Raw genomic sequence first — 141,656 nt, 5'->3', positions numbered from 1 at the left:
AATGAATCTATAGATCGTCCACTGCTTCAGTTCTTACGAAAACTCCTAAATACCCCTCGATGTGTTGCTGGCGTTACTCTTCGTTCCGAGTTTGGCCAAATGTCACTTGAAGCTAGGGCGTGGTTGGCCGCCTTTAAACTACACCTTAAACTGTGCTTTAGCACTGAGGGGTTCCTAGCTTCTCTGAAGCATGACCCTTTTAAATCCTCATGGCAAAAAATCTTAGATGAGAAACTGGCGTTGTTGGGCTTCTCACAGGATATGTTATCAGATCTTGGGAAAACTGAAGCTTTTGCCAAAATTAAAAAGCGCATTAAAGAGCTTGATTATAACAGCACTACTTTTCGTGCTCGTCGCGTCTGTTCATCCCAGTTCTTCGGAATACCCCCTCCACGTGGTCTGCCTGCCTATACATATTATCTAACAACTCCTCGTCTCTGTAGAGCTTTTTGCTTGGCTAGATTGAATACTAACCCTTCTATGGTAATGCAGGGCAGAATTCTGAATATACCATACTCTGACAGGATCTGCCCTTGCTCTTCTGGCTCTATTGACTCATTAGCCCATGCCCTTTTGGAATGCCGCTTTACGAGGAACTTCGATCGCACTATATTTCCCCCCTTTTAATATACAAATCCAATGCCTCTGTGACTGACATAATGCCTTTTTTACTAAGTGATAGGGACCCCAAGGCTACATTGTCAGTGGCAAGATTTGTTTCAGTCCTTATATCCCTCCAACACTAGATATATGCTGCTCAAGATCAATTGATCAAGGAGCTTCTAAGGGATAAAAGGAAAGGAAAAGGCAATAGGATTTGGACTGCAGAATTCTGAAACCAGGTGGAAAACAGAACAGAGTCAGCAATGCATTCTTTTATTGATATTTGTGGTTCCAATGCTAAGCACAGTTCAGGGATTGGAGCCTCAGGTGGGACCTAGGGATCCCCTGGAAGGACAGATCATCTCCAGACTACAGAAAACAATTCCCCTGGAGAAAATGGATGCTTTGGGGGGGGGGGTGGACTCTATGGCATCGTGCCCCACTGAGGTCCCTGTCCTCCCCAGGCTCCACCCCAAACCTGGATCTGGCAATCCTATCCCCCACCAATCCCCTGCCAGTAGCAGGGGGGGAGACCTGCCATCCCTAGCACAGCGTCTACTGGCCTTGCCGGGTGGTCGTATATTTTCTTTCTCTCTGTCTCTCTCTCTCTGTAGCAGAAAGGTGGGGGGGATTACATGACAAGCCATCAGATGAGAGCAGAGGAACAAAAAAGCTCACAGTTTACTTAGGGTTGCCAACACTAGGTTGGGAAATTCCTGGAAATTTGGGGGGTGGGGCCTGTAGAGGGCGGGGTTCGGGGGGAGGGCAGGGATCTCAGCAGGGTATAACGCCATAGAGTCTACTCTCCAAAGCAGCCATTTTTCTCCAGGGGGGACAGATCTCTGTCATCTGGAGAGCAGACGTGATTTTGGGAGATCTCCATGCCCCACCTGGAGGTTGGCAAGCCTAGCTTTAGCACCTCTTCAGCAGCCCTTCAATTTATAGCCCCATCTACGGTACATGAGAAATTGCAAATTTTGTTGCTTTTTACCTCCTCCTTTGGGGGCTGGGGGTCGTCCATGGATGGCCACGCACGGCAGGGGGGAAAAGGATGCATTGAACGAATGGCAAGAAGGCTCCTTGGAGACCACAGGAGCCTTCTGAAGGCTCCTTCTTCTGAATCCTCTTTTGCTGTCTTTCCGTGTGTTTCAACTAAGGCAGCCGAGAGTTCCCACCACGGAGAGTCCCATGATATCCAAGAGGTTTTCAGGGACTTCCAGTTCGTTTCCAGTCGGCACTCTTATCGTTCGTTTTCGTACAATCTGTCAAAAAAGAACAACAAAATCCAATCCCTGTTGAATTCTTGCCTTGTCTAGCAGTTGAATGAAGGCACCAGGGCCAGGGGTGCCAACTCCCTGGAGATTTGAGGGTGGGGTTTAGGGAGGGACCTTGGTAGGGTGCAATGCCATGCAGTCCACCTTCCAAAGCAGCCATTTTCTCCAGGAAAAATGGAATTAATGTTTTAAATAAATAAATGAAAAGTGATTTATGTAGTCTGGGAGATCACCAGCCTCCACCTGAAGGTTGGAAATCCTCACTGGGCCTGAGGTGGCAAAGACCCCCCCCCCCCAGCTGGCTGCAAAGGGTCATTGAACGGGGGAGGCTGGAGGCCAAGGGCGCTGGGCTGCGCGCGAACTCTTAAGACACGGGCTGGCTGCCTTCACAAGGGCAAGGGGGGCTGGGGCTGGAGACCAGGGGTTCAGAGGGGGCGCCAAGGTTGGGACTCTTCCCTGGCGGAGGAATACTGTCGCCTGGTGCGACCCTTCACTCCCCCCTCGAAGTCCCCCCTCCCACTGCGCCCCAGCGGCGGGTCGCTTGGCGGAGCGATCCCTGCCCTTGCCCGCCCGGGGGAAGAAGTCCCGGGTCCACCGAGGAGGCTGATTCCAAGATCGCGGTCGCGGCGCTGCCGTCAGGACCCTTAATGGAACCGGCGGGGGGGGGCGGGTGTATGGAGCGACCCCCTCAAGCGCTGTTAAGAAGAAGGCAACGGCGCCCCCCGAGAAACGGGGCCGGCCGAGCAGACATTGCGGGTGAGTGGTTCAAAAGCCGCCGCTCACGTTACTTAGGCTCTGGCGTGAACGGAGAGGCGTACGCATTGGGGGGGCGGAGCGTATAGGCTGTTGTGAATAGCCCTCGTGGGGGTGAGGGAGCTGCGTAAGTAGCGTAGTGTGGAGGGAACCGATCGGCCTCTAGGGGTCGCCGCGGGAGCGGCCTGGACGTTCGAAACGATGCTGCGCAAGCGGCGTTGTAGGAGAGGAGGAAGTCTCGGGCGTAAAGTGCGAGAAGTGCGAGAGGCGGCGGTGCGAGGAGCTGGAAGCGAAGTGCGCTAAAGGCGTAGAATGTTTCTGGGAGTCGTCAGGAAGCACGTGGGAATGGAAATCAGTTGTTCCGCGTCTTCGCAGAGGTTTCCCTTGTTTTGAAGAGCTTTACGCCAACTGTCCATAAACAGCAGATACAAGATAACCGAAGCATTTGGCATTCGGTCTTATCCACACTGTATCTCTCATTGATCAAATTAACAAAGTTCAATGCATTTAAGATGTATCGACCGTTTTTTTGCCTGTTCCATAGGGTGAAGCCTCACGTTGCTAGAGAAACCACATTCCTCTCTATTTGTATGTCTGTATTTAGGGTTGCGGCCCTGACCTGGATGGCCCAGGCTAGCCTGATCTCATCAGATCTCAGAAGCTAAGCAGGGTCAGCCCTGGTTAGTATTTGGATGGGAGACCACCAAGGAAGACCAGGGTTGCTGTGCAGAGGAAGGCAAACCGCCTCTCTTAGTCTCTTGCCATGAAAACCCCAAAAAGGGGTCGCCATAAGTCGGCTGCGACTTGACAGCACTGTACACACACACATTTAGGGTTGCAACGTTGGATCCATTTGCAGTGCAATCTTATGCAGAGGTAGTCCAGTCTAAGAGAGCTAGCATGGTGTAGTGGTTAAGAGCGGTGGACTCTCATCTGGTGAACAGGGTTGTTTCCCCACTCCTCCCCATGAAGCCTGCTGGGTGGCTTTGGGCTAGTAGTCACAGTTCTCTCAGAACTCTCTTAGCCCCACCTATGTCACAAGTTGTCTGTTGTGGAGATAGGAAGGGAAGGCAATTGTAAACTGGATTGAGACTCCTTAAAGGTAGAGAAAATTGGGGTATAAACAACTCTTAGTCTAAGCCCGTTACTCCCAATTTAAGCTCCTTGGGCTTCGATTGGGGTAACTGCATAGGATTGCACCGCCAATCATCTAAGAAGGGGTGTGTGTGTGTGTTATTGCTGTCAAGTTGCTTCCAACTCATGGCGACCCTATGAATCAAAGTCCTCCAAAATGTCCTATCATTGATATCCTTGCTCAGATCTTGCAAATTGAGGGCTGTGGCTTCTTTTATTGAGTCAATCCATCTCACATTCGGTCTTCCTCTTTTCCTGCTGCCCTCAACTTTTCCTAGCATGACTGTCTTTTCCAGTTACTTGTCATCTCATAATGTGACCAAAATATGATAGCCCTCCAATGTTGAGGAAGTTCCCAATCCAGAGCTGGCAACTCTACTCCTAAGTGAAAAAGAGAAGAAAGAGAATAGCCACATCGATCCATAGCAGTGTCTCAAAACAAAAGCCATATAATACTTTTTATTAAGACCGAACAAACTAACACAAACACAGCATACAAGCTTTAGAGTCCATCAGAACTCTTCATCATCTGGATGTTTAAAAAAAACCAAAAGGAAGTTTTGTTCAGTGCTATCCCGGACCAAGATTTGTTTAAACCCAACTTCATGGTTAGCCCTATCCTAGCATTCAAGGTACTAGCAGTCTACTAGCAGTCTGGCAGCAGCTATTAAGTCTGACAGAATAACATAATATTTGAGTAATACCTAGAAGGCTTCCAAGGAGAGTTGTTATTAACAGTTGGGGAAATATGTGCAGGTTTGCAAGAAGAGATCAGCTGAATCAGAGCGGCTCAAAATATTTGTTTTAATGAAAAAGACAGAAATGTCAACACTTCATAAAAATGAGTTAAAATTCTAACATAACTTTGCAAATTGATTATTAGTGCCCAAAGCAAGTAATTTATAACAAGCAACAATGTTGCAAGCTTGTTGACTTCAAAAAGAAAGGCTTTGATCTGTTGAGTGTTGATGTTGCAATGTAAAATTCCTTTGGAAACATTTGGCCGCCTCTCTTTAGTCTTGGGGCTTCTCATTTTTTACAGTGTCAGATGTCAATGTGTCTAGATTCCCTTTTGGTGTGTGGTGTGTAATTTGGAGTTCCCCACCTTCCTTGTTTTCTCACCCCTAACCCCCAGATAGAGCAAAGATGGCCCCGGCCTGTGAACAGCTGCAGTTCCGCTTCCCCAGTTACGGGGACGGGGTGTTGCGCCGCATGGACCAGTTGAGAGAGCAGCGGCGCTTCTGCGACGTGATGGTGCAGGTGAATGAGTTGCGGGTTCCTGGGCACCGTGTGGTCTTTGCAGCCTGCTCCCCTTTCCTGCGGGACCAGTTCCTGCTCAACAACTCAGAAGAGGTGTCCGTTTCACTCTTCCAGAGCCCCGAGATCGGGCGCCAGCTTCTGCTGTCCTGCTACACAGGGTACCTCGAGGTGCCCGTCAAGGAACTCGTCAACTACCTGACAGCCGCTTCATTCTTGCAGATGAGTCACGTGGTGGAATGCTGTGCCCAGGCACTGTCCCACTACTTAGTCCCCAAGGCCGACGTTCTGCTGCGGGAGGGGGAAGAGGAGGGGAACTGCCTACAGCAGGATGGGGGGGAGGAGGAGGAGGAGGAGGAAGAGAAGTATTACCCTTCTGCACTCAAAGGGGGAGCGGACTCTGAGGAATGCATAATGGAGGGGTCTGAGTTCAGCTCCCGCAGACCCTCCTCTCCAGCCATCTCGCTCTCCCTTATCAACTCAGCCGTGGAGATCACCCGCAGCTACCTGCAGGGCTGCTTCGCCGAGGAGACGAGCAACAAAGGCCTTCCTTTCCCGCCCCCGCTGCCCGCTCCCTGCTCCCAGTGGAGGCGCCACCCCTTGCACTGTCACCCGCGCAGCACAGCCGCAGCTTACAGGGACTGGAGGCCAGGCGGCGGGGCAACGGGGTGGAAGGTGCCTGAGCTGGAGCGCCCATACCGTTGCCCTCGCTGCAACAGCATCTTCCAGCAGCTGGGCCATTTTGTAAGCCACGTGCAGGAACACAAGCTCTTCTTGTGCCTGCGCTGTGGCAAGGTCTTCTCGCAGAAGAGCAACCTGACGCGGCACATCCGGGTGCACACTGGCTTCAAGCCATTCCAGTGCCCCGTCTGCCGCAAGTGTTTCACCCAGAATGCCACGCTGCAGGATCACCTCAACCTGCACAGCGGCCTCAAGCCCCACCGGTGCAACTACTGTGACATGCACTTCACCCACAAGCCGGGCCTGCGGCGCCACCTCAAGGAGATGCATGGCAAGAGCACCTTCGAGAACAGCCACGAAGAGATCGAAGAGGTCACCATTGACTTTGATTGACTGGAGGGAGGGGCACCTGGCACAGTGGGCTCTTTGGCTGAGGCCAGGGTGTCTAATCTGGGTGAGAGGGGCTGCTGAAAGGCAGGAAACATGCCACAGACTGAACCCAATGGCATGGGGGTAGGTGATGCCACAACCATACTCGCTGGAAGGGAAGCAGTGCAATCCCAGTATTCCCTGTAAAGAGAGAGAGGCCATGGACCCTAGATAGGATGGGATACCACCAAGCACATAGGGTACCAAGGCCGTTGGCTCAGGTCTTGTGTTGGCAGAGGATGCCGTAGCTTCTATCAGAAATTATTCCTCTGCTCATTGTAGTCCCTGTTGTCAGGCTCGGGGAGATGGCAGCTGCCGGGAACAATCCAACCCCTGGTGCGTAAGCCACTGGAAAGTTCTGCTGTGTGGGACCCGTTGGAACACAAGGGAGCTTGCCTTTTCAGTTCTGTACGGATTGTGTCAGAGAACAAGAAATGTGCACTTGGGAAAAAAATCAGAACTTTTTGGATTCGGGCTTCAGGAAGGGTTTCCATACTGGTATTCTGGGTTATTGGGGTCCCCAGTTCTGTTTTGGAATTCTGACATGTTTTAGGTCCATCATTCCTTATAGCAAACCAAAATTGCAGGGAAACTAGTATTGCCTGTCCACTAAAGACCCCTGAAGTTTCAGGTGAATTGGATCAAGGAGTCTAGTTCCTTGGACTCCTAGACAAGGTGGTGCTGACTTGTCTTTGTTGTTCCCTATGGGAAAAATAAAATTTCCAGGCTTTCTCCAGGGTAAAGAAACCAATAGCCAAACACACAAGAGCAGCCACTGGCCAAAAACCAGTGCAGATGCAGACAAAATAACAACCCCATCAGAACTAATGTCAAACCACAGAAGCCAAGCAGAACCCAGGGCCAGCGTGGCAAGCCCAAAAGAGCCGATGTCATACCAGAGAATCCAAAGGGGAACCTTTGCAAGCCCAACCAAACTTGTAAAATTTAAGAAATACAGGCCTGGGAGCCTTAAAATACTGGCTCTGAATAGTTCCAGAATTTTTCAGGACCTGGTTTTTGGTATTCTGAAAAATCTGGATGTTGCTCCTAATATCCACATATATCCCAAAAATATAAGTAATGTATTTTTCATAGAATCATAAAGTTGGAAGGGACCACCAGGGTCATCTAGTCCAACCCCCTGATCATTGCAGAAAATTCACAACTACCTCCCTGCCCACAGCCCCAGTGACCCCACCCATACCTCCATGCCCAGATGATGGCAACTAAGGCCTGAAATACCTCAATGCGTATCACTACAGACAAATTCACAATGGATTAGTGCCTGGAAAGGGTGCCGTTTTCATGTCTGACCTCAGGCAGAGATATCTTGAGACCTTACTAGAGTCAGCTTTTTTGTTTGTGGGGGGGGGGGGTTGCAACAGAGGCTTCCCTTAGGCCCTGGCTTTGAAAATTCCTCGCTCTAGGTTAATTGGTTTGTAAATTTCAAGACACAAATCAGTTTGTTCTGCCAAAATTGCTTACTCAAAGCAATTGGCTTAGGATGCTGTGGCAACCCGAGTTCCGCCCTCTGTTTGCATTTGTGGAGTAATGGGAGCACACGGGGGAGGAACTGCTGCCTGCCTTAATTAGCCTCCCCGTGTTGTGTAGGAAGAGGTTGGAGCTCAGCGGTTCCTGATGCTGAAAGTGGGTGCTGCTGCCGTTGATGTGGTAAAGGCCTCCAGCTAGGGAGCATCCATTTGGCTGTGCAGAAAGAGCCCCCAGGCCAGTGAGAGCATTGGCTCATCACACATGTGACTAAAATGCCAAGAGTGGCAGGGGGTGGGCTGCGCCAGCCTGCCATTTGAAAGAGATGGCAAAACCGTTAGGTGGCTCGGTGTCCTAAACTGGGCCAGAGTCACCACCCCCAACGCAAGGAAACCACTAACCAACTGTCCAAAATATAGGACAGAATTGAATGGGTTAAGTGGGTAGGCAGGAGGGAGGCACGGCCCACATTCTACTTTCAGGTGCCAAAGTGGAATGCAATGAATCGCCCACTGCTAAACGATAACGGCGGGTAGGTAAGCATTCTGGTTCGCATCCTATCAGAGTGGCAGCCTGGGAAAAGAAGAAGAGTTGGTTTTTATATGCCGGTTTTCTCTGCCTTTGTATGTGTGAAGTGCAGTCAAGTTGCAGCTGACTTATGGCGACCCCTTTTTTGGGGTTTTCATGGCAAGAGACTAACAGGTGGTTTGCCAGTGCCTTCCTCTGCACAGCAACCCTGGTGTTCCTTGGCAGTCTCCCATCCAAATACTAATCAGGGCTGACCCTGCTTGGCTTCTGAGATCTGATGAGATCAGGCTAGCCTGGGCCATCCAGGTCAGGGCAAATGTGCACCTAGAGAGAGGCAAATCCAAGGCAAAACCTCCCATGCATAAATGGTCCATGACTCTCTGTCTTTAAGAAGTCTCAAACCGGCTTATAATCACCTTCCCTTTCTCTCCCCAAAACAGACACCTTGGGAGGTAGGTGGGGCTGAGAGAGTTCGGAGAGAACTGCAACTGGCCCAAGGTCACCCAGCTGGCTTCATGTATGTGTGTGTAAAGTGCCGTCAAGTCGCAGCCGACTTATGGCGACCCCTTTTTGGGGTTTTCATGGCAAGAGACTAACAGAGGTGGTTTGCCAGTGCCTTCCTCTGCACAGAAACCCTGGTATTCCTTGGTGGTCTCCCATCCAAATACTAACCAGGGCTGACCCTGCTTAGCTTCTGAGATCTGACGAGATCAGGCTAGCCTGGGCCATCCAGGTCAGGGCGGCTTCATGTATAGGAGTGGGGAAAACAACCCAGTTCACCAGATTAGAGTCCCCCGCTCATGTGGAGGAGTAGGGAATCAAACCTGGTTCTCCAGATCAGAGTCTGTGGCTCCTAACCATTACACCACAGTGGATCAAAAGAAGACTCGGCCACTCTCTGTGCGTGAGGTGGGCATCCTGTTGAAACGGAGCCCCCTGTGTGCTTTCTCATTTGGAAACGACAGCTTCACGTAGTGGGAAGCATCACAGGTGGTGAGTCACCTCTAAAAGGTTTAGCATCAGCGTGTGCTCCCGTGTCTTGGATCCGGGGCCCATGGCTGGGAGGCCCAATTCCTAGATCCAGAGCCTTAGTGCAGCCTCGCTCCTTCCAGGGGGCGATTCTGGGGAGGGAGGCTTCTGGGAACTGTGTTGGCCCCTTGCTTTAGAACTGAATACACTAAGAAGCCTTATACTGAGTCGGTTCGTGTAGCCCAGTATTGTCCACTGTGATGGGGGGCAGCTCTCCGGGTCCCGGGCTGATGCGGGGCTCTCGCAACTCTTGCCACCTGAGCTGGAAATGCCAGAGACCTAACCAGGGCCCTTCCACATCCAAAGTCTATTCTACACTACTGAGCTATGGCTTCAGGATGGCCGGATCCTGTAGATGCCCAGTCGACCTCAGGATTCTGGACCAACAGCTTTCTTGTTTTCAGGATCACGTGCCACACCAGGTAGAATTTGTAGTGGGGAGAGGCATCTCCATTTTTTTCCATATAAAGATACCTCCGTTTTCAAATTTTGTTGCCTCTGTTGTTTGTGCTTAGGCCGCCACCTACCTCGAAAGAGGGTGAGAAAAGCACGGCAAGGGAAAACTGAGGTGCCCTTTGATCTGTTGGCTCATTCGTTTTCCCAGCCTGCCTCTCCCCGAGGCGGCTCTGGTGTCTTCCACACAGAAACCCGGTTCCCACAGCCATGTTGACCAGGACACTGGCTCTCTCCCCACCATGGGTTTTTGCTGGTTTGGTTCTCTCCTCCCCGCCTCTTGACTTTCTCCCAACCTTTTCCTCTCAGCCTGCCTCCTTCCATTGTCCTTCCCGTCTGAAGCACTGAGGAACCAGCTCTCTTTCGGCTTGGAGAACCACGGGAGGGTTAAAAAAGGTGGTGGTCCTCGTGGAGGTTTTTGGTCCCTGCCCATATTCAACAGCCTCCCTTCTCCTTGGTATCTGACAAAGGGAGCTTCGACTCTCGAAAACTCATACCCCCAAAACGTTGTTGGTCTCTAAGGTGCTCTTAGACTCAAATCTAGCTGTTCTACTACGGACCGACACGGCTACCCTCCTGGAATTACCTTGTATGTGTGTGGGTGTTGGCACTTCAAAAGTGCCAAGTGAAATTACACCCAGTGTAATGGATGACCAAAGAGCAAGCTCTGGGGAAGCGTAGCGCATTCTCTTCATGTGCTCTGGTCTAATGAGCCACAGCATTGGGTGAGCTTAGAAAGATGTTCATCTGCCATAGTTTTTTGTTTGTTTTGTGCTGGGGGATGCCGCTGTTCTGCTGATCCTATTAAGCCAGTGATCCCTATCATGGTACCTGTGGTCATCACGGTGCCTGCAGTGGGGTTTCCGGCACCCATTTTCTTATTTTATGTATTTATATTTGGACTTACAGCCTGCCCGCCACCCCTGGCCAAAGCCAGGCTCAGAACGAGTTACATCAGATAAAAACGATACATAAAATAAAATCCAGAAAAAATCCAGTCCTTATTAACTATTTAAAAACATTTAAAACAGTGGGTGCTCAACTGTCCGCACGCAGGGCCAAGAGCCAGCCTGAGGGAGGCAATCGGGGTCCCCTATAAAGATCAAATGGAAGGAGGGAGGCCAGCCATGATGCTGCCCTCAGCCATAGGCCTGGCAGGGCATTTGGGTCTTGCAGGCCCTGTGGAATTATGTGAGATCCCGCAGGGCCCTGGTCTCATTCAAGAGGGAGTTCCACCAGGCCGGGGCTGAAAAAGTCCTGCTGGACACTTCTTGGGGGGGGGGGGACAATAGGTTGGTGTTTGATGAGCGCAATGCTCTTCTTCCTCAAAGTGTCTCTTCTGCCAGAACAAATCACCATTTCTGGCCTTCCTCCATCTCACTGGAGCAGGAGGTGCTCCAAACCACCCCCCCAGAGGCATCATCACCTTTGTGTCTGCAGGGAACCTCCATCCAGAGGCAGCTGCCTCCATCAGAGGAGGCTTGGCTTGTGGTCCCCCAGCGTGCTGTAAATGGTCTCAGCCCTCCATGGTAGCCATATTTGTGGTGGTGCCCACTTCCCGTTCTCCAAATGTAAAAACTGCCCAGAGGCTGAACAGGACTGAGGACCTCTCCTAAAAGCAGAGCAGTCTGGGCTCCTGCTAACGCTCTACAGAACCCAGAAAAGCCGTTCGTGCAGCCGGGCCCCAGACAGGGCTCAAACACTTCTGGCAACAAGCTGCCTATAGTAAGTGGCAGTTGTGCGCATGTGGAATTTCGCAGGTCACCTGGGAGCTGTACACTGTCACTGCCAGGTGACAGCAGCTAAGGCCCACTAATCTCAGTGGGAGGCTCTCCCAAACAAATGTGTATAAGATTGCATCTTTATGGTGAAAGATGACTATCTTTTCACAAGCTTCCCATACTGCATTGGGGACATCCACATCAAATGCTCTCTCTGCATCATTTTGTATTATCTGAGTGATCTGCAATGGATGCAGAAATTGTCATATGCAATTGTTTTCTAAAACAAAAAAAATTGCAAACAGGTCCAAACTTTCTGCATGGTCTGTGGATCCATTCGGAATGAGCTGGTTGCCTGCCAGACCCTCAGCTCCTGTCTTGTCAAGCTTGCTTAACAATCCTATCTATGCAGCTGGATTTGGGGACCTGAATATTAGCCTGGCATGTCTGAAATGATGATGTCTCAGACACAGGCCAAGTCTTTGTGAAGACAAGTTTAACCAAAGATCAGGTTGACCATCCATCTGGCCCATGCAGCAAATATTCTTCTGGGAGGGGAGTTACACGGCTGGCCTAGATTTGGGCCTTTCGTTACAAAGACACAGACCCATGCAAATGAACTTATGGCCAGCCATAAGTTATGAACGTAAGAGCGTCTGCCAGGTACATTTGCAAACTTCCACTGGTGTACAACTGCCATTGGCACTGGGCAGCTAGTAGCCAGAAGTGAAAGCCCCAGCCGAGAAGGAAGCTGTTACAGTATATGGAGAACCTTTACGATGTCAAGAGCTATGAGGAAGTATGTAGGGAAAGATTGCTCCTGGGACTGTCTCAGATCTCTCAGTTGCAGGGATCATAGTGCTCCTTTCTATGCTGTTCTTAGCCCTACAGGACAGACAACGCCCAGCTCTGCATTCATTATCCAGACGCTCCTTTGGGCTTTGAAACGAGGAAGGGAGGGTGGTGGGTGATCCTCTAATGAGTATGTGTTAGAGAGAAAACTAACTAATTACTATGCAACAGTGGAAGACATTTTTGCACTGGTGATTTGGAGGCCCAACTGGGCATGATGTGGGGTGGAATGTGCTGCCTCGGAGGGTGGTGGAGTCCCCGTCTTTGGAGGTCTTTAAGCAGAGGCTAGATGGCCATCTGTCGGGAGTGCTTTGATTGTGGGATCCTGCATGGCAGGGGGAGGGTTGGGGTCACTGGGGATGTGGGGAGAGGTAGTTGTTAATTTCCTGCATTGTGCAGGGGGTTGGACTAGATGACCCTGGTGGTCCCTTCCAACTCTATGATTCTATGACTCTTTACCCAGGTTTCATTTGGGGAGCTGCTTACGTAAACCAGCCCTAAACTGGGCAAGAAAGTGAAAGCAAGTCAGAGCAGAAGGTCGTGTTGAAGGGTTCTTTCTGACATGGTATATTATCTGGGTGACTCTCCCCCCCTAGTGGGGTTTGTCTTTTACCTGTAACTCTCCCTGTGAACAGTGAAACGTTTGCATGAGATTGACTTTGCTGTGCCAGGCACAAAATGTCTGAGGCTGGTATAGAAGAGCTGTGCCACAAGGTGGTAAATCTGTTTCTGGACTCTACCACAGCAAACAACAGAGGGAAGGAATCGTGGCTGTGTTCTTCCCCTGCATAAAACTATCACGTCAAAGAGAAAGCTGGGCTAGAATCCCTCTCCCTGATATCTAGTTTTCCTCACCAAGTCTGTTTTTAATCATGTGACCTCCTCCCCTTCCGCAATCTTGAAGCGGTACGTTATAGGAAAAGTTTTACCAGCTCATTGTGCTGTTAGCGTAGACCAAGCTTGAATTTCCCTGTACTGCATGCAGAAGAAGAGACTAGTGGTCAGAGCAGAGAGTGCTGAAGGTTTAGATCAGGGGTGGGGAACGTCAGGCCCGGGGGCCGTATAAGGCCCGCGAAATCATTTGGTCTGGCCCTTCGTGGGTCCTGGCAGATCTCTAGCTCAGAAGGATCTAAGACTGGCGATCTGCCCCCTCCCGCAGACAGGAATAGCCTCTATTCAAGGCGGATGTGAGTTTGTTTTGCCGAGAAAAGGAACCTTCTTTCCCCCTTGCAGAAGAGTCGCTAGCTATGAAGCTGCTAGGACCGCCCAAAAACTATGTTAACCCTTTCCCACCTGGGCTGTAGAGAAACCTATTTCCTCTGCACTACAAGAGGGATGAGGGCGAAAGTGGCGATTATGGAGGGGTTAAAGGGGGCAGGGCCAGAATGTGCGGCCCGCGAATGATGTTATAAATATCCAAATGGCCCTTGGCAGAAAAAAGGTTCCCCACCCCTGGTTTAGATGCTGGTTTCCATGTTTCAATCTCCCTTCGGCACTTCTCTTGGGTTCACTCCCCTGCAATTGCACTGGATACAGGGAATAAGATTGAGGATTTACCTTTTGATGGACAAGCTCTATTTGCAGCAAACACTGATGGGACTCGAGCAATTGCATAAGCAAAAGCAAACGGGTAGATGTATAGGAGTTATGGCCCCGGCTCCTGCCCCATTCCAGGAACAGAGGTATCCTTCTAAGGACCAATTCCAGCCTCAGAGGTACCCAAGGCAGGGGCATTCATCTTCCTTTTATGGGCAACAACATTCTTACCCATCCACTCAGGGTCAAGCCAAGTGCAGATCCTTGAAACCAAGGTCCTCTTCTACTTGTCCTCACTCTCCTAGAAACCAGGGACAGAGACCATCATTCTGAGGAGGCGAGAGTGGCTTGTCACCTGGGGTTTGGGAGTTCCATGACAGGTTATCTCCCTATATTCATGCTTGGGAGATCATTGTTAGGGAAGGGTATTGCTTGGAGTTCGATACTCAGCTACCAGTTGGCCCACCTCCTGCCACCTCTGGACCTTCTGACCCTAGGTTGTTACAAGCAGTATCTGAATTAGTGGCTAAGCGCGCTGTGGAGTTGGTCCACCCAGATTCGTTAGTTCTAGGATTTTACTTGAGACTGTTTGCAGTTCCCAAAAGGATGGTGACTTGCACCCTGTTCTAGATTTGGGTCGGGAGGGGGGGACACATCTGTTTCAATATACTGTCCTTCCCTGTGGACCATCCACTGCTCCTCAAGTATTTACAAAATGCATGGCAGTAGTAATGGCCCATCTGTGTTCCAAGGGATGCACTATATTCCCCTATTTAGATGATTGGCTGATTACAGCCTCTTCCAGACAGGAATTACTCACCCACAGAGACCTAGTACTGCCTGTGGTTCAGGGATTGAGCATGCTGGTTAACTTCAAGAAGTCATATCTATCCCCTTGCCACTCCATGCAGTTTATTGATGCTATCATAGACTCTTCTGGGGGACAAGGCCTTCCTGCCCCATGAGCACTTAAAGACAATTAAAGGTCTGCCTCGGGGCTTTCAATCTGTTAGATATCGGTTGGCCACTTCAGATTCAAACACTATTAGGGCAAATGGTGTCTACGATGGCTGTAGTCCCACAGGCCAGATTGTACATGAGGCCTTTACAGAACTGGTTTGTAAGTGTTTTTAACCCAATGGGTCAACCTCAGACAGTCTGCTTTTCTATTCCTTGACCTATTCTGTAATCCCTATCATGACGGACTGTGGACTCTATCTTTGACACAGGTGTCCCATTTGGCACATTTACTCCTACCAGGACGGTTATGTCCGATTGGGCTGTGGTGCTCACTGAGAGGGTTTATTAGCCCAAGGGGTCTGGAGTAGTCTTGAGACTTCATACCATATTAACCTACTGGAACTAAGGGCTACTCGTTATGCTCTGATTTCTTTTGCAGATGTACTTTGCAACAAGAATGTACTCATAATACGGAACCATGTATTACATAAGCAGACAAGGCGGAATGGTCTCATTTCTCTGCTGGGAAGCAGTACAAATTTGGAAGTGGGCCCAGCAAAATAATATTTCTCTACAGGCTGTCCACATTACTGGCATCACGAACTTCAGAGTGGACACCCTGAGCAGGTTTCTCCTTTCCTATCACAAGTGGTCCCTCAGTTGGGTCTACCTACAATCCATCTTTAGCGAGTGGGGGTTCCCAGATGTAGACCTGTTACCACAGCAGCAAATGCCAAGGCTCCCCAGTTCTGCTCCAGAGCATGCCAGGATACCAGATCCCTGGGAGATGCCTTCCAAATTCCATGGGACAAGGGCCTCTTTTTTGCCTGTCCTCCCCTCCCTTTAATGGCAAAGGTACTCAATTGTGTGAGATCACACAGAACACATATCCTCACAGCACCCTTTTGGACTCAGCAAATTTGGTTTTCAGACCTAGTGTACCCAGCCAACAACAGGTTCAAACACCTGCCTAGTGCCCCAGATCTTCTCCAAATAGGCTTCTTGGAGCATCCAGATCTTCGCAAGCTGTACCTTACAGTGTGGCTATTACATCTTCCTCTGTGGAATTCTCAGACTAGGTGCTGGAGGTTCTACTGAATTCCAGGAAATCTTCTAGTTGTACAGCATACGCATTTAAATGGGCTCACTTTGGATGGGTTTGTTTTAGACACCATAATCCTTTGTCCTGTCTCCTTTCTGTAGTCCTAGAATACCTCTTGAGTCTTAAACATGCTGGCCTTAGTGCTTCCTCAGTTAAAGTCCATTTGGCAGCAATTTCTGCATTTCACCAATGGGTAGATGGTGTGTCACTATTTTCTCATCATATGTCTAAGCAGTTCCTAAAGGGAACGTACCCATACTACGTATCCCGGCATCTCGTCCGATGTTGCAGTGATCCCTGTCGTTGGTCCTATCCCAGTTAATGCTATTGTCCTTTGAAACCTTAGGTAAGGCTTCTTTAGCTCACCTTTCGCAAAAGGTGTGCTTTTTGGTGGCTGTTACCTCCTTAGGAGGGTAAGAGAACTTGCCTCTCTTAGAAAAAATTCTTCCTTTCTCTAATTTTTCCCTACTAGAGGACTGCTTTGCACAAGCTCCCAATTTGTGCCTAAAATTGTCTCAAGATTTCATATGACGTTGGTGGTTTCAGTACCAGTATTCTTTCTCAACCCCCAGTCTGAAGCAGAAAGGACATTGCATACGTTGGACATTAAATGGGCTTTGTTATATTATTTAGGTCGTACAAGGGCTTTCAATAAGTCTCATTTCCCGTTTGTTGTTCTGGAGCAAAAAAAAGGGGTCAGTTTCCTCCCAGTAGGTAGATTCTGCTATCAACAGTCGGGGACCAGATGTCCTCATTCCCTGAGGGTCATTCCACCAGATCGCAGTCTTCCTTGGCTGCCTACTGGAGTGGAGGGTCACTCCACGACATCTGCAGGGCGGCAACGTGGTCCTCTCCAGACACCTTTGTGCATCATTATAGCGAGGTAGAGACCAGAAGAGATGCAGCTGTTGGGAGAGCAGTCTTGCATTCATTGTTCGACTGAAGAGCTCATCACCCTCCTCCTGGTGAGTAGCTACACAGTCTCCCAGTGTGGGACTGAACAGAAGACCGAAGATGAAAACAGTGTTGCACTTACTTGTAACAGTTGTTGGTTGAGTTGTCTTCTGTGCAGGCACACATTCCCTCCCTCCTACCCTGCTGTGAGCACTTATGTTCTACCTTGCAAGTGCTTAAAGGCAGGCAGATTAAAGAACGGAGGGAAAGGGAGGGCGCTGCGTCACATAGGCACAAAGGTTTTAGCAGGAAAACGCATGCATGCACGATGCAGCTGGCACCCCCTTTCTATCTGCTTCAATCTAAAACAATCCAAGGTGCTCTGTTTATGCTTTGTAATCTCCCGCCGTTTTCAGGCTTTATATTGCCAACTAACTAGCAAAAAACTCATAGCTGTCATCTTATCCTCAATGCACTGTATTGCCTATTTGACCAGTAAAAGCCATCTGCTTGGATTCTAAATGTCTCTGTGGTGATTTCTGGTTCTTTGGGTCAAGAGCTCACAGTAGGCCCTGCATGTGCACAAGGTCCACCTAATATGTGCCTCTGCACAGACGACAACTCAATGAACAGCAGTTACAGGTAAAAGTGCAACACTGTTTTTCTCCCATGCTGGCTTTCTAGATTAATCACTGATATGGAGAGGAAGCAAGCGGCACCTGGTATGAAAGGGGACTTTGCTCTCAAAGGATGAAAAGCATTTACAAATATCGAAACAAGTGAGGCAGGTCATGGAAAAAAGTGAAACGCATCCAGGGGTGGCTGAGCACAAGGAAGGACGCTTTTGTGGCTCAGGAAACCAAGAATGCAAGCGGTGCCGGTGTTCACACCTCTGCACAGCAGCTGACGTGGATAAACAAAACAAGCATTACTCATCGGAAAAGGCAGCTAGAACACAGTTAAGTGTTGTGGTGGTGGTTGCCCAAAGAAGCGAATGATGCATGAATGGCGCAAGGGCTGCTTAACCTGGTAGTAGCCACGCCTAGGAGGAAGATGCACGTGCTGCATTAATGAGGTCCCAAGTTTGAGCCTGGTAAGTTGTTCTGAGAAGCGGCTCACATCTCTGGGCTGACTCTCTGTAATGGAACTTTTTCTGCCACAACATTCCCCCCCTCCCCCCAGAATCTCCATATAAAAGGGAACATCCCTCTGAAGGATAGCCCAGGCTAGCCGGATCTCATCAGATCTCAGAAGCTAAGCAGGGTTGGATCTGGTTAGTACTTGGATGGGAGACCACCAAGGAAGTCTAGGGTTGCTACGCAGAGGAAGGCCGATGGCAAACCAACTCTGAACATCTCTTGCCTTGCAATCCCTATGGGGGTGCTGTCAGTGGGCTACTACTGGGACGGCACTTTTCCACCACCATGGCCATCTCTCTGAATACGGTATTCTGAAGGCAGACAACAGGATTTGGAGTAGAACGTCAGGAAGCTGCTAGCAATTGCTAGCCTGGTCTGCAACCCGGTCTGACTCGGCAAAGCAGCTCTTCTTACATCAAAAAATGTTCCATCCTTAGCAGTTGGGCAGAACACTGTGAATTTGGACAAGGGCCATTCGCTGTTCTTCTCCTGCAGTCTTAAAAAAAAATAGATAGTGTTTTTTCCCCTTTAATGTGACTACCCCACCCTCTAGTCTAAATTACCTTCAAAGCACTTGAAAATTAAAGGTGTTGGTGGCTTTAGACACACACGCGCTCAAAAACCCACCAACACCTGGGATCTGCCCCATTTTTACTTACCTAAGTTCACTTGCATAGGACTCTCTTTTTAGCCCTTCTGTTGGCCCTTGGGCGTTCTGATTGCTTCCCTGCTGGTGGGTTGGGGGAGCCCCGGGGGAACAGCAGTTCTGTTGTTAGCTATAGGAACTCATTTGACTTCAGGCCAGGGAACATGCTGACATCAAGAGATTGGGGGGGGGGGAGGATGAAAAGCCTGGCAGGCTGCAATTTCTAGGTGATGCTCTGCTGCAAAGCAGAAAGGTTTTGTGTGGCTTTATTGCTTGGGGAGCACTTAATTAATTCTCTTGTCTCTCTGCAATCTTCATTTTCTGATTTGAAGGCAACTGGCTGTTGCTGATGCAGCACCAACTGTGCCGATTTGCATGAAATTAATAATAATAACAATAACAATAATAATTTTTATTTATACCCCACCCTCCCCCATCAGGCCAGGTTCAGGGCAGCTAACATCATATAAATACAATATAAAACACCAATACGGATATATGGTAATACAAATTAACAATCTAAATTTCGCTGCCCTCAGACATAAGCCTGGCAGAACATCTCTGTCTTTCAGGCCCTGCAGAACTCAGTTAAATCCCGCAGGGCCCTGGGTCTTATTGGACAGAGAGTTCCATCAGGCTGGGGCCAGGGCTGAAAAAGCCCTGCTTCTGGTTTAGGACAGCCAGATGGTTTTAGGGCCAGGGATCTCCAGTAAATTCATTCCAGCAGAGCGTAATGTTCTCGGGGATATATATTTGAGGAGGCGATCCCACAGATACCCTGTTCCCCGACCGTTTAGAGCGTTAAAGGTTAATACCAAAACCGTGAACCTGATTCAGTGCTTCACTGGGAGCCCATGTAACTGGCAGAGTACTGGCTGTGTGTGGGCTCTAAATGGGGTCCCTGTCAGCATCCTTGCCGCCTCACTCTGGACTAGTTGGAGCTTCCAGATCAGTCTCAAGGGCAGCCCTGTGTAGAGTTACAGTAGTCCAGCATGGAGGTGACCGTTGCATGGATCACTGTGGCTAGATCAGTATGGGACAAGTAAGGGGTCAGCTGCTGAACCGGATGGAGATGAAAAAATGGCATCTTGGCTGAGTGCATGACCTGGGCCCCCAACAAAAGGGGGGGGATTCAAGGTCACTCCCGGTGCCAGCTGAGCCCCATCAAGAGTGGAAAGGTGAACACCCTGACCCGGCCCAGCCACCGGACCTCCCATCTTGGATGGGTTCAATTTCAGTCGGCTCTGCTTCGACCATTTCGCCACCGCTTCCAAGCACATGGCCAGATTTTCCAGGACACTGGCTGGCTGGTTGTCCAACTGCATTCTGATTACAACCCAGCCTGAACCTCCTCACTAGCTGGGCAGGGGGGCGCATATAGATGTTAAAGAGCATAAGGGGCATTTGCAGGAAAAGCAGAGACCACCCTGATCTACTTGGAGAGAGAGCAGTTAATTTCATTTGTTCGGGGCTCACTGCCTCCTTCCCCCTCCCGAAAAAGCACAAAGCTCCAGCAAATGGGTATTGGTAGCTTTCTGGAGGAGGGACTGTGGGGGTCATAACAACATTTCCCCCCCCCCAACCCATCTCTGGCTGCAAGCAACAAGTCAGACCAAGATCAAAGAGGTATTTTTGCATCTCCACAGTTCAGAGAGGTGACCAATTGGGGGTTGGGAGGCATCACCAAAGTAAAGCAGAGAAATAGAATACCTCGTTGAACTAAGTTCTGAAATTTTGGCCTGGTTTTGCTTTGGCCCCTCGCTCTGATTGGGGCAGCCAATTGACCTTTAAAAAATGGGGGGTAGGTGCTGATACATCTCCAGGAGCGCACGGGTATCCTTTCCCAGCAGAGTGTGCGGGCTCCTGGCTTCCTGCTGCCCGGGGGCACGTCTGTTTCTGAAAGAGTTCTTCACAGAAAGTGGCAAGAAAGGTTTGTCAAGGATCATTCTGACAGACACTAAGCTAGGGGTATGTGTGTGTTTTTTTGCATGATTTAGGGGCACCCCCATGGTGGTCTCTAGCACTGCTTAGGCCAGGGGTGTCAAACTCATTTGTTACGAGGGCCGGATAAGAGGTCTCAAGGGGCCAGATCTGGCCTGCCAGCCTTATGTTTGACACCCCTGGCTTAGGCCCTGTTGTGGATAAATGCCAAATAGATGGACTGCGGTGGGGCCTGTCTGTGGAGAAGAGCTACTCCTTCTGTCTTTGGTTTAAGGACTGCTGGTTCCCAAGTTGCCTGTAGCAAAGCTGGAAAGGCCCCCAGGGCAGCAGGTGGGGGGGGGGGAGGCACAGACATTATCAGCACCGATTGGACCATGCCTCTAATGTCTCCCCTCCCCCCAGCTCTAGGGGTGGTGGTGCAAGCAGACACTGTTGTCTAGACAGACAGTACAAGGCAAGCAAGAGGCAGCTTAAAAATTCAAATCGGGCCTCCCCAGTACTTGGGCGCTCTTGCGAGAAATAGCCCTGAGGGATTGCCCCCCACCCCGCCTTTCTTATAACGGCCTGCCGGTTTTCAGGCTTCATCCAAGCCAAGGCCCTGGGTGTTCTGGTAATGACCCCTGATTTGCTGCCTGCTAAGGGCCTTGGTCCTTCATGAAGCCCTTGTTCCCTGCGTCAATTCCACTCCCCAAATCTCCTTAAATGTGAACACTTGTCCCCGTGGTAATCCCACAAACAACATCCACAGACCAGTAGTCCAAAAGAGTGTTGATTTATTAGAAAACCTACAGGTGTACAGAGCTAACAGGTAATTTGGCACGAATGGGAACTGGTAGCACAGTACAGGGCCGATATGGGAAAGCATTAGTCACAACGAGTCATGGCAACCCCCCTCCTAATGAGGAGCCGTTCCCACGGGAGATAGCGCTGGAACAGGAATTCAACAGTTAGCAGGCTTGGCCTTGAGATGAATGTGGTGGAACCAAAACCAAAACATTCTCAGTTTGACAGGCTGCTGAGAGCAGTGGAAAGCAGGCCTGACATCCTGCCCTCCTTTAGCGCCCCCCCACTGTTCCCCCACTGTTCCATTCGGGGGCGCTGGTTTGTGAGGGTAGGCAGTATGGAATTGGCAGACCAAACGGGGTGCAGACACATCATGTGCGCGTACCCACTCATCGTGAGCGGAACCGAAATGTTACCTGCGCAAGGGACGAGATGCACCTATTTAGAGAACAGGTCAGTGATTACCCAAAGTACAGTTTTTCCCTCGCTGATGGGGAGGTCAGTCATAAAATCCATAGCAATTACTTCCCAAGGTCTAGTGGGGGTCTCTAACGGTTGCAATAATCCGGGAGGTTTCCCTTGGGCCCTTTTAACAGTAGCGCAGACTGGGCAACTGCGGATGAACGAATCCACGTCAGTTCGCATGCCCGCCCACCAAAACTGCCTCCGTAACAAATGTAACGTTTTTAGAAACCCAAAGTGTCCCGCGGTCTTGGCTCCATGGACTAGCTGCAGTACTTCCTTCCGTAGCCCTTTAGGCACATACAGCTTAGAGTCTTTGTACCAAAAACCCCCACGTTCAGTCAGAGCAGAGGGGAGGGTTTGCGCAGAGAGTTCGGCTTGGCAATCGGAACGAAGCGAGGCCAAAAAAGAGTCTGTTAGATCCACCCCATCTGGCGGTGTGGGTTCTGTGGTGGAGGGAGGGGACGTCCCTGAGGAGGGTTGGACGGTTGGATTGTCCGAGTGACTGGGCGCCGACGGAGCTGGCGGAGAAGGCGAGGGGGGTGGCGCAGTCAGGCCGACCGGCGTGGTTGGGCTTGAAGTGCCCCTCCTGCGAAGGCTGTGGCGGGAGCCGGGTTTGTGATCGAGTTTGGACTGCTAGAGTGGGCAGCAAACCTCTTTGAGCAGGAGTGAACAGGGACTCCGTGGGGCGTTCAACCTTGGTTGGGTATTGGGGAAGCCTGGATAGAGCATCAGCCAGGACATTCTGTTTCCCCGGTACATGTTTTAATACATAATGGAACTGCGCAAAGAAGTCCGCCCAGCGTACCTGTTTCACAAACAGTTTACGGGCCCCCGTGAGCGCCTCCAGGTTCTTGTGATCGCTCCATACTTCAAAAGGGACTTTAGAACCTTCCAAAAACTGCCTCCACACCATGAGGGAATGGTGGACAGCGGCCACTTCCTTTTCCCAGATCGGCCAGTTGAGCTGAGATTGCGCGAACTTCTTAGAGAAGTGAGCGCACGGATGCAGAAGACCGTCCCTCCCTTGCTGTAAAAGCGCACCCCCCATTGCCATGTCTGAGGCGTCAACCTGGACTATAAACATCTGCTCAGGATCAGGGTGCTTTAACACTGTTTCAGAGGTAAACAGTCGCTTGAGGGTATTGAAAGCGGTTTGGCACTGGGGGGTCCAATTGATTTTAGCTGAGGGCAACGCAGCGGCGCTGCCTTTTCCCTTAGTCTTAAGGAGATCCGTGATGGGGAGTGAGATTTGAGCGAAGTTGGGAATGAATCCCCTGTAGAAGTTAGCGAACCCAAGAAATTGCTGAACCTGCTTACTGGTGGAGGGTGGTTCCCAACTGGTTACCGACTGCACTTTGTCAGGGTCCATAGTGAGACCGTGGTGTGAAATTATATAGCTCAGGAAGGTTAATTGTTTTTGGTGAAATTCGCACTTGGACACCTTAGCATAGAGCTGATTGTCTCTGAGGCGTTGCAATACTTCCCTCACCAGGGCAACGTGTTTGTCCATAGTTTTAGAGTAAATGACAATATCATTCAAATAAACCACCACGCCCCTATACAACAAGTCATCTTTTTGGATCTCATTAATGAATTGCATGAAGACCCCCGGGGCCCCTTTCAATCCGAAAGGCATCACTAGGAATTTGTACACGCCAAAGCAACTGGAAAAGGCTGTCAGAGGTACATCGCCCTCCCGAATTCTGGTTCTGTAATAGGCTTCCACCAAGTCTAGTTTTGTAAAGATACGCCCCTCCTTTAATTGTCCCAAGAGATCCGAGATCAAAGGAATGGGGTAGGCATTGGACTGGATGACTGCATTGAGTTTTCGAAAGTCGATGCATAAGCGCAAGTCACCCTTTTTTTGCGCACAAAGAAAGCAGGGGCTGAAGAAGGGGCGGTAGAAGGCCAGATGAAACCCCGAGCCAAATTCTTGTCCAAGAATTCACGTAGCACGGTACGTTCGGTAGCGCTCATGGGATAAATCTTACTTTTAGGCAGTTTTTCATTTTCCACCACTTCAATAGCACAGTCTGTTTGGCGGTGGGGGGGCAGTACGTCACATTCCCGTACATCAAAAACGTCCGCAAAGTCTCGATATTCAACAGGTAGTGGAAAGGACGAGGGGGTGTCTGAGACTAAAGCCGAGGTTGACGGAGGTACAACAGCCATCTCGAGACGGTGTTGGTCGCAATTAGGATCAGAGAACTTTATAGTCCCAGCCCCCCAGTCAATACAAGGGCTGTGCCCCTTGAGCTAGTTAATTCCCAACACCACTTCGTATCTGATAGGGGCTATGGTAAAGTCAATTTGTTCCCAGTGGTGGCCAGTGCCCATCGCCACCCCGCAAGTGCAATGATCCACTGACCTACCCTTGAAATCACTGCCATCCATTTGGGCGAACTGGATGGGAGCTGGCAGGGTTTCTGACTTGGCTTTGAGCACTTTGAAAGTGGTTTCGTTGATCAGGGAGTGGGCACACCCGGAGTCTACGAGTGCTTTGACTTGTAACTGGGGGCCCCCTTTATGGCGCTGTAACACTACGTCCACATACACAGTATCTTCGATCTCACTCACCTTCACTGGAGCTTTGGGTTTTGCAGGACAGCTGCGAGGGTCCGCGGTGTCGCTCCACTCACCGCAGACCCCACCCATTTTTTGACAGATCCAAAGGAGATTCAAGATTCAAAGCAGGGGGATCCCAGTTTCTGTCCTCATCCGAAGACGGTGAGCTGTCCCCTATTGGGGCACTTGTAATCCGGAACCCTGATGGGTCTGCCGGTGCAGACTCGCAAGGCGCATCTCCAACGTGGAGAGCAGATGGCGCGGTCCGTCCTGGAGCAGAGCTACGGTTGGCCGCGGTGCCTCTGCGCTGAGGTCGCCCCCGATTCCAGGGTGGTCCATTCAGTCGAGAAAGAACCAACCGGTCCGGTCGAAGCGGGCAGGCTGCTGCAAAGTGGCCTATGGTTCCGCAAACGAGACAGGCTCCCCTTTGAAACCAAGACACGTGGTCTTACGAGGGTAGAGCAGGTCTCTGTGGTGTAGGAGCTGCAGCCTTAGTCGGGGGCTTTTGGTTGCCCCCCTCCCTGGCTCGACGCTGGGCCAGCGAAATGAATTGGCGATGACTCTCCACCTCCTCAGCTAGTAAAATCCATTCTTCAAGAGTGTCTGGGTCTCGTTGCATATAAGCCCAGTTCAATATCTCAGGATGTAAGGCTTCCCGGAAATAATGTACTCGGGTAGCTTCGGTCCAGTCCACTATTTTACTGGCGAGCCTTTGGAATTCATCCGCGAATTCCCGCACTGGTGTAGAGCCTTGTTGAAGTTGCAGGAGGGCTGCCTTGGCCTTCTCCCCCAGGAAAGGGTCCTCAAAACGTCGCCGTAACGCTTGCATGAACTCGTTGAGTGAGCGTATGGATTGGGCCCGAGTGTCGAACTGGAGGACCATCCAGTCGGCGGCTTTTCCAGTCAATAGGGAGGCAGCGAACCGCACATGGCTGTCCTCGGTTGGGAAGTGTTGCCCCTGTTCCCTCATATAACTGTCCACATAGGAAACAGGGCAGAGCCTCAACTGAGCCGTCGTAGGTCACTCGTAACCGTGGTTGTTTCCACTGTATGAGAGGGGGTGCTGGAGGTAGCACTGGCGGTTGCCCTGGGGGCGGCAAAACTGGCTGCCCTGGGGGTGGCAGAACCGGTGCTCCTGGGATCGGCTGAGCCGGAAGTCTTGGAGGTGGCTGGGCTGGTTTTCCCAGAGGGGGGAGAAGAGGTGCCCTCAGCGGCAGAAATTGTGGTCGTGGAGCCGGCTGAGTTGGCTGAGTTGGCACCAGTTGGACTGGGGAAGCTTGAGCTTGTTGTAAACATTCATTTTCTCGGAGTAGCAGTTCCATTTGGTCCTGCAGCCGGGCCACACGATCAGTTAAGTCCCGGTTCTGGCCCCGCAAGAGTGGGGTTCCTCACCATACAAGTCCTCCTCATCCGAGTAGTCCGGCTCGATCAAGCGACCTGCGAGCCTACATATGCGTTGCGCGTCGCGAGACGGGCCAAAAGTCGGGGGAAATGAGGGGATAAACCCGAATCCTGTGCTGTCTCTGGGACGCACGTCCGTGACCGTGCGGGCTCAAGTGGCAGCCACACGTTGCTCCTCTTCTTTCTCGGCCCGAGCTGCTGCCGCATCCGCTGCCCGCAACTGTTCCTCGGCTCGCTTTCGGTCAGCGAGCACTTGGTCGGCCTCGAGCTTGGCGGTAATCACCATGGTGACGATCGAGAGAGCTTCTTGCTCCAGAAGCAGAAGGAGTTCAGAGGAATGTTTTAGGTCCAATAACGGTTGAACCCGAACTGCCAGAGCAGCAGCGTCTGCTCCAAACTCAGGGGTTAAACGCTTCGTGAGTTCAGCCACCGTGGCCGTGGCCGAGGTCAGTCCTACAAACAGTAAGGCTGTCCGGGCCGCTACATCCCGTGCTTCTTTCAAGCACAAGTTGGAATCAGGAGCGGTTGGGATCGGGACCTCTTCCGCCCGTGTTCCCGCCATGGATCGGGGTGGAGCGGAGTGGATCGGGGCCGCTACCGGCTCTTGTTGCTTCTCACGTACAGTTAATCCTGCTAACAAACGGGTCAAGGCTGCTAAATCCTCCTGCGCCAGTCGAACTTCCTCCACCAAACTGTCCAGTATTCGGAGTTCGTGCTGGGCACTTTGATCTGCGTTGGTGTTCGTCCAGGGGATCGTGTCAGCCAGGCAACGCCACTGAACTCAAATGAGTACAATCAGGCGATTGATCTCCGCATCCGTTCGCAGCGCCTCAGCAAGAATGTCATTCAGCAAAGAAGGGTCGTTGGGGTACTCGTCCGACGGTTCCAATGGAGGGTACCAAGGTTCAGGACCCTCCAGGGTTTCAGCCAGAAACCCTCTACCCGGGGAGCGCTGTCTCTACTCCCACCCAGGACCTAGGCGAACCCTCCAGGGCTCCAGCCACAGGTAATTCACTCGGAGAGCACGTTCCCTGCTCCAATCCGAGACCCCGGCGAATCCTCCAGGGCTCCAGCCAGGCAGGTAAAAAATAGAGAAGGGATTCGTGCCAAAATGTGAGCACTTGTCTCCGTGGTAATCCCACAAACAACATCCACAGACCAGTAGTCCAAAAGAGAGTTGATTTATTAGAAAACCTACAGGTGTACAGAGCTAACAGGTAATTTGGCACGAATGGGAACTGGTAGCACAGTACAGGGCCTATATGGGAAAGCATTAGTCACAATGAGTCATGGCAACCCCCCTCCTAACGAGGAGCCGTTCCCATGGGAGATAGTGCTGGAACAAGAATGCAACAGTTAGCAGGCTTGGCCTTGAGATGAATCTGGTGGAACCAAAACCAAAACATTCTCAGTTTGACAGGCTGCTGAGAGCAGTGAAAAGCAGGCCTGACATCAACCTGTTTCCAGCAGAGGCAGGTGTAGGAGGCCCTTGCTGCTGAGATTGGATGAGCTAATGCTCTTCCGTTCCGATTTGTGGCTAGACCTTCCCTTGTGCTTTGTTTTCTCCTTCCGCTTCTTAGGCGGCGGTTCGGGGAAGCTTCTTGGAACCGAGGGGGATCGAGCTCTTTTCGGATCCGTTGGTTTTGCTGGGGCCGATCTGGTAGATGCGAGTGAGGGTGATCTGACTGGGTTGGAGCTGCTCTGACTCGGCTGCTCGGCTCCAGATAAAGCTCTCTCCCACAGGGCTGATTTTAATTTTAAAGCTCTGTCGGATCTTGCCCTTTGGGTGAATTTTTGACAGGCTTGGCATGACTGTACATTATGCCCCTCTCCCAGGCACAGGAGACAAAGGGTGTGTTCATCCGAATGGGGCATTTTTGCTTCGCACCCTTCACACTTTTTGAAAAGGCTCTTCTGCGCCATTATGCCGCACTCTCTCAACCTTTTTGTGGTGAAGAGCGGGCCTCCGTTTTTCCAAATGTCTTCTTAGAGGTAAGTCTGAAACGACCTGATCCGTTGGCGGCGAAAAAGGAACTGAGGGGAGGGCGCTAGACCGTTGGGATAGGGACCGTTAAAGGGGAACGGTCAGAATAAGCGCGAGACGGCTCTAGCGCCCTCAAAGGGTTAAAGCTGAAAAAAACCATCCGAGGCAGGCCTGCACGAGCGCAGTCCCAATGTGGGACTGCACAGAAGAACGAAGATGAACCAAAACATTCTCAGTTTGACAGGCTGCTGAGAGCAGTGGAAAGCAGGCCTGACATCAACCTGTTTCCAGCAGAGGCAGGTGTAGGAGGCCCTTGCTGCTGAGTAACCCACCGCTTGCTTTGTTCCGGCCTGTTTCGCCTATGGAGAGTGTGGCGGGGAGCTTAATCAGCTACGCCTCCCTGGCTGCGACTCACTTGGTTCCCTGGCAGAGAAGCTGCACTGCAGGCAGGCCGGCAGTCTCCCCTGGGGCATCGGAGCCGGAAGTGCGGGGGGGAGAGGAAGAGGAGGTCAGGGTTTAAACAGGGGCAAGAGATCACTTTCACAGCGGCTGTGAGGGGAAGCTCCCTCTGCCCCAATTCCTGCTCACCTGCGCAAGCCTTGGGATGACCTGCCCTCCTCCCTTGCACCTGCTCGCTCTCCTAGCACAGTCTACTCTATCCTGTCTTCAATCTTCCAGCTCCACCTTTGGGCTCTGTTTCCATGTTGCAAATCCGCCAGAGTTTAAATCTTTGGATTAGGGGCTGCCTGGTTGAACGCTGTTATCAAAGGACAAGAGAAAATGGATCGGCTGGCCTTCCTGATGCAAAATCTTCAGGGAATTGTCTGAGCAAGCCCCTGTTTACAGAGAGACATAGCGCAACCACGGAAAATGGTGCTTCTGCCAACTGTGGCCACAGTGACATGGGCGGCTGGGACTGCTGCTGGCTTTAGAGAGCCAGCGTGGTGTAGTGGTTAAGAGCGGTGGACTCTAATCTGGAGAACCGGGTTTGATTCCCCACTCCTGCATGAGTAGTGGACTCTAATCTGGAGAATCAGGTTGGTTTCCCCACTCCTCCACATGAAGCCAGCTGGGTGACCTTGGGCTAGTCACAGTTCTCTCTGAACTCTCTCATCCCCACCTACCTCACAAGGTGTCTGTTGTGGGGAGGGGAAAGGGAGGAGATTGTAAACTGGGTTGATTCTCCTTAAAAGGTAGAGAAAATTAGCATATAAAAACCAACTCTTCTTCATTTGCTCTGTTCCAGAGCTGAGAACAGCAGTGAGTCCAGGTCCCTGCCTTATAGTTTCCACTACTTGCTGGGGTAGGTGTCCCAGGGGGTCTTTCATAACAGACAAAACAGAGCTTTCAAGGGACAGATTTTGTATTGGTCTCCAACCCCAAAAGCTGCTGAACTGCTTATTTTCAAGCTACTCGGTATGGTGGAAAATGCCATCAAATTACAGATGACACAGCAACCCCATAGGGTTTTCAAGGCAAGAGATGTTCAGAGGTGGGTTGCCATTGCCTGCCTCTGTGTAGCTGGACTTCCCTGGTGGTCTCCAATCCAAGTGCTAACCATGGCTGACCCTGCTCAGCTTCCAAGGGCTGATGAGATTGGGCTGGCCTGGGCTATCCAGGTTAGGGCTTAAGCTATGTAGCTTGCGGTTTTTACATTTTCGGAGTCCAAATTCTTTGTTGAAACCTGCTGCAACGTGCCCTGGGTTTCTGGGAGAAGGCAGGGTTTTTTAAAATGCACACAACTGGCAAGTAGAACAAACCTCAGCTCATGCACCTACATCAAGGGAAAGAGGTTGTAAATCTTTCTGGGCTGGTGTGTGTGTGTGCCATTTCACGTGCTGCTTTGCCTTCTCCACTGGGCAAACCGCTCTATCCAGTCGGCTACCAGAAGCCAGAAAGCGGTGAGAGCAGATAGAAGAAAATGAGGATCTCTTCGCCTTCCTGCAGAGGCTTAATTCCATTCTCTGCCAGCTAAAAGGGGCAACTGGGGCTGGCTGGCCTTGGTTTAGGGTTGCCAATCCGTGGGTTGGGAAATCCCTGGAAATATGAGGGTGGAAGCTGGGAAGGACTGCGTTTGGGGAGGGCGCTGAACTGGGATTTGGTCCAGCCTCCAAAGCTGCCGTTTCCTTCAGGGGAACTCATCTTCAGTTTAGAGGTCAGTTGTAATTCCAGGAGATCTCCAGGTCCCAGCTGGAGGTTGGCAACCCGACCACGGTTGGAAGCCATACCAGCCTAGAACAACATCCTCCTAAGCCATGCTGGCAAAACAGGCGTGGAATATTTCAAATGAGGCCAATGCATGTGTGTATCACAGAAAATGTTCTGCCCATTGTGATCTCAGTCCCCAAGAGAGGGGAGCCTGTCAAAACACCCCTGGAACTATTTGCTGCAGCTGAAAGAAACATCCAAAGTCAAAACCAGCACCATTAAGTACTATGGAGAGAATAAACATAGTCTACCTTCTAGGGTTGCTGCAAAGAATTACAATGTTAATATGCACGAAGGGCTTCAGAAACGTGTTTGGCAAGTAGCAAGCAGTGAAAGTGCATTTTGAAAAAGCATTTTGATGCGACTGAGCGTACACAGTGGTGGAAGGTGGGGGCAAGCTGATCTGGGCTGGCTAAACTAAAGGGGCCGGGCAGAACATAAGCTTTGGATAGAGAAGTTCCCAGATCCCATGTTTTGCATTTGCCAGTCTAAACTGAGGGACAGCTCACTCTCAGTAAGGGGGGAGGGGACACCGTTGAGCTGCTGCCCATCAGAGGAAACCTCTGCGACCCGTGGACACCAGTCAGCAAATTCCGCATGGCAACCTGAGGCAGTTTCCCAAACTGCTTTCTTGGCTGCGTTTCTGTATCCTCCTTCCTCCCAGGGTGGCATACAGGGCAACTTAAGCCTGAGAGATGGGTTAGGCTGAGGCCTACAATAGGACCACACCGAGAGATGCATGACGGTGGAAGGATCGTCCACCACACTGTGCCCGCTCTTTGCTTAGTGCTCAAAGCCTGTTCTTTGTTTGCTGCCGAGTGGAGAGCTGCATTCACTTGTACCGTATACTACATACAATGGTGGCGTTCACACTTTACATTTTGGTGCATATTTGAAACCTTATAAGCGTACTCCCAAAAATGGGCAAAGAGGCCCTTGCAAGTTGGAAATGAGGTATCTCCATCTCCAGGGTTCCTCCGTGCTTTGCAGGAAAGAGAATGTGGTTAGTGTCAGACTAGTAGGGTCTGGGAGACCCCGGTCCGAATCTCCACTCTGCCATGGAAACTTGCTCGGTGGCCTTGGGCTAGTCGCACACATTGGGCCTGACCTACCTCACAGAGTTGTGAGTATAAAATGGATATGAGAACGACTCAAGCCACTCTGGAGCCGATATTGTTAACAAGCCGGCATTAAACTCCCAAGGGGTGTGCAACCTCATGCATAGCAGCTGTGGTTGACCCAGCCCAGCTTGGCGGGTTTGACTGCTGGGAGGTTCCTTGGTGTGGCTGAGAGGTGTGGTTTCCTTGCGGAATGAATTGAGCGCTTCAGTCAACACCAGAGAACAGATACCAGGTAGGAGCAGAGCTTCTGCAGCTGAGCCAGAAGCTGAATACCAGGAGCCGGGCACAGCTGTGCTTCTGATCAGTTCCCACCCACCCATGTTGTGCTTTAGGTAGGCAGCCATTTACCCTGGAAGAGGAGGAAAAGGAGTCCTCAGCTATGGCCAGCAAACTTCGTTTGGCTGGGTGGGCATGGGGGGGGGGTAGCCATGACTGGTACCTGGGCACAGCACAGCTGTCTTGCATGCAAGCCACCCTCCCCCCAGTCAAAGGGGTGAGTTAGATTAAGAAGAACTTATTTTAGCACTGGGAAGCCCAGAGCCAGCATGGTTAGTGGTTAAGAGAGGCCGTCTCTAATCTACAGAACCAGGTTCGATTCCCCACTCCTCCACATGAAGCCTGCTGGGTGACCTTGGGAAAGTCACAGCTCTCGCCGAACTCTCTCAGCCCCACCTACCTCACAAGGGATCTGAACTCTCTCAGCCCCACCTACCTCACAAGGGATCTGTTGTGGGAAGAGGAAGGGAACGAGACTGTAAGCCGCTTTGAGATTCCTTAAGGCAGAGAAAAGAAGGTATTAAAAACCAATGTCTTCTTCCCAAAGCCCTGCTTCCAGGGACTGGGGGTGCTGCTGCTGCGGCCCTTCTGTATAGAGCTGCAGGGCTGGGAGGGACTGCAGCAGGATCAGAACAGGAGGGGGGGCAGCTGCCGCTGCTCCTCCCCATACAGCCCTGGCTAAAGACTCAAGTACCCGGCGGGGAGCGTTGCAAACCCAGAAGTTAAAGGCAGCTGCCCTGGCTTGAAACCCCAGCAGGCTGGAGCAGCAGGTAATTCCACATCTGTGTCCTCACTCTGGTCCTTTTAAGAGAAACCGAAGTTCCTCTCCTGAAACGATACGAAATCAGCATCAAAGGCCATTCTGTCCCTTTGTTTTGGCTTCTGTCAGGGCATCTCCTCAGCAGGAAGAACGTGGGAAATTTGAAGTCTGGTCTCGTGGCTTTTTAAATATTGAACGGCAGTTAGGGAGCCCAGTTTGGGTTTGGAAATTGGGGGGGGGGGTTAACCTTTTCCCACCAATTCACTTCCCCAAGAACATGGTGAGGGGCATTTTGGGTAACCTTGGTAGGAAAACGACAGGTGGAATTATAGGGCCATGTGTCTTTTCTGTTGGGAAAAACATGGGGAAATGGGTTGAAAAGCCATGGGGAGAGATTTAACATTTTTAAAAAGATATACATCAGGAGATCTAATGATAGATCACCCACATAATATGCAACTCAGCCCTAAATGCCAATTACGCGTTATGCAAAATCAGCGCTCTACTTAACAAGCCCTTGTAAATAAACCTAAAACTGGATGTAAAAGAATATTTAACTGTACCTTCCAAAAGTTTGTACCGTTTACACAAGCATTGCTAAGAAAATGTCTGTCTTGCTTTAACCTGCTTCATACAGGAACCAATTGCACATTGGAAAGGACATATTACTGCCCTTTGGAACCTCACCAAGAGGGGCAAAAAAATGAAACCACTCTCCCTTCACAAAACAGGTGCTGCTCACTTCACTCTTTATTGTGTTCGCCCTCACAACACCCCTGTGAGGTAGGTCACTATCTTTAGAAATGGAGAACTAAAGTTGAAAATGACCTGGACAGGGCATCTGGGGCCGCCTGCACGTGCCTCCCAGAGAGAGTCCCCTGTCTAATTCATGATAGGGGTGGTTACTCCTGCCCATGACCCTGCAAGCCAAAACGAATGGCCAAACGTCCTGTGGACAGCAAGACAACACTGTGATGTGGCCCTGTTCCAGCAGCATGAAGTCCCAGGGCTGGTGAACAGTCACACAGCCTGCCCACTTGGCACATACCCCGCACACCACTCAGGGCCCCCTTGCTTTATTTCAGGATCCACCTGGCCCATGCACATGTCCTAATTCACAATTCAGCACACATGCGCACAGTGTTCATGACATGCAGATAGGATGCTTATCCCGATTCCTATCTTCATAGGTCTGCTTTTGCCATTGCCTTTTGAAACTGCAGGCTCTGGTCCCCCACGGGATAACCCCCATTGTGGGTTACCTTACAGCCAGTTTAGACTCCAACCCACAGTTCCATGAAATTAGGATCCCCTCCGTCCCAGCACACATCACTGCCTGCCCCCAATACCAGCTGCTTCCTTCCCATTAGATTCTGAGAGAGTCTTCACAATCAGTATGGGATTTTCTGAACAATTTGTTATAATACTACAAGCTTGGCATTTGGGAAGCATGTGCCTCTAAGAGTAGAGAGTGCCTCCCCCTTTTCACTAATTGCTGACACAATTCAGGCCAGGGGAAGGGGCCATCTAAGCAGATTCAGCTTTGGAATTTCGTTTTTCCTTTTTTTTTTAATTGCCCATTTCCAGAACAATTACTGAGAGCACCATGGCCTGGATTTAGCAGAGGGTGTTTCTGACTCAGTGGTTTTTCCACCCACACACCCACCTTCTCCAGCGGTGTCTCATTCCATCCTCTCACCTCCTAGCTTCTTTCAAGCCGATCCCTTCCTCCGGAACCCAGATATTAAACGAAGGGAGATCAGAGCAAACCTGGCGATGAGTCCCTGGCTGACTTCCAACAACCCGGGTCTCCCTGTGCCAAGACTCAGGCCCGCCGCTTCCCATCAGCACCAAGGAGGTTGTGGTGCCCAAAGGCAGCTTTAAGCCATTCCACAACGGCAGCCAGCAGGGACCCGTCGGTACACCAAAGGAAAGCAGCTCTCCGGAGACAGGTGGCTGGGGAAGATCATCTTTGGGATTCAGAGAGCATTAAGCTGTTTGGGTGCCGGAAACTTGGACCTCATCCTCCAGGGGCCTAAGGACCCCTCCTCCCCGGCACACTCATCCCAATGGCTTCCCCGCCTTGTCCTGTGGTCACCCAGCCCTCAGCCATCGGCCGGTGCTGCCCGTCACCGTACAGAGCCTGGAAAACGGATCTGTTGGACTGCTGTGCTGACAAACGCATCTGTGAGTCTTGGAGGTGGTCCAGGGAGGGGGAAGCCGTCGAGGGGACCCGCTGCAACGCATTTATAACTAAGTGCCGTCAGGATGCAATTGACTCATGGCGACCCCACATAGGATTTTCAAGGCAAGGGGTGAACAAAGGTGGTTTGCCATTGCCTGCCTCTGCAGAGTCATCCTTGGTGGTCTCCCGAGAACTAACCTGAGCCTGATTCACTTCGATTCTGAGGTGCTCAGGCCAGTCTAGGCTATTCAGGCTGCTGCCCACTACAAGGCATCCCCAAATCCTCCGGCCCTCCTTGGATTTCCTGCAGAAGGGAAAGGTGGGTGGGTGGGGGTCACTTGGGGATTGACCCAGCTGATCCCACTCTGTAGAGACATGGATTTGCTAAGCGAGATGAAGTAGGCTAACACGAACTTTGTGCTTTTCCCTGAAGGAAGCTTTAGGATTTCGCCCCTTTGTTCACCCTGCTGAAAGGGATGAGTCGGGGCAGGAAGGGCACTCAGCCTATGCTCCGAGTCACCCTCTCTTTTACTAATACTCTACGGACCCAGGGTCTTGAATATCAGTTGCTGGGCTCATCAAGACACCAGTCCCTGTAGTTAAATTGTGGATGTGAGATGACCACCAACTTGCAAGGCTTTAACAAAGGAGTGGAGCAGTCCTGTGGCGGATGGGGCTATCGTTGGCTACTGGCCACAATGGCTACCTACCCCCTCCACTCCCAGGGGCAGGATGCCTCTTTATATCCGTTGCTGGGGAGCACAGGCAGGAGGATGCCATCGCTGTCATCCTGCCTGTGGGCTTCCTAGAGGCAGCCAGTCGGCCGCTGTGTGAACCTAACGCCGGACTTGGTGGGCCATTGGTCTGATCGGGCGTGGCTCTTCTTACATTCTCCTCCCTCCGGCAGGTATCTGCGGGATCCTCCTCCCTTGCCTCCTTGCTTGCAAGGTGGGTGTGGAATACGGCGAGTGCTGCTGCGTCCCCTTCCTCCCGGGGGCCCTGGTGGCCATGCGGACGGGCCTGCGTGAACAGCTGCGCATCAAGGTACCGACTTCCTTCCCCCCAGCCCTCCACGAGGAGGCCGGTCTGCCAGGAGATGCGCAGCCATTGAAGCTGCCTTCCCGTCTTGCAAAAAAGTCTCTTTCTCCGAAGTTGTGTCTCCATAGCAGCAGAATCACGGCTGCGAGAGAAATAGGCTCTAGGCTTAGGCAGGATAGCTAGGTTGTAGCAGGAAGCTGTCAGGCAGGGAGGAAAATACATATTTGGCGGGGGGCAGCATTTAACTTGGCATAGATTAGAACTCTTTCCCTCCCCATCAGCCGAGGTTGTACCCCCCCCTTTCCAAAAGCAGGCGTCTGCCTTCTGTCTTGCCAGTTCAGTGGTTTGCCGGCAACCAGTGAGCGTGGGCAAAGTTGCAGCGACCTTGATGGGAAAGGCAACAATGAACTCTTGCTGTAGGACCCCCCCCCCCAACCCATCGCAAAGCCCCATCCTCGCCTTGTCTGGACAGCCTGGAACAGGGAAAGTTTTAGAGAAGAAACAGACCAGCTCACTGACAGGGTTGAGCCTGCAAGCCCGTAGCGAAACTGTCAAGCACATATCCACAAGACAAATAATAGAATCAGAGTTGGAAGGGACCACCAGGGTCATCTAGTCCAACCCCCTGCACAATGCAGGAAATTCACAACTACCTGCCCCCCACACACACCCCGTGACCCCCACTCCGTGCCCAGATGGCCAAGATGCCCTCCCTTTCATCATCTGCTTAAGGTCATAGAATCAGCATTGCTGACAGATGGCCATCTGGTCTCTTAGAAACCTCCAGGGAAGGAGCACTTACTACCTCTCGAGGAAGCCTGTTCCACTGAGGAACCGCTGTAACATCAGAAAATTTTTCCTAATGTCCAGATGGAAACTCTTTTGATTTAATTTCAACCTGTTGGTTCTGGTCTGACCTTCTGGGGCAACAGAAAACAACTCGGCACCATCCTCTATACGACAGCCCTTCAAGTAGAAGATGGATGTTGGTTTTATACCACTTTGCCATCATGGCTCCCCACCCCAAAAAAAAAAAAGTCCTGGGAACTGTAGCTTGAGAAGGGTCCTGAGAATCCTGAAGGGACTATGCTCAGGGGTCCTCAACCTTTTTGAGACTGCGGGCACCTTTGAAAATCTGACACAGGGTGGTGGGCTGCCGCAGTTTACTTTCAAGTCACACAGCCAATCAAATCTCCAATGGCTAATTAGAAGCCCTGCAGGACAAAAGCCCCACATGGAGGAGTTTCTAAAAAACCCATTGAGGGTGTTGGTGGGACCCCACAGATACCACGTTGAGGACCCCTCTGGATTCTAGGTTTAAGTGGCTCGTAGTCCTGGGCTGTTTGCATTTAATCTTGCCCTTCGGGGGGGGGGTGTGTTGGAACCAGACATGAGAAGAAATGGCAAGCATATCCCAGGCTTTGTGTGTGAAGGCCCCCCCACCCCCACTGACAGCTGTCTCCTCTTTCCAGGGCTGTGTCTGCTGCGACTGGGTCGCATTCTGCTGCTGCTGCCCCTGCGCCCTTTGCCAGATGGCCCGAGAACTGAAGAGCCCCTGCTAGCCTCAGTTCACACACACACCCCATTGCCTGGCTGTTGCCAACGCCCAGGAGAGGCACACTGTGGAATGAACACGTAGTTAAAGTGTGGAACTCCCTGCCCCAAGGTGTGGTGATGGCTGCCAACTTGGAAGGCTTTAAAAGGGGAGTGAACATTCATGGAGGAGAGGGCTATCCATGGCCACTGGTAAAAATGGATACTAGTCATGTTGCACACCTATCCTCTCCAGTATCAGAGGAACGGGCCTATTCTATTAGGTGCTTCTATTCTATTAGGAACGCAGGCATCGTCTTGTTTGGGGCTTCCTAGAGGCATCTGGTTTGCCACTGTGAGAACAGACAGACTTGATGGGCCTTGATCTGATCCAGCAGGGCTTTTCTTATGTTCTTATGAACTGGGGCCACTCCATACCTCTGCCGGATGAAGCTCTGCACCCAGTGCTGGGCCCAGATGGGCCTGCGCAGAGACCTAGGAACTGCAGCCCAAGAGGACACTGAAGGGACAGTTTTTGTTTGGACTGGGGCAGATTCCCCTTTTCTCTCTCTCCCTTCCTTTTGAATTGACATTTCACTGATGAGTAGTGTTGCCAGCTCTGGGTTAGGAAATACCTGGAGATTTTGGGGGTGGAGCCTGGGGGTGGGACCATTTTCTCCAAGTGAACTGATTTCTGTTGCCTGGAGATCAACTGAAACAGGAGATCTCCAGCCACCACCTCGAGGTTGGCAACCAGACTAATGAGTCAAGCACAACTCAAACCTCCTCCTGAAACCAGCAAGAAAAGGGCTGCAACAGCAGCTCTCCCATGTTAATAACTATACTAGGAGGCAGAAAAAAGGAGAGAGGGGGGAAAACCCAAGCTGTCTGCCTCTGATTCAACTGCGGGGCTCCTGCCGCCACCTCCCGAGGGAGGGATCACAGAGCTGATTCCAAATGGGCAGCTCACTCAGTGCCGGGACATAAACAGCCTTGGGGAGCGTGAGAAACAATCTGCAAGATGCCAGGGGGAAAAGGACGGACTTGTTAATCTCAGCAGAATCTGGCGCTGAAGCTTTCCTTGGACTGAACCACCACTCGAGGCTACAGGTGTGAATGCTTACAAAAACAAAAAAAAACGTATGTAGCAAAGGACCACGTTAACAAGGTGTGCTCCTGTGGACGTGGTCTTTGTTTTTTGGCCATAAGGAAGCACTTCTGATCTGACACAAACTCACCCAGTGGCCTGACGTGGGGCAGTCCAGGAAGAGCTGTAGACATTCCTCTTTATTACCTGGGGGGGGGGGGTAGTGTTGTCTAAAAGACCAGAGCAAATGGAAATGGGAGGGAAGGTCTTATTTAAAAAAAAAAAAACCCAACCTAACGCATGCATGCAGGCATCAAGACTCTACCACCCCCTCCCTCCCTCCTTTGCCCTCTGTTTCTGAGAAACTTCTCCCGGCCAGAACAGGGAGCATACGGGCTAACTTCTACTCCTGCTAGCCCCTCTAGGCCAGCCGCTCCTGTGCCACTCTGTGATCTGCGGAAGGGAAACGGAGAGGGAACAGCCACTGGGAATTGTGGGCCATCAGCGCTGCCCCCTGCCTTTGAGGTCAGAGAATGGCACCCCCTGCTGGTGGTTATGTCCATGACATGGACAGCAAGGGCTGCCAAGTATCCGCCATGAAGCCACTCCTCCTGTTCCTGGTCACAGACCCTGCCCTCCTGCCATTTCTGAGGCACCTTGTGGAGGCAAGCAAAGATGGCTGAGGAGCGCAGCAGAAGCAATGAATCCCACCCCTTTCAAAGCCCACCGGAGCCGCTCCCCGCCCTGCAGGGGTTCATAGGGACATGCTCGTGAGGTTCTCGTGGCTGAGGATGCCTTTGCGGGAGCTGCTGACTCCATGGCTGCTGCTGCAGTAGTCCTGAAGGTTGTGGCGCGTGACGAGGGCCGAGCCGAGGCAGGCACGGTTAGGGGCCTGGGGCCCTCCCGGCAGCTGGAAGAGGACAGTGGCCACCCCCGCCATGCCGTCATCTGTGGGCTCCAAGGTGATGGGCCCCACTCGAAAGCTGGAGTAGGAGTAACCCATGAGGTGGGAGAGGAACGGCTCCGAACGGCGGAAGTGGGCAACGGGGTAGGGCACCTCGTGGTAAGGTTTCAGGCGGCTCGGCAGGGGCTGGGCAGCGGCCAGCGCCGGGTGCTTGTGGGGGCGGGCGGGCAAGAAAATCAGCTCGGCGGCCGCACCCAGGGTGTCAGGCTCAAAGTAAATGGTGACCTTGGCAAAGGGCCGGCTGGCCATCTTGGTCATTTCCTGTAGGTGGCGCCGCTGCTCATGCCGCAGATCCAAGAACTGCTTGACCTTCCAAAGCAAGACACAGACCGAGAGGAAGAGGAAGAAGCAGGAGAAGAAGACAGAGAAGAAGACAAAGAGATCGATGTGGGCCTGGTCCTGCCGGAAGGACAGCAACCCCTGGGACTCTGTGAAGTTGGGGCTGGCCCCCCCAATTCCCAGCAGGATAATGTAGAACCGGCTGGATTTGAGGGCGTGGATCTCGTGTGGGTAGGTGATAACAACGCGGTCTCGGACTCCTCGAACCATCAGCACGGAATGCTGCGCTCGCACGGTGATGTAAGTGATGAGGCCGTGGGTGCGCTTCTCTTGTATGGGCAGGGAGGTCTGGCTTCCGTTGTTTAAACTGCTGCGCCCAGCCGCTTCGTCGACTGGCGACACCACCCGTACGAAGTGCATGCCCGTGACGGGGTCTACGTCCACGACAAACGTCTCGTAGGACGTGGAGATGTAGACGTCCACGCCTCCAAATGTCACGTCGATGGTGATACGGATGTCCACATTGGTGAACTTGGGCTGGACGCCGAAGAAGACGGTGCGGCCGAGCGGCAAATTCTTGATGTTGGGCTCGTGGAAACAGTTGGCCTGTGAGGTGGGGTCAAAGCAGCTCTCTTGATCCACAATGATCAGCCGATAGCACTGGTGCCCGCCAACCGGGTTCCCGTGGAAAAACTCGCGGCATTTGGCACACTGTGGGGGACAATGAGAAAGACAGTCAATTTCAGGGCAGCTCAAGCTGGGATCTGGAGAGACAATCTCAGGACACTTTTCTTCCCACTCAAGGATTAGATTAAGTAACTGGGCCTTTAAAAAATAAAAACATTCTGCGGCCCGTATAAAAGATGCAGATCAAATCTCTTTGCGTAACATCTCTTATTTGGCAACATTTATCCTTGGGCTCTGAGTTATTGTTCTGCCTGTCCCAGGGAAGAGAAAGCAAGAACTGTCCCCTCTGGGAGTTAAGCTCAGCATCCCTGTTCCTGAGATTTCACCAGGCATCGCACACAAAAGTTCAGCTTCACAACCATCACTTTATTTTTTATTTAAAAAGTTATAATAAAAGCGTAACAAAAACCCCTTCATAATTGTATTTTCAGCTGCAACAGCTGTACAGAAAAGAAAAACACATTTATAATAGCAAAAAATATATACATGGACAACTATATTATGATCTCATCTCATAAAATTAATTTTTTAAAAGTTCTCAAGGCTTGCAAAAAAAGAAAAAGAAAAAGCCAGTTGGTTTTTTCCACAGATAACCATAGCTGTCCTTTACTCAGTCAATCTGGTACTATCAAGATCTATAAGCAACTTCTGCTTAATTCCTTCAAAGCATCCAAATAAAATAATATGTAGCTCAAGTACTAGAATTAAGTTGGTCATTTGGCCCACTGAATCTCAGCAAAAAAGAAAAGAAAAAAGGCGAACTAAAATAGTCTGTTCTGCAAAACACTTATACTGGCAAAGCAGTCCTACCATGTACAGTGGACGCTGGCTTTTGGCTGGGCACATCTCCAATGCTTATCTTTTCTTATCTGGATAAAAATTCAAAATATAAGGTATCTGATAACACTTGTACACTAACGTGAAATGGATTTGTCTTGAACTAGTGTGGAGATGTGACTATATGCATGGGTAAAAACAAAGCGTCAAGCGGAATGGGGGATATGGGTCCTTACCATCTTTCCCCATCTCCCTTTTCAAGTATTCCCTAATGGGATTTTCGGTGTTCAAAATTGGCCTGTAAATTTTAGAAAACCAGCCTGTCCGGTTCTTCCCAGAGAGTTCAAACACAGCCAGCTCTAGCCAGATCCCCCCCCCCCACATTTTCTCGTGCCTAGACACTTGCCTTTTCTTCCTTCTCGTTTTGGGACACACACCCGCATTTGGTACGCCCCAGTGTTCAGCTCTGCCGAGACCCCACCCTCCTGCATCCCAAGCCCCACCCCTACCTGGTATTTGTAACAGTCCTTTTTGTCGGACTGGGCACTATTCTGACAAGGTCCGGTCTCGGTGTTGTTCTGGCAGGGGCAGTTCGTCCCGTCCAGCTCGTTGCAATAGTCGGCATGTCCGTTGCACTGGCATCTGTGGGGGGGTGGGGAGAGGGGCCAACAGTGAGGCATCCTCAGCTTCCAGGCCAGGCTGGAGGATCATGCTAAGGGGGGAGGGGTAGCAGCATAAGGGTGGCACTCATGCATAGAAAACAGACCAAACGAGGCCCTTGGAAATGGCATAACTTGGAGCGCTGAACCAAGAAGGTCACAGTGGGGTTCATCTCGGGTAGGAATGATTCTTGTAGAAGAGAATCCTTGAATCCAGAACTACCAACTCCCTCACAAAAGAATAATAATCTAGAGGAGGCCAAGAATGATGGAGCTCCCTGTAAAAATTTGGGGGAGGGATGGATCTATAGGAAAGCAATTCAGTTTCATCTTGTTCCTTCCCAAGAAAATATACTGTGGAACACTTGCTCAAGTTAAAAGCCATCAGTAGCCCTGTCATAAGAATGTCAGAACATCAGAAAAGCCCTGCTGGATCAAGACCAGTGAGGGTCCCTCTCATTCAACATCCTGTTTTACACAGTGGCCAACCAGTTCCTCTGGAGGCCCAACAACTGGGCACAGAGGCTGAGGCCTTCCCCTGAGGTTGCCTCCTGGCACTGGGATTCAGAGGTTGACTGCCTCTGAATGTGGAGGTTCAAAACAATGACATTAATATTTATTTATTTACTTTATAGTCCGCTTTTCTCAGGGAGAGACAAGGCGGATTTACACAGTGTAAGTCAAGGCAATCAATAGGATGAGACCTCTAATAAGTAATGTAACAGGACTAGGATTATAGAAATCTGGAAGCAAAGCCAAAGTATTAAATGTGATATATTGAACAATGAAGAAAATGGAATTGAGTAAGTAGGCTGCAATCCTGAAGGGGTGTGTGTGAAGCTCCCGAGGAGCCGGAGTGACCCCCACACTGGCATGAGTGCCCCTTTAACCTGGGATAAGGGACACTTACGCCTTCCCAGGCACAAACATGCCAGCATCAGGGAGCCGCGGAGCTGAACCGGCCCCCGCCACCAGCGCAGCCATGCCAGCAGGGAATTTCTGGAAGGGAAGGCCTGCACCTGAGTAGGGTGTGTTCCTGGGGGCAGAGCTGCCTTTAGGCAACTTCCTAACCCCTTTCACCCCGGGAACACCCCCTCATGCTAATGGGGGCATTTTCTTTTCTTTTAAAACTGTTTTCAAGTTTGTTTCGGTGGCCAGAAAGCCGGCCGCTGCCTAACTGCCCCCCTCTTCAGGAATGGGCTGCCTGAGAACAATGCAGTAGGAGCAGGATAATACATACAGAAAACAGGTTATGCACACTATACACAAAGGTGTAGTCCACGAAGCCATTCCCTTTATATAAGCACCTTCCTGAACCATTCTGTTATAATATTTGAAGGGCCGTCTCCTTCCATATGTCCTTGAATGCCCGGGGGGGCTTTCCCACTGTATCTCCAGCTCTGTGTAACACACCTCCCTGAAGAGGTGACGAGGGCCCCCTCCCTCTGCAGGTCTTCAGGAGGTATTGCAAGACCTGCCAATTTGCTATGGCTTTCGAGGGGGGGTGTTGAATGGCAGGTGTCTTTTAATGGGGAAAGAAATTTGGGGTTGGCCATTTTATTTTTGGTTTTACCTGAAAATGTTTTTTTATCTAATATTGTACGCTGCCTTAAACCACGATGAAAGGCAGGAGATAAATGTTTAAATAAATAAATAAATATCACTGTGTGGGGGGGAGCTTCTATTCCCATGGCGCAAAAGGTCTTACTTGGTGCATTTCCCTTCCAGGAGGAAGTAGCCGTGCAGGCAGCTCTCACATTTCTCCCCAAAGCTGTTGTTCTGACAGTTCACACAGACGGCCACGTCTTCGGCGGGTCCCTCTGCCACCCACTTGGGGATCTGTGAAGGAGGTGAGGGGTCAGAAACGAAGGCTGTCAGAACAAGGCGACCCCCCTCCCCACTGCAACACTCCCGCACTCAGTCAATGCTTCCGAGGGTACAATACAGTTGGCCCTCGTCACTCCGAAAAGGCAATGCAGAAGTCAGGATTTCCATCCTCAGGAACAGCTGATTATGCATTATACTAACAGCAGGCTACATATAGCTTGCAATCCACTTGTGTGTGCAAATTGCCGTCAAGTCGCAGCTGACTTTCGACAATCCCAGCAAGGGGTCTCCAAGGCAAGTGATTAAGCAGAGGTGGTTTGCCATAGCCTTCCTCTGCATAGTCTTCCTTCTTGGTGGTCTCCCTTCCAAGAACCGACCCTGCTTAGCTTCCAAGATCGGGCTATACCATGCCGCCTTCCCTCCCTGCAATCTACCTGCAGTACCCAAATTATATTAGAATCGACAGCATTCTCTTTTTAGAGAGAGGGAGGGGGAGGAAGGGATGCTTCTGGTCCTTATGGGTGCTGAGATGTTTGTCTATATAAAGGGGTGGGGAGCAAAAAGTAGGAAAAAGAACCATTTCAAATCTTTCTTTTCCTATTGTGATTTCTACATGCAGTGAACATAACAACATAAGAAAAGCCCTGCTGGATCAGACCAAGGCCCACCAAGTCCAGCGGTCTGTTCACACAGCAGCCAACCAGGTACCTCTAGGAAGCCCACAAACAAGACGGCTGCAGCAGCAGGGACAAGAGTTGCTCAGTGCCTGCCACGTCTGGAGCCCAGGCAGCCTGCTCCATGGCCGCTCACACCAACTCCGTACGCCTGGCTTGCCTGGGACAAAGGGTGCCCTCAGCTTGACCCCAGGAGAGGGTGGGGCAGAGTTACATCTCTGTGTTGTGGGGCTGTGATTATAGGCCCCATCCTTAACTTCTGCCCAGGGTCCCCAAATCCCTGAGGCCGCTGCCACCCGTGCATCTCTTTGCAACTCACCAAGGCAGGCTCCAGTGGGTAGCGGGCAGGGTCCCGCCGGGCTCGCTCATACTCTTCCTGCGTGATGCAGACGTTGCTGTTGCCCCGGCAGAAAGCATGGCAGGGACGGCAGGAGCCCCCGTTCAAGGCTGAGCCGACGAAGAGTGGTTTGCACTTTTCACAGTGTTCTCCCTGGGGGAGAAGAGGCGAGGGGGCAGAGCTGAAGAGGCTGGCAGTGGAAGGGAGGGGAAGGGCCACGGAAAGGCAGAATACACACGTGGGGAACTGGCGAAACATCTTCCCTTCTTCCATAGATTCATCGTCAAGAGGGTGACAGGCTAACCAGGAGCAGCAAGAACATCCCTGGAAAAGTGACTTGTTCACCAGCACAGGGGAGGAGAGCAATCTCCCACACTCAGAAGCACAGAATCATAGAGTTGGGACCAACAGGGTCATCTAGTCCAACCCCTTGCACAATGCAGGAAATTCACAACTACCTCCCCCCCCCCACACACACACTCCCAGTGACCCCTACTCAGTGCCCAGAAGATGGCAAAAAAAACAACAACCCCAACCCTCTAGGACCCTGGCCAATCTGGCCTGGAGGAAAATTGCTTCCTGACCCCAAAGTGGCGATCGGCACTATCCTGGGAATGTAAGAGAGGGCCACGAGAGCCAAGTACTGCCTCATCCCTTCCTGCCCTCCCTCTCATGGTCTGCCTAAGTTCACAGAATCAGCCTCGCTGACAGATGGCCATCCAGCCTCTGCTTCAAAACCTGCAGTGAAGGAGAGCCCACCACCTCCCGAGGAAGCCTGTTCCACTGGGGAACTGCTCTGTCAGGAAGTTCTATCTAATGAAGCATCAGTGCATCAGTACTTGAGACTAAAGAGGGGGTAGGCTGTGTCAGAATGCACGGGGGGGGGGAGCTTCTTTGCTGATTCAATGTATTTGCATAATCTGTCCCCACCACCTCACCCCATAAGTACTTCTTATGTCCATGCTACTAGACCAAGCCTAGTGTCAGATTAAATATACTTCCATCAGCAGCAATGAGAACATACATATTTGCACAGCAGAGTAAGTTAAATACTAGAACTCTATGTATTTAATTTCAAACCGCTGGGTCTGGTCCGACCCTCTGGGGCAACAGAAATCACCTCCACACCATCCTCTATTACGACAGCCCTTCAAGTACTCGCCTGGCGCCAGGTCCCTCGCTCGGGGCAGGGTGGTGCACCGCCAGCCCATCAGCCCCCCGGGGACGCTTCCCAGTGGGGCCAAGGGCCACTCCGCCCCTGGTGCTGAAGGGCGTGGCTCCTCTGGCCCTCGTGCCCAGCCCCAGGCCTCTCCTTCCTCCTCACCATGGTGTTGTTGAAGCACTCCAGGCACTGATCTTGCGCCTCCACGCCCCGGCAGTCGCTGTGCTTGTTGCACTGGCACTCCACCGAGCAGTTCTGCCCCACGGAGCCGAAGTGGCACCGGCAGGCGTTGGGCTCCACGCAGGTCCCGTTCACGCAGCCCTGCTCACAGACCGGCCTGCACAGCCCCGTCCCGCTGCAAGAGAGGCAGAGACCGGGGGGGGGGGGAGGAGGAGGGGTGTCACAGCAAAGTCTTTTTGGTCCTTCCAAAGACCAAGGCCAGAGATGTCCGAGGAGCCGTGGCTCAGTGGCAGAGCGTTTGCTTGGTCCCAGGTTCAACCCCCAGCATCTCCAGTTAAAAGGACCAAGAAGGGGATGGAAAAGTCCTCCGCCTGGGACCCTGGAAAGCTGCTACCAGTCAGAGTAGACAATACTGACCTTAAGAGCCAGCGCGGTATAGTGGTTAAGAGTGGTGGACTCTAATCTGGAGAACCGGGTTTGATTCCCCACTCCTCTACTCTGGGGAAGAGTTGGTTTCCCCACTCCTCCACATGAAGCCTGCCAGGTGACCCTGGGCTAGTCACAGGTCTCTCCGACCTCTCAGTCCCACCAACCTCACAAGGTGTCTGTTGTGGGGAGAGGAAGCTTTGAGACTCCTTTAAAAAGGTAGAGAAAATTGTCATATAAAAACCAACTATTCTTCTTGCTGGACTGATGGTTTCATTTAGTATAAGGCAGCTTCATGTGTTCATTTGCTAGGGAGGGTCCGTGGCTCAGTGGTAGAGCATCTGCTTGACATCCAGAAGGTCCCAGGTTCAATCCCTGCCATCTCCAGTTAACAGGATCGGCTAGTAGGTGATGTGAAAGGCCTCTATCAGTGATCCTGGAGAGCTGCTGCCAGTCTGAGTAGACAATACTGACCGTGATGGACCAAAGGTCTGATAAGGCAGCTTCATCTATCCATGTGGAATTCGCTGCCAGAGGAGGTAGTGATGGCCTCAAGCACAGGCAGCTTTAAAAGGGGATTAGACAGATTCATGGAGTTAGCTCTATCAGCAGCTACCAGCCATGGTGAGTAAAGGGAACCTCCACATTCAGAAGCAGCAAACCTCAGAATCCCAGTGCCAGGAGGCAACATCAGGGGAAGGCCTCGGCCTCTGTGCCCCGTTGCTGGACCAGGGGAAATGACTGGCCCAAATGTGAGACAGGATGCTGGACTAGAGGGACCCTCACTGGTCAGATCCGGCAGGCATCTTGTGTTCTTATCTGAGCCAAGCTGGGGCAGAATCAGTGGAGTATTACAGTTGAGTGGGAAGAAGAGTTGGTTTTTATACCCCGATTTTCTCTACCTTTAAGGAATCTCAAAGCAATCTCCCTACCTTTAAGGAATCTCAAAACAATCTCCCTCCCTTCCTCTCCCCACAACAGGCACTTTGTGAGGCAGGTGTGGCTGCGAGAGGTAAGAGAGAACTGTGACTGGCCCAAAGTCACCCAGCTGGCTTCATGTGGGGGAGTGGGGAATTGAACCCGGCTCTCCAGATTAGAGTCCATTGCTCTTAACCACTATGCCACGATGGGACACCAGGGCAAAGAAGTAAAGGGTTAAGGAGCATAAAGTGGAGTCCAGAGAGGATGCAGGAGGGATGAAGAAGAGTACAGCACTTCCAAGAAAGCCACTGTGCCAACAGGGGGCAAGCTGGTCACTGGAGGAAGGGGCAGAGCAGGGAGGAGGGGAGACCTTCAGACAAAAGGCATCCTTCAGCAGAGAAGCAGCGAGGGTGTAGTGAAGAAATGGGCTCAAGGGGTCAGCCATGGGTGGTATAGAGTGGGAAAGCCAATCCGAGGCAAAGAAGAGTAGACGGGAGAGGGGTTAGAATATGTATTCATGGATTAACTGGATGGGTGGTCCATTTCATGGTTTGGTCTAGATGCTGCAGAGCTCCAGGAAACCAAAGGGGAGCAGCTCTCTGTCCCGGACCTTCCTGCAGACGGTTGAGGGGGTATGCAGTGGGAGAAAAGCCCTTCTGCCCCTCCCACACTTCCGGCTAGAAGAACTCTAGACCTGCAGCGAGGACATTTCCCCACCCCACCTGACATACCTGGCTGCCGGCACATGCGCTCGCGGGCACTCACTTGTCCAGCGTGTAGCCGTTCTTGCAGGTACACTTGTAGCCGTGGGGCAGGTCGCTGCAATTCTGCGTCTCGTTGCAGTCGTGGTGCCCGTTCAGGCACTCGTTCTCCGGGGGGCACGCCATGAAGGCCCAGTCCACCTCCATCTCGCACAACTGCGACTGTGCTGCGGGGGTGGGAAGACAGGGCAGGGCGCCATGAGAGCTGTGCGGGGCGCAGACAACAGCGGGAAACGTTCCCACAATCGCCCACGCCTAACAAGGGCTGAGGGGCAGCTCCTGCCCATGAAGGAGGGCAACACAGGCCCAAGCGCAGCAGGCTATGGAACCCTCTGATTTTCAAAATATTCCTGTTTCTATGCCTGGAGAAGGGCAGTTAGAATCACAGAGCTGGAAGGGGCCATAGAGGCCATCTAGTCCAATCCCTTGCTCAATGCCGGATCAGCCTAGAGCATCCCTAACAAGTGCTTGTCCAGCCTCTGCTTACAGACTGCTAGTGAGAGGGAGCTCACCACCTCCCTAGGTAGCTCATCACACTGTCAAACAACTCTTACTATAATCCCCCCCCCAATTCCAGCTGGTACCTTCCTGGCTGTAATTTAATCCCATTCTTGTGAGTCCTCTCCTCTGCTGCCAACAGGAAAAGCTCCCTGCCCTCCTCTAAGTGACAGCCCTTCAAATACTTAAAGAGAGCAATTTGTGATTTTTTTGTGATTTTATGTCTCCCTCAACCTCCTCTTCTCCAGACTGAGCATTCCCAACTCCCTCAGCCTTTCCTCATAGAGTTTGGTCTCTGGGCCCCTGATCATCCTCGTCACTCTCCTCTGTACCCTCTCGATTCTGTCCACATCTTTTTTGAAGTGAGGCCTCCAGAACTGTACACAATACTCCAGGTACGGCCTGACCAATGCTGTGTACAGCGAAACTGTGACATCTTGCAATCTGGACGTTACGCCTCTGTTGATGCACCCCAGGATCACATTAGCCTTTTTTTGTCGCTGCGTCACACTGGCTGCTCATGTTTAACTTACGGTCCACCTGTACCCCAAGATCTTGTTCACACACACTGCTGCCCAGAAGTGTATCCCCCATCCAGTAAGCATGTCCCTCATTCTTGTTACTCAGATGTAGAACTCAGCACTTATCCTTGTTGATTTGCATCCCGTTCACAAGTTGGAGATGCTACGTTTGCAACAGGGAGTTGCCGGCCTCCTAAGTGGCAGGTCACATTCCCACTCGTCTCCCCCCAAGGAGATGCCCCAGAAATGCCAGGGCTGGGTGCTGTCCAATACCTACCATGGTGAGGGCCGCTCAGCCCACCCTCCATACAGTGCCCTTTGCCGTTCTCGCCCCAGAGGCCGCACCAGCCGCATCGGGGCTGTTGGATGCAGAGAGCGCACTGCTGGAAGCTGAAGCAGGCAGGGGAGCAGCTCTCAGCCCCACTCAGCACTCGGCCGCACATCCCAGCTGCGCAGCGCATGGGCAGGTAAGTGGGGCTCATGCACTGCGAAAAGGAAAAAAGAGAAGGTTAGCCCTCACTTGCTGCAGTTAGCCTTCACTTGCCAATGGGCAGTGAAGGTTAACTCTCTCACAAACAAAACACATGGATCTTCACCATATTAAATCCCATTACAAGGATTAAGTAGTAGTGGGTGACGAGAAAGACCTCTGCCGGCGATCCTAAAGAGCCACTGAGAGAGCAGAGAGAGCCCCTGCCAGTGTGCTGTAGTGGTTAGACTGTCAGTCTAGGATCCAGGAGACCCAGGTTCAAATCCCCACTCTACCATGGAAGCTTGCTGGGTGACACACTCAGCCTAACCTTCCTGGCCGCCTCTGGGACAGTCTAAGAATCCAAGAACACAAAAAGAGCCTTTCTGGGCCATGTCAAAAGTCCCTCCATCCCAGAATCCAATTTCCCACCACGGCTAGACAGGTGCTACTTGGGAGCCCCACCAGCAGGACACAACAGCAACAATTTCCTCCTGTTGCCCCCAGCTGACATTCTAAGGTATGCTGCCTCTGAACATGGAGGTTTCATTTAACTATCACAGCCGAGAGCCACCAAGACCCTCCACGAACAAGCCCGAAGAAGACAAAGAGGAAGAACCTGGTGCAAGCTGACGCTCCAGACGCATTGCTGCCAGCCCCCGTCAGCCCCCTTGGAGCTGAGGCACTCCTCACAGGAGCTGTGGTTGTGGCAGGGTGTGGGGCAGGCCAGTGGGGGCGAGGACTCCACGGGCATTGGGGAGACGTTGAGGAGCGAGTGGCTGAAGCAGGTCCAGTCGTAGGTGGGCTGGACGCTCAGGATGCGGCGGGTCTCCCCTGAGGAGGGCGAGAGGCGGTTAAATCCGGGGGGGCATTGAGCGGGGGCATTGATGATGAGGGGAGGGGCATTATCTAGCAAGAGGTTCCCTGTTGAAATAGGAGAGCACAGCCCCGCTGGCGGGAAGAATCTCCCTGGTGGATTAAAAGGGTTTCCAACCTCCAGGGGGGACCTGGAGTTCCCCCGCTATTCCAGGGGATCTCCAGAAGAACGAGATCCGTTCCCCTGGAGAAAATGGCTGCTTGGGATGGTGGACTCTATGGCATTATGCCCTGCGGATTCCCTCCCCAGGTTCCACCCCCCAAATCTCCAGGTATTTCCCAAGCCAGAGCTGGCAACCCTATTGATTAAGGAAGAGAGAAGGCGGGCACTGCCAGCACTCTCTCTGTCCACCCCCACTCTCAAGCCACACACAAATCCTGCACCACCCCCAGCTGGCCCTTTCCCCCAAGGCATTCGTTTGCCTTTCCTTCCCCAGCAAGCAACGCAGACCGATGGCCAGTCCAGTCCAGCATCCATGTTCTCAGCCCCTCCCCAAAGCCTGCAGCCCCTCCCTCCTCCCACACCGCCCTCCCCTTCCACTCTCGGCACAGCCTCCTTTCCCAGGCTTCTCCACCACCCTGCCCAGCCCTCCCAGTCGCGGTCGTCCCTCCCCCCTTCCCCCAAACCGACTCCATCCCTCACCAGTGCGCTTGAACTGCCGGGTCCACATGCATTTCCCCGAAGCTGTGCACTTGGCGCAGTCTGAGGCCTCGCAGGAGATCTCCGAGCAGTTGCTGGCCACAAAGATCTCGCGCTGGTTGATGCGGCAGTCGTTCTCCGAGGTGCAGCTGCCGGTGCTGCCGATGCAGGCCCCCTCAGGGCAGTTGGTGCACCACTTGCACTGCGGCAAGGCCTGGGGGGAGGGGGGCAGAAAGCAGGCGTCAAAAGCTCTCTCCCAGGGAGACGGTCGCTCGGGGATCTCAGCCACAGCTGCCGGCACCTAACAATTATCCTTCCCTTTCTCAGGTGAAGTCAAGGGTCCCCAAACGTTTTGAGCCTGTAGGCACCTTTGGAAATGCTCACATAGTGTGGTGGGCACAGCCACAAAATACTGCCACAAAATGGCTGCCACAGCTTACCTTCAGTCACCCAGTGAAGATCCTTGTGTGCTGCCAAAGCAATGTTTTTAAAAAGCACAGCCAATCACCTCTCCAATGGCCAATCAGAAGCCTTGCTGGGCAAACGCCCCCCATGGTCCTGCCTGCTTTCTAAAAACACTTACAGGAACCAGGAAAAATGTCTGAAGGTGCCATGGCGCCCACGGGCACCAAGCTGGGGATCCCTGATGTAAGTCATCTGGCATACCTGCACCTCCTTGTGATATATTTATTTAGAAAATGTATCCCTTCCTGCCCAAAGAAGATCACAAAGTAAAAATAACACAACAAAATCATTACATCAGCAGCATAAAAAAGACCATAATGAACAAGCCCCCAAAACTAGCCAGGACTTTAAAAAATCAGCATAGCCTAACAGAACAGGGTCTCAGGCTGAATGCAGATTACAAAACAGCTAAAAAAAAAGGTGAGGGGAACAGCTCAACTGAAGACCAGGATAGAAATGGAAATGTTCCAGCCAGGGACCTAAAGGAAAGTAAGGGGTTGCCAGCTGAGTCTCAAGGGGGAGGGGCATTCCAAAGGTGAAGTGCCACCACTGAAAAAGCCCCGTTTCTAGAGGCCGCTCGCTTGCCATTTGCAGGTGGGGGCACAGAGAGCAGAGGTGGGGAAGACAATCTCAATGGGCAGGCTGGACAATATGGGAGGAAGCAGAAGTCCTTCGAGTGATCTGAGCGACACTGATCTGTAGCTGCACAATAGAGATATGATGGGGTTGCATATCAGAAGCTCTGTGATCCTTGGCAAACATAGGAGGACATTGTCATTTTCTCCTTGCCATGTTTTCAATGGTTGTCCACTTGGCATGCTGGAACGTCAGACTCATCTGCCAGTTTTCTGCTTTCCTCCCATTCATTTCAGGTTAAAGCAGGAACTGGTGAAGTTAGGATCATATAATGCACTGTGATCCTAAAGCCATAACACCCCCCTACATAAGAACACACACACTAGGGACTCCAGGAATGCCAAGTTCAAGGTTCTCAACACAGAGACAGGAGGCGCTCCACGGCGCTCCCTGCAGGCTGAACTGTGTCGTCGTCCCCCCCCCCCACACGGAATGCTGGGCAGGAGGCCACTCACGGGAATGCCCAGACTGTGAGCCATGGCCCGGGGGTGCTGGGCGAGGCACTCGCTACACGTCCTGAGCCGACGACACTCGTCTGCGGACCTGGGGGTGGGGAAGCAGGAGCCCCCCCCGAAGGAACAGCCAAGTCTGTGGACAGGAAAGAAGAGAAGCCATAAATGTTAATGGCGGCCTTCTCCTCCGCCCTCGTCTGCTGCTGAAGAAGAAGAGTTGGTTTTTATACCCCGATTATCTCTATTTTTGAGGAGTCTCAAACCAGCTTGTAATCGCCTTCCCCTCCCTACAACAGACACCTTGTGAAGTAGGTGGGGCTGAGAGTTTGGAGAGAACCGTGACTAGCCCAAGGTCACTCAGTAGGCTTCATGTGGAGGAGTGGGGAATTGAACCAAATCTTTTGCCTCAGCATTGACCTGGATGGCCCAGGATGGCCTGATCTTGTCAGATCTCAGAAGCTAAGCAGGGTCAGCCCTGGTTAGAATTTGGATGGGAGACCAGCAAGGAAGTCTAGGGCTGGTGCGCAGAGGCAGGCAATTGGCAAACCACCTCTGAACATCTCTGGCCTTGAAAACCCTACAGGGTAGCGGTAAGTCAGCTGCCACTTGATGGCATTTTCCGCCACCACAGGAATCAATCAGTCTTTCAGGAAGATACAGGAGTCTGTTCCCCGACACGCAAGCAATGCCTGTTTCCTGAAACCTCTCTTTCTCACTGTAGAAAGATTCCAAAAACTGGAGGCACCTGAAGGTGCAGGTGAGAAACCACATGACCAGATCCACAGGGACACTAACATACCTCCCAGCACCGGCCATCTGAGAACCAACAGATTGTAACTTTTTGTTTCCCAAAGATGGCCACTGTTCGAAGCTCATCTTTGCCCCCACCCCCCCACCCCGCCCCAGGCACACAAACCTCTCGCCAGTATCCGCTGACAGGCAGCTGGCGTGGCACCAGGTACAGCTGGCACCGGATGCGTTGCAGGCTTCAGGGCTGGCGAAAATGAGGCACGGGTCAGAGGGCACCGAGAGAGCCACCATCCGCCCCAGCGCCACGCCGCTGAAGCCTCCAGAGAGGTATATCCGGCCCCTGACGGCAGCCACGGCATGGGCAATGGACTCCATGATGGGCTCCCCCACCACTGCTGCTGCTGAATGAGGGGTGGGGGGAGGAGAAGGGTGAACAGCAGAAGAGAAGGTCAAATAGTGAAGGGGTTTTGCTGGCTGGGTCAGTAGCACAAGATGAACGTGAGCCACCCCCTCCTGCATAATGTGAGTGGGTGAGAACCAGGCGAGGGCTTTAATGAGCCTGCTCCTCCCCCCACCCACTTTTCCTGGGCAGCTTTTGCCTCCGAGTCCGCTCCTGTCCATCCCCCTGCCCCGGCGCATTGGTATCCCATGCTCTTGTGCAAATTATAGAGCTTTCAGAAGCCCCATAGACTTGCCCTAAACTAACAAGAAGCCCCATAGACTTGCCCTAAACTAACATTGTGACCCTTTTGCTCTGCCTCTGCAGGAGCCGGGGATTGCAGTCACCTCTCTGCGTTGCCAGCAGAAGCGCTCTGGATTCCTGGCTCTCCAACCTGGCCCTTATCCACCCTTTGCCTTTACCTGTGCTGTTGGGCAGGATCCAGGTGTTGCAGTTCAGCTGGTAGAAGAAAAGGTGGTTGGTGAAGTTCTCACGCTCTGTACGGCCTCCGATCACCACCATAGTGTCCTTCAGGACTGCAGCCACGTGGAAGAAGTGAGCCAGTGGCTAGAGGGGGAAGAGAGAGGGGGAGGGGGAGGGAGAGAGGGGGGGATCATACCTGGATAAGTCTGGCCAACGTCTCTCTGTCAACCCCAAATATCAACACTCCCAAGTGGATGCTTAACTTGTCCCCAACCCCAGGGTCACATCAACATTTTGAATATCTGATCTAGATGATTAGTACAGGTTGAGTATCCTTTACGTGGACTGCTTGGGACCAGAAGTGGTCCGTATTTCGCATCTTTCCATATATTGGAATATTTTGGAATTTTTGCATATACACAATGAGATATCTTGGGGATGGGACCCAAATTCATTTACAGCAGTGGAAAAGAGCAAGAGTCCAGTAGTACCTTCAAGACTGTCACAATTTCTGGCAAAGTATGAGCTTTCGTGAGCCACAGCTATTGAGCTCACGAAAACTCATACCTTGCCAGAAATTTTGATAGTCTTTAAGGTGCTACTGAACTCTTTCTCTTTTCTACTGCTATTGACAGACTAACACAGCTACCCATCATGATCTAAATTCATTTGTGTTTTATATGCACTTTACACACATAGCCTGAATGTAATTTTAAACAATATTTTAAATAACTGTGTACATTGAACCATCAGAAAGCAAAGGTGCAACTCTCTCACCAGAATACCTGTATCAGCTGTTAAACAAGAGCAACAACAAACAAACTAACAATGGCAGGGTTATCCGGGCTGTGTAACCGTGGTCTTGGTATTTTCTTTCCTGACGTTTCGCCAGCAGCTGTGGCAGGCATCTTCAGAGGAGTAACACTGAAGGACAGTGTCTCCATGGTTACACAGCCCGGATAACCCACAAGAACCAATGAACTCTGACCGTGAAAGCCTTCAACAATATTTTTATAACAATGGCAGGCTTGCAGTCTCCACCTACAATGCAGCGTACACTGAATTTTATTTTTTTTGGAAATACTGAAAGCAGGCAGCACAGATCTGCCTACACGCCGGCTCGAAGGGTCCAGTTTTTGGATCACTCCGGATATGGGATGTCCGGATAAGGGATACTCTACCTATAGTAATAGCAGCACAGCCCTTTCAACTGAGGAGCAATACCTTTCTGTCTCTCCCATACTCCTTGTAGGATCTGCTTCCTCCACAAAAAATATGGCTAGATTATCGTGGAACGCAGGAAAGAGCCATTTTCTAAATCTGATTAGTTCCTGATGTGAAAGCCAGCGCAGTGTAGCAGCTAGAGGGATGGACTACTATCTGGGAGACCCTGGGTTCAAATCTCCGCTCTGCTTGGAAACTCCCTGGGCAGTCCCATGCAAGCCCTGCTAAAAGGAATGGGGGCTGTGGAAGATCCTGGAGGTTCCCACCCATCTCAATGAGGCCTTGTGCGGGAGAACTTCCTGATGCTGTGCTCCATTGTTAATGAGCAAGAAGAAACTGTGAGGTTTTTAGAAGTGGCATAATCTACCATTTCTCTTCTGTCAGCATTCACATGCTAAGGTGAACAGGTATGTGTGTGGGCGTATACCTTCTCTCTCTCTCCCATATCCCTCACCTTGTTCTGCCCAAAAAATTATCCTCAGCTATGGCCAGAGGATATCCTACTTTTCACAACCAGTAGGAGATGGCCGGATCGCCCCCACCTTGTGACACGGAGGCCTGTTGTCTCGGTTCATACTGCAGTAAATTCCAGCACTGTGGAACCCAGATGGGCCAACCCTTCGCACCAGAACACTTTGGGTCAGAACACTTGTCTCAAGCTCCAGACCAGGTTGGGAGGGCCTGTGTTCTGAAGCCTCCTGAGCGTCACTCTTAATTCCGCCAAGGATTACCAGCCTGAGGCTGGCCACCAGTGGCAGGGCTCCCTGTCCACGTTGGGGCCTTGCCAGCGACGTCACAGGCAACATGGTGACATCACTTTCACCATGACCCAGAAGTGACATCATCATATCACCAGCAACGCTGTCATGTCCGCCCCAAACTCTAGGGTTTAACCATAGAGTTTTGGGCAAATGCTAGACCATCATCTGACACAATGACATCACCTCCGGGGCCTGCTGAAAGTGACGCTCTGGTGTTAGGGTGATGTTAATCCCCCCGTTCTCCCCCCCTCCCACTGCCCAGCTCAGCAGTGGTGGGAAGGGACGAAGGGGGGCAGGAAGTGTCCTGCCAGACGGCAAGCGCCTCACCTTCGGCCCCTGAGAAGGGGCCAAAAGGCTCCAAGTCAGGTTGGGGTAATAAAGGCTGTACAGCTCCGGAGACGCTGAAACCATCTCCACGTGGAAGCGGTGGCCGCCAAAGACGTAGACGGCATCTGTACCTTCATGGTAGACTGCCGAGTGTCCGTACAGACCTTAAGGGGAAAAGACAACAAGAAATACTTAGCACCTATGCAGGATTTTCTCTTCCCCTGTAGTCCTAGCAATGCCTACAACCACCTTGTAAGTTGGAACAGTATTATTATCCCATGTTGCTGATGAGGAAACTGAAGATGAGAGATAATCCCTTGCCTAAGGCCATCTGGAAAGCCTGTGTCAGAGACGGAGGAACTTCCTGGTTCATAACTGAGGCTTTTAACTGCTATGTAGTATGTGGTGTTGAACTGGGTGTGGCAGATAGGTGGAGAAGACCACCCATGGGTCGTGGAAAAGCATCTGTGGCTCAGTGGAATAGCATCTGCATTGAATTTACAACTTGGTGATGCTCGTAGATGGGGGTTCTATGTGCTAGTTTGTGTACATGTCATGGGGGTGCTGAGGATTCGGATTTGTGCCTCTCCCTGGCTGTCAATTACATAGAGACAGAGTTGTGGTGTGGAGGCAGACATTTCCAGAGGGGTTAGCCCCTCTCCAGTTTATGCCTCATGCAACAGTGGTCCAAGGAATTCGGGCGGTCAAGGAAATCATGCACTTGCTCGGGGGTCATACTGCAAGGTTCCCTTCCAAAATTTCTGACCCTGTGACCTCCTGGTTACCCCCAGAGCCCCACACTGGGGTTCGTGGATGCTCTACCTGTTGGGGGCGTTCCAGCCTGGTTCCCGGCGTGCCAGCTCTCTGACACCACGTTATATTCCAGCAGTTTCTTGTTGAAACCATTCTCGGGAGAATAGCCACCAATCAGGAGCAAGGAAGAGCCCTGCCGGGCCGTAAGCGTGTGTCCCGCCACGGCCGGGATCAGGGGGTCCTGGAGGGATAAGAAGAACAAGAAGACAAATGTCAAGACTCAAATAAGTGGGATGAGGAACTGAATCGGGCAGGGCCCCCTTCTCTCTGCCTGCTTGGTAGAATCTGGGTTTCTTTAGGACTGGGCAGAGAGGACCAGACACAAGAGATAAGTCACCAATGTCATCCCTTGATTTCCAATCAGGTTTATTTATTTATTTTCATTTATAGTCTGCCTTTCTCACTGGGTCTGTTTTTAAATAATATTTCTTTACATTCTTTAATTATAAATGAAACCAGCAAATATAAAGAAATATTAAAAAAAGATTACACTTGTGCATCTAAATATTTTTAGATATTTGGAAACATTTCAGAGATGTAGATGCCACCATTATTGTTAAAGTTTGTTATATTTTTTAGTTTTTATTTCTCTCTGGAACCCAAAGCAGATTACAAGTATGACAGAAGAAGAAGAGTCGGTTTTTATACCCTGCTTTTCTCTACCTTTAAAGAGTCTCAAAGCGGTTTACAATCTCCTTCCCTTCCCCTCCCTACAACAGACACCTTGTGAGGTAGGTGGGGCTGAGAGACTTCGGAGAGAACTTTGACTCGCCCAAGGTCACCCAGCAGGCTGCAGGTGGAGGAGTAAGAAAACCAACCCGGTCACCAGATTAGAGTGTGCCACTCATGTGAAGGAGTGGGAATCAAACCTGGTTCTCCAGATTAGAGTCCACCGCTCATGTGGAGGAGTGGGGACTCAAACCCGCCTCTCCAGATTAGAGTCCACCACTCTTAACCACTACACTACAATGGCTCTCAGTCAATTAGTAAGCTGATTCACAACATGTGATAACATTTGAATGTCTCCAAGATGGCGATGGCAAGGCAGCAGCGGTTAGATTATCTTCTCCAATAAAACCTGAATAAGAACTATTTAGTTATCTAGCTATATGAAGCAAGCTGAATTCGGAACAATTTGCTCTGATAAAAAAAGAACAGGAGAGCTAGCTTAGTATCAGGTGTTTATACAGTGCTGTTTCTCTTCTGCTAGTTGATGAGAGGGCTGGGCGTAGCATTTTGTGGAGAAAGGAGTTAGTGTGGCTGCAGTCAAAACACATTCAGCTGTGAATGTTAATGCTGTAAATTCGTTATGAAAGGACTCAGTTTATCATTTTGAGGGAACTTATCAAAATAACCAACCAGCCTTGTATGGCTGGTAGGCTTTGTTTACGGCAACTATTTTAATGGTATGGCTGGCATATCAGCATCTTAGCATACTGAAGGTCTACTAGGGAGATGATTAAATGTGCAAGAGAAATCGAGCGCACTCTCCACCGGCAGCTAAACAGTACAAGATTGGTGATTTCCCCCCCACAAAAAACAACAATGCTCCTGTATGTTTTTGGAAATTTCATGTTGTAAATTGATTATTTGGTGTTGTGTTATGTATTATTGTTATGGTTAAGCTCAAGACCTTTGGTCAAAGGAGCTAGGAAATAAATGGAAATGGAAATTTCATGTATGTTTTTGGAAATTTCAAATAAAAACTTATTTAAAAAAATGCTCCTGCACTTCATCATCATACGAGATGATTTTGTTGATACTGTTATGGATGGAGTGATAGAGGAAAATATTTTTGGGGTAAACCCTGAATCCCAGAGGAGTAAGAAAAATATGGAAATAGCAAATGACAACTTGGTTGACCTGATTTTGTTGATGGCCAAAACAGTTGATTTTTTAGGTAAGGCGCTGGACTCAATGGACTCTAAAATGGACAATTTAATCAGCAAGATCACTGAAATATCCAGAAAAGAGATGGTCTTTACTCCTTATCATCTAATCTTACAACTCCACCTTGTGGTAGAGGCGTGGCCCAAATCACGTGTTCAAAAACACAGGAAAAACAATCAAAGTTGTGGGAGAATCTGACCCAAAAGTATGACAGTGAGACACAAGAACAATGTCACCTAGTGTTACAAAGGAATAAGGTTAGCCTTACTGTGTGTAGCCACAATGGTCTGGTCCCTTCCTAGAGCACCAAGTGGTTGGCTTTAAAGCATTTAAGGACTCTATTAGGGGACCAAGTGGGCTATGTAGATTTAACTAAAGTGGAATTCCTGAATCATCTTAATCATCTGCTTAGTTATAATCAGAGGGAGCTAGTGGGTTATTGGAACCAACTCATTCTATTCCTTGAGGAATTAGAATTGGAATTTCCCTCCATTGATTTTTTAATTGCGGGTGATTTTAATGCTAGGGTAGGTAAAAGTGACCTTGAGCTTGCAAGAGTATTAGGATTTGACACTGACGAATCATTGCCCAATTTTTTTTCTGGTATAAGGCATTCCAAAGATGTCCACATTAATGACACTGGAGTCTGTCTCACAAATTTTCAGATGCATTTTGATAGAGTGATTTTGAACGGGTCATCACCCCTCGATCACCCAGGAGAGTACACATTTGCCTCTGGGAGAAGAAGCAGTGTGGCTGATTATATCTTATGTTCCTCTGCACTAAGGAATCAAGTTGCGACCTTCTGTGTGGAAGACCCCATTGAGAGTGATCATTTCCCCTTGAGTTTATTTATTAATTTTTCCTGTCCTTCGAGCTCATTATTGGATTCCCTTGGGGGTAGTTCTGAGCATGACACTATGCCCAGATTCTGGTGCTCTCAAGCTGCTGCTGATGAATTCCAACAATTAATTAGTTCTCATATTTTAATAGAGCTTAATTGACAGATTTAGATAAAGTCCAGGAGACCATATGATAAGTTACTGGTTTACGTGCTAGAGAAGCTGAGCACACAAGCTCATTGACCCTGGTGGTCCCTTCCAACTCTATGATTTAAGCCAAGTTTCAAAAGGGCTCTATGAAGAAAAACGCAACTAGCTGATCTAACCATGAATGCTTAGCTTTGAAGGCGCATGTTCTATATTGCCAATACAGAGACTCAAACGCGCAGTGTCTGCCAGAGGAATATTTTAAAAGGAAACACCAATTACAGCACCTAATTAGCAATAAGAAAATGAGCTTTGTTTAAAAAAAAAACAGTGGGAACTTCTAATTTGAGCTACAGCTTCTAAAACTCTAGATAATTCTGGGAAATAATCAACGCTTGACCATTATATTGTTTTGTCACACCTTGTGAACAAATATATTGGAGGAAAAAATCTAAACTATTTGCAGCTTTCCTTGACCTTAAAGGAGCGCTTGACTCCATACTGAGATACCTTCTGTGGGAGATAACAACATTTGAATCCTAGTAAAACAAAGCTATTCAGTCCTTCAGCCAGAGGGTTATGAATGATGATAGCATCTGAGTCTGATAGCAAAGATTCATAGCAAAACAACATAATCCCACGGGGCTGGTAATGAAGAAGAAGGAAAATAAAACACATCATTCCTAACGGAGGTCACCTCTCGAGATGATCCCTCACATCACAGCTCTTCTCCTCTACTAGAATGCCCTCCTGGACAATTCGGTTGTGCACACTGCAAAATGAAAGAAGTTCAGGGGGCTTTCTAATAGCCTGAGGGAGACCATTCCGTAATGTGGGAGCCGCCACAGGGAACGCACCTGGCTCTATTATCCTCACCAGGCAACACAAATTATTGGTTTCCCAAACGGCTACACACGCCCAGAGGCATCTGGCCAGCCAGACTTGTCGGTTGGATCCAGCAGGGCTCTGGGTCTTATGTCAGCAGAGACCCGTCAACAGTCTAAGCGAGGCGGATACCTGTACGAGTCTCCACTGCAAGGTGGTGAAATTCAGCAACCAGAAATCGTTGGCTACCCCGTCGGCTGTCAGCCCTCCAAGCACATACATGGCCTTGCAGGAGGGAATGTAGGCAGCTGCGTGGAAGTAGCGGGGATTGGGCCCTGGGCCCCTGTCCTCCGTTCCGGCCAGCATCTGAGTCCAACGGCGTTCGGCGATGGAGTATCTGTGAAGAGGCAGTAGCGTCTGCTGTCACAAAGGAAGACGGGAGTGTGTGTGTGTGACCAGGGAATTGGTCTCCTCTGGGGAAAAGCGTGCCTGCCTGTCTTTACCTGTACACGTTACCCAGCATTCCCTCTCGCAGCGACATTCCCCCAAACATCCAAAGTGTGGAATCTGGCCCCTCCACCATGGTGTGACCCAAACGATGCAGGAACCGGCTGGCTGTGTCCTGGAAAGAGAGGGGCTATATTACTGTGAGAGAACAAGGATCCCCAACGTGGTGCTCATGGACACTCACCAACACCTTTCCTGGTGTCCACCAAGGGTTTTCAGAATGTGGGTGGGGTCATCTGGGGAGTCTGCTCATCAAGGCTTCTGATTGGCTGCGCAGATTTTTTAAAACTTTTGCTTTGGCAGCAGCTACCATCACACCAGCATGAGGATCTTTGCTGGGTGACTGAAGGTAAGCTGCAGCAGCCATTTTGTGTCTGGCTCTGCCTCTTGCGGCAGGCATTTTCTGGTTATGATCACCACAGTATGCCAAAATTCCAAAGGTGCCTTCAGGCTCAAAAAGTTTGGGGACTCCTGGGTTAGATTCATGCGAGAATTCTCCTGGGGGTGGGGAGGGGAAATTAACCCCAGAACATTCCCCCTGCCCACACACAAGTCTGCTTGCTAACCTCTCATGCCGCTATAGAGATTATAATGCAGAGGATAACTTAGAGCCCGCAGTGCAGGAGGTTATGCCCAGCCTGTTCTTAGGGTTACCCAGGAGAGGGCGTCACTCACTGCCGTCAGCTGGGTGTCGATCAAGGTCTCCCAGACGATCTTGCCGGCATCTAGTGGGATGGAGCAGTCTGTGCCGGCAAACCCCTCACTACAAACACACAATGCCAGGCTCTGGAGGAGTGAGAGAAAGGGGCGGTATGAAGGAGGAATCAGGATCACATCTGCCCCAGCGTTGCTCTGGGCGAGCCAGTCAGAAGCTTGCAGAGGCCACTGTAAAGGCTTGAAAACGGCTCCTGCCCCCTCTAAAAACTACCCGAAGCACCCCACCGCAACCAACTCAGGCCCCTCGAGTGCTGCTGCCTGTCCATAGTCTGCTCGTCTTTTGTAAGGAGCTGTGGGGTTCAGGTTCAGGCTTATTGTATATGGCCATAGGACATTACAAGAACGAATAAAAAAAATCCATATAACAATCACTGATAAAAGTTACATTTTGGTACCAGATTAAAACTTAATAAATATGTCTCTCTAACCCGCCAGAATTTATCAAAATACTGGAGAATGACATAGAACATTCCTAAAAATGTAAGTAGAAGAAGAGTTGATTTTTATATGCCGACTTTCTCTACCTTTTAAGGAGAATCAAACTGGCCTCCCCTTCCTCTCCCCACAACAGACACCTTGTGAGGTTGGTGGGGCTGAGAGAATTCAGAGAGAACAGTGACTAGCCCAAGGTCACCCAGCAGGCTTCACGTGTAGGAGCAGGGAAACAAACCCGGTTCACCAGATTAGAGTCTGCCGCCCATGTGGAGGAGTGGGGAATCAAACCCAGTTCTCCCAATTAGAGTCCACCACTCCTAACCTCTACACCACGCTGGCTCTCACATATTCACAGTTATCTGGGAATACCGAAGCATTATATAAACAGCAATGCCACTCCATGGGGTTATGTTACTCTGCCCCAGTCAGGGATTGTCTGCACCTCCAGTGGGGGGAAAAAGACATCTGAGTGCCAAAGAAAGGAGAACTCTTGGGATCTGCCCTACAACTGTGGACAAGACCTCGCACCAAACACCGGCACATGCATCCTGGAGCGGCACCCGAGAGTCCATCGGTTCCCCCTGAGCCATCCCATCCTGTCCACCCCTTCTTCCCCCAACCATCTTCGAGCACAACTCCACCCTGAGTGATTACTCACCCTGTTGCAGACCCCTTGCCCGGCGTGGGCACTGCAGTTGCCCGGGCAGATCTGGAACTGGCAGTTGGGTCCTGTGAAGCTGCCCTTGCAGACACAACGCCCTTCTTGGCACTCCTGGTTGACGTGGCAGCTTGGCCGGCAGCGATGGACCGTGTAGGTGGCGTTGAAGCCCGAAGCCTCACTGGAGTTGGCCTCATAGTAAATGACCAGAAGGCCTGCAAGGACGGGCACAGCATATTCATTTATATCCCACTTTTCTCCTCACAGCTTGAACTCAAAACAGCTTAGAACTTTGTTCTCCCCTCCTGTTTTCTTACAACAATCTTGTGAGGGAGGCCAGGCTGAGAGTTTGGGATAGGCCCAAGGTCACCTGGCGAACTTCCATGAGAGAAGTGGGGATTCGAACCTGGGTTGCCCAGGGTCCTACTCCGACACACTATGCCACACCAGTCACGAGAACTTTCAGTGAGATGGGTACTGGGAATTCTGTGCCAGTGTGGTGCAGTGGTTAGGAGCAGTGGACTCTAATCTGGAGAACTGGGTTTGATTCCCCATGAGCGGCAGACTCTAATTTGGTGAAGCGGGTTGGTATCATCACTCCTCCACATGAAGCCAGCTGGGTGACCTTGGGCTAGTCAGTTTTCTTCAAGCTCTCTCAGCCTCACCTACATCACAACGTGTCTGTTGTGGGGAGGGGAGGGGAGAGGGAGAAGATTGTAAGCCAGTTTTATTCTCCTTAAAAAGTAGAGAAAGTCAGCATATAAAAACCAACTCTTCTTCTTCTTGAAACTGAATTCCCAGATGTGCATGGACTGAATTGGAATTGGGATCATGGGGAGAGGGGACTTAATTTTTATTTATTGTTATTTATAGTCCGCTTTGCTCACTGAGACTTGAGGTGGATTACCACAGAAAAAGTCAGCACAATTAACGGGGTTGAACACCCAATAGACAATGCAAAAGGGTTTGACTTGTAGAAATCTGCAACCCGAGGTAAAGCAAAGTGCAAGTATTAACATGACACATTTAACGAATGCAAAAAAAGGACACAGTAGGAACCTACTTACAGCAACAGATAGTACGAACTAAACAGTGTTATAGGCCATTTATGCAGGGATGTTTCCCCACAGTTACCCCGCCGACTGCTCTGGGGCTTCCTTTCGATTTTGCACGCCTTTCCCCACCACCAGAGATCACCTCGCTCTTCCCATGCATTTCTGTGTGTTTTGCATGTGTTTTCCGGATGTTGTTTTAGCGAGAATCCAGAAAACGCAGGCAAAGCATATGGAAATGCACAGGTAGAGTGAGGCAACCTCTGATGGTAGGGAAAGGCATGCATAATCAAAAGGAAGCCCTGGGGCAGTCGGTGGGGGTGACTGCGGGGAAACATCCCTGCATAAATGGCCATAGTCTACACTCCCTAACCCTTTACCCCCAACTTCTCTCTGAACCACACGGTGACCAGTGCAGTTCTATTTCCTGTGCAAATAAGTCAGCTGTGACTTGATGTCACTTGACACACAATAGGGCCGTACTACAACAATGTGATTTGGAGAGAGGCTTGGGGTGGAAGACTGGGGGGGCTATACTCTTGTGTTCGTATCATCTGTAGCTGTAAGTAGGCTTTTACTATGCAACCTTTCCTTTCATTGAATGTGACGTATGCTTCACCCCTGCTTGGTTTCCAGACCTCCACAAGTCAAATTCCAGTTGCATTGCCTTTGGAATATCCCACTCGGTTGACGGGACTGATTTATTCTACATAATCCGCCTCAAGTCCCAGTGAGAAAGGCAGACTATAAATAACAGACTGCTGAATTACAACTAATATTGAAGCTTAAGACTATGCATTCTCCTGGACTGAATAGAAATTTGGGATTCCTGTCTCATTACCAATGCTGATTTCGCCATGCCTACTATCCCTCTGCATACCACATCTGATCCAATCGTGCCTGCCAATGTCATTTACCTGCTATTGACATGCTATTGCCATTGGGTGTCTGAATTCACTCTTCTCTAATTAATGATAGATGGACGCACTTTATAGCTGTATCTGAAGAAGTGCGCTGTGACACACAAAAGCTCATACCCTGCCAGAAATGTTGTTAGCCTTTAAGGTGCTACTGGACTCTAGCTCTTTTCAACTGCTATAAATGACATAAATAAATAATACATAAAGAGTGCTGCACCAAACTCCTTGGAGAAAGAGCAGAATAGAAGAGTGATGCATAAAATACATGAATATGTAGATAGATTTTTAAAAGGTTTATTTGGGGGGTGGGATTCATGGAGGGCCTCGATGACTCTCGATGACTCTCACCACCATCTGACTGGTCCCCGGTAGGATACAGAACATGGAGCAGAAGAGGGCCACTGATTTAATCCAACAGCACAATCAAGTGCTGGTGGCACATCTGGACTCTCGCCTGTCCCTGCCTTCCATGTACTGTCTCCGCCAGGCTCGGCTTACCCGACAGAGCTTCCACCGTGACCGGGTGGGAACTGCCCTGGCCGCAGAAGGCCCCGATCAGCGTGCGGTCCCGCTGGATCAGGCCCGTGTTGAGGAAGTCGGGAAAACCGTCGAAGGCATAGACGTAACTGGTCTGGGGAGAGAGGTGAAGCACGGGGACTTAGAGTGCTCGTAATTAAAAAGGAACTCTCATTCTTTAAAATCAGATCTGATCTCCCTTCTGCATTCTCCCTTGTCCATGGGTGTGTGTGGAAGATGTCGTCAAATCACAACCAACTTATGTCGACCCCATTATATTTTTTTTAAAAAGATGATAGAATCAAACATATCAGTGCACCTTTGACTGTGGGGTGCTTTGGAAGGGAGGGTCTGCTGTATAACCAGGGGAGGGGAGGGAGGGGTCTGTTCAAATCTTTACTAGTCTTTTGTGGTCCATACAAAATTGCAATATGTCTGCATGACATAAAAGTGGGAAATAATTTCAAAATTTCTGGGTTCCACATTTTTATCTTGGGGGGGGGGGCTTCAATAGGGATGGAATATTAGGGAGGTGGGTAAGGTTGCCAACTCCAGATTGGGAAATTCCTGGAGATTTGGTGGCAGAGCAGGAGGAGGGGGGAGTCTGGGGAAGGGAGCTCTAAAGAGATGTGATGCAACGGAGTCATAGAATCATAGAGTTGGAAGGGACCTCCAGGGTCATCAAGTCCAACTCCATGCACAATGCAGGAAGTTTGCAACTGCTTCCCCACCCCTTCCTCCGTAGCTAACATTTTCTCTAGGGCAGTGGTGGCGAACCTATGGCACGCGTGCCAGAGGGGGCACTCAGAGCCCTCTCTGTGGGCACGTGCGCCATCACCCCAGCACAGAGTTCGCCTGAGTTCATTACTAGAAAGCCAGAGGAACGCGGGGCTGGGCTGCTCCCCTCCCCCTCTCCACGCGCGCCTGAGGGCATTTCTCACATCACCTGCTCCTCTGCCCAGCAGCCCAATGGGAGCGCTTCCTCCCTCCCGTCACATGCGGCAGGGCGGCTCACATGCGGCGTGAAGGTGCGGCGCGGATGGCAGCCTGTTGAGTTTGTGGCAAAGGTGATTCCCATGGTGGGGTTGGAGAGAAGCTAGATTGGAGGGGAGCATAGCTCACAGCATGGCATAGCTGGAGGGGAGCAGAGCGCTCGGGCCACAGTGTGGGCTTTGCGGCGCCTCCCACCTTTCAGTGAAATCCCCTACTAAAAGAGGAACACCCACTTACCCAGCATGTAATTAACCTGTGGAACTCCTTGCCACAGGATGTGGTGATGGCATCTAGAGGGGATTGGACAAATTTCTGGAGGAAAAGTCCATCACGGGTTACTAGCCCTGATGGGTATGTGCTACCTCCTTATTATAGATGTGGGCCACTGTGAGATACAGGAGCTGGACTAGATAGGTCCAACGCATGTACAGCAGAGGTGAATCAAAGGTAGGAAATGTACTCAGATGCCTTTTTCAGAGAAGGCCAAAAGGTCTGCAAATTCAAAAGGAACCCCAGCTGAGAATCACTGCCGTAGATTGTTGATTCAGGGAATATCCATTTTGTTAGTATTAACTAATAGTGTTGGCTATTTTTTGTATAGGGATAGATTTGTTATTGTGTTTTTCTTTTAACACAAAATATGTTAATATATGAGTAGTTTTTTCTAAACGAAAACCTCAGTATTCAGGTTAAATTGCCGTGCTGGCACTTTGCGATAAATAAGTGGGTTTTGGCCCTCGGTCTCTAAAATGTTCGCCAGCACTGCTCTAGGGCGACTGACCTCTATAGTCTGCAGATCAGATGCAACCCTGGGAGAACCCCAGCCCCCACCAGGAGGTTGGCAACCATAGAAGTGGTTCATGGGGACAAGGGGAGGAAGCCCACATCACCCTCTCCCACCCGAGACTCCTGTGTCACTTGCAAAATTTAAAGTGGAAAAACTGTCCTCCTGTTTCTAGGCTAGGGATGACAAACATAAGGCCCGTGGGCCGGATCCTTGAGAGCTCTTACCTGGCCCGCAAGTCAACCAAGGTCGCCCCCCCACCCCCAATCTTGGCTGGTGAGGCACTGCCTGGCTCATCCAAGCGACATTTACGTCATATCAATCCCTTGTAACAAATGAGTTCAACACCCCCGTTCTAGGCTATTCTCCATAACAACAGGGACTAGAAACAATTCTTTTAAAAACAAATGTCCAAATGTCACACCGGAGTGGAGAGTCAGTGCACATTTAAACCTTACTCATCCCTCATGACCCCCTCTTCCTGCTTATTTCAACGTTACCAATTCATGCCAAACTTTCACTTTCCAGTGGTATCATGACCCACCCACCCCAAAACCACCCCCTTGGCCTCCCAGCATCTCCCCCATGCCCTCTTCCCTGTACTCACCATACAGAGGGTGTCAGGCTGGATTGTGAGGGTGATGGTTGGGCAGGCTTGCTCCGGACGACAGGGCAGCATGCCTTCGCTGGCCGACAACACCCAGACGCAGTAGGAAAGCCCACCCGGCAGGGGCCCCCCAGCCCGCTGAGAGCTCAGCGAAGACGAAGAAGAGAGGTTGGTGAGCAGGGTGCGCCCCAGGCACTCCTGGTAGCAAAGGCCCTGGTTTCTGCAGGAGCAAAATCCACAGGAAGCCACATGAGGTAATGGTGCAGATGTGGCCCTTGAGTCTTTCCCAGGCACAACTGGAATCCTGCGCAAAGCAAACCTGGAATATGCACTAAGAAAAGCTCAGTCCTACAACCTGTATGAAATTCACACAAGTGTGAACATTTCCTGCATTGTGCAATTTATTGTGCTTGCAAGCAGCTAAGAATGATGCTGAAGCCACAGCCCCCAAAAAACATCGTTTTCATGGCTTCTAAAGGCATACTCCCACATCTGTTCAAGCACTGGTTGGTTTTTTGTTTTTTTTTGCCAGCATGCTGTTAATGTCATCATATTCTGGGCTTCCACGATAACAGCCGCCACCACCAATGAAGAACAGGAAGGTGAGATGGTCTAATTACCTGGGACCAGCAATCCTAACCATGACACTGGTGGGGGAGAGAACTCAACTTGGGGATACCATTTTCAGCAGCAGCAGCAGCACCACTCTCACCAGTGTGCTCTTAATGTCATCATATTTTGGGCTTCCATGCCTACATCAGCAGCAGCCAATGAGGGAGGGGAAGTCCACATGATGACATCATGACAAGCGATGCTAAACAGGACACTGGAGAGGGAAAAGAATTCGACTCAGGGATGCCATTTTAAGGAGCAGCCCAGCGTCAAGGACAGCGCACCCCTCTCGCCTCCACAGAGGCAAATTATCATACAACGAGGGACAGAGTTAAGACACACAACAGTTTCTAAAGGGTCCCTTCCCCTTCAGGAAGAGCTGTGGATATCCCCCCCAAAGAGATAGGGCCTGGGGAAGATTGAGGAATTTGTAGGATTTGGGGAAGGCACCCCAAGGCACTTGGGGGGGGGGGAACTGTCAGTGGTTTGCAAGGAGCAACAAAGGAACTGCCCGATTGACCAAATCAACAATAACCACCCAAAGGATTCTGCGAGCTCACAAGAAAGGCATAGGAGGCAATTCTAAGAGTTTGTCGCTGGCATCTGCTCTGAATATGGACGTTGCTTTATGCTCACAAGCCTGAACGCTGTCGACAGACCTGTGTGTTCATTTAGAAATCAGGGATGTCCCTGACATCCCAACAGACGTCAGAGCTACAGGAAGACTCACACATGAACACCTGTGAAGCCACCTTAGACTGACTCAGACCCTCCGCCCATCACAGTAAGTGTGTCTGCTCAGACTGGCAGCCGCTTTCCAGGGTCTCAGGCTGAGGTCTTTCACATCACCTACTGCCAGATTCTTTAATTGGAGATGTTGGGAATTGAACCTGGGACTTTCTGCATGCCAAGCAGAGGCTCTGCCACTGAGCCACGCCATACAGGAATCCAGGGCTGCGTCAAGCTGGAGAGAGCAGCCAGTTTCTCTCACCTGGGATCCCCGTAGTAGCCAGGGGAGCAGCGCTCACAGTGCAGACCCTCAGTGGGAGGGGCGCAATAACAGGCCCCCGTGGTTCCGTGGCAAAAGCCCATCTCCTCCAGGCCATGCCCATTGCAGGCACACTCCCGGCAGCCGCCCTGGTGTGTCGCATTCCCATAGCTGCCCGGCCGACAAAGGTGGCAGCGTTCACCATGCGTCCAGTCTGTGCGCAGAGGAGGACATAAAAAGTGTAAGACACGGGCATGGGGGGGAGGGGGAAGGAAGAGGAGAGGCAGTGCAACAGGCCAGGATCCAGAGGTGGGGAAAGGCGACTCACTCTGGCACTCATCGCAAACGCCGGGCCCCTGGGCAGCACAGCTGCTGTGGAAGTGGCACCCGCAGTCCACGCTGCACTGCACCCCGACGGAGCTTCCGTTGGGGGCCCCCAGACCCGGCTCGGAGGTCCAGCCCAGGTTGCACACGCAGGTGAAGTTGGGGGCCCCGCTGCATTCCCCGTGGGCACATTCGTCGTAGCAGCTGCCGGGGAGCAGGGGGAGAGACACAGCGGTAAGCGAGAGACGGCCCTGTGCAGGCCGGCCCCTTTCCGGAACAGCTCTGCACGGCCCCACCGCACCCCACCTACTTCCTGGGTGGAGGAGCCACTCAAAAAAAGAAAGCCAAAGCTGTCCGGTGGCAGTTGATTTAGCTGATTTCAAATTTATTAATATGGTCAACTGACGAATCACGTGCCAACACATCAAAATTTCCAGACTCGATAGTTTTGCACCACAGAATCACAGACTGCCCGTACATATAAAGCTGTAAGGTCAATAAAAGCAACCCCTGGTTAAAATTATCACATTAAAATTGATAACATTCTAAAATATTCTAACAATCATTCTCTAATAAAGCTCTTCGTGTTTTAATAGCAACAGTGCAGAATTTGGCAGTTTCGAGCGTAAGCTGAGGGTCTTCTCCTAATAGGAGCTTCTTTGCCAAAAGCTCAACTGGCTCATCAGTGAATTTACCAAGTAAGGGGGAAATAAGCTTTGATCTAACTTCGTGGTAGAATGGGCAACGTATCAGTGCATGTTCGATGGTTTCAATGTCCCCTGTTCCACAAGGACATAACCTCTCCGATCTAGGGATCTTCTTATATTTCCCTTCTAAAACAGCCGATGGTAGGGCCTGGCATCTGGCAAGGGTAAAGGTCTTCCTATAATTAATAGACTCAAGATGATAAAAGTAAGCTGCAGGTGAGATCAAGTATCTAGATTTATCAGGTAGCAGGAAAAATGGGGATTTTCTAAGGTCTGTCTGGCGTTCAATGTCTTCCACTCTTTGCTTCAAGAAACTTGATGCTCGGTCTATGCCCATGGCTAACAGGGTAGGTGGAGAAAGGCCCAGGCAGGCCATTTTATTAAGGACCGTCTTTAGCCATGTTGACTGGAACTTATCCTGTAGAAGCAGGGGTAGTAGTCCTTGAGGGTTAATATTTAATTTGAGCCAAAGGATAATGGAAGCAGTACAGACCCTTGCCTCCACCCTCACCAGTCCTGCCTTGTCTAGCAGTAGCATTTGATACACAATGAGGTAAATCGCGTTGAGCTTTTCTAGAACCAGAGGCTTGTAAGACTACTCCTAAGTATTTAAACTTGAGTACCTGGTCTATTTTGTGGCCATTAATGGTCCATGTTTATACTTTAGGGCACTCACCAAAGGCTCACTTTTGTCTTTGAGTAATTAATATCTAGTTGTTCAACAGAACAATATTGCAATAGCCTCTGTATGGCTCTTTTAAGGCCCTCCAGGGTCCAGGATAGCAGGACCGTGTCATCAGCATAGAGTAAGACAGAGATATTGCAATGGGCTAGCTTTGGTGGGTGTAAAGCGGGGTCTTTTACGTTGCTATGTTGTTGCTGTAGTAATTAAACAGCTTAGGAGCCAGAATGCAGCCCTGCTTCACTCCTTTGTAGGTATTTACAACTCTTGAAAGATGCCCTTGTCTGCTGCATCTGACCTGAAGGGTGGTGTTATCATACAGAGTACGAATCAAGTATAGAAGCCTTCGATCTATAGAAGAGGATTTAGCTGATTTAAGTTGATTAAGTTGAGCTAAAAAGGCTGGCAACAAATCAACAAGCCGGTTGATTTAACTAAAATGTACATTTTTTTAATAAAAAGGCTTGCCTACAGTCAATGGCGCTGGCAGGATCTGAGCGAAAGAAACCCCCTTCTAACATGGCCAGCCCCACAGAGGTGGCTGGGGCCATTTTAACATCTCCAATTCCACCCCTATTCCCGCCTCCAGCAGTCGGGCCAGACAGCTGGATCCTCTGAGGAACAGCTGCTCCAGCCAGCTACAAGACACCATTAGGCCTCGTTCCGCTCAGGTAAATCTCTTTCTCCTCTGTTCTTGGTAAGTGGGAAAGAGGCGTGAGAGGTGAACAAGATACAGTAAACCAGTTTCTTTAGGAAGAAACTATCATGAAAGGGGGGGGGAACCCCACTAAAATATTCAAACTTGTATGAACATTATGGGAGGGAAGGTGGCATGGTATAGCCCAATCTCATCAGATCTCAGAAGCTAAGCAGGGTCAGTATTTGGAAGGGAAGCCACCAAGGAAGACTCTGTAGAGGAAGGCAATGGCAAACCACCTCTGCTTGTCCCTTGCCGGCCATAAGTCGGCTGCAACGTGGTGGCATTTACACACAGATATGAATGTTATATTTGTTTAGCAACCTGAGCAGGGGAGGGATCAATTTAGGATTTCATACACACAATTCTCTACTTAATCATGTTGTCTAATTGTCACAGGTCTCATAACAAATTCTAAGCCAGGGGTCCACAAACTACGGCCCGCGGGCCGGATCCAGCCCCAGGAGGGCTTTTGTCAGGTCCGGGGACCGAGAAAGCCAGTCCCCCCTTGCCCCCCTCCCCAGAGCCTTTCTGGGCTTCCTGGCCGCGTGCGCCCAGCCAGAAGCCTCCCTCCCGCCCCAGTCGCCCCCTTCCCTGCTCCCTCTCCAGCCCCAAACCCCCTTTCCTGGGCACACGAGGCGTTTTGCCGCCTCCGCCCCCTTCCCCCTCTCCCTCCCAGGCCCCAAACCCCCTTTCCTGGGCGTACGAGGCGTCTTGCCGCCTCACGCGCCGGCCGGTTGCCCCTTCCCCCTCTCCCTCCCACCCTCCCCGGCCCAAAACCCCCTTCCCTGGGCGCACGAGGCGTCTTGCAGCCTCGGGCACCGCCCAGTCACCCCCTTCGCCCTCTCCCTCCCCGGCCCAAAACCCCCTTTTCTGGGCCCGGTCGCACCCTTCTCTTCCGCAGCACGCCCCACCGGGAGACTTCTCCCATTGCCTAGCTTTGTGGCCTGGCCTCCTCGAGCTCCATGCAGCTACGCCTGGTCCTTCGGGCCCTCCACGATGCAGCCCAACGTGGCCCTGGTGTTCCTGTTTTGGCCACAGTTGGGCAGCGTTCTCACGGCTCGGGGTCCTCTCTCCTCCCAGGGGTATCCTTGTGGCCTGCAGGTAATTGTAGGGGCCCCTGGGGGGGGGGGGCTGGGCATATCTCCAAGGAGAAGAAAAAAAAGACTTGTGGCCATTTATGCACGGGAGGTTTTGCCTTGGATTTGCAGCTCTCCAGATGCACATTTTCCCCACCCAAATTCTCAAAACTCAAAAGTAAGCTCCCCCCACCCCCGGGCAGAGTTTGGAGAATTCGGATGGGGAAAATGTGCATCTGGAGAGCGGTAAATCCAAGGCAAAACCTCCCGTGCATAAATGGCCTTGGTTTTTACATGCTGACTTTCTCTACCACTAAAGGGAGACTCAAATTGCCTTACAATCCCCTTCCCATACCCTCCCACAACAGACGCCCTGTTAGGCAGGTGGGGCTGAGAGAGCTCTAACAGAGCTGTAACTTGCCCAAGGTCAGCCAGCTGGCTTCGTGTGTAGGGGTGGGGAAACCAACCAAATTCACCAGATTAGCCTCCACTTCCCACATGGAGGAGTGGGGAATCAAACCCGGTTCTCTAGATCAGAGTCCCCGCTCCAAACCGCCACTCTTAACCACTACATTTGTAAGGCGCAGGCACTTGCCGCAGACTCCAGCCTCTTTATTCCCCATGAACTTGCCTCTGTGCGTGTGTGCGTAAAGCACAAGGGAGGCAGCAGTGAGGCCGCATCTGCCGAGGGAAGGCCGAGCCCCAGCCGCAGAGCGAAGGGGGAAGGTCCGGGCTTGGGAGGAGGATGCTTTTCAGGAGAGCCCCCTCGCACCGCCTCCTCCTCCCCCACACACGAGGGGAATTTGTTCATATTTTTTTCAAACTATAGTCTGGCCCCCAACAGTGTTTGAGGGACAGTGAACTGGCCCCCTGTTTAAAAAGTTTGAGGACCCCTGTTCTAAGCTGTTGACTGTAAATGGTCCATATATAATGACTATAAAAATAAGCCCACTTGTATCTGATGAATGGAGCTTTGATTCTCAAAAGCTTATAGCCTGGAAATCTTGCTGGTCTTTAAGTTACCCTGGACTCAAATCGTGCTCTTCTACTGCAGACCAACACGGCTACCCTCGGAAACTGTCCTGGTTTGGTGTTAGTTACTCAAGAATGTGAGCCTCCTCAGGCAGGACAGTTAGCTATTGGGAAGCTGATTTCCCTCAGCAGCAAAATGCTTATTATGCCTTACGCTAGCAGCAGCAAACTCGGCATTCCCCTACTCACGTCTGGTTGCAGTAGGCCACGCCGTCGCCCGCGTAACCTCTGTTACAGTGACACTCAAAAGATTCCAGCGTGTTCTTGCAGCTGGCATAAGGATGGCAGTTGGCCAGGCCCAAACGGCACTCATCCACGTCTGGGCACTGCCCGTAGGACCACTGGGCAGGATGGGTGGGAGGCAGGCCGTGAGAGTCCCAGAGCGCCACCGAGCAGTTCAGGAAGGACTTCAGGCCTGAGAAATCCCCTGGGAGGCACCTGTGGAGGGAGATGGGGGGGCTGACTCTCCTCGCAAGACAATCAAGGTTGCCAGCTACTCTAGGAAAGGCTTATGGGCCTATAAAACTTATCTGTTGATATACTTCATTTATACCCCACCTTTCTCCCCAGTGGGGACCCAAAATGGCTCACATTGTTCTCCTCTCCTCCATTTTATCCACATAAAAAGCATGTGAGGACGGTTAAGCAGAGAGTGTGTGATCACCCTAAGGCCAACCAGCAAGCTTCCATGGCAGAGTGGGGTCTACCACATCCCAGTCTAGGACTCTAACCACTACACCACACTAATCTGGCACTGAAGGGAGAAATTGAATAGGTGAAGCTCCACTGATGGGAAAAGCTATACTTGTTGAATTTCTCTACAAACTTAAAAAACAAACCCAAAAAACAATAACCAAGGGACCTGTTTTAGCAAAGGAGTTGGCAGCTCTTTCAGCACAGCTAACTCAGAAGCCTGACATCTTTCTTTTCAAAAGAGATGGCAGAGCCGTGAGGACTAGTAACCTGATTCAGAAACAATTAGTTTTAAAAATGAAACCTGAGAACCACAGTTTTGTGCATGCAGAATCATAGACGAATATCCCCAACACATGTAATACCCCTATCGCTGCCCAGCCCCCCCACAAAGTCAGTCAAATTTCTCAGAAACTCTGGCTAGACTGCAGTTGGAGCAGGCAAGAACCGCCGTTGCTTCTGATGATGGCCTCACCTGCCTATAGTTGGGTTGTCCGAGTTTCCACACCAACCACATTCGAAGTTCTGCAGACATTCCCGGCAGGTATTGAAGCGGGTGCAGTCGAGACACTGAGGCACAGAATGAACGCTAAGGCAAGAGAAGAAGAGTTGGTTTTTATACCCTGCTTTTCTCTACCTTTTTAGTAATCTAAAAGCAGCTTACAATGTCCTTCCCTTCCCCTCCCCACAACAGATACCCTGTGAAGTAGGTGGGGCTGAGAGTGTTCGGAGAGAACTGTGACTGGCCCAAGGTCACTCAGGTAGCTTCATGTGGAGGGGTGGGGAATCTCATCTGAAGGAGAATTTAATCTCATATGGAAGAGTGAGGAATCAAACCCTAGTTTGGAGCAGCTTTATTAAAACCCGGTTCTCCACCGCTCTTAACCACTACACCATGGAGAGGGAGGGAGAAGGGGGAGAGAGAGGTCAGCTGCACAGAATATCACACAAGGTTATGACACTTTCAATCAACAAATCCAAGGCTCCTGTCTTGGCTCTTTGCTTTCTCAGAATGGAGGGGCCAGAAGCCCAATGCCTCATGGGACATCCCATTGCACGACTCTCTTCCCCTCCCAGTACTCCAACCCAGGAAGGAACGAGAAGGGGGTGGCTGGAAAAGACCCTCCCCATCCTGATGGGTGGTGGCACCATTCAAAGGTACAAAAAAGAGCAAAAAGAGAGGCAGCTGCTTTGGTGTCCTGAGAGGAAGAAGGGCCCGACATGGCAGTCCTGCTATTTCAATCAAGCAAAATGATGCCCCCCTTTGCAAAAATGTCTGAGCTTCCAACCCTTCATCCTGCGTGACTGCTGCCTGCTCCCCCGCTTGAGTTCACTCCTGCGACATTCCTATCTTGCCTCAGCTGGGAGCATTCTCCTGTGTGCCTGCCACCGCGCTGCAGTGGAGTTCCCCTGAGCATGTGTAAACCGCCCCTTCCACTTCCCGCCGAACAGCAGCCAGAGATCCCGGGATGGGAGGAGGTGGCTGTTGCTCCCCTCCATAAGCTGCCGCTCGTTCCTTGCCCCCCCAACATACCTGTCGTACCAGCCGCGGCAGTCCCCGTAGGGGTACTTGGCCAGGTAGGCAGCAAAGAAGAAGCAGTTGCGTGTGGACTGGCACCAGGCGCATTGGCTGGAGTTGGAGAGGCACTCAGAGCAGGTGGTACGCCTGGAAGAAGGGGGTGGGAAGGGAGGAAGAGAGAGAGACTGTATAACCAGCTCTCGACACCATGGAACTTCTACCTTTCCCAGACCCACTGAGCTGCAAAAAAGGTCACATGACAGGAAGGGGAGGAGCCAGAGTTATGACATCACCCGCATCAAATAACTTGGACAGCAGACCAAGATGGGCAGGGTCAGGCCAAGCTGGTTGTACGGGAAGGGTGTCAAAGGGTGGAACGGGCCAAGGGTCAGAGACAGGTGACCTTGTCTCCGTGTCAGCAAAGAGAAACCGGAAAGTGGGCCCTCCTCTCTGCGAATGCATAGGGCAGCTCAAGAGAGGCTCATGACCCGCCCAAATCAGCGGGCTGAAAACCACTGCTCTACACACCCTGCTGCTCCTCCTGGGCCCCCTCCCCCTTTCCCACCATGCCTTATGGAGCCTCGTCCATTTATCAGCTAAAGTATCAGCGGCCCCGGAGACAACCCCCTCAGCCCTCAAAGGCTCATCGTCTGTGCAGCCCTCGCTGCCGATTAAAAGGATGATGAGCCAGCATTCGTAGAAGGAAACTGGCTTCTTTGCCGCCCGTAAAAAACGGGGAAGGAGGGGAACACCGGAGGAGTTTGCCAGTTTCTCATCTACACCTTGCCCTGAGGCAAATAAGAGCAGAGAAGAAGATCTCAAATCTCCCAATTGCTCTATGGCTAGAGAACGGTGGGGCCTCTCCCCCTAGAAGTGATGGCACCCCAGTAATTTAAATAGTCCTGTTAGTGGGAGGAGCAACCCTCACCAGGATACTCTCTTCCACCAATAGGGAAACCTTCATTTCCTCCTGATTGGCAAAGGACAGGGTGGTAAGAAATCATGTGAGCACCTTCATAAACTTCCTGTGCCACAGTCAGCCATTGGAGGGCTCACCAGATCCTTCCAACCCACTCAACCTGATTGGTCCCTGTTGCCTCCTGCTCCAGTGAGAATAAAATCCTCCCAACTACTTAGGTTTCCCAACTCTGCCTAAGTAAATGCTAGAATATTCTGAGGGCGGTGCCTGTGGAGGGTGGAGTTTGGGGGAGGATGTGGTGTCACTTGCAGGAGACACTCTAGGAATCCCCCCAATCTTGGTGGTAAAGACCATAGAGACTAGGAGAAATTCCTAGGATGTCACTGCAGAGGTCATGTTTTTCTCCCCTCAGTTTCTCAACGGTGGGAGATTAAGGCTGGGGAATTGCCTACTGTTTGTGTGTTAAGTGCCGTCAAGTCGCGTCTGACTTACAGTGACCCAATGTAAGCACTATCTGAGACACAGGCCTGACACCCAATGAATTATTGACCTGCAAAACGTGCTATCCTTAATAGCCTTGCTCAGGTCTTGCAAACTTAGGGCCGTGGCTTCCTTGTTGGGTCTTCCTCTTTTCCTGCTGCCTTCAACTTTTCCTAGCATTACTGTCTTTTCCCCACTAGGCCCAGGCAACTGGGAAGCCAAGAGCCACTGGCTGCTACCTGATCCCATGTGTGCATCTACTGTGGCCGGCATCCAACCCATTTTGTGACCTTGACACTCATGCCAACTCTTGACCTCCGACTCATGCCCCTTTCCCTTGCAGCCTGCTTGCTGACACCAGTAGCAACCCAACACCACCACCACTCTTCCAGGACACTCACTGATTGCACAGTTTGGGGCACTCCTGCGGAGAGCGAATTGCGCTGGCTAGCCGTCCTCGGCGACTGCAAAGGAAGTCCCCCTTCTTGCTGCTATTAACTTGCCATTCACAGAATGGATCCTGGGGCAGAGGAAAAGGCAAGCACGTGAGGAGACCATGACAGCCACAGCTGACACACATGCAAAAAAAGCACGTCACTAGTAGCAGGTCTCAATCCTAGAGAGTTGAATGAAAAGATAGCCTGGTTTGCTGTGGGGGCCATGACTCCTGCAACAAACCAAACTCTCTTCTCACGCAGCTCTCTAGGATCGGTATCTGCTACGTGCAACATGCAACTCTCTAGGATTGGTATCTGCTACTAGAGACATAGGATTGGTATCAGCTATTAGCGGTGTGCTTTTTTTGGCATGTGTGCTTGTCATGGCTGATGTGAGGCACGCTCTCATTCTGCATAGCAAATGGTCATTCTCAGCAAAGTAACACACTTCTCTCTTTGGGTGGGGATGAAAACATAGAGTGAAGTAGGCAAGACTAAGATCTAAAGACACTTTAAGGTAAAACTTTCAGCCCCTGAATCAGAGACTTGCCCCATACTAGGAACTCACTCTCGGGCTGCAACATTTCAGCAGAGAGGGGACAGCATGTTAGAAGCCTCCTCCCTATAAAGAAGTTCCTGTACCTGGAAAGCGAACGAGGTAGGGTTTTAGTCAAGCCTCCCCTGACATGCTAACTTTCCAAGAGCAGCCAGTTGAAGGAAGTGTGAAAGCCTTGTTTGACGCAGCCCCCAACCTGAAGTGGTCTAATCCAGGAAAGACTATCATACACCAAGCCTGAGTTTCCGAACCAGCTCTTACACCATTAAGATAACACGTAAAGGGTATATCACATCTGGTTCTGCATCCTTGTGATGAGGCACAAAAGAGACCCAGTCTCTAAACCAACACCCTATCCTCTCATCTTTATTTACTTCCTTCTTACCTAGCCTTTGTCTCCAGAGGAGACTCAAAGCACCTTACCTCATTCTCCTCTCCTTCGTTTTATCCTCACAAAAACCCTGTGAGGTAGGTTAGCAAAAGAGTGGTGTGACTAGCCCAAGGTCACCTAGTGAGCTTCCAAGGAAGAGTAGGGATTCGAGCCATGGTCCCTAGCCTGACGCTCTAACCAGCACATCACACTGTCTCTCAATCATCTTTTTCATTATCCCTTCCTTCTAGATCAGGGATGTCGAAAAAATTTGTTACAAGGGCCAGATATAACATAAACGTCACTTGGTCGGGGCAGGCCATGTCTACCATAAAATTTAATGCCAGATACCGGAGATATAAACTTTGTAGATGACAAAGGCAAAGCCAATGAATGATACTATTTTTTACTTTATATTTTACTTAAAATACAAACATGCTTAAAACAATAACACTCTCACAGTATTTCCTTTTAACTGTCTTTAATCACTGACACCTCAAGTCTGGGGCGGGTGGGGGGGCTGCCTTGGTTGGCAAGCCTACAGCAGGCTTGCCAGCCCAGACTGGGAACAGGGGGAGGCCCTGCCTCGGTTGGTTTCCGGGACAAATAAGAGCCCTCAAGGGGCTGGATCCGGCTCCCGGGCATTATATTTGACACTGTGTTCTAGATGAGGGGTGTTGAACTCAACTGTCACAAGGGCCGGATGTGACATAAATGTCACCTGGTCGGGCTGGGCCGTACCTCGCCATCCCAGATTGAGAGTGGGGGGGCTGCCACCTCGGTTGGCTCGCAGGCCGGATAAGAGCTCTCAAGGGGCCGGATCTGGCCCACAGGCCTTATGTTTGACACCCCTGTTCTAGACTATGTGTCTACCTGATTGCCCAATTAAGTCAGGGATCCCAGATTGGCAAAATCCATGCTCCCCGCTTCATGCGCCAGGATCTGGCCAATAACTGCACCACAGGTGCCTTTCTCTGCCTGCAATGCAAGCTGTGGCCCGAAAACCCCCAGGAGAACACAACACAACCCTCACCTTGCTACAGGCATGGCAGTCGCGGTAGTCCTCGCACAGGATGCAGTTGCTCGGCACCAGGATGAGTTGCACAGCGTCAGCGCCGCAGGCCCTGGCGTCGTCGTTCTGGGCCAGGCGTCGGTGGCAGGTGGCGCTAAGTGGGCACCAGCCACACCCCTGGTCGGCCAGACAAGCCAGGCATGAACGGTAGGTGGCACACGTCTCCGAGCGGTAGGGCTCCAAGAAGAAGTAGGAAATCTCCTACGCAGTCAAAGCAGGAGAGAGGCAGAAAGAGAGAGAGGAAGAGGAAGGCTCTGGAATTAGGAGGTCCCGGAAGCAAACAAACACAATGCGCCCCGGAATCCTCCCCTCCTTGCCAAACCAGCCATAAAATTTTAACGAAGCTTATAATGGAAAGTCCTGCCCCACACTGCACTACACATTTCCACAGAGCCAGCTGAAAAGGACTTCTCCCAAATCTGATGGCCCAGAAAGAAACCAACGGATTGAATTTAAACCAAGAGAGTTTTCGCCTAAACATAAGGAAGTGGTTCATGACAGAGGGGTTCTTCAGTGGACTAGGGTTACCTTGGCAGGTGGCGGGCTCTCCTTTGCTGGAGGTTTTGAAGCAGAGGTTAGATGGCCATCTGTCAGCAAGGCTGATTCTGTGAACTTAGGCAGATCATGAGAGGGAGAGCCGGAAGGGTTGCGTCAGTGTTTGGCTCTCATGGCCCTTTCTTACATGCCCAGGGTAATGCTGATTGCCACTTTGGGGTCAGGAAGGAATTTTCCTCCAGGCTAGATTGGCCAGGGATCCTGGAGGGTTTTTGCCTTCCTTTGGGCATAGAGCAGGGGTCACTGGGGGAGTGGGGGGAGGGATGGTAGTTGTGAATTGCCTGCGTTATGTAGGGGGTTGGATTAGATGACCCTTGAGGTCCCTTCCCGCTCTATGTTTCTAAATCCAAGTGCCTTTTTGTCCAGCACTGGTCAACCTCTATAGTTTACAGACATTGAGGCAAATTTAGGCTTAGTGGGAGGGAAAGGGGAAAAAAACAAAAAGTCACTGAGAATTTCACCCCTCTCCTCTTCTTACAGGAAGTGCCTTCCAGTAATTCAGCAAAAATATGTGCTCAGGAGATTAAGAGAATTACTGGCGATGGCTGTGTTAATTTCTGGCCACAGCTTCCATTAGAGCTCTCTGTGTGCTAAATCCAATCAATTTATTATTTGCAAAAGGAAGAAGCTGAAACAGATGGGCATAATCTTGAGATTACCCGCTTCTAATGCTGCTCTCCGAATGAAAAGCCATCGCTCTAAGAAGAATCAGCTCTGGACACAACAAAATTAAAATCTACTATCATCTTGAAGACCAACATGACTTTTCAGGGTATAATCTTCCGCGGTGCAAAGCTCACTTCGTCAGATATAAATGAAATATATGTTGGTGGGAATGTACACGCACTAAAAAATACTGGCACTCCTGTTTAGATGCTATGAAGGCTGGTTTCGGAACTGATTTCTCTTTTTCAGCTGAAGCTCTTCTGCTAAATTATGTACCAACGGTTCCCCAAAATTTACATATTATTGTCTTACAACTCATTCCAACAGCCAGAATCATCTTTGTGAGGAACTGGAAGTAAAAATCAGTACTGAAAATTGAAGAACTGGTACAAAAAAAGTGTAGAGACTTACCAGCTGATTAAGTTGATGGCTTCAAGGAATAGAAAGGATTTACAACAGATTGAATTAATCTGATAACCAATAAAAACTTATGCATTTTGCCAAATACTGTCTTTATTTTATTCCAGCTTAATTTATGTGTGTTTGAAATATTTCTGCCATAATCTGGATGGCCCAGACTAGCCTGATCTTGTCAGATCTCAGAAGCGAAGCAGGGTTAGCCCTCGTTAGTTCTTGGATGGAGTCCACCAAGGAATACCAGAGTCATTATGCCGAGGAAGGCAACAGCATACCACCTCTGTTAGTCTCTTGCCTTGAAAACCCTACTGGGTTGCCATACGTCGGCTGCAACTTGAAAGCACTTCACACAGACATAAAGTATCTCTTAAATTTAAAAATCCCCCCTGAGAGAGAGAGAGAAAATGAAGAGCCAGCAGGGTGCAGTGTGGTTAAGAGCGGCGGACGCTAATCGATTCCCCACTCCTCCACATGAAGCCTGCTGGGTGACCTTGGGTCAGTCACAGTTCTCTCAGAACTCTCTCAGCTTACGTGGAGGCTGGCAATGGCAAACCAGCCCCGAACGTCTCTTGCCTTGAAAACTCTATGGGGTCACCATAAGTCAGCTGTGACTTGACAGCACTTGATGGGAGGCAGGGTTACCAGGAAGAGCCACTTGGTGCCAAGATGCACCAGTATAATGCAAAATGTATTCCGCTTGATTAGAGATGGGAGAGATGCATAGGTGGGAATGCTGAGTAGCACAGAGGCGGGAAATGCATACCTCCTAGCTGTAATCAAGTGGATTACGTTTTGGATCGTCCCTCTGCATCCTTAGCTCCAGCTGGCCCTTCTTGGCAACACCTCTCCCACCTTCTGACCTGGATAGAAGGGCAGAAGGACATTCATTCTCACTTGCATCTGACTAAGTGAGCTTTGTCTCACAAACACAGAGAAGTTGGAAAGTTTTATTGGCCTCTGGGGGCTACCAGACTCGAATTTTGTTCTGGCTACTACAGATTAACACAACTACTCACTGGAAACTATTGATGCATTTATTTAAAACATTTCATCAGCCACCTTTCTTCCTTACAGAGCTCAAGGCGGTTTACAATACAGATAAAGTACATAAAATAAACCACCTTCTGTGGATAGTCAGCCTTCATTAGATGGGCACATAGAAAGAGCAGCATCTTTTTCTTACAAACCTACTGCCGTGTCAGTTACTGCAACTGGTGCCTGACAGGCGGCTGAGGCTTTGGGTTCGGCGTCAGGAGTTGCTCAAGACTGGCCAAGTCCCAGCTGCCCACACAGGGAGGCAAAGATACTCACGCTACCGCCCGGCACTCCTGTGCGGTCCCAGGTGAGAGTCAGCTCGCTAGTCTGTCCGTTGCCAGAATTATTGAGGTGGCCTTCAACCAGCACGGCGTACTTATTGCCCCTCTCGGTGCTGGGAAAGAGGCGCTCGGCCCCAGGGCGCTGGAGCAGCCTTTTGTTGTTGTCTTGTTGCACTGCCCAGCGGCCCACTTCCTCCTGGAGTGGAAGACAGATGAGCTAGGCATGGCAGGCTTACGGCGGCATTACGCTAAGCAAGCAAAAGGACAGGCCGCCTATGGCGAGGCGAGAACCTCCTGCCGGCGATCGGGCGGGCAAACTTTTCAAAAATGTGATGGATTTCCTCTCGCCCTCACTTAGGTCACAAGTCACTGTCTGTGTGGCAGGCATGCTAGTCAATATTTTTAGGGACTACAGATTTTTAAATATTCCTTTAGTATTTAAAACATTAGCCACCTTTCCTCCTTATATGAATAAAATAGGAATAAAATGGAGTACATAAAAATACATAAAGCCAAAATTTAAAATCACAATTTAGAGCAGCTTTAATCAAACGGGGTCCTAAATAAAGCTGTCTTCAGTTGCCTCCTACAGATCGGAAGGCCAGGCGCACCTCCCTGGGGAGGCTGTTATGTAATCGTGGGGCCTTTTGCATGTGGGGTAGATTCAGCCCTCCCTCAAGTAGCCTTCCTCTAGCCTAAGGAGTCTTCCTCCAACTTCAGCAGCTCTTCCACCAATGAAAACAGCTGCTGCATTTGGAGGAAGGCACTGTAGACTAGAGGAAAGTTTCAAACGTGAGCTAAAAGGAAAGATGGGGCATACGTATTTTAACTAATAAATAAATAACTTTTGCTCAGTGGAGTGGGAGGATGGGGTAGGATCTACCCCAGGGAGATGTTGCAACCTCCCTAAAGTGCCTTTGAGCAGATGAGGGACCCCCTGAGACTTCCCTGCAGCCCCAAGCTATGCCACAGCTTTTCTTTCCCCCTTCATTGTTTTTAAGTCACATCAGTCTCCCGCAGTAGCAAGAACCCCAACCTGATCGCCAGGTGGAGTATGCTACCCCCCCCCCCTTACCATCTCCAATGTGCCAGGGCTCCGGGCAAGCTTGGCCACCACAAAGAGGCGCTGGATGCGCGCCCAGATGGAAATGTCCTCGGAGGGAGCTGGGCTGCTCACCAGCGGGTGGATGAACCCCTTGTAGACCAGAGAGACGTCCATCTCGGTGCTGGGGTTTAAAGTGATGGTGGTGCTGCGGACGATCGAGACCTAAGCAAGGATAGACTGTCAAACCCAGCTCTGCAGGAGTCGAGAGTGGGGCAGGAGAAAGGTCTGGGGGAGCAAAGCACAGGCACTGGACAGGCGAGAGAGACTTCTTATCGTTCAGGCAAGCGAGCGCAACCCGGAAACAGTGATGAGGGTCAGGGGTGTGTGTGAACCAACAACCTCTCGCCCAGATTTGAAATGCTGACAACAGCCCTTTCAGACTCCCAATGGGCTGGGTATGGTTCATTCAACAATAAGGTTGAGAGCTTTTCCTTGCCAAAACCTTATCTCATTTGCCTTTGGTTCTTCCCCAGGAAAGCTGCACTCACAACATGCGCAGCCCCTCTCATTATTAGTTTTATCAAACACAATTTATTTTTGAGACGATAGAGAAAACACTCTCAATTCATAACAAGCAAAAAACAATCATAGTAACTAGTAAAGGCCGTCAGTAGTGTGTCAAAAACCCTCTCCCCCCACTCTGGCTTCCTCCCTTCCGCTGTTGCTGGCTCAAAGGCTGAATTCTGCCCAGAGGTTTTTCCACACTTCTTATTTTCTCGTGTGCCCATACTGCATCGGGGGGGGGGTGTCTTTTCCACACGTGTTTTGCTCTGTCTAGTGGCTGCATTTATATTTCATTGATGTATCTCAGGCTTATTTACGAGCACTTTTAAAGCAGAGATACAGCGGTGAAATATCGAAGCGACCACTAGAGGGAGAAAAACACATGTAAAAAAGGAAAAAGCAACACAATGAGGGCACAGAATCGAGGAAATCATGTGCAGAAAAGTCTCAGCTCAGCAGTTAAAATCCCACTTGTCAAGCACAGTGGAACACGCACCCTAGGAGATTTGCGGGTCTCTTTGCCCCATGCTGCAGCTTTCTCTCTTGGGCACACATCCTGGCAAGCCAATGTGGTGTAGTCAGTGCCAGACTAGGATCTGGGAGAGCCGGGTGCAAATCCCCACTCTGCTGGATGATCTTGGGCCAATCCCTCTCTCTTTCTCTCAGCTGTATCTACCTTACAAGAGTGGTTGTTATTGTAAGGATAAAACAGATGAGGAGAGAATGATGTTGAAAGCTGCTTTCAATGGGTGTCCGTTGGGGAAGGAAGCAGGATATAAATAAAAACAAAATAAGGACTCTCTTGTGTGAGCAAATTCACATTCACTTTATTGATTTGTTGGAAGTCAGCATGGTGCAGTGGTTAGAGTGCCAGACTAGGATCTGGGAGACCCAGGTTCAAATCCCCACTCTGCCATGGAAGCTCGTTGGGTGACCTTGGGCCAGTCACACACACTCAGCCTAACCTACCTCACAGGGCTGTTGTGAGGATAAAATGAAGGAAGGGAGAACAATATATGTCCCGCTGGGTCCTCACAGGTGAGAAAAGCAGGGTATAAACAAAGTAAATGAAAAAAAAAAATTAAGCCCTGAGAGAAATGATTCGCATTAAGTCTAACGCTGGCCTTATTAAGACAGAGATGTTCCACCAGGCAAATGGCTGAGTGCAGCAACAATTATGAGTTAGCTGATTTTTCTGCCCCTGCCCCTTCCCCCCCTTCCCTTCCCCTATATTTCCTATCCTATCCTTTTGATCCTCTCTTTGCTGTACCCTCTCCATCCCTGATATTATTAGCCTCTAGGCCCTAGGCCGGTGGGCTCCCTGGATGGATTCGGCCTTACAGAGTTCATTGCAGCCAACCTCCTCGGTATATTTTATAGGGGCTACTAAATTAAGGTGCCTTGTATGCTTTACTGAGGCTAGTTTTAATTCTATGTAATATGTATTAATCGCTGTATTTGTAACTGTATACATTTGTTGGACGCTGCCCTGAGCCCGGCTTGGGCTAGGGAGGGCAGGGTATAAATTTAATCAATCAATCAAATCAATCAAAAGGAGGCCAACAGCCCAGCTTGGTTGGGGGGGCTCTGGTTGGGACTCAATAAACATAGTTTTTGCTGCTCTGCTTGGCGAAGATCTCCCCCCCCCCCCAAAAGAGGAAGTTCTGAGCAGCTGGCAGAGCCTGTGCATGACTGGAAGGCCACGTTCCACGTAGCAGGCAACAAATTGTGCAGCAAACAGGAACAGGGCGGGCACCCCACACAGCCCTGGTATGCTTCTGTAGGCCAGGCAGCTCACAGAACAGCTCTGCCTTGATCACTGCCAGGACTGCGAACCCTTTAGGGGGGAAAAATTCAGCAGTTTGTTAGCAGAGGAATGCCATCAGCTGCCTAACAGTGCAATTCTATGCAGAGTTACTCCAGTCTAAGCCCAATGGAATGAATGGGCTTAGACTGGAGTAACTCTTCTTAGGATTGCACTGTAAATTGTGCAAACAGTCATAGGCTCTCATCAAAGATGCAAGAAAAAGAAAATAAGGACTCTTATTCAAAATGCATTCTGATTTTAACCAGTCACAGTCTGAAGTGATGCTGAAGAAGCCCCGCCCCACCCTGGGCTCCCCGACCACCCACTTTCAAGCCTGTCTTCAAATCATAAGGTCTAGAAACCTGCTTTGGGGTTTTTTAAATTAATGGTTTATTTTAAATCAAACCCCAAACAGAAAAAAATAATTCAACAAAATATAACAATAAGAGAGGCAAGTCTACTGATAAGCATCTATAAAAGGTTTCCAAGTCTCTAACTATACGTCCATGTGCAAGTGTTGTCTGTGTACCATACGTTCAAATTATCAAGTTGTAAGGGCCTCAATCCACTGAATTACTGGAGGTGGGCATTTATTTCTTCAGGGATGCAATAGAAGGCTGCAATCCTGAAGCAGGGGGGGATCTCCTTAGGAGCCGGAGTGACCCCATGCCAGCGCCACATTGGAATAAAGTGGCAGTTACACCGGCGCAGGGAGCCACAGAGCTCCACTGGTCCTCGCCGCCAGCGCAACCACTCCGGGAACTAAATCTCGAAAGGTAACGCCCGCACCGGCATGGGGGAGGCGTTCCTGGGGCAGAGTTGCCTTTGGGAAAGCCCCCTTGAGCTGCAGTGTGGCTGCACCACCTTTTCTGGTGGCGCAGCCTGACTTTGTTCAATGGGGCATTTCCCCCTTTTATTGTTTTTAATTATTTTAAACTGCTCTCTTTCCCTTTGCGGTGACTGGGAAACCTGGACCACTGCCTAACTGCCCTCCCCCCCTTCAGGATTGGGCTGCCCGTCTTTTAGCAACTTTGAGAACTTGCTTTTAAAACAAACAGAAGCCGACATCCTCAGGACTCTGAGTTCTACATCCAAATACCATACCTTATACATTTTCTTACACCACAGGACTATAGGATAAACACAAACCTGATTCTCACACATTTAACCAGCTGTTTGGACAGCTCTCCAGACCACTGGGCATCTGGGACACCCCTGGCTTCTGCGAAGGAGGCAGCCTAGTGATGGAAGGCGTCCTTGCCCAGCAGGCTACCCTAATCGCATGCAAGCGCCCAGCACAAGGAGCATCAAGGAGCCCACAATTATGGCAATTCAACCCCCTTACCTTATCGGGCTGGGAGTCGTTGCGCGGCTGCTGGTAGGTGATAAGGTGAAGGCCAGGCAGGAAGCTCTCATGCTGGCACTGTGCCAAGGAAGTGACAAAGTAGGGCTGAGGCCCCCACCAGCCGAAAGTGCCCGATATCTTCTCCACTTGGCACCTGCCCCGCTCTGGAGAAGGGGAAACAAGGGAGGGGCATTTCACAGGCAAAGAGGGTAATCGGAGACATTGGGCCCATTCAGGCAGGAGGGCATCCTACGTCCCCCTGACAGGTGAGTGGTGGAAACCATCCTCTGCGGATCTTCTGGGAGAAGATGCCATTTTCCCTGGAAACCAGTGAGTCAACGATGGGAGGGCTCCCAGCTGGTTTCATATGACACCCCAACTCGGACTTGTGCTGGATGCTATCAGGGGTTTGTACTGGGAAAGGTCATGGCTGGAAACCGGGACTTACTGCAAGCCGCTTTGAACCACGAGGAAAAGCTGGATATAAATGTCTTAACAAACAAACAAAACAGTGGGCCTCTCTTTCTCTGTCTTTCTTTGTTCAACTCCTTTGACCTACTTTGGTCTCCAGTTTAAATCTCCAGCTCCCACCTCATTTCCAGCAACAGCCACCAAGGACCCTGGGTTGAAGACCCTTAACCACCCAAACTCAGGAATGAATTTCGGGACAGCCCTCCTGGTTTAAAGTGGCCTCTCAGGTTGCCACAAGCTTAAAGGTTGCCACAACAAAAGGAAGGAGGAGCAGAGAGAGGTGGCGACACCTCTGCAAACACTGCACGGGCTTGCGGAACTGGCACAGAACTGTCTGGTTTGGCTCACTTACCTGAGAGAGGCATGCAGGTCTCATTCTGCACACACCACCCAAAGGGTCCCGGGGCCCTGGGCAGAGAAGCATTGGTGCTGCCAAAGGCCAGGCATGACTGACAGTCAACCAAGAGGCGGGCCAACCCTAGGCAGCCAGTGTTGGGGCACTGAGGAAGGAGAAGATGCTCGTCAAGAAGCAGAACCGGAACACAAGACTTCTCGCTCTGCGGAACTGTACCAGATAATCTTCGGATTCTCAGCTCACACATGTTCTGAACACTCAGAGCCAGCAAATAAGGAAATCACTGGGAGGGAATCACTACGAGCTAAGAACCAAGGAGAAAAGCAGGAATCCCCCCCAAAAAAAAAGTGGTGTGCAGTGGTTAGAGCTTCAGACAAGGCTCAGAGACTTATGTCCAAATACCCACTCAAACTTGCTGAGCGTCCCCTGGACCCGTCACCATCTCACAGCTTAAACTATCTCAACAGAGCTATTGCGAGGATAACATTGACAGAGGAAGGGAGAAAATTACGTTGGCCATCCTGAGATCTCGGAAGAAAGCAACGGGGCTAGAAATACATTGATCTGCAATAGTGAAAGAGCCCGGCCGACATATCAAAGCACCCTGCCCTTATCAAGACCCTTCACATACAGAAATTCTGCTCCAAAGAAAAGGTGCATTCTGCAACCTGCAAACATCACACACGTTTGTGTATAACCTACTCTGCTTATCCTGTTCGTTGCCGACTAAACCGTCATTCTCGTGTTACCCCCTTAAGGAGGTTCCAACAAGCCGCTTCTTGATTTCGGGAATCTGGTCGGGGGTCCTGTTTGGGATGCCCTTTGCCAGACCACTGCATGACCCTCCTTGGACAAGAGGATTCATCTGCCCGCCACCCATTTATGGAAAGGCAGGCCCCTCCCAGCCCCCCCACGGGACCACTCACGATGCTGCGGGGCTGGGTGCTCTGGCAGACATTCATGCACCAGGCGCATTCGGGATCCTTAGCGCAGGTGCTTTTCTCTCTGTACATGGAACAGTAATCCAGATGGTACTGGGGCAGGAAAAGAGAAAGAAAGGGGGGGAGGAAAAGGCCTGGTGACGTGTGTCAGGAAAGGCACCCTGTAGCCTGCCCTACAGAATGCACACAGGACGGATGCTCTAGATCTGCTTAGAGTTCCACTTGCCCTTTTCCATGCAATACAGCAACACCCAGATGCTGAGATCAGTTTGCACGACCCGTGCTTTGTCACCCTTTTGTTAGGCGGCAATGCACACCAGGGCCTTCTCAGTGGTGGAACCAAGGCGGGGCATCACCCCCCACTCCCCCCCTTACTGCAGTAATTTTAATACCGTGTAAGCCGCCATGAGGGGATTGCAGTGAAAGTCCAGATAGGGGTCCCCAACCTCTTTGAGGCTACGGGCACCTTTGGAATCCTGACAAGGCATGGTGGGCACACCACAAAGTGGCTCCCACCAGATGGCAGCTGCAGCTCACCTTCAGCTACACAGTTAAGATCCTTGGGCCATAGTGGCAGCTGCTGCGAAAGCAACATTTTAAAAAACTGCACAGCCAGTCAAAACGCCAGTGAGTAATCAGAAGCCTTGCTGGGCAAAAGACCCACCACACCCCGCCCACTTTCTAAAACTTGGAGGTCACCAGGAAAGGTGTCAGCAGGTGTCATCGTGCCCACGGGCACCGTGTTGGGGATCCCTGGTCTTGATGATCAGCTCTTAACTCTCAGAAGCACAGGTAGGCACAGGGGAGGGAGGGTGGAGGTGTCCCTTACCATTAGAGATGGCACCTGGAAGACGAAGGTGGGCACCTTGTAAGCCAACAAGTCACCCCGCGGCACCCCACTGTAGCCTCCGGCGACAAGCAGCACGGTCCCGTTCATCACAGCCGCTATGTGGGAGTAGCGGCCTCGCGCCTGGCCTCGAGCCTTGGCCTCACGCTCTGGTGGGGAGAGAGAGGGAACAGGTTGAAGCCAGGCAGCTGGGTTAAGGGGGCCAGCACCAGGCTTCACAAGGGAGAGAGCCGTTCTGGGGGGGGGGGCATTCAACAGGTGCAGGTTTTCCCTTCCTTGTGATGGAAGAAGCTGCACCTGTGGGAATTCTCCCTTCCTCAGCGCTCGTAAAGAAACAGAAGTCCTGCCCTAGATGGAGCAGAGAGACCCCGGAGCCACTGAATTCCCAGCACTACCAAGGCCCCTGCTGTAAACCCGAGTGCATGGCCCACTTGCAAGGACAGCACTTCCTGAAATCGGATTGTGCCCTCACCCTGGGGGATCTGGTGCGCCAGCTCATGGCTGGAGACCCACTGATGGCAGCCCAAGTGGTAGAAGAAGATCTCGTCCTCATAGCATTTCTCCTCGTGGTAATGGATGTGCACGTTCCCCCCTGGAGGAGCGGAGGGAAAAGAACAGCATGAAGACAGTTCTGCAAAATACCCAGAAACTTCCAAGCTCTCATTCCCATCTTCCAGCCCCATATTTGTTCTCCTAGTGGAGGAGAGAAACAGAAATCTGGGGAGGAAATGCAAATATTGCAAAATATTAACCTACCAATCTCTTGTTTATACTATGGTTGCCACTTTTCTGCACTGGCCCTGTGCCTATGCGTAAGAAATATAATAATAAATAATAATAAGCATCAATCACTATTTGCAACAGGCAAGGCAAAGAGAGAATTCTGCTTCATCGAGTCGCCATTTGCTGATTAAATGCACAGTAAAAGGGCCAGAAGAAAAAATCAACCTTAAATTGATTTTAAAAAATAGGCTTTAGAACACAGCAAGAAGTTTTCCATTCTTTTTGAACCAGACTCTAAGTTGAGCCAGAGGGCAAGGAAACACAATGGCACTCACCATACACTACCATGTAGTTGCCTATTACTGTGGCCGAATGGAAAGCACGCTCCCGAGGGCCCCGGTGCGAATCTTTGGCGCGCAATGTGCTCCAGTAGCGCAGGTCCACGTGAAAGAGATCGGTGGTGTTAACTCGCACACTGAACCTAAGAGGAGGAGGGGGAGGAGTTGGTTTCCATACCCCGATTTTCTCTACCTTTTTAAAGAGACTCAAACCGGCTTACTCTCCTTCCCCTCCCCACAACAGACACCTTGTGAGGTGGGTGGGGCTGAGAGAGTTCAGAGAGAGCTTGACTAGCCCAAGGTAACCCAGCAGGCTTTATGTGTAGGAGTCGGGAAACCAACCCGGTTCTCCAGGTTAGAGTCCACCGCTCTTAACCACTACATCATGCAGGAACGGGGAAAGGGAGGCTATTCCTCCCATGCCTGATTCACATTTTGGTTTTGTCCTTGGTGTTGGTTTTTACCTTTACCTTTAAAGCCCTACATGGCTTGGGACCAGGGTAGGGCTGTCAATTCGGTTCGGTCCGAACTGAAAATCAACCGAATTTCCCGATTCGGTGATTTTCTGTTCGGACGGATCCGAACACAAAACTGGCGGGCAACCGGGGGGGCCGAATTCAGCGAGTTCGGGAGTTCACGAATAAATTCGGCCAATTCGGCCCCCCTTCAGGGGAGCCCGCTGAAAGGCGCGGGCTGCCCTTTAAACTGATCTGAGCCTCCCAGCTGGGAGGCGCAGATGAGTTTAAATGACAGCCCGTGCCTCTCCAGCGGAGCCCGCTGAAGGGGGGCGGGCTGCCCTTTAAACTGATCTGCGTCTCCCAGCTGGGAGGCTCAGATCAGTTTAAAGGGCCCCCGCGCGCCTTCAGGGAATCCCTGAAGGCGCGCTTCGGCCGAATTTTCCCCCGAACTCCGGATCCCCCCGAATTACCGGGGTCCGAAGCGGGGGAGTTCGGACTTCGGCACGTACCGAACCCACAAGGGTCAAATTCGTCCGAATCCGAACTGTACCGAATTTTTTTTTTTTTGACAGCCCTAGACCAGGGTATCTGAAGGACCATCTTCTCCCATACATTCCTATCTTGGGAATTATGATAGTATGGAGAGGGGCCTCCTGACTATCCCACCAATCAGAGAAGCTTGCCTGGTGAGCACATGAGAGAGGGACTTTTTGGTGGCAGCCCTACGATCATGGAATAACCTCCCCAGGGATATGCAACGGGCCCCTTCACTTTCAATCTTTAGGAGGCAGTTGAAGACAGTTTTGTTACGGATTGAATTTGATTAATTTTAGGTTTTTTTCTTGGCAGTCCTGAGATTTTTTAATTGTGGTCTTTTAGAGGTTTTTTTTTTAATAATCATTTTATTTACATTGGAAGCTGCCTTGAGTTCCGCAGCATAGAAAGGTGGCTAATAAATGTTTTAAATAAATAAATTCCCACCATCACTTGTTTCTCCCAGTTCCTTCCTTACCGGGCAGTGGAAGGCCGGTGACCGCCATAAACCAAGAGAGTGCGGGAGGCAGGATGGAACACCATGGAATGCCCCGCAGCTGCGGGTGCCTTGCCACCCGAGGGCACCACCAGTTCCCAGAGCCACATCCGAAGATGGAAACGGTACATCTGAGAGGAGAAGACATCCACCGAGGTGCGCCCTGGCCAAAGGAGGAAGAAATGAGGCTCAGCAGGCCGGGATGTTTCCACAGCCGTTCCAAGCACCGCAAGTGAGACGCAGTGCCAAGAACATTTTAATGTAACTACTGAGACTGCATTGCGAAGGGAGACGTGCAGGGAGAGGGTCATTTTTCTATCCCAGGGCCCCACTTTTCCTACACAAAATCACTTCCTGGAAGTCACAGGCAATAAAAGCGCCTTGGCACAGGGTGATTCTCGGCAGGAAAAGAGCGTGAGGGAAAAGGCCTTTATAATTTATTTGTTTATTTCGATTTCTATCCCAACCTCACTCCGCAGCCAAGGCCAAGCTCAGGGCAGCTAACAACACAACATTCAATACAATGAAATAAATACAATAAAATTACCATATAGGAAATAAAAGGCAGTTGAACAGGTCCATCGAACATCGAATTCAACAAAACAGATAAATGGCACTTGTAACTGAGGCATGCAGACCACTGCAGGTCTGAAAGGACAGTCAGCCCCCCCCACCCCCCATATTTTAGTTGGTAACAGTGAAGAAGAGGGGGGGAAGGAGTGAGCGGCCAGCACTGATGGAAAACCGGAGCTGCCCTCAACTATAGGCCTGGAGGAAGACCTCCGTTTTACAGGCCCTGTGGAATTCTTTAAGGTCCCGCAGAGCCCTGGTCTCATTGGGGAGGGAGCGCCACCAGGCCGGGGCCCTCGTGGAGGACAGCCGGATACTCGTCGGGCCTGGGACCACCAGGAGATTGTTATTAACCAAACGTCATGTTCTTGGGAGGGATAGGCAGGATAGGCAGATTTACAAAAAACCTCCCTGCCCCTTAGCAACCTGCATTTTATAAAGACAAAAAATTAGCCCTGATTGTGGAACTGCACATAACTTGGTGTTCCAGTCATTAAAAAGTTATTTCTTCTTTATAATTTTGTCCACACAACTTACTAACCGGCACTGAATTTGGACTCGTGCAACGCCGAGTCTAAAAATAAAAGCCAAAACACAGAAAATGCCTCTGGCTCATGAGGAAACCAAGCTTCTGTCCTGCCCAGCGCTCGGCAATAGGCGCATTTCTCCATTCAGAAGACGCTTCCTTTGGGGCCCAATCCCTGATCAACCAGCCTTGTCCCCCCCGGGCGAAAACAGTCACCTCATCTGGAGAGAAAGGTGCAACTCTGCCCAAAATGGATTGGGGCTGGAGTACTTGAAGGACTGTCCCCTCCTGTCCTGTCCAGCCCCTGCCCCCAGTTCTGTGAAGCCCCCAGTTAAAGGGCTAATCCCAAACCCAGCTCTCTGTGCCCCCTGCCTACAGAAGGGAAGGGAGTGGTAACCAGGGACAGGGCTTTTTCAGTGGTGGCACCTTGCCTTCGGAAGGCCTTCCCTCTTAAGGCAAGGGTTACAGGGTCTACAGGGTTACCAATACCAGGTTTGGACCTCGGTAGGGTATAATGCCATACTGCCCACCTTCCAAAACAGCCATTTTCTCCAGGAAAAGTGGAATAAGGGTTTTGCATAAATAAATAATCAATAAATAAGTGATCTCTGTAGTCTGGAGATTAGTTGTAATTCCAGGAGATCTCCAGCCCCCCTGGGAGGTTGGCAACCCCAGCTGTCCACCTCCAGGTGTGGCCTGGAGCTCAACAGGAGTTTCCACTAATCACCAGATGACAAAGATCAGCTCACCTGAAAGAAATGGCACTTTCAGAGGGTGGACTCTAGGGCAGGGGTGTCAAACATAAGGCCCACAGGCTGGATCCGGCATCTTGAAAGCTCTTATCCGGCCAAGCCAAGGCAGCCACCTCCCCTCTCGATCTGGGCTGGCGAGGCCTGGCCCAGCCCAAGGGACATTTATGTCATATCCAGCCCTCGTAACAAATGAGTTTGACACCCCTGCTCTAGGGCATCACATCCCTGCTGAGCTCCCTCCCTTCCTCAAACTCCACCTTCCCCAGGCTCTGCCCCCAAATCTCCCTGCATTCCTCATTGGAGGCTCACCTGGCACCCACCATATTGTGCTTCATGTGCCCAACGAAGACATTTCTCTTTACCCAGGCATTTAACTGAAATACTCCATCTTTTTAGCTGTTTTTGTATTCCACCTCAGGCCTGAGAGCTGCTTTATAAAGATCAGGTCAGGCTTCTGAATGTGGGTTTTATGGCATGATAATTTTATGATAGTTGTTTTTATGATTTTTTTTAATTTAGTTTTTTGTGGGGGGTATTTGCTTTTACTTTGTGAATAGCCTCAAGTGGGTCTCTGGAGAGGCGGCATGCCTATTTTGCAAAAAAAATAAAAGTAGCCGCTCAGCATTCTCCTCAAACAAATCTGCCTGTTTCCCCCCATAACTCACCTCCGAAGACATACAGCCATTCGTCTACCACAGCAGAAGCATGGCCGGCCAGTCCAGGGGGTGCTGAAGACCAGGTGGTGTTAGCAGGCAGCAGCTCCTGCCAGCGCCCCTCTCGTGGGTGGTACATCCAGATGTCATCGGCTAGTGAGCCACTGGCCAACTCACCCCCAAAGAGAACCAGGAAGCCATCCCAAGCCACGGCAGTGTGGGAGTGACGTGCAGACTGCAAAGAGAGAAGGAACGGAAGTGAAGTGGGCCAGAACAGGAAGCTCAATGTCTCTCTTCTTCGCAGCCATTTCACACCTTCTGCAGATTCAAAGTAGGGTTGCCAATCTCCAGGCAGGCCTGGAGTTCTCCTGGAATTATAATGGATCTCCAGGTTTCTGAAATCTGTTCCCCTGGAGGAAGCGGCAGTTTGGACTTCCCTGCTGAGTTCCCTCCTAAAATGCCTCTCCTTCCCAGCCCCCTCCCCAGTCTCTAGGAATTTCCCAAGACGGAGTTTGCCACCCTACTGCAAACCCAGATTAACCATCATGGATGAACACACTCCACAGGGCACAGCGCACAGCTCAAGCTCTGGGACAAATGTGCCCAGGTTACGCACGCATGTCCTCGTCACACGTTACATTCTTCAAGGAATGCTGTCAAGACAAAAAAGCCATCTTGTCTATTTAGCATCCACTGTGTAACTTTCCATCAGAGGCCTGGTGGATCACAACTGCAGGTGTTCGCTATCTGTGAGGCTTCCTCAAGGTTCTTTCCCAGAGCCCAGCTAATCAGCTCATGAGAACCATCTGAGTAAGGAGATGGGAGGGGGTGCTTGCTCACCACCCCCTGGGGACAGAGATCCAGCTTGAACAGGCCCGAGACACCCAGAAGGTTCCAGCCAGACACCCCTGTGATTGGATGGTAAATGTCACCTGTTACTGGCTAGCTTTTCCATAAGTTTCAGTATCCAGAAGTTAGCTTGCCCCTTCCTGTATCATCTTTGCTTCTGGTTAAGCTGTTGCTCAGAAGCATGCTTTGCCAATACACCTCATGCCTTAATTACCAGCTTCACTATGAAACATCTTTAAGTAAGTATTTAGGTCTTTCAGGGAAGGAAAAGAAGAAATAGTGGGGATGGGGAAAATGAGATTCCCTCCCCCACACACAAGTCCTTGAGGGTTCCCACTTGTATATCATAGTTTTTGCCAATGGAGAAACAGAAGAAAATAAAAGTTGAAGATAGAAAACAATTTTTGTAATAAAAAGAAAATCCATTATTTGGACACAGTCTCATACATTCACAATTGGACCAGCTGTGTATTTGGACAATGGGTTAAATATTGTAGCACTGAAAACAGTGAGCTGTTTAACAGTGTGATCTTCATCATACATACAATAGCATATCTTTGTGGACAAAATTTAAACAATGAATATATCTTTGAAAATATGTTGCATATGTGTTCAGCATACAGAGGAATTATTTAATGCTGTTGGGTTTTATGCAAGACAATCTTCATACTGCACATTTTGAGTAATTCCTTGCCTTAAAAAGCACTTCACTCATTCTAAAAGAAAAAAAAATCATACAATTTTTTTACATTGGTCCTCAAAACTTCGTTTTTCAAAAAAATCAGTTTTTCCTTCCTATACTTATGATGCATATATGCAGCATTATCAGATTTCTTATTTTGTTGTATACAGCCACTGAACTTGTAACTTGTGTTTCTAAACCTTTTGCTTAATTTTATATTCAATAAAGCATTTTTTCTATTATTAGTGAGCTTACCAGTCCAAACCCTCAGTTGCGTTACCAGGAAAGAAACAGGGGCCCTGTTTCTACAAATGCTTCCAACATCTCGAACGTGGGCCCATCGCTAAGTCACAGGCAAAATGGCTCTCAGAAACGGTGGAAAGGGGATACTTACAGGGGAGGGGCTGAGAACTCGCTGATGCCAGATGTTGGTAGTGAAGTTATAGAAGACGAGGTCACCCAGGGCTGTGTTTAGATCCAGACCTAATGCAGAGGAAGCAAAAATGTCATTCAGGACTTCAGCCGGCGAAGACTTCTGGGATAGACCAGCTTGTCCCACGAACGGCCATCTTTGAATCTGCCACTGCACACCCAATCGTGGTCACCATGTTCTCTTATGAGGTAAAATTTATGGAAATGTTTATGTTGGGGGTGGGGCTCAGTTTTTTAATGGAAATATCAGCAGAAAAAGACATTTTTCTGCAAAATTTTCTTTCTTATCACATCTTATTTTACTGCTTCAATAACATTTATAATCTATAATAAACTACAATTTATTTAGCATATAAAATTATACTATTTGGCATATTTAATGAATTTAGAAGCATAAAAGTCCTACTAATATAGAAGCAAACACACCAGGTCTGCAGAAAAATCTGAAATATAAAAAAGAATTAAATTGAGTGGTTAAAAAACCCCAAAATTATAAAAGCAACACCTGTAGCTTTAAAAAACAGAAGCCCTCAGTGGCAGCTGCTAGACAACCACAGCATTCTAGGCTTGATTTCTGCCAGTAACAAGCAGGGAGAGGGCACTTCCAGGGCTGTTTTGGCCTTTGAGAGAGGACTAATTGAGGCCAGACCTGGCAGCAACCACTAGGTGACATGATACCACCCGACTGCTTGACTCACCTAGGCCTGGCTGCTTGCTAGTGTTCAACAACAGCCCACCCTATTAAAACCAACATTGTGTAGTGGTTAGAGCTTCAGAATAGGGTCTGGGAGACCCAGGATTAAATCACCAGTCTGCCATGGAAGCTCACTAGCTGATGCTGAGCTTGTCACATGCTTTCAGCCTAACCTACCTCACAGGGTTGTTGTGAGGCTAAAAAGGAGGCCAGGAATGTAAGCTGCTTTGGTCCCCACTGTGAAGAAAGGCAGGGTATAAATGAAGTAAATAATAAATATTGCTGATAGTGAGAGGCAGATAAAAGGTACGTTGGTGATTGGCTCAGAAGGAGGAAATGAGGCAGGGGAAGTGGAGAGGATTTGGGGGTTACTAGGAGGAGGAAAAGTGGAAACAATGTGGGGAGGGGGATACAGGGGGAAATGATGTGTCCTCCACCCACAAGTCCTTGAGGGTTCCCTACCATGCAAGTGGGCCTGGCCCAGTGGCCAGCACTACACAACTGTGCTAAAGTTTTCCTAATTAGAGGCTACTGTGTGGGGAGGGAAAGCTGAAGACAGAGGGGCAGATAAAGATAGGTCGGCTGTTAGGTGGGAAGGAGAGAAGGAAGCAGGAAAATGGGAGAGGTTATGGGGTCTTTCAGGGAAGGAAAATAGTGGGAGAGGGGGAAATGAGATCCCCCCCCCAAAAAAAAGTCCTTGCAAGTTTTCACTTGTATATCATAGTTTCTGCCAATGGAGAGACAGAAAAAAATAAAAGTTGAAAATAGAAAACAACTTTTGTAATAAAAAAGGAAATCCATTATTTGGACAGCTGCATACATTCACAATCGGACTAGCTGCGCATTTGGACAATAAGTTAAACTTCGTAGGACTGAAAACAGTGAACTTTTTAATAGTGTGTTATTATCATACGTATTATCATACTACCCACTGAGAATTATCATACGTATGTTAGGATATTATTTGCAGACAAAATTTAAATGATATATATTGAAAATATGTTGTGTTATGTGTGCAGCATATACAGGAATTATCTAATACTGTTGGGTTTTAAGCAAGAGATCCTTCATACTGGACATTTTGAGTAACTCCTCACCTTAAAAAGCACTTCACTCGTTCTAAAAGAAAAAAAATCATACAATTTTTTGCCAATAGTCCTCAAAACTTCCAGTTTTTTTAAACACGGTTTTGTCTTCCTATATCTACTTATGATGCATATATGCTGCATTATCAGAAAAACTAGCAGTTGGGGCTTGGATAGCAGCCATTAAGAGCTGTTGGGAAATGCTGGCGGAGGGGGGCGGGAGAAGCAGAAGCAGATCCACAGAGCTTCCAGATTTGTCTGTTGCGGGGAGGGGGAGGTGATTGTCAGCCAGTTTGATTCTTCCTTAAGTGGTAGAGAAAGTCAGCATATAAAAACCAACTCTTCCTCTTCTCCACTTCCACTCTTCCTGTGCCCTAGATGCCACTTCCAAGGGGTCCCAACTTGGCCACCCGCATATAATGTCACAAACTAAAAACCAAAACTTAAGATCAAAAGAATCAGCAGGTTGTTCATAAACATTCAAAGCGTGGGTGGGAAATCGTGTGTTTGAAAGGTTTCTTGTCGAAGAGCGGGGAGACAATCTCCCTGATTCCTTGCACACAGCAAACTAGTACAGGTTAGAAATCTTCACCCTAACCCGCTAGCTTTGTACATGCATGGTGCTTTTCCTCCTTAATTATTTTATTTCTTTAGGAAAGGTATATACATCCTCTCCAGGAGAGGAACATTCAATGGGAGGAGCATTCAGTTGTTCTGTCCCATAGAATGAAATGGTTCAACCTAGCAAGAATCATCGAATCAGTTGGAAGGCGCCATTCAGGCCATCTAGTCCACGGGAGTTGAAATCATTTGCTACGAGGGCCGGATATGACATAAATGTCACGTGGTGGGGGCTGAGCCATGCCTTGCCAGCCCAGATTGAGAGTGGAGGGGGTGTCTGCCTCGTTTGGCTCGTGAGCTGGATAAGAGCTCTCGAGGGACTGGATCCGGCCATCGGGCCTTATGTTTGACACCTCTGATCTAGTCCAACCCCCCTGCTCAGTGCAGGATCAGCCCAGAGCATCCCTCACAAGTGTTCACCCAGCTGCTGAGTCACACCTATCTGTGTCTCCGGCACATGCTTTTCAGATCTCAGGAACAAGAATGTCTTTCTGCAGTCCCCTTCCATCCACCCACTCTAAAACAGAACAGGGTGACTTCTGACCTCCAAAGATATACAGTCCTCCGGTAGAAGATAGGAAAGTGCCGGCTGCAGCCGTGCGGGGTCGGAAGCTGGGATCTCCAGCGCTCACATTGTACCACTTGCCGGCTCCTTGGTTCTCACTCAGTGCCAAGTCACAGGCCTGCCCCACAAAGCCCGGCTCACACTGGCAGCGCCCCGAGTCCTGTGAGGGGGCATAAAGAGAAACGGGCTGATGGAGCCAGAGTAAAGAAGCTTTTTATCAAGGTGTAATCTCCCAGCCAAGGAAACTCCACCCAGAAATTCCACCCTTAAAATACAGCATGAAGGCTCAAAAAACTTCTACAGCTTTTAGCATTTTGCATTCAGATGATGAATATAGATCGGGGTACACAACATGGTGCTCACGGTGCTCATGACATCTGCTGACACCTTTCCTGGCACCCGTTAAATGTTTACAGAAAGTAGGAGGCAACAGGTAAGGCTTTTGCCCAGCAGGGATTCTGATCCGCCACTGGAGATTTGATTGACTGTGCAGCTGCCACCAGAGCACAAGGATCTTCACTGTGGGACTGAAAGTAAGCTACGACAGCCATTTTGTGGTGGCCATTTTGTGGCTGTGCCCGCCACCGTGTCAGAATTTCAAAGGTGCCCACAGGCTCAAGAAGGCTGGGGATCCCTGATGTGGATGCTCAACTCCAGGAAGTCTCAAAGGAGTGTAGCAGCACCAACTGCCACAGCCCTGGCTGGCCAAGTTTTCAACCGAAGGAGAATGAAGGACCGGCAGACTGGGCTCTGACCCCAGACTTGATCCCAAGCAAGCTGACAGGGGAGACAAAAAAGGGCCCTGTGCCCCAGTAAAACTTTACAACACTGAATAAACTCTCACATCAACTAGAAGTTCCACGAATTTACTGAAAAACACAGGTGTCACATTGTAACTACATAGGCTGTGAAGGCATGCTTCAAAAGGGGTCAACGCTTTTGACTAGCAAAAATATATATGCAAAAATCACAGAAACTAGGTCGGGATAATTATTACAGAATTTCAAACTTCCTTGACAGAGAATTTAGGTTCTTCGGATGCAGATTTTAAAATTATTTAGCATAGAAGACACACAGCTCTGGAAGTTCAGGACAGATGGGGTTGGCCAGGTCCTCCTAGCTACCAGTGGGGGATGGGGGGAATTTAATGGCAATAAACTGAGGCCCAGGTCTCTGTCGCCTGCGACGTGTCGACGCCACTTCCAGCTCGCAGTGGAAGTGATGTCATCATATTACTGGTGACATGGGAAAGTTCTGGTATTTGGGCAAAAATTCTATGATAGAGGCTGTTTTTACAATAGAGTTTTTGCCCAAATACCACAGCGTCCATGTGTCACCGGCGACGTGATGTCCCTTCCAGTGAGAACCAGAAATGACATTGCCATGTCGCCAACAACTGAGGCTTAGGCCTCAGTTTGCTGCTGGTAAGTCCCCCTGCCCGCCGACTGAACAGCCCCAGGGGGAGGGCCCCCCAAAGTGGGGGATTCCCCCGCCCCTGGTGGAGGTCTGGCAACCCTAGGGAGGGAGGCTATGGGATTAAGACAACAGGAAGCCTGCATCCAGGTGGGTGGGGAATGCCCATTTGGCTAAAAATGCCCGTTTGGCTAAAAAGACCCCTTATGGGACAGAAACAGTGAGGAGTTAAGGGTAAAAAGTCTTACCTGGCTGCAAGTCCCATGGTTCTGACAATAGGTGGCACAGCCGGGCATCGAACAGTCTTTGCCTCCCCAATCTTGAAAACAGGTGCAGTGCCCATCGTTGTCGCAGGTCCCGTGCCCTGAGCAGCCCATTGGGCACAGCGAGACAGCATAGGTGGCGTTGAAGCCCAACAGGTTGTAGTTGGCATCGCTGAACAGATGTAGCAGCATCTGCCAAAGGGGAAGGGGTTATGAGTGGGTCAAGGGAAGGGCACCAGGACAGCCCCAGCAAGGCTGCCATGACTTAAATCCATAAGCGGCAGCCCCATTCCAAGCAAAACTAATGAATCAGATGCTTTCTTGCTACGATGTGCAGCACGTGACAGCGCACCGGGTTAGGGGAGGCACAAGGCTATCACAGTGACTATCAACCAATGCAGCTTTTACAAATATTTTTATCAAGTGGCCTTGTTTACTGTAGAAAACCAGCAACCTACTAGAGGATGAGCATAGAGGCCACATACACATTGTGTGCTTGGCTTAAGCATCTAGCTAGAACCCCAGCCAAGGCCTCCTATAACTGTACAGCTGTTAATCACTGTAAACTGGAGGATGCTGAATTTAAATCAGATTATTATTCTCGTCAGATGTGAAGAACTGGTCCAAATCAATTTAAATCCAGCATCTTCTGGTTTCCTCCAGAGGAAATGGAACGGTTCTAGATTGGCGCTACTGGTCAAAACACAACACAACTTCCCATCCTTGAGTATGCCCACCTCTAGGGTCAGTACCTTGCCAGAGGTCGCCTCAATGGTGGGGGGCAGAGTACTGCCACTGAGACTGGCCAGCAGGGGGCTGCTGGGGGAATCTCCGTTATAAATGAAGAGGTAGTCGTAGGTACATTCCGTGTCCATGAACATGAAGGTCAAAAGGATGCGGTAGCTGCTGCTTGGAGCTGAGCAGGATAGAAAAGAGGGTTACTGAAGTAGCTCCAGAAAGGCAGCCTTCTAAATGAGCTTGAACCCATTCCACCAGCCCTCCGTCATTCTCCAAATCCTGCAAGTCCCCCATTTCCAATCAGGGAAGACACGGGTGTCTTACAGGAGAATCAAAATTGGAAAGAGGTGGTGCATGTCTACCAGCTGGGTGATAGGAAGAAATTCGACAGATGGAACTCCCCATTTCTGAGAAAACCCACATCTGTGAATTTCTTTCCATCATGTCACTGTGAGAGCATGGGACCTCTTTCAGGAAACCAAGACAGCAATGCTCAGTGCATGATTTTCCATCCCCATGACCCCAGAGCACACAAACATGTAAATACTGCACACAGGGACAACATTCAGTGTTAACAATTCTTTAACAGCCCAGAAGAGACTTGTCTTACTGGCTCAGCCCAGCTACCACTAGATTTTTGGAAGCACTACAACAAAGTACAGTGACGATGGGCCACTCCCTGTTTTGTTTGCTGGTATTCACAGATTTCTTGCTTCTGTATAGGGAGGTTCCATTCTTAGATCACTTAGATCACCCCATTCTTAGATCACTAATGTTCAGTTTTAAACCTATCCATTATGAATTCATCTCATCCTTTTAAAAGTTAGCAGCTGCCATCACATTTTGCAGGAGTGAATATTTCATTCTGCTAAAGATGTATTCACTTGGGTTTCCATCCTGCCCTCTCCCTGAAGTCTTAGGAATGAAAGCAATTAGTAAACAAAACAAAAAAAATCAAATTATCTGAGAAGGGAAGGCTTGTTTGTTTAAAGGTCAGCCTCACTGTTCCCAGAAAAATGTTTGCTGAACAGAAATACCATTCATTACTTCTGCCCTGACCTGGATGGTCCATACTAGCCCAATCTCATCATATCTTGGAAGCTAAGCAGGATTAGCCCTGGTTAGAACTTGGATGGGAGACCACCAAGGAAGTCCAGGGTTGCTACACGGAGGCAGACAAGGCAGGCAATGGCATGAAAATCATGTTTGTATCTCGAATGCCCTCTCTGCCACGGGGTTGCCATAAGTTGGCTGTGACTTGACGGCACTTTCCACCACAGCATTACTTCCAGCAGAGAGCTAAGCTCGTGTCTGGTGGACCCTTCTGCAAAAGTCTTGCTGTGTGCTCACTGGACACAGCCCTAATGCCCCTCCCAGAGGCTGACGATGGTACTTAGGATGGGAAAAAGCAACAAAGGTGATCACAGAGGCATAAGAGAGTTTATAGATAAACTCCGAGGGTACCCACTTTTGTTTGACCCGTGCCACCTTAAAGACGAAAGTATTTGTATTCTAGCATAAACTCTCCCGGACTAGAGCCCACTTCACCAGATGCATACCTCATCCTTCACATTCATCCAAGTGGGCCTGAATCCACCGAAGACTTTACTACAATAAAAACCTGCCAGTCTTTGAAGTGCCCCAAGCCCACCATTTGTTTGTAAAGAGCAGGGGTCCCCAAGGGACCTACCCCTTTTGAATCTACCCCTTTTGAATTCTGACACAGCAGGGGGGGCTCAGCCACAAAATGGCTGCTGCAGCTCACCGTCAATCCCACAGTGAACATCCTTCTGCCAAAGGAGCAGCTGCTGCCAAAGCAATGTTTTTAAAAATCTGCACAGCCAATAAAATCTCCAACGGCCAATCAGAAGCTTGCTAAGCAAAAGCTTCACCTGGCCCATCTCACTTTCTAAAGACACTTACAGAGCACCAGGAAAGGTGTTGCTGGGTGCTATGGTGCCCATAGGCACCATGTTGGGGCTCCTGGTGTAGAGAATAAACAAGGTTTGAGAAAAAGTCAGGAGCCAGTTAGGAGCCTCTTTGCTTGAATGGCAGATCCCCAAAGGGACGAGACTCTCCCAGTCCCTTCCAAAGGGCTCACCTTCCACCAGCCACTCACAGTTCCCATTGACAGAGTAATTGCCCGGCCCATCGGTGACGTATCCGGAAGCGTTGTGAAGCACTTGGCGCTCCCCCTTGCAGTCTCCCCCGCTGGCTCGACGAACCCCACATGGGAGTAGCAGCAGCATCACCAGCCGCGCCAGGCAGCCCGCCGCTCGGGGGTCCATGCTGGGACTCGGATCTCTGAGACAAACCAGGCTGCCAAGTCAGCACCCTTCAGAAGACGGGTAGGCAAACATCATAGTCCAGCCTAGAAGAATAGATAAGGACTTGGGTTAGGACACTAGAGTTTTGCCAGGAAGAAACAGAGGGAAATTATTCAATAAGGTGATCCCTTCTTCCCATAACCTGAGTCCTGGCTCAGCCCAGGACCTATTTTGAATGCCAGACAGACGCACTGGAACTAGGTCTCTCTCTCTCTCTCTCTCTTTTTTATATGCCTATATCTGACCAGGCCCTGACCAAGCTAGTCCGATCTCATCAGATCTTGGATGCTAAGCAGGATCAGCTGCCGTTAGTACTTGGATGGGAGATCACTAAGGGTTACTACACAGAGCCAAGCAATGGCAAACCACCTCTGAATGCCTTGAAAACCCTACAGGGTCACAATGAGTTGGCTGTAACTTGACAGCAAATAACAACAAGAAATTGGTGACCTTAGAATTGGGCAGGTGAGAGGAGGCTTGAATAAAACATGTCTTTCCAGAGAAAACTATTCTGGGAGAAGGTGAATACCAAGGGCACAAACCTTCACAAGTAGAAAGAATATTTTTCAGTTTACCCTTTTTTGTTGGCTTTAGGCCATCCATACCAGTTGCTTAAGACTGTCGGTCCTTTGAAATGCAATCGGTGAAACCACCTGAAGCCCGCAGAACGGAGTCAGGTGCAATTGTAACAGAGGCACCCATTTTCTTCTGTAACTACCATTTGTCAATAGGATTTTTTTTTGCCTATGCTGCTATTGCATCCACCAAAAACATCAGTGAAAAAACAAAAAGTATTTGGTTTATTTATTTAAATATTTATAGACCGCCTTTCCTCTTGGCCGAAGGAGAGGTTTCAACACTTCTTCACAAGTACACAGTGCATCTTCAGTACCCTCAGCAAGCACCCCACACCCCTGGGACTGTGGAGAGAGATGACCAGGGAGGCTCACGCCTCTCCCATTTTTGTTACAATCTGGAAGCTTTCCCCAACTTTCAAGCCCCCAATAACTTAAAAACCAACCCACCACCCACCTGGTTGCATGTAGGGTGTCTGTTAGGGGTACCCGAATCAAGTCTAGACAGACAGATGGACCCCATAACATCCCCAGGAACTGTTTACACCAGGAACTCTAAACAATTCATGGGCAGAAAACCCAGTGGAAAAGAGAATCAAAAGTAACTTACGAGCAGCCCTTAAAGGGAAGTACGGTGGTGGAAAAGGGATTTTTGCACAGATCGCTCTTATATGGCTTTTGGGGATATGCAGGAAGCACCCTTAGAGATGCCCAGAGAAATCACAGCATGGAATCACCGTAGGAAAGAACTGCACCGACATTGGAAAAGGCCCGAAAGGGGGAATCCTACGAGGCAACTCTATAGGGGAGAGCCCTATTATTTGGTGGCTTCTGCATGAGGCGTAAGAGGAGCGCCATATGAAGGGGAAAGCGTGGGATATGTGATGAGGGGGTCGCGAACCTCCCTACAGAGGTTGGAAGGGAGCCCCCCCCCCCCGCAGACCCACCTCCGCGGCTGGCGACGCCTCCGCGGCCCCCGCGGCCCATGGAGAAGCGCAGTCCGGGAGCCCGGGGGAGGGGGGCAGCGAGACGACGGCCCAGAGCGGCCGCGTAAGGAGCGACGCACAGAGAAGGGGGGATAGAAAGGATCCGCCGATGGAGCCAGGGACGCGGGGGAGACGAGAGGAGAGGCTAGAGCGGAAGCACGGTTGCCATGCCAACCGGAGCCGGGGGGGGGGGGAGGTGGATAGAAGGAAGGGGGAGTTTGCAGGGTTTTATGTCGAGAATTCCGGCTCCTTGTACGAGGTGCCTCTGAGTACGTGCAGAGTGGCGTTCCCTCTTGTGGGAAGATGCTCACTTCCCAGGGGGCTGTAATTATGCAGAACACCACCACCACCACTAATAATCGACGGGGTTGTTGTTGTTAAAATGTATTGCAGAAGAATTGGTTTTTATATGCCGACTTCCTCTCAAACCGGCTTACAATCACCTTCCCCTCCCCACAACAGACACCCTGTGAGGTAGGTGGGGGCTGAGAGAGCTGTGACTAGCCCAAGGTCACCCAGCTGGCTTCACGTGGAGGAGTGGGGAAACAAACTTGGTTCACCAGCTTAGCCTCCACCACTCATGTCGAGGAGTGGGGAATCAGACCCGGTTCTCCAGATCAGACTCCACTGCTCCAACCCACCGCTCTTAACCACTACACAACGCATTAAGGATGTTATGCTTATAGGGTCACCATGTTAGTCTGTTGCAAGGATAGCGATTGTGACACGTTTTCAGGCTAGCGTCAATTTTTGTGGACTACAGGCCTCTTTGTGGGAAGTGTACAAATCTGTATGCTGCAATACAAAGAAGTCTTTTGGGTGCCACAAGACTCCTGATTATTTTTGCTGCTGTGATTAACAGCTCAAGCCTAAACATTTACTCTCGTCAAAGACCATTGACTTCCAATAACTGAGAAGGGGGTAACTACTTCGGATTCTCTGCTGTAACACAGTTGCCCCTTGAAACATATGGGCTGAGGCCCAATTTAAACAAGACACAGATGAGGCGCAAAAAGCTGCACCCTTGCCCAGGGCTTCCTTCGCCTTTTCCGAAATGCTGGAATCATTTTACCGTACTTACGTGGATGCTGGAGAAAGCATTCCTCACAAATATGTACTAACTAATCCCATCCACCATCTTTTACTCACATGAATAAACTCAGCCTGGAACCCGCTGAGTGGGGTGGGGGGTGGTAACTTGCAGAGTACTCATATACTGTTCCTCAAAGCGTCAAAGATGAACATTTCAAACTCACCGGGAAAGACTGCTCCACACCTGGACTTCAGGCACCTGTGCAAGATGGCCTCCCCCCCTCCCCCTGGCACTTTAGAGGCAAAACACTTGAGGCACCAAGGATCCACTACAAATACCTTCCTCTTCTCCCTCTTGAGTTTTTTTTTGGGGGGGGGGCTTTACAATCAGTGACATGGTGGAGGGTGACAGTTAACCTCCCCTTTCTCCAGTGCCATCCTAGTAGGGGCCCCTTTGGCAGCTGCTTTTTGAAGGGGAAATGTACATCTGGAGAGCTACACGCCCCCCAGCATCATAGATTAGTAAAAAAAAAAAAAAAAAACTTGGTTTTCTAGTCTGTTGGACCTTTAGATTTCGCTTTATTGTTTTAAATGGTTTTATATTTCATTGTTGTTAGCTGTTTTGTGGGCAAGTTGGACAAAACAGAGGGAGAAAATACCCAACCTAAAAACAAATTTGGGTACCCAAAAGGTTGGGTGAAACAAGACCTAAATAAAATAATGAAATATATTTATTATAAAGTGCTTCTACATATATTAAAAACAAGCCCATATGGCAACAGATACATGGTTGATAGTCTAAAACCACATGAAAGAAGGCCCTCAGGCCTTATTTCACCCAACCTTTTGGGTACCCAACTTTGCAGGCCGGAAGGGCAGAAAGCAGAATACATTAAAAAGAAAAATAAATATGCTTTCCCACTTTACTCTCTCATTAATAACCGTGCCTTTCCCCCTCCCGTCCCACTCCTCTACCAAAGAACCCACTCCAGTTCCACCCTTATGCAAACCAACAGGATGTCTCTGTCACATTCACTTCTCTAACATACAGTGCTGGGTAGGAAGCTTGACAACTATGAGAGAATCTGGTTGAGCTGTACAAATCAATGGGATTCAATGCAAAAATGATTAGGAGCTCCGCTGGTAAATGGGAGAAATCAGTGCCCGGAGTCTCAACCAACATGTTTCTATTTATCTCCAATAACCTGCTTCCCAGGAGTTTTCCCAGCAGCAGCTACCAGTAGCAGCAGGAACAGGCACCCCCTGCTCTAGACGCTGTTCACTTGCAGCTATGCAGGCCTGTGGGAATAAATGGGGTTTAATGAGCTTGTTCTAGACCTGGATGCCTTAATAGGTTTTCTATAGAGGTGATCAATTTAAGTGTGTGTGTGTTAGTCACGTGCGTGGCTGGATGTTTCTCCATTCCCTGTAGGAGTAATTATTGGGAACAAGAGCAGGTCTCCAAAACTTGGGTCAGGCCCCACTGAACCAAATGTAGCCTAGTTCCTATATTGTGACTGCCAAGTATCTGACACACACACACACACTCACACCCCGTGGCACACAACCAGACAGGAGGTTTATTGAGTCACGATGTTGGGCTGCCATTCTACCCACTCAGATTCACAACATATTTCTCTTGCCCAGGCCAGGTGTCTGTGGTTAACAGCCTATTTTATCAGGTGCACAAAAGATAACTAACATCTTCCCCGCCCTGGTATCCTTTCCTTCTCTCTAGCTTGTTTGTTCCCCAGAAGAGACATGCTTTCCCAATGAGATAGAAACACAAGAATCCTCTTTATTTTGGCAAAAAACACACTATGGTGGATATCAGAAAATCACCGTCATCAGGGAAAAGTATCCACAGCACCATCATGGGAAGGGGCCAGGGTGATGCCGTCACCCAAGGGGTCAGGGCAAGAGGAGTAGGGGGAAATCCAGGGAGGCGCTGCCATCATAGGCCAGAGGATGTTACAGAAAAACCTGGGACACAGTTTTAAAAGGTCTACATTTTACAAGGCCAATCTGGGGTCTGCATTCTCTCCTTGTCCCATCTGCATTCAAACAGGAGGATTGTTCATCCACAGTGGAGGTTCTGAAGGCCTTCCTTCGGGTCACATTCACTACAGGGAAACGGCAGCCAAGAACCAGGCCTGTCTCTGACTGAAGCAAGGATGGGGGGGGGGGAAGCCCACCCCCTATCTGCTGGGGAGAGATGAAACAGAACCACTTCCCATGTTCATCCAGTCCCTGGCTTTCCCGCTCCCGGAGCTAGCCCCAAAGCCAAGAGCTTAAGACTGTCCCATGCAAAAAGACAAGAGCTCTATCGTACGGGGCGTCCTTTACATAACTAGCTAGGTGGGGATTCTCTCCCTCTGTCATTAAGTGGGGAGGGAGGTTGTAAAAGAAGAAGGGCCCAGTCTCTTGATATACGGCTTCTCTGCATTCTCAAGAAAGAGGCGGTTCTGTACTATTTCAGGGAGAACTGGAACAGAATAGCCTGTCTGATATGTCAGGACATAAGAGGGAACAGAGGAAGCTAGGGAAAAAATGGGGGTATTGGAGGAGAAACCCGGGATGGGAAGCAGGGAAGCCACAAAAGAAATCAAGAGACCCCTACACAGGCCGAGCACCAGTTGTGTGCATGCTAAAATATTCGGTGTAGCCGTTGTGCTGGTGGAGTTGGGGTGCATGCAGCTGATAGGGGGGTGGCTGGCTCTCGCTCCCTGTGGAGGGTTTCAACAGCATGGGGGCCCCGCTGAGCTCGGAGGTGGTAACCACGCAGCTGGGGGTCAGGGTACGGTCCGCAGATGACGTCTCCTCCACTTGTTTGCGTGGCTGGATGGGGGAATGGAAACAGAACACCCAGTCAGCGCTGGCAACAGAAAAGAAAAACCCCAAACTACCACCTTTCTTCATCTCTCCCACCCACACAAACCAAGCTGGGCAAGCAGAGGCTTAGAAGTGCCAAGGCTTTAGGCCAGACCTGTACAGCTTGTGAGCCATGTGCAAGCCAAACGTGACCCGCCAAACATGTATGAGGGCCCGCGGAGAAATCAGTACATTTCAGGTTACTCAGTAGCAGCAGAACAAAATCTGAGTCCAGGAGCACCTTAAAGGATCAACAGTATAAGCTTTTGTGTAGCAAAGTTTGCTTTGTCAGAGACAGATGAGAATGAAGAACCGTCAGCCCTTATATCTAGGTCAAAAGATGGGAGGGGTGTTAAAAAGAAGAGCTTTCTTTGTAACACCTCTCACCTTCTGACCTGGATATAAGAGCTGATGGATCTTCATTCTTATTTGTATCCGGCAAAGTGAGCTTTGACTCACAAAAGCTTATTCCCTGGAAATTTTTGTTTTTAAGGCAGGGGTGTCAAACTCATTGGAACTAGGGCCAGATATGACATAAATGTCACTTTGTCGGGCCGGGCCTCACCAGCCCAAATCGGGACTGGGGGAGGTGGCCTGCCTTGGCTGGTGAGTCTGGGAGGGTGGCTGCCTCGGCTGGCTCGGAAGCCGGATAAGAGCTCTCCAGGGGCCGGATCTGGCCTATGGGCCTTATGATTGACACCCCTGTTTCAAGGTGCTCCTGGACAAGAAGAGCTAGCAACATCTGGCTAAAACGCATGGCTGGTGGACTGCAATCCGCACAGAGGGCTCACAAGCTGTGCAGGCCCGTCCAAGTGGAAGAGGGAAGGCATGAATCAGCTCATCCTGGTCCTCTGGGGCTTGGTTATCTACACATTTGGGCAGCTGGGAAGGGATGGTGGGGGGGAGAAGGTTTGCACAGGGGAAGGCAGAGAGGGAAGCAGTAAGTGAAGAGCCCTGGAGCCCTGTCAAGAAAATGTAATCAACTGTAAGAAAAGTGGGGTTTGTAAGGCAAGCACGGGGAGCCATGACCACACATGGTGGCTCAAAGATCCTAAGCAGACTTACACCTAGGGTTGCCAAGCTCCAGGTGGTGGTTGGAGATCTCCTGCTATTACAACTGACCTCCAGGCGACAGAGATAAGTTCTCCTGGGAAAAAATGGCCGCTTGGGCAATTGGACCCTATGGCATTGAAGTCCCTCCCCTTTTCAAACCCCGCCCTCCCCAGGCTCCACCCCCCCCAAATCTCCAGGTATTTCCCAAGCAGGAGCTGACAACCCTACTTATACCCTATTAAGTCTACTGAAGTTACAGGGGTTAGAAGGATGTAACTTTGCATTTACTTATTTATATCCTGCTTTTCTCCTTTGTTGGCATTCAGAGTAGCTTTTAGAACATTGTTCCCCTTCTTCATTCTCTCACAACAACCCTGTGAGGTAGGCCAGGCTGAGACGGGGCCAAGATCACCCAGCAAGCTTCCATGGCAGAAGTAGGAAGGATTGTAATCCACCACTCTGTCTCACTACACCACGCTATCCACTACACCACACTGCTCAGGAGGCACTGCTGCTCTTCGGTATACCATTGACAAGGAGCAGAATCTAGTGTGAAAGCACCATGTGTGCCTCCCAAAGGCCCACTCTGGGCACAGCAGTGCATTTATACAGCTTGCCCGTGTGCCAGGCCTCCCTTTAGAAAGCGCTACATCCAGGGAGGAGAACAGCCCTCTTCTCTCTGGGGTGTCGCAGACTCTGACACAAGCAACGGGAGAGTGAAGCTGGGGTCCAAAGCGGAAGGGGAAACCCAGAGCCACCTTTGACCCCGAAGGGCTCACATTGCTGGTGCTGCTGCTCCCTGTGCTCTGGGGGATGGAGAAGAGCTCTGTGAAGTTTGGCACCGAGTCGCTGATGAAAGTCACGTTGCCGTACACGTGGTGGGGGAACTTGGCCCCGGCAGCTGCCTCCTCTACAATCCCAATCTGTGATGTCCGCACGTGGTAAGGGAAGTTCTTATTGGCTGCCGAGGGGCGGGTCATAATCTGAGGGAACGAGAAAAGTATCAGGCCGGCAGCTGGATAAAGGAAATGTGAGGTTTGCTGAGTACACTTCCCGCTAAGAAGATCCCTCCTTCCTCTTTCTCACTCTATGCCCCGCAGGCTTTGACTCTCCTTTGCTGTTTCTTTTTAAAAAAAATTTGCTCTCATACTTGGAGAGATGCGTTTGAAAACACACATTATCATCTGCAAACGACTCTACAGCAGGGTCCCCAACATGATGCCCGAGGGCACCACAGTGCCCACTAACACCTTTCCTGGTGCCCACCAAGTGTTTTTAGAAAGTAGGTGGGATCAGGTGGGGCATTTCTCTACTGGATTCTTTTGACCTCCTTTGCCGTTTCTCTTTTTTTAAAATAAAAGTTTCTTGCTTTCACATTTTTAAAAATTTTCTTGCTTTCACACTTGTGGGGCTGCATTGGACAGCACATGTAAAACACATATTTGTAAAACCTCCCTCTGGTTTCAAACCATGCCAACAGCTTGGATAGCTGGACGTTACTCCCGAACACCATGGGCCTCTCGCTTTTGTATTTGTGGAGCCGCTCCAGAGGACCTAACTCATTACACCTTATTCTGTCCTCTTTACACAGAGCCCAGACTTAAATTTCCCAGAGCGTTTCTAAAGGGCCTAAATCTTCCTCCAGATCCAGAGAAGCTGCTCTTTCTCCTATCAGATGCCAATCCTGATGTTTCCTACAAAGTGTCACTCTTTGCTTTGTTTAGCAGCTAAGAAAATAGGAGCTAAAGCTGTTTTTAATCAGGGAACTTAGCATATTTAAATACTAGTTTCTTGTGGGTCAGACTGTTTTAAAGTTATTTTAATGTTATATTAATGTTTTGTATGGTGGATTGTGATGGCCTTCGGCCACAGACAATAGACTTTATCACATGCCAATATTTGTAAACACTCGAGTTCAAAGGTAAACTATTCATAGCCACTGGGGCTTCTTTTCCCTAACTCCCACTCAATCCCAACCCCTCAAATTAGGACTTCCAAACAACTGGTTTATAAAAAAGGGATCCATCAAGGATTCACTCTAATGATAACATAAAATATTGGTTTTGGGTGGCATCTGAGGGTTAGAAAAGTGAATCTAGAGGTCGTGTGGAGAAGTAAAGTTGAGACAATGAGAGACAGAATGCACCTCCTTGCATTTCTAAGGGACCTCTGACTAGGAGAGTAAAGTGTGTGATAACAGGAAAAATGTCGTTTGTTTTTAATGCTGGCTTTTAATTAATCTCTTTTAATGTTTAGTTTTCACTGCTTTTATTTCGGAAGTCACCCCAAGTGGGTTCCTGGGGAGGTGGGCACAAAAATGGCCTAAATAAATAAATGAATGAATGAAAGAATAAGGAGGGTGGCAGGAATCCTTACCAGGAAGACTGTGTGGGCATACAAGTGGATACCCAGTTGGATGCCATTGACGATTTTCTCCCGCGCCCACTTGGGGATGCCAAAGTTGGCAATAAGTGCTGTCACAGGAACCGCAAAGAACCTGCAAAAGAAAAGACAGCTGTCTTGACACACAAGAGGCCCTCCCCGCAGGTGCACTCGCCTCCTTTCACTAACACAACGCAAACTTCCCTACTTTCATTTCCTGGGGGTAGACCGACCACTCCCCCCTTGCCTCTTTCCTTATTCAGCTACTGCCCTCCCCGGCTACCCAGACACCATCTCCGTCCCCTGTTGATGTATATCAGGAGTTCCCAATATAGTGCCTGTGGGCACCACAGCGCCTGCTGACATCTTTCCTGGCGCCCACCAAGTGTTTTTAGAAAGTAGGCGGGGCCAGGTGGGGCTTTTGCCCAGCAAGGCTTCTGATTGGCCATTGGGGTTTTGATTGGCTGTTCAGATTTTTTTTAAAAAACGTGGCTTTGGCAGCAGCTGCCACCACAGCACAGGGATATTTATTGCGTGACTGAAGGTAAGCCGTGGCAGCCATTTTGTAGCTGCCTCTGGCGGGAAGCCATTCTGCAGCATCTGTTTTGTGGCTGCGCCCACCACACTGTGACAGAATTCCAAAGGCGCCCACAGGCTCAAAAAGGTTGGGGACCCCTGGTGTATATTATATTTTGAAGAGCAGCTTCTACAGCCACTCAGCTTTTCCTCCCCTAGGAGATGTAGCTTCCATTGGGCCAAATGCTGCACCTTCCAGGACCAAAAATCACAGGTGCCCTGTAAGGCACAAAGAAGGCTGAATCCACCTCCCTGCATGGCCCACGATCAATACAGAAATCTGACCTAAGCACGTTGTAAACTGCCTGCTGTTCACAGAGCAGAAGCCCAAAATTTGCCTTTCCAACCACAGGAAAAAGACTCCAAAGGGCTTTAAGGTGGCACGCGTTAATTCAGCTTCATTGTATTATACTAGTACCTCAGGTCCTCGCCCTCCTTCTTCCAATCTCTTTCTGTCTATTGTGGCCAAGTCATCCATTAGACTATTAGGAAAATTTGTTCTGGTAATTGAACAGTTGATTGAGACAGAGCAGTTATGATTGTTAACCACATTCCTTAGCCATACCTGGGCTAAAGGGACAAGACAGAGGTTTTCAAGGAGATAAAAAACTGTCATGTTGGTCGATTGGGGGGTGGGGGAGAGTCATAGAATCATAGAGCGGGAAGGGACCACCAGGGTCATCTAGTCCAACCCCCTGCCCAATGCAAGAAATTAACAACTACCTCCCCCCCCGCACAAATAGCAGAAGGGTAGGAACGACCAAAGCATCACAGATTGAACAAACTTTCAAGTTCGTTAGAACTCTTCTTCAGACTACATGTGCTAAAGGGGAAAACCCCCAAATAAAGGTGTGTTTGTGGGGGAGGGGGAGACACACAAAGAAAAATATACTATTGAGCCCTAGCAAGTCTTACAAACTGCAGGCTGGGGTTTTTACAAGAGTTCTAAGAACACACAGGAAGCTGCACTATCTTCGGTCTATCGAGGTCAGCCTTGTCTACTCTGACCAACAGTGGCTCTTCAGGGTCTTTTCCACCACCTTCTGTGTTGCTATGTGTTAAGTGCCGCCAAGTGGCTTCCGACTCAGGGCGACCATAGGAATCAGTGTCCTCCAAAACAGTCTTGCTCAGGTCTTGCAAACTGAGGGCCTTTATAGAGTTGATCCATGTTCCTTAGTGGAACAGGCTTCCTCGGGAGGTGATGGGCTCTCCTTCTTTGGAGGTTCTAAAACAGAGGCTACATGGCCATCTGTCAGCAATGCTGATTCTGTGAACTTAGACAGACCATGAGAGGGAGGGCAGGAAGAGTTGTGTTCAGTGTTTGGCTCTCGTGGCCCTTTCTTACATGCCCAGGGTAATGCCGATCACCACTTTGGGGTCAGGAAGCAATTTTCCACCAGGTGGCTATCTTCAACTTTTCCCAGCATGATTGTCTTTTCCAGTGACTCTTGTCGTCTCATGACGTGACCAAAATACGACAGCCTCAGTTTAGTCATTTTAGCTTCTAGGGTCAATTCAGGCTTGATTTGATCTAGAACCCACTGATTTGTTTTTTGGGCAGGCCACGGTATCTGTAACACTCTCCTCCAACACCACATTTCAAACTTTCTTCCTGTCAGCTTTCTTTATTGTCCAGCTTTCACACCCATACATAGTAATGAGGAACACTATGGCAAGAATTAACATGATCTTGCTTGCCAGTGACACATTCTTACACTTAAGAACCTTCTCTAGTTACCTAATTACTTTCTACCAGATCATTTTAGCTGGCGTTACTGGGAACTGAACCTGGGAGCTTCTGCCTTCTACCACTGAGTAACAGCCCTTCCCTGAACCATAAGATGGAGTAGAGGAGGTGTAACAAGGAGTGGTTTAAAACGCTTAGAGTTGTTTAGCTTAGAAAGAAGGCAGTTTAAGGGAGACGTGATAGAGGTCTATAAAATTATGCATGGTATGGAGAGAGTGGACAGGGAGAAGCTTTTCTCCCTCTCTCATAATACCAGAACGCGAGATCGTCTGCTGAAGCTGGAGGGTGAGAGATTCAAAACAGATAAAAGGAAGTATTTCTTCACACAACACATAGTTAAATTGTGGAACTCCCTGCCCCAGGATGTGGTGATGGCTGCCAACTTGAAAGGCTTTAAGAGGGGAGTGGACTAGTTCATAGAGGAGAGGGACATGTTCATGGAGGATAGGGCTATCCATGGCTACTAGTCATGATGCATACCTATTTTCTACAGTCTCAGAGGAGTCTCTGGATAATGCTGCTGCAGTCGTCTTGTTTAGGGGCTTCCTAGAGGCACCTGGTTGGCCACTATGTGAACACACTGCTGGACCTGATGGACCTTGGTCTGATCCAGCAGGGCTTTTCTTATGTTCTTATGTTCAGGGGCAGAATGGGTAGTTAAAATAGCGCAGGAACAAGATGAGCCCCAAGTGGACCACATGCAGCGCTGGTACTTCGGCAGGGGATACTCAGCTCAGGCCCATTTCCCTGCCTGCCGTTTCCCCCTATACCGCCACTACATCGTTGTTACAGCCTCTTGGGTCTGAGCCCACCTGCTCCTGGCCATCAGCTATCCACCAGGTGGCACAGCAGCACATCGGGAAACTTCCCAGTTGGTACATGAGCCAGCCCATTCCCCACCAGACTTCTCAAGGTGCGGCCGGGCTAAGTTCAGAAACATTCTGAGGCTGCACCAAAAGAAAGGAGCAGATGGCTGCTCTCCCTGTGAAAATATACAAGCCAGGATGATTAAAAGGGCACTGACATATGGCCGTTCGGGCACCATTTGAGATAGAATACTCTGAGAGGCAAGGGGGCAAAGGCAGGGGCCGTGGCCCAGTGGCACAGCATCTGCTTGGCATGCAGAGGGTCCCAGGTTCAAGCCCTGGCATCTCCAGTTAAAAGGATCAGGTAGGAGGTGATGTGAAAGACTTCAGCCTGAGACCCTGGAGAGTAGCTTCCAGTCAGAGTAGACAATATTGACCTTAAGGGACCGATGGTTTGATTCATTACAAGGCAGCTTCATTTATGTTTGAGGAGGGGCTGTGGTTCAGTGGTAGAATGTCTGTGGCTTGCCATTGGCTGCCAATCTGAGCAGACAGCGTGGTGTAGTGGATAAGAGTGATGGACTCTCATCTGGTGAACAGGGTTGGTTTCCCCATTCCTACACATGAAGCCTGCTGGGTGACCTTGGGCTAGTCACAGTTCTCTTGGAACTTTCTCAGCCCCATCTAACCTCACAGGGTGTCTATTAAGGGGAGAGGAAGGGAAGGAGTGTGTAAGCCGGTCTGATTCTCCTTAAAAGGTAGAGAAAATAAATATATAAAACTCTTCTTCTTCTAGACAATCCTAACCTTGATGGACGGATGGTCTGATTCAGTACAAGGCAGCTTCATGTGCCCATCGGAGTCCCCATGCCAGCACTGGAGGCTTTCCTACCCCATTTCGTATGTAAGTGCATCAAGTTACAACCAATTCATGGCAACCCCAGCAAGGGGCTTTCGAGGCCAGTGAGAAGCAGAAGTGGGTTTACCGTTGCCTTCCCCAGCAAAGCCTTCCTTGGTGGTCTGTCCAAGTGCCAACCCTTAGCTTCTGAGATTGACGAGACCAGGCTGAACCATGCCGCCTTCCCTCCCTCCTGCCCCATAACTCTCTTGGAATTCACTCACCACAGGGTGTAGGCAGCAAAGAAGGGTACATAGAAGGGTTGCTTCTCTGGGAACTGCTTGAGTGTGATCAGGATGGCATAGCAGAACCAGATGTAGGCCACAAACTGCAAAGCGATCAGGCCGTACCCGGCTGGCGACTCGTACGTGTACAGCACCTGCGCCTGGTCAAAGAACTGAGCCCCAAAAGGGAAGGAAGTGGGTGAGCGGGTCAGGGAAGGAGCGATTCAAGGTAACTGCAACCCTCAACCAAAAAATGCCACAGGCTATTCAGGGGTCAGGGTGCAGAAGCACAACACTCCATGGTTAGAGAGGATGAACATCTCCCCTGCAGTGTCCCAGGGAAGAGGAGAGCTAGTAAATGGGAAGCCCTCCCAGAGCTTGACCTTTTTGTAGTCCCTAAAGGAGGAAGAGGCTACACTGTCTCATCTGCTGTGCATGAATGAACTACAAAGGGAGGGGAAGGTGAGGACACCAGCCAACGTGGTGTAATTGTTAGGAGCGGCAGACTCTAATCTGGAGAACCGAGTTTGATTCCCCACTCCTCCACATAAGCAGTGGACTCTAATCTGGAGAGCCGGGTTGGTTTCCTCACTCCTACACATGAAGCCAGCTGGGCGACCCTGGGCTAGTCACAGTTCTTTTAAGCTCTCTCAGCCCCACCTACCTCACAATGTGCCTGCTGTGGGGAGAGGAAGGGAAGGAGACTATACGCCGGTTTGATTCTCCTCAAAAGGCAGAGAAAGTCGGCATATAAAAACCAACTCCTCCTCCTCCTCTTCTATTCCATTGATAAGAGAACTTCATAAGAAATGGATTAGATGGATTCATGGTGGATAAGTCAATTAGTGGCCTTTAGTCATGGTGAATAAAGGGAACCTCCACATTCAGAAGCAGCAAACCTCTGAATCCCCGTGCCAGGAGGCAACATCAGGGGAAGGACATGGCCTCTATCCCCTCTTGCTGCCCTCCAGAAAAACGGGTTGGCCACTGTGTGAGGCAGGATGCTGGACCACTGGTCTGATCCAGCAGGGTTCTTCTTACATTCTTAAGGATTTGGGGAAGCAGAATCAGGACATGCATGGATGTACCGTCAAGTCACAACCAACGGATGGGGACCCCAGCAAGGGCGTTTCAAGGCAAGGGAGAAGCAGAGGTGGGTTTGCCATTGCCTTCCTCTGCAGAGCTTTCCTTGGCGATCTCCCATCCAAATACCGACCCTGTTGAGCTTCCATGATTGGGCTATACCATACCATTCCACAGCCCAAGAACAAGGACATACTTTTTAAAAAAAGAGGCAGTGAATGGCCAATTCCTTGATTCCTTCTCAGAGACAACAGGGACTGCAGAATTGCATTCAATCAAGGACAGTTTGTCACTTAGGGTGAAATGATGTGTTCCAAGAAAAAGGCAAGGTTCCCAATTCCACGGTTTCCTCATAAGGCAAGTGCAGGGGGGAGGGGAGTGGGCATTTCAATTTGCAGCAGAGCATCAGCAGGTGGGGAAAGGGGGCTTAGCCCTTCTCTCATCCTCCAATTTCCTCCGCAGGATCCCCCAAACACACATGCAGTTGTAATGTTTTTTCTGCTGGCCCAGATGTAGACCTGGCTGAAGCAAAACCAGCAAGAAGAAGGGCCTCTGAATGCATGGCTAAGCAAACCCTCCCGGCAACAAATTCCTCCCCCCACCACCACCACGACCTGCAAAACACACAGTCACCACAACAATATGCAATTCCTCATTTAGATGGCAATTGTTTGGGGGGTGATCCTGGAAAGGCTGAGCAGATGCTTTGCGGTCAAGCCCTGCAAATGTCCCAGTGGAATCTTCTCTGGAAAGCTTGATTATGAGCCCTCCCTACCATGGAGGGATCATAACCGGTACTATTTAATATTTTTATAAATGACTTGGATGATGGAATAGAGGACATGATAATCAAATTTGCAGATGACACCAAGTTGGGAGGAATAGTTAATACCCCAGAGGACAGGGTCAGAGTTCAGAATGACCTTGATAGACTGGAGAGCTGGGCCATAAGCAATAAAATGGATTTCAATAGGGAGAAGTGTAAGGTATTTCACCTAGGCAGAAACAACATAAGGCACAGGTGAGATAGTTGGCTTGACACCATACATGTGAAAGAGATCTGGGAGTCTTAGTGGACCACAAACTAAACATGAGTCAACGGTGTAATATGGCGGCTAAGAAAGCCAATGCAATTCTGGGCTGCATCAACAGAAGTATTGTGTCTAGTTCAAAGGAAGTAATACTACCACTGTATTCTGCATTGGTCAGACCACACTTGGAATACTGTGTCCAGTTTTGGGCTCCACAATTTAAGAAGGATGTTGACAAATTGGAGCATGTCCAGAGGAGGGCGACCAGAATGGTCAAAGGTCTGGAATCTATGCCCTATGAGGAGAGATTTAAGGAGCTGGATTTGTTTAGTCTGGAGAAGAGAAGGTTAAGGGGTGACATGATAGCCATGTTTAAAAATTTGAAGGGATGCCGTGTTGACGAGGGAACTAGCTTGTTCTCAGTTGCTGCAGAGACTAGGACACGGAGTAATGGATTTAAACTAAGAGAAAAGCAATTCCACCTAAACATTAGGAAGAACTTCCTGACAGTGAGGGCTGTTCAACGGTGGAATGCGCTGTCTCGAAGGGTGGTGGTGTCCCTGTCTTTGGAGGTCTTTAAGCAGAGGCTGGATGGCCATCTGTTGGGAGTGCTTTGATTGTGGGATCCTGCATGGCAGGGGGTTGGACTGGATGGCCCTTGTGGTCTCTTCCAACCTTGTGTGATCTTGATCTTGGGATCTTGGGATGGTAATCAGGATTGTTTTATTGGTTTTTACTGTACACTTGGGTTGGATTGATGTTGTAAGCCATCTCCAGCAGATATTGAGAGGCAACCGACACGTCTTCTCAATAAATAAATAATTAGAAGCGGAAGTCCCTGATCTTCCAAACTGAAATCTCGCTAGTATAAGAAAATCACGGAAGAATGGAAGGAGACAGAGATCTCCAAAAGGTCCAAAAAACCAGGAGTTGCAGGGGAAAGTACTCACCTCCGCCTCATAGATGAAAAGTACAACATGTGTGATTGTGTAGAGGGTCATGTACACCGAGAGCTTGATTGAACCCGTGTGGCTGATCCGACCCCTGAAAAACAGGACGCTGTGAGCCAGGACTGGAGGGCAAACTGTGAACCTCCCATCGTCTTTCCTCTACACCAGGGGTGCCAAACTCAACATAACAAAACATAAATAACCAAATATAAATGTCACTTGGTTGGGCCAGCCCAAATTGAGAGTGGGGGGGGTGCGGATGCCTCAGTTGCTCGCGGGCGGGATAAGCGCTCTCAAGGGGCCAGATCCAGCCCGCAGGCCTTATGTTTGACACCCCTGCTCTACACTTTGGGTCAAATTCTGTGTACTGCCAAGTCTTCTTCCAACAGAGCGAGATTTTTCTCCGACAAAGAAAGGCATCCACTGGCGGAGGAAATGAAAAGTCATTCTCCGACAGAGAATGACATTTTTCCAATGAAGGAAGACTTAGTGGAAGATTTAGTGGAAGACGCCGTAAGAGAGTCACAGGATCCAGTGGCAGAAGAGAATCATAGGATGCGACCCTTTCTCCCAAACAGCCTGAAACACGTCCCATGCAACCAACGTACACTCCCTCACACCCTCAACTGTAACCCAACAATCTCCAGTATCCTTCCCATTGTCTGCCCTCATGTCATTCAAATAAACAACATTCCGGCACCTCACAATCCCAGGTGCAAACCCAGCGGTTCCATTTCTCATCCCATCCACCATTCTCTGCAAAATCCCTGCCGGCTAAAGCTCTTTTGCAGCCAAATCTGACCTCTCCCTTATCTAGAAATAAGAATGCCCCATCAAAGGGATTGTCTCTCTGCCGTTTCTGTTATAATGCTGAAAATGTCTTCCGTGCACCCAGTGGCACACAGAGAAACACAACCAGTGACTGCTCTGCAGATAAGGGATTTAGTTCCACTGGAGATTTATGAAAGGGCTGGTCCTCCACAACCTCAAGAAAAGCTGTGAAGTCTTTCTACTCGGGTTACCATTTAGTGGCCATGACCAAGGCAGAGGGGCTGTGGGTATAACCCACAGAGTTTTGCATTTTAGAAGCTATGTTTAGTCCACAGTTCAAGATGGATTTGGTTTGTAAAAGCACTGCTAGAAGTGGTATATTCGGCAGACGAGGAAAAGTTGTGCATTCGTCATCTGTCTACAAAATCCTGCATCTCATAAGCATCTCTCTCTCCCATCATGGCTGAAATCCTACCACACTTTGGTCATAATCCTATCAATAGTCTTGCGGTCGCAGCAAGTTTCCAGCTATACAGTACAAAATATAATCCTCTTAGCCCTGCCATCTCCCGCTTGCCAAAGGCGCTTCTTGTGCTAACGATACACATATAACGGAGCACTGACCCCATTTTTGAAAACAGTTTTGGAGAAAGGACTGTTAAAAGTGGAGAAGTACCCAAGGGGAGTCCTTAACCCTTTCCCTGCCCAACTCTCCACATTAAATTGGCTCTATCACCTTGCAGAGTTCCGAATGGAATTTTGCTACCAGCAAACGTGCCTTTGGAACCTGCGAATCCCTCCCCGGGTACTGCCAGGGAGGGATTCGCAGCAGATAAACATCGGGAGGGAAAGCACCATCTCTTTTCATCCTGCTGCTTCTCCACTTGAAATTCCCCTCTTCCAAATCTGCTTTTCCACTTTACAAATGCCATGGATGGGGGCCTCAGTTACGCAAGCTTGCAGGTAATACACAGTTAGCCCATCAAATACACACCTGATGGCTCTCTGTCAGTATCCTCTGCTTTACAACCCAGCAAAGGAAAGCCACACACCCCTCAAAAGGTCTGTCCCCCTTCAGCTAAGCTGGTACCTGGTGACTGTGAATCCTTTTCCAAGCAGGATGAGCATCAGAAGGAAGATCAGGAAACTGACAGAGAAGAGGAGCTTGGCTAGAGAGAGAGAAACAGAGAGTGGGATGAGCCTGGGATCGGGTCCTTCCATGATAAAGGATGCTGGTCCACATGGCCCTACTGTCATGAGTCAGCCTGCTGAGGCTTCCTTGGACGAAGAGGACCTTGAAGCAGAGGAAGACGGTGGAACAGAGCAGATGCAGCAGGCTGAACAACCACAGGCAGAAGGGGGCCTCCACGTGTCTACAGCTGCCCAGTGCAGGAGACTTACCTGAGCCAGAAGCTCAGCCTCAGGCGGTGCCACCAAAAAGCCCTCCAGAGCCACTGGAGCAGACGCGCAAAAGACTCAGGGCACAGCTACATGATCTGAGAAGAAGGGCCAGACTACAAGCTCAGTGAAGGACATTCCCAGATGACTGTAATGAGGCTAACGAGCTTCACCAAGCAGAGAATACTGAGTCAGGATAAAGCACAACAGCTGATCCTTTCAGGGCTGTTTAAGCAGGCCCATTGTGGGAACATGTTGCTACTACTCCGTGTTGACTGCGAACTCTGGCTGTTTCTGAGACCATGTGACTCTCACCCCGGACTGGACCCTGAGCCCTCATTTGGATTACACTTTTGGTACTGCTGCTTGGAACCTGAACCTAGAGGTAACCTGGCATTTTACTTGGACCGCTCCTGACCATGCCTCTGGCCCTCAGACCTGCTGCTGTACAGGACACCTATCATATGAAGGACATTCTGCACCCAGGGAGGGACATGATAGAATGAATGACATGGAATAACCATCAAACCCCATTGATTCCTTCCCAAACAGCTGTGGGAATAAGCTGCAGAATATACTGCCCCCCTCCAAAAATTGTGGCAAACGGTGCCATCCTACGCAGAGTTACATCCTTCTAGGATTTCCACTGACACCTACCCAGGATTTTGAGGCTGCCATTACCAACACCATCACTTGCGTACTGGCCCCAGTATATGCAGAAGAACATTAAGCTGAGCACTGAAGAGGGGGAAAAAGAACAGTTAAGATTAACATGCTCTACTAGATCTTCTCCAAAGGCCCTGTCTGTGCATCCGTCACATTCAGAAGTGGGATGGGTCGCTACCAGGGCCTGTTCTGTGGTGGCGTCTCTTCCTGTAGCCTTTGGTGCTGAGTTTTGGGGACCTGGTGGAAAAGTTTTCGTTTATCCAGGTCTTTAATGGCATTCTTCTTCTTTTGCTCCTGACATTTAGCCGCTGGTTTTTAATTCTTTTAAGTTACTTATTTGCCTTTTTGTCCTATATTTTGTTATTATATGAGTGAGATTGTGGCTTCATTGTATATTCATTATTGTAAGCCACCCTGGGAACTCAATGGGTGGGTGGGTGTGTTATAAAATGGTCCAATGTAGTTAAAATACAGTCTCCAACTCTCTCTCTCCCTTCCTTTCTTTTCCATCTTTCACCTTCCTCCTTGCCAAAACAGTTTATAAAAAAATAAAAAACCTGAATCACAGAATTATAATATATTAGCTCTAAATGATTTACCATTATGCAAACTTGTATATACCGTACATACTCGCGTATAAGCCGAGTTTTTCAGCCCCCAAAAAGGGCTGAAAAAGTCGGCCTCGGCTTATACGCGGGTCAATACGGTAGGGTAGGGGAGGAGGTGGGAGGGGGGAACTTACCTCCGCCGCCATTGCCGACAGGCCAGCGCGGCTTCCCCCGGCCAGGAGCGCCCTGGGAGGGCCTTTGCAGGGCCGGGCGCGATCGCTGCCGGGCGCGCCCGGCTCTTCCTGGCCGACACCGGCCTCGGAGGGCCTTTGCCGGGCGGGGCGCGATCGCTGCCGGGCGCGCCCGGCTCCTCCTGGCCGGCACCGGCCTCGGAGGGCCTCCTACAGCCGCTGCAGGGGCGCGCCGCCACTCCCGCCAGGCGTGCGCGGCTCCCCCCGGCCAGGACCGGCCTGGGAAGGCCTCCTGGGCCGCAGAGGGGGGGGCGCCACAGCCTTCGCCCGGCCTGGAGCGGCCTAGGAGCGGCCTGCGGGGCCTCCCGGGCCACTGGGGGTCCCCTGCCGCCACCTCCTGCCTCTGGATAAGGTAAGCCTGCTGGGGGGGGAGGGGTTATAAGCCGACCCTCGGCTTATACGCGGGTGCCTAATTTTTCCCCATTTTTGGGGAGAAATTAGGCACCTCGGCTTATACGCGGGTCGGCTTATACAAGGGTATATACGGTATCCCATAAATCCACAAGACTGAATTCAATAATGCATGCAGAATCCAGCATTTTTCAAAAGCCAAGGCAGTTCCACACTGTTGTGGTGGTATTAAAGGGAATCCTAAATCCTGGCACCTAGATGCAAATCCTAGGATTCTTCGTGAGGGGAAGCTGACGATTTTCTCTCAGTATCTTCCCTGAAACTTGGGATAGGAGAGAAAAACTCTGGTCTTTTATGCTTGGCTGTTTCCCTCGCTGTCACCCCTCCGACTACTTTGGGTCTTTGTGTTGATTATGCATGCCATTTCTGACCATCAGAGGTCGCCTCGCTCTCCCCCTGCGTTTCCCCATCTTTTGTCTGCGTTTTCAGAGATCTGTTTTATCCCGAATTTGAAAACGCGGGCAAAACATGCAAAAATGCAGGGGGAGAGCGAGGCGACCTCTGACATTCGGAAATGGCCTGCATAAGCAACACAAAGATCAGAAGTCATCAGAGGGGTGACACCAAGGGAAGCAGCCATGCATAAAAAAATCTCAGAGAACAGGTATTCAGTACTAAGGATAGCTCTATGCCTTTCCCTATAGCCAGCAAAATAAATTATGCAAAAACATTCCGATCCAGCTGATTTGCATGATTAATAGAGGGTGCTGAATATACATTTCCTCTGTAGCAGAGGTTTACCACCCAGCGGACCCAAAGGACTCAGCAACTTCACGGGTTCCTATTTCTACCCAGGATGGCTCCTCCCTGCCCAGACTTACCTTCCACACCAGCTGCCGTCATAAACATCTTGTATGTGGTGTGAAGAAGCTGCCGTCCCTTCAACAGGTCTGCAAGAGTGTTAAGAAAAGCAACCTTGGAGAAAAAACTGTTTGCAAAGCAGATCTCCCTCTCCCCACCTCTCTCAGGCAGTCACAACCCTAGCAAAGGGTTGCAGATCCCTCTGGCTCCCTTGCAAATTCCTCACACTGGATCTCATTCTCAATCCCAAAGGGATACTGAGATTTTTTTTAAGGACTTCCTGTTTCCATGAGAAAGGTGGCATCCCTATGTAGCACTTTATATTGTTTATTCAGCGACGGTTGGCACTCTAAATGCCCATATTTCAGCACTAGGGACCCTTGAACACTCACAGCCAAAGTAGCAAGAAATGACCAGAATCAGGATGAAGATCAGCAGGAAAGTGATGTCTGTCTCCAGGATGCCTGAGAAAGACAGGAAAAAAGTCAGCTGGAGAAAAGTTCCCCCAAGGAAGTGGGCGTCGCCCCTCACCCAAACTGCAATTTCAAAGAGGCTGCTGGTGTATTTGGGGGCCGATACGGGAGTTGCATTGCCAACTGCGTGCTTGCTTGCTTCCCACCTGCTCAACCTGTTTAGCCCAGAATCCACCAAACATTGCAAAGCAGTGCAAATCTTTGGAGCACTCCCCTCTGGAGAAAATGTATCCCAGTAAAGTTGCCTGGGAGAAGGCAGGATTGCACAAGAAGGTTCTCACTCCCTTTACCAGAGTCACAACTTCTCTCTTTCTGCTGATTTGTCGCCTCCCCTTTCAGCACGAGAGCCAGCGTAGTGTAGTGGTTAAGGTGTCGGACTAGGATCTGGAAAACCCAGGTTCAAATCTCCACTCGTGCTATGGAAACTCACTGGGTGACCTTGGGCCATTCACACACTCTCAGCCCTGACCCTGGCTAGTATTTGGATGGGAGACCTCCAAGGAAGACCAGGGGCGTGGCACAGAGGCAGGCAATGGCAAACCACCCCAAAACGTCTCTTGCCTTGAACACCCTACAGGGTCACCATCCATCGGCTGCAACTTGACAATACTTTATACACACACACGCACACGCACTTTCAGCTCATCTCCTTAGGGCTCGGGGTGTCCGACGACAGCACTGAACTCTTTCCTTATGGCAGATCACCCACTCAGACAGACATTAGGGCAGAGACATCAGATCCAGGAAAATTCATTCGGGGAATAGGAAAAGAAAGCAAAGGTCAGCCCTTCCTTACAAAAATATGTCTCTCATATTAACAGGGAAATCACACATCATTTTTCTCAGGTTACATTAGGCTTTGTTTCACCACAAGTGTCTTTTCATTGAGAGGTTGCACGAAGTGCATTTAAAAAAAAAATAGTTGTGTATTTGGTGCTACCTTTGGCATTTAGAGGCCCCCTAATACGTCCAGGCCCTTTGCCACCTTAGTGGCCCTTATGAGGGTGGGGCATAAGTTTTATAAAATAAATAAAATTAAATTGCTACATTCAAGATTTCTAGATACATCAAGTATATGATTTTTTTTACAAAGCTCAAGTCAGCTATAGATTACCTTTAAAAAAAGATTCACATTGGCAACAGATCAATTCTATATTGTAATATGACAGGCTGATATTAGATGGGTCCACATCTAACATTTATTTATTTACTTACTTTCTTCATTCAGACCCCAAGGGGGGGCAGTGTGGCTGTTTTCCTCTTCTCCACTTTATCCTCACAACAAGCCTGCCGGGTAGGTCAGGCTGAGAGTGTGTGAATAGCCCAATTTCTGTGGCAGAGTTGGGATTTGAACCTGGGTCTCCCAGATCCCATTCCAGAGCTCTAACCACTACACCACATGCACACATCAACACATGAAGCTGTCCCATTCTGAATCGGACCACTGGTTCATCAAGGTCAAGACTGTCCACTCAGGCTGGCAGCAACCCTCCATGGTTTCAGGTACTAGTACCTGATTTATTTATCTGCAGATACAAGGGATTGAACCTGGGACCTTCTGCGCACCAAGCAGATGCTCTGCCACTGAGCCACAACCCCTCTCCCCTCACTGGCTCTCTGTCATTATCCACCAGGTCTCAACAAAATGCAGAGAAACCATTTTCCAAATGTGAACATCACATCATCGCACTCAAACCCAGCACCTTCCTTAGGGGCCTAGCCAGGAACTTACCAAACTCATCAGCTGAAAAGTGACGCGTCCAGAAGGATTTGCCGTTGGTCAGGATCATCTCGTACTCCAGTTCCAGCCCGTCGCCCTATGGAAGGAGAGGACAAAAGTCACCACAACCTTGTGGAAGGCAGTCCAGAAGGGGTCATTGAAGGCAGAGCTTCAGTGGGAAAGGAAGAGACTCACCCCACACTTGCTGAGAGCCACATACCACCAGCGCTCACGGACTGAGCGGAAGCTGCGGCCGCTGGCACAGCTTAGGTACCTTACGGAGCTCTCGGTCACCAGCTAGGCAAGAGAATACAGAAAAGAGAACAGCAATGGAGAAATAAGCAACAACATTTGTTCCAAATGCCTTCTTCTTTCACACCATCCCCTTTGCCATTGTTCATCAGGAAGCGTTTTGTTTCTTCCAGACTGGAACACCCCAGAAGTTTCTGTACAACAATGGAGAACAGAACGTTTACAAGAAACTTGACTACTGCTTCCACTTATATCTTTCAGAATCCATGTCCTTGACTGCTGCCCACATCTGTGGGGCTGGTGGTTCCATGGAAGTGGAAGGAGAGCACAGAATGTAGTCGTGGGTGCAGAATTCAAGATCTCAAACTTTCTTGTTTTTTTATATAAAAAAGCAAGGTTGGTAGACCTTGGGCTGTGAATATAGGCTTGAAAATGTGCAGGGCCGTTCTGAAATCTTGGAAGCCAGAAAAGTGTTGAATAAAATTTGGGGGGATTGAGATCGGGGCTTTAGGATCTTTGCTTCTGCCATGAATGGCCAAACCAGAAGAAACAATGCAAGATAGCCACACACACCCCAAAAACACAATAATTTAAGTAAAGTAAGTGGAGCAATGCGACAAATTTCTATACATAGCAGAAGGCAGGCACTAAGTCCTCAGAGTTGGATTTCTTTCCTTTCCTTTTAGTGAGGAGTAATCACAGTCCTAGATATACAGATTCATCCTACTTTCCCTCTGCCTGGTTTTTCCCACACTGGGAGGGATGAGAGAGGGAGGGGAAATATATATCCCTTCTGCTGGGCATCCTTGGGGCTTTTCTTTTTCTTTTTTCTTTTTAACAAGACATAAACCACTTCACATACATCACACACTCTTTGTACACCATATCTGCAACAAGATCCTCCTCCAATATACAATAGCATGGTTCTAATACATTTTTCATCTAATGATATTCTTTCGATCTCCACAAACATTTGTTTCTATAATTAAATAGATATATAAGCAATTATTCTCTGGCCTTTACTTTGTCTAAGTTATTTATCTTAATTTCAATTATAACGAGCTTAAAATCTTGATACTGGCATTTTTTTATGCTACCATTCACCCCCGACATGCCTTCATCCAATCTGCTATCTACTTGGGGCTTTTCCTTCTTCGTTTCATGTTTCGGTTCCTGTGGGTGCAGAGGAGAGTGACGAGTACGATCAGGGGCCAGGAGACCAAGCCCTAGGAGGAAAGGCTGAGGGAATTGGGAATGTTTAGTCTGGAGAAGAGGAAGTTGATGGGGGACATGATTATTCTCTTTAAGTATTTGAAGGGCTATCACTTAGAGGAGGGCAGGGAGCTGTTCCTGTTGGCAGTAGAGGTTAGGACTCACAATAATGGGTTTAAATTGCAGATGGAAAGGTACCAGCCGGATATTAGGAGAACTTGTTTTACAGTAAGAGTTGTTCAACAGTGTAATCAGCTACCTAGGGAGGTGGTGAGCTCCCCCTTACTGGCAGTCTTTAAGCAGTGGCTGGACAAGCACTTGTCAGGGATGCTCTAGGCTGATCCTGAATTGAGCAGGGTGAACTGAGGCCAGATGGCCTCTTCCAACGATTCCCTCAAGTGGGGAAACTGGTAAGGAGGGGATCAGCCTGACCTGCTTCTGTCCCTTTTCAGGAATTTACTTTTTGCGGCACAGGATTCTGTTCTTCAGGGCACAGAAGGTCACTCTTCTGCTGTCTGCAGGTGTGTATGTGCACCTGACGTTGTTACCCACCCCATGTCTTTGGAGCAGTTTATTCTGCAACTGAATAAAATGAAGATGGGGTGGTGTGGAATGGGGGGTGAAGAGTTTGCAGAGCTGGGTAGCTAAGCCTCGCCCCTTATGAAGCCACTTACCTGGCATCCCGACCAGGCATACTGGGTTGTGAGGTTGATCACCTGGTTATTCTCAGGGCGGATCACGGACTCCTTCATCAAACAATCCTAAACAAGAGGGAGAAGGTCAGCAGAGCTGGAGCTGAATCCACAGCCTAAAGGAACTAACTGCAAAGGTAATCTCTGTATCCTTACCAGATAACTGTTCCTGAATTAAAACTGGATCAACATTTTAGGGCAAAAATCCAGATGCGATTTAATTTTATTTAAAAGCATCTGAGGAAAGGAGAATTAAATCAAGGTAGCAAATCAGAGGAAGAAGTTTGAATCCTTTCCCCTATTCTAATTTACCCCCTGAAGCTGTTATTTACTCTGGGAGGTGGGAAGGATAGGTACTTGAGAGTAAAAGAATTACAATTGTCCACGTAAAAGGGACCCCCACCCTCCTGACTGAAAGGAGGCAGTGACTCATGCAGATATAAGAACATAAGAAAAGCCATGCTGGATCAGACCAACGCCCATCAAATCCAGCAATCTGTTCACAGAGTGGCCAACCAGGTGCCTCTAGGAAGCCCCCAAACAAGACGACTGCAGCAGTAGCATCCTGCCTGTGTTCCACAGCACCTACGATAATAGGCATGCTCCTCTGATCCTGGAGAGAATAGGTGTGCATCATGACTAGGTTTCATTTGGACTAGTAGCCATGGGTAGCCCTATCCTCCATACCATGCATAATTTTATAGACCTCTATCCTATTGCCCCTTCACAGGGCAGTCTCCACTGCATCTCTGCCTCAGGGCTGAGTGCATGCTGTTACTACACCCAATGCACAGACAGGAAGAATTGTTCATTGCCAGTGGAGGCTGATATAAAGAGGCAAGGCCAGAGCAGTAACTCATTCAGAGACACAGAAGGCTGCAAGTCCTGCAAGTGAGCACGTTGGTCTCACAGGAGCCATGAATGGACTTAATTTGGCACAGTAGCACTTTCCTGGGAATACACCACACTCCCCGGTAACAGGCAAGTCAGCACAGACCTCTGGGCCTGAAGGTGATTCCCTAAATTTGGCCCAGAGCATGAAGTACAAGGATGGAATCCTGCCTCTTGTAGCAACTGCCCACCTCTCCTGAGGGGGGCTTGCTTTGTATGCTCAGAATCCAGACTGACTCGTCTGGCACAGCGAACGTTTGCGAGCAAACACGCCGGGCACTGAGCCTGAACAACCCAAAGCTGGTCGCTGATGCTCAGATCCCCGGAACTGCTGCCTCTAATCTCACACCAGAAAGCGCATGAAATTACGCCACACAAGAAAGAGATCCGGCTACTCCCCGACATCGGCTATAATAATGGAAATTATGTCAATTATGTGCGGCAAAATATGCAAATCTGTTGCAGCTTTGTGGCTCCTGCTAATGTTTTCTTCGAGCATCCCTCTGTGCTAAAGAAATTGCGGTTATTCAACCTGGCCAATTCCAGCTTAAACCAGTTTGGAGGGAAACCTCAGCATCTCGGTCCTTTGAAAATTTAAAAGCAGTTTCTTTTCCTAAACATTGCTCAGCGGAAGAACCCACCGCTAGCAAAAAAAACCCAAAACAAATCCCTTCTTACATTATTTCATCATTTCATCAACAGGCACATAGTTGTATTTAGCATCTATATAGCACTTCTTAGGTGTTTGCAAATTGCTTGACTTAAATTATTTCAGTAATTCTTACAACGCTGTTAGCTAAGTCAATGTTATTAGTCCTGTGCTAAGGTTACCTAGTGAGGAGGTGAAACTTAATATTTCTACTTTACACAGTTAAACAGGTATAACACCCAATGTTAGTATTTGGTTGGGAAACCACCAAGGAAGTCCAGGGTTGCTACACAGAGGCAGACAATGGCAGACCACCTCTGCTCACCTCTTGCTTTGAAAACCCTAAGAAGGGTCACCATGAGTCAGTTACAACTGGACTGCACTTTCCAGGATTGTGAGTAGACCTGTTCAGGGTTCAATAGTGTAGATTCAACCTTGGTTTTTACCCAACAATTAACCCAGCCATTTCTGATGCGATGCACTGTTGGTAACCGTGGCTGGCTCTACAATGAGGTGAGGTGAGGCAGGGGCCTCAGGCAGGCAATAGATTTTGGGTAGCAGAAGCCAACTCCTTTCCCTCACCATCGCTGCACCATGGATGACAGTGCTGCTGGACGCCCCTCATGCCCCACCCTGAAACACATGCAGCCGATGCTGCTTTTGTCCTGATTCCCAGAGCGACTTGAAACACAATAAGGATAGCCATGCTGCTTTTTAAGATACCTGGAGCCAGGGACCCTGCTTAGAGGGGGCAGCAGATGGCAACTGGGGGCAGCCGTTTTAGACAGCAGTCCTTGGCCATTTATGCTTGGTAATTAGCAGCGCGTTCCAGGCTGAAGTGCCCCACATATTTTTTTTATTTCTTCACCACCATTCCAGACGTCACTGGGAAGCTAGCGCATACCTGCTTCGCATTTCTTAAAAGCCCCTTTAACACGACCTTTTGTATTTGCTCCACCTCTGCATCGAAGCATTCAGTGAAGGAATCATGCAGAATCCCAGCCGCTGCTTACCTATGCAAAACGATTGCTAATAGCTATGCAAAGAAAGGAAAGAAAAAGCAGGCGAGTGGGGAATTTGTGGAATTTATTTGACTTTCTCCTCTTGCATTGGGACCGTGAATAGTCATTTTAAAGGTTGGATTTTAAAAATCAGCATTGAGCGAGGAGCAGAATCGACCCTGCATAAATGACCTTTGTTTGGAATAGCACAGATAGATGCACACAGCACCTGAAAGGGAGCGAGGCGGGATCCGCTGCAGCTTTGCAGCCACTCAAAACTGACCTTATTTCCCTTTTTATAGACTGCCGGCCACTGAGAAGGATCATCGAAATAAAGAAGGATGTTCTCGCAGCATTTAGCCTTTGAAGAGAAGCAGAGAAGGGGCAGTTAGGATAGGAGCCGTGTCACCCAGAACTGGGGAAATATTCCATATAAAAATTAGACTATTTAAAGAGGTGGCTATGTGACGTCACCCCATGGGTCAGGAATGACCCGGTGCTTGCACAGGGGACCTTTACCTTTTTACCTAAAAGGGGGATGCAAATGAAAATAATAAACGTACCTCTTGGTAACGGAACCGGAAGTCCAAGCGCCCATAGTCGGATAGGAAGCAGAAGCGAGTCAGAAATACCCAGTCCTAGAGAGAAAAATTGCCTCTGCTTCAAGATTAGCTCTGCTAATATACATTATTCGTAACACCAAACATACAAGGAGAACCATGGAACAGAGTAGGGATTGCTTTCTCTTCATGTGGGCCCAAGGCTGGTTCTAGAGCCACAAGGCCCAGGCATTTGCTGGGGCCTCGAGGTTGGAACGGTCCCTCTCTTCAAGGTTGTTGTTTGTATTTTGCTTGGGGGGAAAGGAGGGGGGATATTTCATTACGTTATTGTGGAATAGAGTAAAATATTTTCCCCACTTAAACGTTTTTCTTTTCTGCTTTGACTCTATTGGTGCACCCCCTTCTTTTTCATACTTTGTACTTTGCACAGGTATGAGAACCAGCATGGTATAATGGTTAAGACTGACAGATTCTAATGTGCAGAAACGGGTTTGATTCCCCATGAAGCCTGCTGGGGAACCTTGGGCAGGTCACAGTTCTTTCAGAACAGAATTCTTTCAGAATGCGGAGGCAGGCAATGGCAAACCACCTCTGAATGTCTCTTGCCTGGAAAACCCAACAAGGGTTACCGCACTTGTATTCCCAGCGATGTATTAAGAGTTTGAAAATGTTATAAAAAATACTGTTCGCACTTTCTATATATTCCCAGCGATGTATTAAGAGTTTGAAAACGTTATAAAAAATACTGTTCGCACTTTGTTTGGCCCCTTTAGCTGTGAAGACGTCTTCCAACCATTTATAAGCCGTGGTATCCAAAAACCTTTAAAACGATGTTTTTTACAACATTTTCAAACTCTTAATACACCGCTGGGAATACAAAGTGCGGTAACCCCCAGGATGCCATAAGTCAGCTGTGACTTGACGGCACTTTCTACCACCCACCACCCTTTGCACGGGACATTCAAGAACTCTAGATTTAGCAAGTCCCACCTCTTGCATATTAAGAGGAGGGGTCCAAGTGAGGACCTCTTCCTGGAGGCCCCCAAACCCTGAAAGTAAGGTTGCCAACCTCCAGGTAGTGGCTGGAGATCTCCTGCTGTACTACAACTGATCTCCAGACTACAGAGATCAGTTCACGTAGAGAAAATGGCCGCCTTGGAAGGTGGACTCTACGGCATTATACCCCACTGAAGTCTCTCCCTCCCCAAACTCCCTCCTCAGGCCCCACCCTCAAAATCTCTAGGTATTTCCTAACCTGGAGCTGACAAACCTACCTGGAGGCCACATTATTCTGCAAGCCCCCTGAATCTGCAGGCCCAATCCAACCTAAGCATGCTGGAAAAGAAAGTCAGCACAGTTTGAACAATATATATTAGGGGAGATTACCCCAAACCTGACCCAACTTGAAAATTATAAGAGTGCGAGAAGCCTGTGCTTGGCTCCAACCAGTTCCTATAAGATTTTTACTACTTGGCTTCAGAAAGAATAAATAACATCCCAAACAATCCCCATAAAGCTGCCTCTATTATGCAGTAAACATCAGACTCATTAATTGACTTCAGCGCACTGCACCAACCAAAGAGGAGGAGGCCGATTTGTAGCCACCACCCACTCAAAGGTCTACCCCAGAATAGCACCTTCAAATCTGTTCTGCCTGAAGCTTGACCCCCACCCCCATACTGGTAGGTTTGGCTGCCAATCTTAAGGGGTGGGCTGGGGTTCTCCAGGAATTACCTTAGGGTTGCCAACCTCCAGGTAGTTGCTGGAGATCTCCCGCTATTACAACTGATCTCCAGCTGACAGAGATCAGTTCCCCTGGAGAAAATGGTCACTTTGGCAATTGGACTCTATGGCATTGAAGTCCAACCCCTCCCCAAACCCCGCCCTCCTCAGGCTCTACCCCAAAAACCTCCCACTGGTGGCAAAGAGGGACCTGGTAACCCTAACTGACCTCCAGACTACAAAGATCAGTTCCCCTGGAGAAAATGGCCACTTTGGAGGGTGAACTCTATGACATCACATTCCTGCTGAGTCCCTCCCCTCCCCAAATTCTGTCCTGCCCAGGTTCCTCCCCCAAATCTCCAGGAATTTCCCAACCCAGAGTTGGAAACCCTAACTGTGCTGACCTGACCTAGGTTACCTGAGCACACCTCTGAGATGCCTTCCTGAACTGAACGTTTTCTGGCACATTTATACCACTGATTTACCACCTCAAACAAATTTGGAGAGGCAGGATATTAATTACATGGAAGAGCTGTTAACTGTTATGTCCTCAGCCCAGGGGAATCCTGGGAGTTGCAATTCGAAGAGGACTACTAAATAAACAACAACCCCTAGGATTATTTTGGGGAAACGACAATAGTTAAAGTAGTATAATATTATTTTTTGCGCTGGTTTTTATTGCATTATTGTAATATTTCTGCAATCCACCTCAACAAGAAAAGCAGAAGACAAATGAAGCAAACAAGGAATTAGAGTTGTGTAAATCTGCTCTCTGGCAGAAACCTACAATAATGCTGGAAGTCCAAAAACCCAGTTTGTTTATTTCATTTATAGTCCGTCCTTCTCACTGGGATCCAAGGCGGATTACAAGAATGCTAACAAACTGTTGAGTCAATCATTAGGCAGATTACAAAATATGATAACATCAGGCAATCAGTAAACCAACTACAAGGTATGATAATAGTTTAATCTAACAGCAAAGAATCCTAGTAAGACAAAATAATGCAGCTGGGCTCAGGGAAAAACCAGGAGAACACATACAAACCGATCTGGGTAAGGCAACAAGATAATCAGTGTATGAAAGACTTTCTTCCAAATAAATAGGGTTGCCAACTTCCAGGTGGTGGCAAAGATCTCCTGGGATTACAACTGATATCCAGCCAACACAAATCAGTTCACCTGGAGAAAATAGCCACTGTGTTAGGTGGATTCTATGGTATTATACCCCACTGAAGTCCCTCCCTTCCCCAAATCCCCCCTCCTCAGCCCCCCCCCCAATTTCCAGATATCTCAACCCAGAGCTGGCAACCCTACTAATAAAAGTCACCTTCTGAGCTGAAACACTACACTCCAGCGTTCCTCCTTCAGCGAGAATGCCCTCCTGAAAAATTATATTTTGCATACTTGTGAAATGGTTGAAGCAATCCAGATTTGTGGACAGAACCTGCAAGTCTTGGCTACTATCTCTATGGGATGCACCCACACAATCATTTAATGCAGGTATCTCTTCCCACACGTCAACATCTTTTTTGGGAGTGAGGAGGTGTGGCGGACTAACGAGTGAGATTCTTTCCTCACTTTCTTTCAGTTCATGTGGTACAAATTCTTATCTGCGATACTGATTATGAATAGAGAATATAGGAGCTAAAGCTTATTTTGGTTTCATTAGGGTGGAATATAATAGTCTGGTTTTATTTATTATCCCTCTTCCCCTGAGGAGCTCAGGATGACACAGATAACTGGGATATTTTAGAAGTTTGGGGGGAAAATTTCACCGTTTTTAATCTAATACTGTAAACCAGGGCTCTGTTTAACACAACAGAAGGTGGTTATATAAATGTTGTAAAGAAATAAGTAGATAGACGGTTCTCCTTTCATCCTTTTTATCTTCACAACAACCCAGTGAGGTAGGTCTGGCCTGGCCCAAGGTCACTGGGCAAGTTCCACAGCAAACAGATATTTGAAACTGAGTTTCCCTAAACCCAGAACAATATTTTATCTGACCACTGTAATTTCATTTCATTGAAAATATTTATAGCCTGCTTTTCTCCCAACCAAAGGAACTCTGCGTGTGTTAGATCATTAAAAAAAACAACAGCTAAAATCTCAATTCACTGAAATACAACACACACACACACACAAAAGCAAGCCATAACCCCATCAGAGTAACTGACCAAGCCATCAAAAGCATGGGAAATTCTGGTTGTGGGGACTTTGAAATCTTTGCACATCACACATCCTAGGGAAACCCATTATATACCACAGAAGCAGCCCCAGAAAAACCCCAAGCATTAGCAAAAACAGTTCTCATAGACATGAGTGAAGAAACTGCTAATCATCCCTCCTAGGTGTGATGATCAGTGCTTCCTTGGGAAGACATATGGAAGGAGCAGATCCTGCAGATATGAGGCTACCATGTTCTTGAAGGGCTGTCATATAGAGGATTGTGCGGAATTGTTCTCTGTTGCTCCAGAAGGTTAGACCAGAAACAACGGGTTGAAATTAAATCAAAAGAGTTTTCGGCTAAACATTAGGAAGAACTTCCTGACAGTTAGAGCGGTTCCTCGGTAGAACAGGCTTCCTTGGGAGGTGGTGGGCTCTCCTTCTTTGGAGGTTGGAGGCAAGATGGCCATCTGTCAGCAATGCTGATTCTGTGAACTTTGGCAGACCATGAGAGGGAGGGCAGGAAGAGTTGTGTGCAGTGTTTGGCTCTCTTGGCCCTTTCTTACATGCCCAGGGTAATGCTGATCACCACCTTGGGGTCAGGAAGGATTTTCCTCCTGGCCAGATTGGCAAGCGATCCTGGAGGTTGTTTTTTTTTTTAATCTTCTGGGCATGGAGTAGGGGTCACTGGGGGTGTGGGGGGGAGGTAGTTATGAATTTCCTGTATTGTGCAGGAGGTTGGACTAGATGACCCTGGTGATCCCTTCCAACTCTATGATTCTATGTCACAAAGAGCTTTTAAAAGTTAACATCAGCAACTTGAAGAGAGCATGGAAGCAGACTGGCTGCGATGAAATGACCTTAAACCTGGGGTAACATATCCAAAGTGCTGAACCCTTGTCAACAATCCAGACTCTGTGTTCTGCACCAACTGCAACACCCATGTTGTCTTCAAGGGCAGCCCCATGCACAGGGTGTTACAGTAGTCAGAATGCAAGACTGCACCCCATAGTCTGGCTGTTTTCGTACCAGGAATTATGTTCCCTCTCTTCACGATTAGCTGGACTTCTCTTCACAGCTATGATACAGCCGCTCTTGTTTCTTCTTGACCTGACACCACACAAGATATCAAGTCACAGCGCCCGTTTCCCCAGGCAACAGTACCCCAAAGCAACTAGCCGACAGCCAAAACTACTTCCAAACCAAGCCACTCCTATGCCAAGTTACTCCAGTATAAGGCCGTTGATTTCTGTAGGTTTAGACTGTAATAACTCTGGGTAAGCTTGAACAGCAAGGAGGGAAGCTGTCTGTGAGTGAGAGACATTTGATTTATCTCTGTGTCTCACTGTGTGGAGAAGCTATATAAAGTTGTCAGGCTTGAAATTATATATATAAATAAACAAGGGGTCAGATTTAGGGATTCCAACTTTTCCTGGGGAATAGTATCTGATGAAGCGAGCTTCTCCCACTCATTCACACACCGTTTTTCTCCTCTACAGTTTGGCCTGGGCCTACTTCCTTCCCCTTAAAAATCCCCTCGTGTTCCCATGGCAACAACCCATGCTCATGGTTTCCAAGGTAACCGTACCAGAGGCTGAAGAAGACAGAGGAAACAAGCAAAATCTGAGAATTGGGGCAAACAGAGATGGAAGAATTAAAAAGGGGGGTGTCTTTTTCACAACATCTCCTAGGATGTCCTGCAACACCCACTGCAGCAATCCCACAAAGCATCTAGGGTCCCCTACCCCACACACACGCAACGTAAGAACTTGTGGAAACACTGATTTAGAGATGTGTCCCGGGGCCTTCTGTCCCACATGTATTCTCCAAACAGGCGTAACCTCGGTAATAAGGCCCACAGTAAAGCTGCCCACAAGACTCTTCATGAGGGGTGTGTGAAGAGAACCTGGCTTTCCAGGTTCTCTCTTCTCTGGGGCTGCTGTTTCGAGGCCTCAAAGAGATTAACCTTTCTAGCCTCACTGTGGTGTGGGGTTGTCAACTTCCGGGTTTTTTTTGTTTTTGTTTTTTGCTAGCAAAGCTCTAAGCCTTACAGCTACACGACAGGTAGAAATTCAACAGGTGAGTGCTTTCCGCAGCACTGCAATATGGAGATGGAGAAAGCTCAGTTTGTTGAATCTGCCTGCTGGGCAGCTGCCTGAGAGGAAAATACCCTGCAACCAGTGTCAACACTCTAACATGGGAGCAAAAAAATTCATAGGGAGAGAACTGCGCATCATTCTGAATCATGAGGTGGTTTTGCTAAACCCACAAGGAAGTGTTATAATGCACACAATACACAAAATACTGAACAGCTCTGGCAAAAGAAGACCAAACTCTACCGGCAGCATCCAGAGCAAAGGGGTGGATTCCAGAGGCCTAGCAGCCTCTATCCCAATTCATGCTAACCCATCTCCCCCCCCCCGCCCCCCAGCACTCCCCTAGTTCTTTGTCTCTTAACTCAGTGTTCAACCTCTATGTTCTTTTGACACAAATAGTTATATTCAAGACCAAGAAACTGCCGATCAGTTACCCCTGATATACTTTAACCACCCTTTGGTACATGCGGTTTCACAAACGTTCAAAGACCGTAAATGGTGGGTGGGTGAGGGGTCCCAAGAGAACCACCTTTCTATAGTTGATGTTGCGTACAGCATGATTAATGTGTTGTGTGCTACGGACTTTGAGTACCCCCAAAAAAGCACTTATGGTGCCACGTACGTGCAAAGTGGACACTTTGACATCAGATTACTTAATCTGGAATAAATACTATTGCTGGCACTGTGTTGTTGTGAGGATAACAATCAACAGCCAAAATTTACAGGTAGAAGGAAACAGCTCTTTCGTCAGCTGAATAGCAAATATAACAAGTGAGATTATTAATCATTAGTCTTAAAAATACTTTAGAACGTACTTAACAGGGTACGGTTTTGTGATTCCATGTTCACTCATTATTTTCTCCCATTCCCACCCCATTAATCCTAGTTGCCACTGTGTCCCCCAACACTAAAGAGCCACCAACTCCCTGCCAGTCCCACTTTCCCACAGCAAAGAGGCAAATCATCAATTTTATGACTCCAGATTTTATGACCAAGTCCATCAATGCTTATGTGGGAACAAGATCCCGTTAGTCTTTATGGAGCCACTAGACTCTTGTTTAAGCCAGACCACTTCCTCCCTGAACCACAGGCATCCTATCGGCTTTCCCACACCTTCCTTGGGCCAGACATAAATGTGTGAATGGGGTAGGGAATCCCCTTCTCCTTGCTGACCAACTGCAGGTTCTGGCCTGCTCAGGGACGAGGGATCTGTGCCACGGCCTTGAATGCGCACCCAACGAGACTGAATGAAGGGTGCCAACGTTACAGCCCTTTGCAACGAAATGAACCCCAGCCAGCGTGGGTCAAGCTTCAGCAGGAAGGGCAGGGCACTTCAGTGGTGTTGCCTGCCTGGCATTTGAGGTCACAAACGTCCCCCATTTTCATGGTTGGGGAGTCAAGGGCTCCCCTTCATCCTCTGCCCATATTGCAGCAAAATGAAAAACACCCAGGTTGGCTCTTCTTTCCCCGCTTCTCCCGACCAGAGATTAATGAAGCTTGGGTTATACGGGGAAGGAGTGTGTAAGCAGCCAATACCACCCCCCCCCGTCCCCCACTGCCACCCCAAAGCCCAGCCATAGCCTGGGCACCCAGGAAGCAGAGATCCCCCTTGGCATGAAGGATGATGCCAAGGGGATGTGCCTTGGCAATCAACTGGATATATCCGATGCCCCTCGGGGGCAAGCAAAGGGGGGATGGGGGGGTCACGCCACACCGGGGGCGGCAGCCTCATGCTCGACGAGGGGGGGACATGGGGGGGGGACCCCAGCACAGCTCCAAGCGCAGGGGCCGGAGGGCGCATGGGGCTTGGAGAGGGCGGGGCCCCAAGCGGAGACCTGCGTCCGGCTTCGGATCCTAGCCGCCCCCCCCCCCCGGCTCCCCCCTGCCCGGGCCCAGAGGAGCCCAGACTCACCTCTTTGGTGCTGATGTTGCCTTTCACGTATTTGCCCCAGCTGGTCTCGGGCTGCAGCAGCAGCAGCAGCAGCAGGAGGAACTGGAGGGGGGCAAAGAGCCGGGGCAGCCGCGCCAGGGGCCGGGGCAGCTCCATCCTCAACCCCATGGCCGGCTCCAGCAGCCGGGCTCAGCTCCCTGCGCGCTCCCGTTTAAAGAGACAGGATCCCGCCACCCCCCTCCCCGGCAGACCCTGCCGGCCTCCAGTCCAGAATCCTGTGCATTTGCAGAGATTGGGGGGCGGGGGCGGGGGGTCCAGCATAAGGCTGGCTCCAAACACCCTCACCGCTATGGGGGGGGGGTCGTGTCTGTGTCTCTGTGTGTGTGAGTGTG

General features: G+C 49.8%; 4 protein-coding genes across 5 annotated transcripts; 2 read left to right on the top strand and 2 right to left on the bottom strand.

Moving 5' to 3' along the window:
• The first annotated feature begins 4,907 nt into the window (after positions 1-4,907).
• Positions 4,908-6,095, top strand: LOC130475506 (zinc finger and BTB domain-containing protein 26-like). Its single transcript, XM_056847292.1, has one exon. The coding sequence runs from the start codon at positions 4,911-4,913 to the stop codon at positions 6,093-6,095; it is 1,185 nt and encodes a 394-aa protein (XP_056703270.1). The 5' UTR covers positions 4,908-4,910.
• Positions 6,096-34,052: 27,957 nt separating this feature from the next.
• LOC130475675 (cornifelin homolog A-like) lies at positions 34,053-36,777 on the top strand. Its single transcript, XM_056847506.1, has 3 exons — positions 34,053-34,170; positions 35,076-35,212; positions 36,679-36,777. Exons 1-3 carry the CDS (start codon positions 34,053-34,055, stop codon positions 36,766-36,768), a joined length of 345 nt encoding a protein of 114 aa, XP_056703484.1. The 3' UTR covers positions 36,769-36,777.
• Positions 36,778-38,578: 1,801 nt separating this feature from the next.
• Positions 38,579-104,779, bottom strand: MEGF8 (multiple EGF like domains 8). 2 transcript variants are annotated; one of them, XM_056846019.1, is made up of 42 exons: positions 104,657-104,779; positions 102,570-102,733; positions 101,803-102,009; positions 100,121-100,301; positions 97,139-97,227; positions 95,226-95,448; positions 92,695-92,875; positions 91,222-91,367; positions 90,636-90,755; positions 90,146-90,312; positions 89,302-89,409; positions 88,373-88,520; positions 87,550-87,713; positions 83,864-84,055; positions 82,784-82,984; positions 79,796-80,035; positions 77,801-77,919; positions 76,016-76,147; positions 74,957-75,070; positions 73,978-74,226; positions 69,596-69,795; positions 69,271-69,481; positions 67,668-67,887; positions 65,266-65,398; positions 62,796-63,010; positions 61,661-61,771; positions 60,982-61,100; positions 60,671-60,875; positions 56,784-56,955; positions 55,962-56,125; positions 53,649-53,793; positions 52,954-53,188; positions 52,041-52,173; positions 50,488-50,698; positions 49,588-49,802; positions 48,777-48,984; positions 47,485-47,647; positions 45,355-45,547; positions 44,013-44,183; positions 42,901-43,031; positions 41,043-41,175; positions 38,579-39,780 (listed from the first exon to the last, which is right to left on the bottom strand). In XM_056846019.1, the coding sequence occupies exons 2-42, from the start codon at positions 102,696-102,698 to the stop codon at positions 38,581-38,583; spliced, it is 7,998 nt and encodes a 2,665-aa protein (XP_056701997.1). In that variant the 5' UTR covers positions 102,699-102,733; positions 104,657-104,779; the 3' UTR covers positions 38,579-38,580. The 2 variants fall into 2 exon arrangements, with proteins under 2 accessions (XP_056701997.1, XP_056701998.1); XM_056846020.1 differs by having other exon boundaries at positions 52,954-53,185.
• Positions 104,780-109,930: 5,151 nt separating this feature from the next.
• TMEM145 (transmembrane protein 145) lies at positions 109,931-141,420 on the bottom strand. Its single transcript, XM_056846891.1, has 15 exons — positions 141,286-141,420; positions 133,396-133,470; positions 133,116-133,193; positions 130,274-130,360; positions 128,331-128,432; positions 128,148-128,232; positions 126,335-126,406; positions 125,963-126,031; positions 123,923-124,003; positions 122,958-123,036; positions 121,097-121,190; positions 118,033-118,205; positions 113,776-113,896; positions 112,179-112,382; positions 109,931-110,313 (listed from the first exon to the last, which is right to left on the bottom strand). Exons 1-15 carry the CDS (start codon positions 141,418-141,420, stop codon positions 110,092-110,094), a joined length of 1,677 nt encoding a protein of 558 aa, XP_056702869.1. The 3' UTR covers positions 109,931-110,091.
• Between the last annotated feature and the right edge of the window lie 236 nt (positions 141,421-141,656).

Source organism: Euleptes europaea, chromosome 3, assembly GCF_029931775.1.
Source record: "Euleptes europaea isolate rEulEur1 chromosome 3, rEulEur1.hap1, whole genome shotgun sequence".
In the NCBI taxonomy this organism is placed as follows: Eukaryota; Metazoa; Chordata; class Lepidosauria; order Squamata; family Sphaerodactylidae; genus Euleptes; species Euleptes europaea.
The sequence above is the reverse complement of the archived record's forward strand: the minus strand, read 5'-3'. Positions and strand labels throughout refer to the sequence as shown.

Bases quoted from the DNA above. Each gene is read 5' to 3' on its own strand.
- LOC130475675 (XM_056847506.1), top strand. From the start codon at position 34,053: ATGGCTTCCCCGCCTTGTCCTGTGGTCACCCAGCCCTCAGCCATCGGC. The intron at 34,171-35,075 runs GTGAGTCTTGGA...TCCCTCCGGCAG, and splicing joins CTGTGCTGACAAACGCATCT to GTATCTGCGGGATCCTCCTC. The intron at 35,213-36,678 runs GTACCGACTTCC...TCCTCTTTCCAG, and splicing joins GTGAACAGCTGCGCATCAAG to GGCTGTGTCTGCTGCGACTG.
- TMEM145 (XM_056846891.1), bottom strand. From the start codon at position 141,420: ATGGAGCTGCCCCGGCCCCTGGCGCGGCTGCCCCGGCTCTTTGCCCCC. The intron at 133,471-141,285 runs GTGAGTCTGGGC...TTTTCTCTCTAG, and splicing joins GCAACATCAGCACCAAAGAG to GACTGGGTATTTCTGACTCG. The intron at 124,004-125,962 runs GTAAGTCTGGGC...CCCCCTCTTCAG, and splicing joins GACGGCAGCTGGTGTGGAAG to TGCTCAGCTTAATGTTCTTC.
- MEGF8 (XM_056846019.1), bottom strand. From the start codon at position 102,698: ATGTTCATGGACACGGAATGTACCTACGACTACCTCTTCATTTATAAC. The intron at 87,714-88,372 runs GTAAGTGAGCCA...CCCCTTCTCCAG, and splicing joins GACCTGCATGCCTCTCTCAG to AGCGGGGCAGGTGCCAAGTG. The intron at 80,036-82,783 runs GTGAGTATCTTT...TTGACTGCGTAG, and splicing joins CAGGAGTGCCGGGCGGTAGC to GAGATTTCCTACTTCTTCTT.
- LOC130475506 (XM_056847292.1), top strand. From the start codon at position 4,911: ATGGCCCCGGCCTGTGAACAGCTGCAGTTCCGCTTCCCCAGTTACGGG.